The following is a 144,179-nucleotide window of genomic DNA, read 5'->3' on the forward strand; positions in this document are numbered from 1 at the left end:
ATCACTATCTTTTGTTTTTACATCATCACCTTTATTTCCAAATATATTCCTCATCCCTCCTTATCCAGAGAGCCATCTATTGTAATAAATGATTAAAAAAGAGAAAGAAAAGTAGTTTAGGGAAAAAAAGTATATCAATCCTATCTGACAGTATAAGTAATATCCCACTGATCTTCCTCCAAGTGTGCAAAGAAGGGATGAAAGTATGTTTTATCAGTTCTTCCCCTGGGCCAAGCCTGGTCTTTATATAGTGTTTTCTTGTTCTCTTTTGATGGTTATAATCATTGTTTGTACCATTTTATTGGTCCTATTTATCTCACTCCTCTCTTCAAATGCTTCTCTGAATTTTTCAGATTCATTATTTCTTAGAGCACAGTAAAATTTTGTTGGATTCATGTACTTCAATTTGTTGGCCTATTTCAGGGGTGGGGAACTTGTGACCTCTAGGTCACCTGTGGCCCTATTCCCCACTGGAGGACCTAGAGGGCCACAGTTTCCCCGCCTCTGCAATCTCTGGTAGACATCTACTTTGCTTCCAAATCTTTGTTACCACAAAAAGTGATGGTGTGAATATTTTGGTGTTCTATAGGATTCTTCCTTCTGTATTTGATCGTCTTGAGACATGTGCCAGGCAGTGAGGTATCTTGGTCAAAGGGATATTTTAGTCACTTATTAGCTTAATTACAAATTGCTTTCCAGAATGGTTGTACCAATCCATAGATCTGTCAGTGCATTAGCCCCTCCAGCTGTTTCCATCTTTGTTTTTTTTTTTGCTCATTTGCTGGAAATACACTGGAAACTCATTTTCATTTGTATTTCTCTTATTATGAGTGAGTTGTATTGTGCCTAATAGTTTGCAATACTTCTTTTGAGTTTTTTTTGATCATCAGTCCACTGGAGACTGGTTTAAACAAAGCACTTACTGAGTTGTCTTTTCCATACATTTTCTAAATAAATTAAACTAAACATTTCTATTGTCATGATCACAGTCATTTTAGGTTTGATTTTGTTTTGAAATAAAAATGTTCACCAGATTATCACACAATTCCTATCTCTTCCTTCTGTCCTCTTCACCATTCCTATTACATCCTATTGTGAGTCATCTACCATAGCCAAGGGTTCTCTCCCTGCATCCCAACCAAATCGCATTAATTTCTACCTGAATTGCTTTACTCATGCAGGATCTCCTGCTTGGAATGCTCTCCATCTCCTCTCCAAATTTCACCCCTTTTTTATCAGCCCCCTTCTTTTAATAAAGTCTTCTCTGACAATTGGACTTACATCATTATTTCTTGTAACTCCTATAACATTTGTCTATAGCATGTCCATTTAGTCTTTAATGGCTCACATTTATATAAAGCAGCTGGATTGCTCAGTGGCTAGAGTACTGGGCCTAGAGGCAGGAAGATCTGAGTTCAAATTTGACCTCAGACAGTTACTGTGTGACCTTGGACAAGTCACTTAACTTCCCTTTGCCTTAATCCACTGAAGAAGGAAATGGCAAATCGCTCCAATATCTTTGCCAAGAAAACCCCATGGAGAGTATTGGCTTGCTGCATTCCACAGGATTGCTAAGAATCAAACGATGCTGAACCACAACATTTACATAAACACTTTAAGGTTTTCAAAGCAATTTATATATGTTATGTCATCTGATCCTCACAAAAACCTTGTGAGCTAGGTGTCCTTCTTACCCCCATTTGGCAGATTATGTTATATTGATGTTTTACAAATGAAGAAACTGAAATTGAGAGTTTAAGTGACTTGCTGGGGGTCACACAACTAATTCTTTAATGACTTATTTTGTTTGGTCTTTTGACTTTTCAATAAGATTATAAGGTCCTTGAGGACAGCTTTTTTTCTTCCATTTTTAATTTTCTCATAATGTCTAATACTGTCAACAATCTTTTATTAAGCACCTTCTTATGTGGCAGTCACTATGCTAGAAAAATACAAAGGCACCCAGTTCACCTGAATATATTTTACTTCACTCACTTAATTTTTACTCATTTGGGGGGCAATTGTTAGCACAAAATTAAAAAGACATCTTTTTAAATGAAAAATCCAGTCATTAATAGTCAATATTCAATAGTCAAATATTAAGGCCTCTATATAATTCAATCACTGTGCTAAGGACACAAAGAAAGGTTTGAGACAAGCCATACCCATAAGGAGCCTATTTTCTAAGAGATGACAACACACAAAAAAGTGTCCTGAAGGTGGACGGGAGGTGATCTGAAGAGGTATCAGAGTTAATTTTGCAAAATGATGAGTTTCTGGGGAAAATGAAAACCTGAAAGCCATTTGGGTGGGAAATGATGAGTTAAGTACCAGGACCAGGTACTACAGGAGAGAAGGGAGATACATTCTTTTTAGTTTTGTGTTTTAGGTGACAGATAAGTGCAACTCATATGCTGATGGAAGAGTACTAGACTTGCAGGCAAGAAAAACCTAGGTTAGAACCTACTATCCGATACTTGCAAATCATGAGATCCTGGGCAACCATAAATGTAACCTCTGAGTCCAAGATCCCTCATTTGTAGAATAGGGATATGACCCCCTATAATCCCTTTGTGCCAGGGCTGTTTTATCAAATGATAGAAAGTACATAGAGTAGGTTTGTGGTGTTTTTGTTTTTTGGTGGTGTTATTCTTGATATCAGTGGTAGGGAAAGGATCTGAATTTAGATATTTCCATGAATTTTGCCTTAAAATGAGTGCCCATAAAGTAATAAGATGGATTTCTTTAAGTTACATGAAGATATAGTATCATTATTTTATAGTCATGTAGCATGTTTTTATAGACTATGTAAAATCACTTATTTAGCTCATAGCAGAATATAAGGAAAAGTAAATGCTAATATGTTATTTATCCTGGAAGATGGCTTTGGCAAATAATAATAGCATTTATATATCACTTTAAGGTTTACAAAGTACTTTATGAATATTATCTTATTTGACCTAAGCTTACAGCGACCCTGGGAGGTAGCTTTGGCAAACATGGGTTAATTATTTAATAATTGTCTGAAGCTAGATTTGAATTCAAATCTTTCTGATTCCAGGTTCAACACTCTATCCACTGTTCTACATTATTTTATATGTGTAAGGGATTTTACTTCAATACTTCAAGCTCCATGATTTCGTTGATTCATGGTATACTCTCTCTCCAACCCAGAGCTCAGACCCTGGAAGCTTTAGTTAACAGTCTTTATGAATGATCATGGTTGAAAAAAATGTCAGCATCCAATGAATGTTTTTCTAGGGATAGGTTACCCTTAAATTAGGTTAAGTGTATCTGATGGCTTATAGCCTTTGACATTTTTCTACCTTGTCTCCAAGCATATTCTCCTTTATTCCCTGTATTTCTATCTCTTGCTCAGAGAATTTTAATCACACATCAGTACTCACCAAGTCTCTGAAAAGGGTACATTAATGGATGAGCTCTACTGTTCCACTCATCTAAATCCCAGTGGACAGCTCCTGCCCTGGTCACTTATACCTTTTAGGTGTTGTCTCTGAAAAGGGTACATTAATGGATGAACTCTACTGTTCCACTCATCTAAATCCCAGTGGACAGCTCCTGCCCTGGTCACTTATACCCTTTAGGTGTTGTCTCTGAAAAGGGTACATTAATGGATGAACTCTACTGTTCCACTCATCTAAATCCCAGTGGACAGCTCCTGCCCTGGTCACTTATACCCTATAGGTGTTGTTTTTCCTATTTTGAATTTAGTCTCCTTCAGGATAGGGATTGCCTGAGTTTCTGTGCTTTCATCCCCAACATTTAGCACAGTGCTTGGCACATAAGAAGCACTTAATAAATGCTTTTAGTTAATTGATTCATTGATTCAATGCAAGTTATCTCCATATAATGAAGGGTTGGAGTTAGACTTAAGGCATTGTATATGTGCAAAATATTTGTAAATTATTTTTGTATTCTTCCACTAAAATCAAATAAGGTTAATGTTAGTTTCTTAATGTGAAACCCCCATTTTTTCCTAGAATATCTTTTAACCCTTACAATTTAATAAAAAGGCTCAGCCACTGAATTTTAATTGATAGAAATAAATTATTGAATCCTAATAGATTTTTACATGATACATGTACTTAATTTAAAACAACTGGGAAATAACCTTTATAGTATATCTGACACCTCACCTAAAATCCCCTTTAATCTATCCTACTACTTTACTGATCATGAAGCAATAAATGTAGAATTTGACAATGCTCCCTCTTGTCATAAACTACCTAATTATTGAAAATTAAATAAATCCCAGTAGAGGATGAATCATTAAATATATAGTAAATAATGAGGTTAATTAATTTAACCCTTTCTAATTAGGGAACTAATTAAATCAGAAAATTAAAACTGGAAAAAGACATTAAAATCAGTATTAATTGGAGCATTTAGGTATATCAGCTGTCTTTTCTGTCTTTACCTACCCCAGGTAGACAGCTATTATTTGTGTTAGCTACAAAAGCATAATCAATAAAGTGTTTTCAAACAAGTTAGAGAGGAGATAAGAATAAAATTTTCATATTAAATAATATTTTAGAGTTTGTTTTTCCTTGATCCTATTATATGTGAAACTGGATTACAAAAAGTAATTTAAAATTTATTTTTTCTTAATCTTAATAATTAACAAATGTGGTCTAGCTTGCTTGGCTTATTATACTTTTTCGAAAATTGGTCAATATGAAAACAATTTTTTTTCCACAAATAGCATTCGGTAAAAAGACATTCTGGTAACTTTTTTTTAATTGAAATTTTTTATTATGAACTTAATTATTAAAGTATTCAGTACTTCAGATCCAATAGTGTAACTGTAAACTTCTCTTAGTACAGTTTACTTTTAAAGAGGCAGATATATTAAATTTGCCATGGTAGTAACAAAACTGCTCTCTCTGTGCCTCCTTATGCATTTTTTTCTTCTGAAATGTTTTATTAATGCCTTTTCTCCTTTCGCTTACCCACTAATGTGTCTCCTCCTCTCTTCCTCTCCCCTCAAGTCCTCCCTTGTAACAAATACATATAGCAAAACAAATCAACATGTTGATCGTATCAAAGAATCCATACCTCACTCTGCCTCTCAGAACCATTATTTCTCTGTCAAGAGATGGACCATGTAATTTTATCATCAGCACTTTGAAGTCATTCTCATCTGCTGCTCTGAAGTCTTTCCAAGTCATTTTCCTTCATGTTATTATTAGGACTGCATAAATCACTCTGCTCCTATTACTTTGTGTCAGTTTGAACAAGTCTTTCATGTTTCTCTGTTTCCATCATTTTTGTCATTTTTTATAGTGCCATAATATTCAATTACAGTTTGTTCAGTCATCTCCCTAATTTCTGGTGACTTTCAAAGCTTCTCTCAGAAATGAAAATTGTCCCTGCCCTCATGAACTTTGTGTTGTTTGTCTTGGGTTGTTGAAGAGGACTATGACATCAGGGAGGTGATGCTATGACATGCAAGTGAATTGGATTGCAGTGAGGGAGGGCTGGGCAAAGTCACCAGCTTCACTTTCTCTTCCGGAGCCATCCAGTGGTGAGAGATAGATCAGGACAACTGGAGATGACTGGATGCAGTGGGAGACCTTGGCCTTTTTAAGCTAAGGCCTTTAACAGGTCTCAATTTGACTGAGGAAAAATCCATTCAGTGATTGAGGCTAGATAAGAAATGAGGCCCAGAAAAGCTTCTTTCACCTAGTCTAAAAAAAAAAAAGATCAATCTGGGAGGGGAAGATCCTCAGGGTGTCTGGTCAAAATATAAACAATTGCTATTTATATTCACTCTGAGCCAACCAAGGCCCAAAAGACAATTAAGTAGAGCTTGGCCTGGGACGTATGGTTGGCCAATCAATGATCTTGGCTCTCCTCTGAAGGGCAATGAGGTTCTTGTTGTTGCTTGTTGTATGTCCTCCTGGAAGAGAACCAGGATATCAGGAAGGGGAGGCCATGATGTACCACAAGGAAGAAGGGCACATAATTGTAGTGGTCGATATTGGGGTCCCATAGGGAAAAAGTAGAGCTAAAGAGTTTATGGAGAGATGACTCCAGGGTCCAAATTATTTTTCACTGCTTTGAGTCTAGTAATGCAACTGATTTTGCATGCATGCGTGTGTGTGTGTGTGTGTGTGTGTGTGTGTGTGTGTGTGTGTGTGTTTGGGGGGACAAGTTTCTTTTGTGACTGATCCTGGGAATATTCTCACTCAAGAGGGAAATTTACTTGGATTCCTGTAAGGGAATACTCATAGCCATGTTATCAACAAATGTAGGCTTGGGGCGGGGTGGAGTGGGCAGTGTAGCTCTACTTCCAACAGTAATGATGAAACTAAGCGTGACTTTTAAAGTCTTTCATAACCTGGCCCTTTCTAACTTTTCCAGACTTCCCATACTTAACCTCTTCCATGCACTCTGTGATATTGTGACACTGGCCTCCTTGCTGTAGAAGACATTCCATTTCTCAGTCACAGGCATTTTCACTGGCTATCTCCCATGCCTAGAATTCTCTCTCTCCTCTTGACTCTGTCTCTTGATTTCCTTCAAGTCACGTATAATACATTTCCTATGAGGAGTCTTTCCTGATTCCCCTTAATGTGTCTTTCCTCTGTTATCTCCAATTTATCTGATATAGAGTTTGTTTGTACAGTTATTTGCATATTAATGTCCCATTAAATTGTTAGTACTTGGAGAGAAGAGACTCTTTTTGCCTTTCTTTATATTCTCAGGGCTTAGCACCATGCCTGGCACATGGTAGACATTTGGCAAATGCCTGTTGACTTGATGGGACCCACTCAAGTTTCAAATGCTTTCTTGCCACAGGGTGTCTAGTTCTTGTGCTCGGCTACTATTTAAGGGAAGCCTCACCAATAAGAAAGAAGGAAAAAGGTAACAAGTATTTATTTAATGTTTACTATGCTAAGCTTTGGGGATCAAATACAAGGAAAAAGAAAAACAGTCCCTCAAGGAATTTACACTGTAATGGCAGAAGATAACACAAAAAAAGTGTGTGTGTGTGTCTGTGTGTGTGGATCTGCATGAAGATATCCTCAGAAGGGGCATGATTTTAAGTCTAGAAAATTGGGAACTGACTGGAAGAGGAAAGAAGGCAGGACTTTCAAAATGGAGAATTGAGGAGGAACTCACCAATGGAAGGGGGGTTGTGGGAGGGACATTTCAAGGTAAACAGGTCACAGGCATGGTAAGATATTTCAGGGCAAGGTGGTCCCAGGTGCTCACGAAAGTTCCAGGATGAGGCAGCCAAAGAGATATGTTTTTGAAGTGCATAAAGTCAGGAAAAGGGGCAAACACTGTTACCGATCAAGGGCAACAGTCAGAATTCTAAGTCATCTGCAAACAGCTAAATGAATTTTCCTTCCAAATGTTAATATCCAATTCACTTACGATAATGAATAGAAATAACAGATGCTTCCATATTCACATGGATACTGTACAGATGTTTTTGGCAAATAGTACAGCTCGCAATGACATCTTTCTTAACCCTTGTTTGAGAAGCCACACAGTAAAACGCTCTGAAGCGTGATATATATGCCACATTTATGGTTTTCTGAAGGCAAAGCTTTCATCCTTAGAATTTAGATTTTGTGTCTTTCTCAGTGTGAGAATATCAAAATAGAGTTCTCAGTCTACAGGTCTTACTCATCAGGGCATTTCACCTAAAATGACCTGTGTTTAAAAGCAACATTTTCATAGAAGTATGCCATTGATGGTACACATTTCATAGTAGTGTGTGGAGTGTGGAAATATTATGCCTTTTTTTCCCTTGCTGGTTCAGCAGGAATTAAACACAGCTTCCAGCATTCTAGTGATACTCCCCATGAAGCTGATATATTGGGTTTTGCAAGGTATGATATCCTATAAACAAAGAAACTGATTTGCCATAGGCAAAGCCTGGAAACTACAGAGTGAAAACTTTTAACTCTACACAACAACACAAACCAAAGCAACTAGTCAATCAAGTTATGTAGCTCTGGATTTGGAGTAGACAGGTTCAAATCCCACCTCAGACATTTACTAGGTGACACTGAGCAAATTATTTAATTATTCTGTGCCTCATTTTCCTCATTTGTAAAATGAAGGGGTTTGACTCATTGGCCTCTAAAATCCCTTCAAGGTCTAAGCTTATTCTGTGATAAGATCCTTTGAAACCAAATCAACAAATACTGATTGGCCATAACTGGAGGATATACCTTGTATATAAGTCTCCTCCTTATCTCCTATTTCAGTTGTCTTGGGAGTTTTTGTGATATTTCCCTCCCTGGCCCCCTATTTCTTTCTAGCTATTCATTTTTCAAAGTTCCCCAGGCTTATCTCCAATAAGGCTTTCATGTGTACTGTAACCCACAGTTTACTTCACTGAACTGCATTTAGAATATACTTCACATTTTAGGACTTAAGAGAACGTTGTGTGTTTATGTGGCTCTGTTTCCTATCCTACATTGTAAGTTCTTGAAGACAGGACATGTATTCTATTTAGTTTCTATTTCAGAGTATGCCTAGTGCAGCACTAGTTTCCATACATGTTCAGCAAATGCTTCTTGATTGTTGAAATGTATTAGGAGTTTGCTATTTTAAATTCTATTATGATCCTTTTGTAAAGCAAATAATTTCCCTAGAATTTCTAAGTCTAGATCTTGATATATTAAACTGCAATGTATATCTGTATTTAATAATTTTATAAATAATTAATAAGTAATTTTCATTGTTCTAGGTGCTACAGAGAATATGATGGTGTATATACATATGAAAGGGCAGCTAGGTGGTGTAGTGGATAAAGTGCCAAGTCTGGAGACATGAAGTCCTGAGTTGAAATCTAACCTTAGACTCTCATTAACTGTGTGACCCTGGGCAAGTCTCTTAACCCTGTTTGTCTCAATTTCTCATCCATAAGATGGGCTGTAGAAGGAAATGGCAAACCACTCCAGTATTTTTGCCAAGAAAACGACAAGTTGGGTCACAAATATAACTGAAATGACTAAACGACAACAACATATAAATGTGTATAGACATATATTGAAAATGACTATTAATTTCAGTTTTTTTTTTGTTGTATTTGTTGAAAAGACTGCTAAGTAACTGGAATTCTTTTCCACTCAAAAAGAATGTTCTTTGAGTTCATGGTCCTAGTTGTCATTTATCAAGCTTAACTCTACTTGTGAATCTTCTTCCAAGCTGACCCAATATCTTTTCATGAACAGTTAGCTCGCCACTGGTCCTATGTGCAAAGCTAGTGTCTCCTCAGCTAGGGGTTTCCCTGTTTCTTCACAGCTCTCATTTGATGTCATTTCCTAGTATTTAACTTGTATCTGCCTGCAATGAATCATGGTTTTATACTAAGTGATCTCAATCCATTACAGTGACTGTCATTCATTCCTTACATATGGTCAGCTCAGAGTCCTTGGGTTGGAATAAATCAACAAGTTTTCATTAGGTACCAAGTGCTTAGACACCAGGTGCTTGGGGTAATTAAAAGACAAAAATGGCTTCAATGCTGTTAGATTAATAGATGCCTCCTAGGTCCTTGTATTCACATTAAATGTCTTACGTGCAATACTAATGAGTTAGTTACTCAAGAACCTGAATCTGAAAATAGCTATTCAGTCCAAGATCTAATTGAAAAGCAAACACAAAATGGAATCAAGGGGACATGATGTTTTTCGGAGAGATGAAGTGCAGTGGGGTGGATGTGGCAGCCACCATATGTGCCTCTAATGTGGCTTGTTCACTTTGACCAAAGGGAAGCTTTTTGGAACAAGGTAAGATAGTCTCGGTTGGTAGTGTCCAACCTCCTATTATCCTTGTGTGTATATCATATCTTGTACTGGTCAATAATACTAGTTCTAGTCTATGTCTGCACAGAAGGCAGCTAGTGTGAGAGTTGTTGAAAACCCCCTACTTTTACCTATTATACATAATTCAGGCAAAGGTTATTTTTGGTTATTCAGATAAACCAAATTTCTCTTTCCCTGTGTAGATTTTAGCCTTCAGTAAAAACCACCACCAACAAAAACTCCTGATTTCTAAGTTCCCACCAACTTTCTCAGAAGGTTTAGGTAAATTAGTTATTTGACCTGAAGTTCATTTTGTAGATTAGAAAATTGAGGGAAATGAGGGAGACTATTTTATGTACAGTATCTAATGAACTGGAAAGGGGGAAAGGAGAAAGGGGAAAACAAATTTTTATTACACCCCTATTATATCAGACCCCATGCTAAGTGCTTTACAGATGTTATTTCATTTGAACTGATTCAGAAGATTGGAAAGCTGTTTATGCCAAGCTGATTTGTGTTCCACTAAATGACCAGGCCTAGAAAATCATAGCTGATGAAACCTGGTGATTTTAAAGTTTAGGGTAGCCCAGCAAATATGTCAAAAAAAAATCATAATACAAAATACTTAAATGAACTAAAAGTGATAAGTCTCACAGTTGTTTATATTATATGATACATGAAGTGGTTGTGATTGTGTGGTTTGTCCGTCCTCTCAAAGAAGAGGGCCATGACATTAGGGAAATGATGACATGACGTGCAAATGAATTGGATTTGAGTGAGGAAGGCCTGTGCAAAGTCACTAGCCTCACTTTCTCTTCCATAGTCATCTGGGTCCAGTGGTCAGATAAACATCAGGATGACTAGAGGTGGCCCAGGGATGCAGTGGCCTTTTTAATCTAAGGTCTTTTCAGGGTCTCACTTTGAGTGAATACGCCAAGGTGAATCAAGGGATGGCCCCTTTAATAAAAATCAAAAAAAAATCAAACCAGGAGGGGAAGACCCTCAGGGTTGCTGGTCAAAAGAGAAACAGTTACTGTTTGTTTACATTTACTCTGAGCCAGGAGGGTCCAAAAAATAACCACTAAGTTGTGATTGGACAGGGACCTATTATTGTCTAATCAATGAGATCCAGAGTGAACTGGGTTTAAGGTTTGGTCTTTGAGAAATAAATCTATCCAGTAAACCCAAGGTAGGTTTCAGCCATCAAAATTCACCTTCCTTTGGGCAGAACACCCTCAGGTAAACTATGTGCTAATTTATGTTTAGGGGATAATAATCTCTACCTATTTTCGGGGTCTTGGAATATAGCCATTTTATTTGAAAGATTTTCTGTGGAAACAATTTTGATAAGCTTTATTACTTAATGTTTTAAAATGAAATTTTGTTGCCAATCCTTTTTTTGGATGCTTTTAGGCAGCATTATTCTTCATGACTTCAAGATGTCAGTTCTGTGGACTTTATTTTTCCTACCTGCCCAGCACATCTACTCTCTAAATGAAATTAGATTTTGTCTCAAGATTTTTATTTATCATAACTGGCCAAGAGGAACAGTCTTGGTCATGATTGACACACTCTTAATGAACATTTTCTTTGCTTGAAACTGGTTTGACTCTGGTCCTCTGTGGTGATGGCTCCCCTTGATTTAAACGTGTGCAGCACACTGACCTTGCATAGTTAGCATCTGATATTTTACAGAGTCTGACAGGTTGATGGGATTTTAAATATCAGATGGACACCTTAGTCCTACAATTTACCTTACTGAATAAATATTGAAAGTCAAACTGCTGTAGAAAAAACTGCAACAGTTCTTCCTTTTAAAAATCCAATCAAATACTTGTTTGAGTTGTATCTTAAGTCTTTCAGTTTAAAATCTTATAGATCTAGGCTGTGTCCAACCAAGCAAAGCAGAAAGCTGGGCAATTATCTTTTTATAAAAGATTTTGACACCTTTTGTGTTTTTTTTCACCAATTATTTCCCAATCTCCTTGTTATCCCCCAAAGAACCTACCCTTATTTTTAAAAATAAATTTTTATATGCATTTATAATATCTCTCCCATTAAACATACAAAAACACCAAATGGAAATTAAAACTCTCATAATAAACATGCATAACCCAACAAAACAAATTTCCCCAATAGCAGCCCTGAAAATGAATGCTTCTCTCTGCATTTTAAGTTTATCACTTCTCCAGAAGGAGATAGGTAAGTGGAGTACTTCATCTTCAGTCTTCTGGCCTCATAGTTTAGCACTGCTTTGTTCTGAACTCTCCAGTTCTAGTCTTTCAAAGCAGCTTTTCTCAGTAATATTTTCTCTGTATAAAATGTTCTAGTTCTGTTCACTTAGCTCTGTATCAGTGCAGAGAAGTCTTCCCAGGCTCCTCTGAATCTATTTTGCCATATCTAATGATGGCATATGTTCCATTACACTAATATGCCATTAAAAAAAAGTTACTGCAAGACACTTCCTTAGTTTCCCATTTTTGGCTACCGTGGAAAGAGCTGTTATATTTTTATGCATGTAGTTCCTTTCCTCTTTCTTTGATCTCTTTGGTGTAAAGCCTCATCATATAGCTGGATAACTTTTGGGGAATAGTTTCAAATTGTTTCCTAGAATGGCTGTACCAGCAATTCACAGCTCCACAAATATAGCATTAGTGGGTCTGTTTTTCCACAGCACTTACTATGTACCAGGCACTATGCTCAGCACAGTGGCTCCAAATTAACACTTCCTGCTTTTGTCATTGTTGCCACCAGTCTGATGTGCGAAGTGGAACAAAACCTTCATAGTTAAGCAAAACCAACCTGTGTGGTTCAGTCTTCATAACCCCCATTTGGGGGTTTCTTGGCAAGGATACTGGAGTAGTTTGCCATTTCCTTCCCCAGATCATTTTCCAGATAAGGAAGCTGAAACAAAAAGGGTTAAATGACTTGCCCAGGGTCACACAGCTAGAATCTTCCGACGCCAGTTTTGAAGTGGCTTCCTGACTCCAGATCTTGTGCTCTATCCACTGTGCCACCTAGCTGCCCTGGCACACTGCAACCCTGGCAATATGAAATACTTCATACCTAAGCATTCCCCATTCTTTTATCAAGGGGAAGGGTGTTTATACAGATACAGGCCTTAGGAGCCAAGACTGACCACTGCTTTTAATCTTAAGACAGATAGCCTTTGGTGTCATTTTCATTTACATTACTGTAGGTATATATGCATATTCCTCTCCTTGTCCTTTTCTTCCTCCTATACCAGCTCACAGTTTTCCATGCTTCTCTGCACTTTCACACTTGTTATTTCTTATGGTGCTATTGATGAGATTTTATCACATTCTATCAATTTTTTCTTTCTTACCATAAGAGGTATTGCTTTAGATTTTTTGGTATATGCAACGTTTTTTTTTTGTCAGCTATTATCCGAGAGACAGTATGTCATGTTGGATACAGAGCCATCCCTGGAATCAGAAAAACCTTAATTCAATTCTCACAGTTGTCACCTATTGCCTGTGACTCTGGGCAAGTCACTGAACCCCTTGGTGTTCTAGGCACCTAAAAGTGGGGTTCTTATCTTGGGCCTTTGGAATTTATTTTTAAAAATATTTTGACTGTATTTCAATATAATTGGTTTTCTTTGTAAATCTGTTTTATGCATTTAAAAATATCCTATATCATATTTATATAATTACATAAAGTATATATTTACATATTATACTAATATTATATCGAGGGTCCATAAGTTTAAATAGGCTGACAAAGGGATCCATGATACAAAAAAGAAAAAGAATCCATAATTTGCAGATCTGCATTGGTAGTAAAAGGAATACCTTATGGTTCTTTTTACCAATGAAAAATTACAGGTCTGGACACTCCAAAAAGTAGCTATAAAAAAGCATGTGAATTGCTAATATTTGACATATTTTCTTAACTTTTTATATAAAATATCATGATCGTTAAATATGCAAACTTTTTTAGGTAACATTCTACTTAATTTGTGACCATAAAAAACTAGAAAGAGAGAAAATTGCCAGCTCTTGAAATCAAGCAGTCAGACCTTGGTTCAAGTTCTTCCTTTTAAACATACTAATGAGATCAAACCTCAGACAACTCTCTAAAACTATAAATTACAAAGGAATTCCTATTCTGCATAGATGGAGATCTTCATACTGGGATTTCTCTCAAACTCCACCCTGCCCACTCCCATTCCTAGTGAATCTGTAGTTACCAGAAGAAAAATTTCAAACCTTTTTTCCCATTATTATGAGTAAAAGAATTAAGCTAGTATTTGAGGTATTTGTAAGAAATAATTTATTTTTATTAACTAAATTTAAATTGACAAAATATTTCATATGTAAAGGTTGATACATTTACATTTTAGTTTCCATACATATTAAAATTGGTTGCAGTTACATGTAGCCAATAACTAAAGTTTTGTGGAAAAAAAGAATAAAGGGCAGATTTGTCCACCTGATCCTTAAATAAGTCATCTCCAGTACTCTTTTATTTTTGGAACTAGTGTATCTATTCCCCCCTCCCTTTTTTGGAGGGGAATGATAGGAATAATGGCCAATTTTTAAAAAGCCTGAAGGAATGAATTAATCTGCTACATTAGGGGCTACAAAGTAATTTTAAAAAGCTCTTGATTAAAGGATTTCAAATTATTTTTCTCTTGCTTTCACCAAACACATGCTTCAAAATAGTTTTGTTTGCCATACGGAAAGGAGTTCTAGGAGGAACAGTTTGTACTTTCTTAGAATAATGGTGGTTCTGTGAGTCAATAGGAAGGAAAGATCTTTGTGAAAAAACACATTTCTTTGCTCACTAAAACATCTCAAGAAACTCCCTCTGACCTGCGGTTCGGCGAAGTGCAAGGGCGGTATGCCTGGCCCAAAAGACGCGGCCCTGGGTTCTGTGAGTTCCATGATGCACCTATTTATTACACCTACTAGGCAAGTGACAGAGACAGAAAACCAGTCATGTTCTGGAGGGAGGTCCGTGCTGCAGGACTTATCGTGGAAGGGACAGAAACAAAGGCCAGCGCCCCCGAAGGACGAGGATCTCACCCCGCCCCCCCCCCCCCCCCCCCCCCCACAGGCGTCCGCAACCCCGGTTCTCACTTCTCCGACTCCAGGGCGGGCCGCTTGCCGCCGGTGGGCGCCTACGTTTACTTACTGCTGGGAACCCACGCTTGGCCGGTCGTGGACGAGCGTTTCAGGGCAGTCACGGACGTCCGCGGCGTCCTCGTGGACAGCGGTCCGCTCGTGTCACCTCCAAGTTCTAAACTTTGTCCTGGAGGGTCTGCGCTCCTGCTTTGGTTACCTAGATCTCAGGGTCCAGTAGACAGAGGTCCCGGCCAGAATCAGGAGTGCGGGAAGGAGAGAAGCGGAGCGTCCGGTCTTTGCATGAAACAGGACTGGGAGCCGCAGGGAGCAGAGCGGAGCAGCGGGGCAGAACCACCCACGGCCGGGAAAAGGGGGGCAGGCGCGGGAAGGCCTGCGGGCAACGACTCGGTCCTAAAGGGTTCCTGGTACTGGATGCCGAACCTCACGTTTCCCAAAGCCCTCCGCTAAGGGGGCACCAAGCTCCCCGTCAGAGGCGGACGACAAGCACCGTCGGAGGAGCCGCGGCTCCGCTCCCTTCCCTCCCCGCGCTGTGGTCGCCGGGTCAGCCATGGAGGCCGGCGGCTCAACCCCTACCGCGGGCCCCGGGGCTGCACGTGAGCAGCAAGCCAGGCTACAGGGGGCGCCTTCGGGCTTGGCCCCCCCCCCCCCGCCCCCGGTGGGCGGCTGAGAAGTCGGTCCCGGTCACTTCCTGCGGGAAAGAGGCGGGACAACTGTTGCTCCCCCTCTGACCCTTGGGACGAAGAGAAGGGAGTCCCTCAAGGTCACACACGCGAGTCCCCAGGAGACGCCCCCTCCTCCCTCCGACTCCACCCGGGCCTTCTCTAGTTTGGGTCGCTCCTTCTTCACGCGGGAGCGTGGCGTGGCGGAGTCCTGAACTTGTACGAACCCCATTCTCCTAATTCTTCCTTGGGGATCTCGGCGGCTCGGGAGCTCCGGTTAGCGACCGGGGCCGGCCAGAAGCGCACGAAGGCTCCAACTTCTGGGTTCGAGAACCCAGTACAATGGCCCGAGGTCCTAGGCTACCCCACCCCCCACCTCACGTCAACCTCCACCTCCACCTCCAGCGCAACCTGGGCTTGACAGCGGGGCTGGTCCTGACCCCCGCGGGCCCCTGCCGGCGCTCCGCCCCTTCCGCCCCGCGCCTGCGCTGCCCAGGGTGAGTGTGTGAGGGAACGTGTGTTGATGGGAGGGGCTGCCCTACCCCCTTTCCCCGGGATCCGCTCACTCTTGCCCCAACGTGGGGGTGGCGAGGCTACTCGAGCCCTCGGGTCCCGCCGGTGAGAGCGTTGGCCGCGGGCCTGCGGGCTTTCCTTTAGAAGCGGGGTAGGCGAGGAAGCCGCCTCTGCAGCTCTCGCTCCAGGGAGGAAGCGGCGGGAGCCGCCGGTCGCCTGGCTTCCCTTTCCCTTGTCCCCCTTGCTCTCCTGAGGGGAATGGTGTGCCCCGCAGGGCGCGCGCTGCTCCCGCGCTTTGGCCGTTCTGAGAGGGAGGGGGGAGAGGAGGAGGAGGAGGAGGAGGAGGAGGAGGAGGAGGAGGGAGGGAGGGAGGGAGGAGGGGGGAACCGGACCCCGATTCGGAAAGACTCCGCCGGGACCGGACTACCCGGAACGTATAAGCCGGGGGTGAAGTCGGGGTGCGCGCGGGCCGAAGTGGGCCTCGCTGGGGGGGTGGGGGGTGGGTGGGGTTGGGGTGGGTGCCATCGTTGATTCTTCCGGATCCAGGGAAGCCAGCCCAGCCGCCGGGATCATGTCGGACGAGGAGTTGAAAGTTCCCGAGGAAATGTTCAAAGAGGTCAAATTTTACGCGGTGGGAGACATCGATCCCAAGGTACCGCATCCGCTTACTCTGCTCGGCTCCTCTTCCGTTACCTCCTCCACTCCCCCCTCCCACCCGCGACCCACTCCGGGTGGATGTGTACCCTCCTTAACACCTTCCAGCCCCCGGGCCCCCTCCCCCTCCTCCGCGTCCTCCCCCCGTCTGCGGCCGTACCATTGTCGAGGTGGTCTCGCGCCGGCCTGCCCGGGCTGGGGAAAAGGAGGCTGGTCTCGCGCCGGCCTCGCGCCGGCGCAAGGGGCCCCTGGGTGGTTGAAGGAGGAGGGTGAGCGCGAGGGCCGGGCTCGCGCCTGCTCCGCGCTCGCCGGCGGCCGGGCGGGGGGAGCGGGCTGCGGGCGAGGCGAGGCGAGGCTCTCCCGCCGCCGGCTCGGGGGCTCGGAGGAGGAGGAGGCGCTGCAGGAGGAGGAGGGGGAGGAGGGGAGCGGACGGGGTCACGCCGGCGCCGCGGACTGCCCAACTCGGGGAAGGGAACGGGAGCGTTTGGGGGCGAGCCGGCTCTCCCTGACTGGTGGAGGCGGCGGCGGCGGCTTCTGCGCAGCAGCGCCTCGGGCCCGGGGCTGGCAGCGGCCAGGGAGCTCGGGCCTAGCTGGCTCCGGCGTCGCGCGCCTCGCTCTCCGGGCCCCGGGCCGTCCGCCTCGGACCTCCTGTGCGGTACGGAGCGGCGTGGGGGTGGCCGGCGCTCCCCGTCGGGGGAGCCTCGTTCTTCCCAGGCGGGCGGAGCGGCTCGGGGGCGGGACGGGACCGGGGAAGGACGGGGGGCACCGGCCTGCCGACGGCCAGCGACTCGGGCCGGCTCCACAGGTGGCAGCTCCGCTTCGCCCCAGACCGGGTGGGGGTTGGGGAACTGGGGCTTTAGGTTTGGGGTGTTGTTTGGTAACTGTCTCCGTACCGTTGGCCTCGTCGGTGACCCTGTGCGTTTTGTGCGTCTGAAAATAGTCCGTGACAAAGAAAGGTTAAGGACCCCTTCTCTGGGGGCTGCTGTCAGTCTGGTCAGCTGTGGGGCTCCTGCGGGGTTGGGGGCACCCCGCGGAGGTGTACAGAGAGGGGGAGAAGGGCCCAAGCTAATGTCACGTCTGTAGGTGCCTTACAAAGATGGGATGCATGTGTTCTGTCTGAGCGGGGCGGGGCGGGGGGGGCGGAGATGATGTCCCTTTAGACTTCATTGAGTCAGCTTATATGAATTTGGATGTATTTTCTAGCTTCGGATTTTACAGATGATTAGGGGCCATCAGATGCCAAAAAGAAAATAGCTATTTTTACTGAATTTTAGCATTACAGGTTTCTCTGTAAACATGTTTTTTACAAATTTTGTGGTCCAGTTAAGTTTTAGGAAGATACTTAAAATTAACATCACCAACCTGACTACTAAGTAGATATTAATTCTTGGAGTTTATTACCTACATAGGGAACTTGAATTATCCAGTTTTCTGAATAATTTATCCTCATTGTTAAAAAATCCTACCAGATGATGTCATATGATCTCTTCTAATTTTTGTTCCCTCATTTCTTGAAGTCAATTTTTATTTATAATTTATTTTTAGATGTCTCTGAAGTAAGGAAAAATTAAGAGGACTTTTTAACGTCGAGTTTACAGTTAAAACTATTTAGATGCAGGGTGCACAGTTACCAGAATTGGAAAAGAAGAGAAAGGGAGAGTTGTTGGAACGACTAATGATTATATTTTAGTGATGATAATGTTTCTATCATAACCTCTTGTAGCAAAGTCAAATTGATTGAGACATTACATTCTTCATCAAAAAGTAGATTCAGTATGCTTGTGTTTTGTCTTTTTTGTAGTTTTCTTGTATCATTACCTTCTTAAAATTACAGATTAATACTTCAAGCTTAAAGATTGAATGGAATTATAAAAATTACTGAAGTTGAATGCATATGATGCCTATAAATACAATCACATATTGGCGGTGAAAAGTACCATATAGAGTGTCACAGGAGGGGAAAAAAGTAGACTATCTGATAGGAATCTTTCAGAAAGGAGAGGGAGAACTTCATCATGTACTTTCTTTGCCATTGGAAGTATATTGGTTGTTTTCATCTTGTCACGTTCATTAAAATTTTTATGTGTTTTAAAGCACATTAAAGAAGCATGGTGCAGTGGAATAGAACACTGGATTTGGAGGTAGAGTCCATGGACAGTTTACTTCTCTTTGGCCTCAGCCTTCATCCATGAAATGATGTTGATTAGATAGCCTGACTCCAAATCTGTGATCCTAAAGTCTGGTTGAAACTCTGGAAGATTTCCTGTGACCTTAAGTAACTTTAATTTTTAGAAGTTCCTCTGGTTTCTTGACTTCAGTGTCATTGATAACTTAGATTTTTTAAATTAATTTTTTTTCAATTGTCAGGTAACCATTTCATTTCTTCTTCTTACATCTCTCCCTCCCCACCCCCAAAGGAAAACAAAAACAACTAACCAGAGTCAAGCAAAAAGAAAATGTGTGGTAACTTCTGATTTGAAAGTTGCCACTCCTGAGATTTGAGAGGTGGAACTCAGAAATAATAAATTCTTCCTCATCTGAACACAATACCTTGTATATAGTAAGGATTAATACAATTTTGAATTGAATTGAAGAAGGTAATAGTCTCAGAGTACTAAGTGCTTTGCTTTGATTTTAATACCACATTTTAGGAAGGATGTTGCCATACTGGACAAGGACTACTGAGATGATGAGAACACTCAGAATTATCATAGATCGGTCAATTGAAAGAGTTAAAGACGGCCCGGAGGAGAACTTGGGCTATAATTGCTTGTCTTCTGATATTTGAAGGGTTGACTCATAGAAGCTGATGCACAGCCCTAGAAGGCAGATTTCAGCTATTAGGAAGAATTTGCTAATGATTAGAGCTGTCCAAAAGTGAAAGGGGCTGCTCCAGAGAGAGTTAAGGTCCTACCACTGGAGGTCATCTAATTGTTAGCCTAGTAATCACTTGTTGAGGATATTGTAGAGACTGTGTTCATGTATTTCTGAGGTTCTAGATCTGTAGTACACACACACTGATTAATAAGTATTGACATTATAAGTATCATGTAAAGGGATAGATTTTTTTTTTTGTGGACTTTTGGAAGTTCTCTGTTATAATCTAAGATTAATAGTTTATATGCCATAGCTTAACAAAAATTACATCTATAATAAATCTTAGCAAGTTATAAAATCGTCTTTCCTTAATTATAAATGGTAATTATGAAAACTGTCTATACTTAATTATAAATGGTAATCATTTGGAACTCCTAGAAATTATAATTATTTCAATAGAATATTCTATATATGTGGGATATTTTTACCAAAGGCGTAGGGAGAAGTGTTTTGTATAAATAAGGTGCTGAAGAATCTCAGATATTGCAGTTTTCATTCAGCAAATGTATGGAGTACTTATGTAGGAAAGAACATCACACAGATCATGCCATTAAGATATTTGCAATCTATTTGGAGAGATAATGTGATAATATGAGAAAAATTGACAATGCGAAAGTTGAATAATAGTCATATACTGACTTGTAATGTTTTTTTTTCATTGTCATAATTTATAACTGGATTTAGAGGAGGTAGTATGGAACTAGAAAGATCAGGGAAAGGCTTCATGGAAGAGAAGCTGAGCATGGCATTCAAGGATTGAGACTAAAATTCATAGCAAAATATTAAAGTGATTTCTAGAAAATACTTTTTTTCACCTTAAAGTACCTTAATATTTTAAAAAACTATACAAATGGAAGTGTCTGTGTGTTTTTTGTGTGCGTGCGTACACCTTGCTCCTTAGAGTTTTGGCCATAAAATAACTAAATTCCCTTGAATGAGACTCAAGAAGACACACGCTGTAGAAATTTAGAGATGAATAATCAGGAGAGAGCATAGAGCAAGGGAAAAAATGCTGGACCTGTATTCAAAATCTGGTTCTACTACTGTTATTGTGAAATGGGGTCAGCCAATCACTTAACCTCCCTTGACCTCAGTTTTCCTGTTATATAAAATGAGAGAGTTGGACTAGATGGGTTAATGTTCCTTCCAGCTCTAAATCTGTGATCCATAGGCATTTGGCCTTGAGATTGAAAGCTACTAAGCAGATACTGAATATAGAATATTGAAAATGGGGTCCTGTAGAAGTGACTATACTCCATCAATTGAACAAGCATTCATTAAGCACCTATAAGGTTCCAGGCAACTGTGCTGGTTGCTGAGCAGGATGGATATAAAAACAAATCTTGAAGGGACTTCTTTCTCTCCTTTCCTCCTTTAATCTGATTCACTTTTTATAAACTGTGTTTTAGAGGTTATTTATCAGTGAAGATCTGGTATTTTCACAAAATACTTAGGAAAAAATAATCCATCTAAAAAAGTCTGACCTTGAACATGAGAATATTCTCACGTAGAGCCCTACCTGAATTAATGTTTCATTTGGTTTGATTACTTAGATCTTGTAAGCAAAAAAAATTTCTAAGACTATCTACACAGTATTCCATTCTTTCAGAAGAACTTATTGAGCATGGTTGATACCTAATGATTTGTGGGTTGTTATGTTTGTCCTTCATTCTTGAAAAGGACCATGACATCGAGGAATAATGATATGACTTGCAGTTGACTTGGATTTGAGTGAGGGAGGGCTGTGCAAGGTCACCAGCCTTGCTTTCTCCTCTGGAGAAACCATCTGGATTCAGTGGCCTGATATTCATCAGGATTAGGTTGTAAAATCTAGTACCTAACAGGTACATCTTGTTAGCTAGTAAAATGTGGCCTATTTTCATGTTTTGTATGACTCTCAAATTTGCTGATTCTTATTTAGAAAAAGGGTTTTATTGGCATAAGTAAAGAATAAAAAATAAAATTCTTAGTAGTGCAATGTGGAAAATATTCAGGATATATATTTGTTAGAAAATTAGTTAAGATTACTGTCATGATTTATTCAAGTGAAGAATAAGTTGTGCTGCTTTATTTCAGTGCACATATTCTTTTTCTAGGTTATCCAGTTTTTGAAAGCTGGAAAAGCTAAGGAAGTTTCCTATAATGCACTAGCTTCACATATAATTTCAGAAGATGGAGACAATCCAGAAGTTGGAGAAGCTCGTGAGGTCTTTGATCTCCCTGTAGTAAAGGTGAGTAGTAAATCCACTTTTTTATGTTTATTTTACTGATGAAAAAATACATTGAAATATGTTATTCTTTTCAGGGTCCATGTAGTAGGACCAACTTTATATGTGACGCCTTTTTGGTAATTAAACTTTGGTGGATAATGAATGACACAGTAAGCCAAATTCTACTAGATGAGGCAAGATCACTAACTTGCTGTAGGTTACCTGCATTGTAGATTATACGCAAGCCTAGGGAACCCTGAAGTTGCCATATTATGGTTTCACTACACTTCACTAGTTGTTTAATAATAACAATTTAAATTTGTGTAGTGTTTTTTAAACAACATTATGAATTATGTGGTTGTGTGTATTCACATTTTGCAGATAAGGAAAATAGCCTTAAGGAAGAGAAACAGCACAGCTAGTATGTGTTAGAACCTGGGCTTAAATTTACGGTGGCCTCACCTTCCAGAAGGACTCCTTTCATTATAATATGCTGCCTCTTTAAAATACTCGAGTGGAATTCAAGTCTGTGGCTAATTAAAAAAAAAAACAATAGCTATTGAATTTCAAGTCTAAAGCCCTATTTGACCATCTTGATACACTCTGTGAAAAGTAGTCTTCCTGCTTTATGCAGGACATTATGCTTAGGAATAGGAGAGATGTAGAAGTTAAATAGGATACTGACCCTGGCCTCATAGAACTCACAAGTCTTTTCATGAAATTCTTGGTGAACTGCAGCAAAACCTACTTTCTAAATTTTGGGTAAGAAAATAAAAATATTTCTTATTCTTTGTGGCTGAACCAAGCTGAAAATTTCATTTAGTTCACCTTTTCTTTCCAAGGAAATTTGTTATGGAAAAGGAATATATAATCCAGAACCAATTTGGAAAGTATGTCATGAAACTTACCTTTGTTTCCATAGGCAGAGTGCTTTCCTGCTAGAAAGGAGGCTATCCCCTGGATTTTAGGTGGAAGGGAAGGAATCTTAGCTTATTTTTAGCCTGCCTTCTTTTTTGACTGAATCAGGATAATGGGATAAGGGGAAATGATCCTAATTTGAAGGATGGGCAGAAGAGCACTCTGTACCCCACCTGGTTTGGGGCATTACAGGAGATTAGTGAGCTGTGCTTAACATAGGACATGATTTACATGGAGATTTAGCTTATGATAGAGTTCCTAAGAGATGAGTTGTAATATTGAGAATTTGGTTTAGAGTCATTGCCCATGACTTAAGCAGGGGGAAGTAGTTTATGGTTTTTCATTATCTACATTTTGTGTGGCCTATTGACACAGATAACTGAGAATTGACTAGCTTTTTTTGTCTGTGGTTTATTAAGTCAGCTAATGAGCATTTGTTGATTTACATATCACTCCCATCACAGTTTAATGGAAAGATCTCTAAACTCTGGGTTCTAGTCCTAGTTCATCCACTGATTCTGTGTTATTGGACAACAAACATAATTTTGTCTGTAAAGTAGGAATTATAATAGTAGGCATTTTGGTCATAAAGATAAAATGTGAAGATATGAAACTACTTGAAAAATAGTAAAATTTCAATGGCATTTGTATTATGACATTAATTTCTGCTTTGTGCTTAAGTTAATGAAAAGTTCTAGGTTGAAGGCACTACTTTTTATAACTTAGTAAAGTATTTTAAAGTTAAGGCAACAAGGAAGTATTTTTTACTTAATATTCATTTGTATAATTTATTTATATTTGATTCAACAAACTTAAAACTTTTTAACTTTTTCTTCCAAGCTTTCCACCAATTGGTTTTATGCCTTCTATTTTTTATCCTGCTATAACTCAGCCTTTCATGCTTCTTGGCGTAATTTTTTCTCTCCCTTCCATATTAAAATCTTTGTGTACCTTTCTTTTTGCTAAAGCTATTTGTTATTAACATATGAAGGATAGCTGCATTGTGGAGAAATTTTACTGTGCTTATAAAGGGATGGGGAAGACTATAATAGCATGTAGTTGCATATCAAATTTTGTTTTTCATATATACCATGGTTACTGGTGACAAACTTCTTACTCTTCAAGCTCCTTGAGGATAGGTATAAGTTTCTATGAGTTTTTCTTTTTGTCTCCTCTGTTCCTTTCAACTAGTAGGCCCTTAATTATTTTTAGTCCAATTAATCAGTCAAACTTTATATTATAAAGTTCCTACCGTGTATCAGGCACCGGGGATATAAAAACAAAAATGACAATTCCCTGCCTTTTAATATTTGTAAAGTACTTAACACCATGCTTATCACATAGTAAGCACTATCTAAATGCTTATTTCTTTCCTTTTGATAGCTTACATTCTATTGAGAGATACCATGTGCATAAATAAATACATATAAAACCAGTACAAGAGAACTTTTAAAGGAGAAGAACCAACAGCTAGGGGTGGGTAGGGGTCAGAAAAGGCCTCATGGAGAGTGACATTTGAACTGAGTTTCAAAGGAAATTAGAGGTACTAAGAGGTAGAGGTGAGGAGAGAGGGCATTCCAGACATAGGGGGCAAATAGATAGGTAGATTGCAGCCAGATAGTGAAGAACTTAAAAATGCCATATGAAAGAGTTTATATTTGATATTAGAAGTAACAAAGAACCAGCGGCAATTTATTAAGCAGAGGTGTGACATATATTTTCTGAATATCACTTTGGTAGTGGATAAAGAAAGATTGACGATTAGAAAGTTCTTTGTTGTTTAGTCAGTTAGTTGTGTCTCATTCTTTGTGACCTCACTTGCAGTTTTCTTGCCAAAGGTTCTGGAGCGGTTTGTCATTTCCTTCTCCAGCTCTTTTTACAGATGAGGAACTGAGGCCAACAGAGTTAAGCAACTTGCCCAGGGCCATGCAGCTAGTAAGTGTGTGAGGCTAGATTTGAACTCGAGTCCTCCTGACTCCAGGGCCAACACTCTTTCTGTTGTGTCACTTAGTTGTCCTAAAGAGAAGGAAGGTATGATTAGAGGAGCAGGCTCCCAGAGAAGAAAAAAGGGTTAAAATTCAGAGAATTTTGTTGTTTTTTAAGTGTAAGATTAGGCTCTGTACTTAAAGGAAAAGGAAGGTGGTAGTATAGGGGAATTAGGGGGAGATAGTTTGGAATACTCTGTGGAGAGTTGGCAAAGGGTTGCTGAGCAGCAGTGAGGACCCACTTGAGGCCCTAATTAGGCCTAAAAGAGACCAGTTGTCAAAAAGCAAATGGGAAATCTTTGGAAAAAAAGCCTTTGTGAAATCTGACTTAAATGTGCTCCCTGGTCAACATTGTGCCATTAAAAACTGCTTTTAGAATAATGCCTTTCTGCTAATTGTGCACACAACATAAACTGATTGTTTTGTAATTATTAGAAAGTGCTTCTTCAAAAAAAGATGTAGTGAAATATATGATTTTATTTTTGTCATGAATTGCAAAAAGATTTTAATTGCGTTAATTTTTCTTTTGTCTTTTAGCCTTCCTGGGTGATTTTATCTGTTCGATGTGGAGCTCTTCTGCCGTATCCTTTTAGGGGACAATGAAGTAAACATATTGAAATTGAGATTATAACAAATTCTTGGTTAATAACCACAGGTAGACTCTTTAGTTTGCAGTTAATTTCCACTTTTCCACACCATCTCTATGTTACCCATCCCATGTGAAGATATTAGTAGCTTAATTAAGGTCACTACTAACTTAAGCAGGAGACAAAAGGAAACTAATTGAAACTAGAACACTGATTATTTACAGCTTTTATGGAAGATTAGATTGGGGTAGAGAAGGTGAATAATAGTTGAGGCTGGATTTGGGGCTATGTTCCATTTTGTTACATGCCACCTTTTAGTTATATTAATCAAAAGATTTACAGTAGTGATCTAAATGCTAAAATTCTATCATTTCTCCCATTGTTTTGAAAGAATTTCAGCTAACTTTTCTCATGTCTTTTAACATGGGAGCCAGTATTGGTGTTGTTTTTTTAATAGTAAAAATGGATTTTGTTAATATTTCTGACAGAATTCCCAATGGTGTTTCTACTTCTTGCTGTGTAATTTCCAACGTACCTCTTCACATTGCCTAAAAGGGAACCAGATCTTCAGTCTATTGCCTTCTCTCCTTACATGACTCTTTGTCCAGGTTTAACTTCCTTTAGTATCATGTTTTGCTTCTTAATTCAGTTAGCTCCCACTTCTCTCTCCTGTTCTGTTCCTAATCTCTCTTATGATCCTGGTCCCACCCCTTCCTTGTATCTATTTATAAATAGATATTGGTCTGTTTATATATCTGTTCTTGATGCTTCCTTTTTTTACTACATGAATATCTTTAAAAGAAAATCTACCATATGAAAATTTCCACAAAACAGAATAAGTTATAGAAAAGATTATTTAAAAGAAGTATCTGATACTGTATAGAAGACATAGAGTTAAAGATGCTTAATTAGAAGGTGTTTAGAGAGGTCATCTGATCTATCATCTCCCACATTTTTTAAGACTTTAGTATCTTCTCCATGATGTAAATGGAAATGAGTCCCAGAAAGATTGTGCCTTCATCAAATCACAAATCATAGACTTTTAGAGCTTAAAGGAAGCTTAGTAATCCTTGGGTCCAACCCTCTCATTTTAGAAATGTGCCAGACAGCTCATTTAAATGCATTCTGTGTAGTTCACTATATCATCACAAATGAAAAATAAGGGACAGCTTTCATGTGTAAATAATTTTTATACAACACGAGAGGCAGCTTGATATACTAGACACATGTACTGTATACTCCACTGGACTTGGAATCAGGAAAGTGTGAGTTCAAATCTGGCCTCATATTTAATAGCTGTGTGACTGAGCAAGATTCTCTGTGTCTCAGTTTCATCATATGGCAAGTGAAGGGATTAGATTTGATGATCTTAGAGGCCCATTCTAGCTCCAAGTCTGATGATCCCATGATTTAAGATTGACAAAGCAAACACATCCTTAAAAGCAATACTTAATGTCATTGTGCCCAGATAGGAAGCCTTTAGAGTGGGAGAGTCCAGGAAGGAGGATTCAAACCCTCCATTTGCCACTGATTAACTATGTGACAGTGGCTGTTAACAGGTACTTCTTGTGTTCAGTGCTGGGAATAGAGAGACAGAAGTCAAACTGTCTGCCCTCAAGGAATTCAGACAACATATGACATATCCATGGGTCTTGACAGAATATAAATGACAAGGCAATAGAGGTACTAGCATTTTGGTAAATATACATTTGGTAAATAGGTGATTCTTGAAGGAAACTAGGAATTCTAAGGGGTGGAGACATAGTAAAACAACATTCAAGGCACTAAGATGAGATTGAGCATTATGTTTGAGGGACAGCAAGTATAGTTATGATTGGACCATTTAATGTGTGGATTAGACTTCACTTAGGTAAAGTGAAGCAGTTGGTATGGTCCTCTTAAGATTCCATAGAAAGATTTTATAATTATGTGGCTTAAAGAATCACTGGAGAGGGAAGGTATTGTAGTGACCTGTGCCTTTTTTTTTTTTAAAGTTATCCAGAAATCATTTGGGTTAATAAGTTATTTCCCTTGAGCCAATTTCAGGAATGGTTGTATTTATCTCAGAGATTTTTGTGGAAGTAAAGAAGAAATCTCCAGGCTAATTGCTGTGCCAAAGCACTCCAGGATTTGCTTCTGTGAGGGTTAAGTTTCTGAGTTTCTGGAAGGAAACAAATCTCTTTAACTGCTATATTGTAGGGATCAGACCTTTGGTATATGGAACTAGAATTTTTCAGTTTCAGGTGTACAAAAGTCACTTCAGCCAGGATTGAAATTGTTCAAAGCCATATGTCCTGCCTTAGGGTCACCTACTACTTTTTTATCAGAGACCTAGAAATTGAAACAAAAAGAGCTTAAAACCTTAATCTTATTTCTTGTCTGTCCGTATCAGAAATAAGGATCAGCTACTTTTCTCCTTGGTGAAAGAGAATTTCAAAAATTGACCTTTTAAAGTTAGAGATGCAACATTATTTTGAAAAGCAATTCAATTTTTCTTGAGTAGAATTTTAGGAAGGTGTCTTAGAGGCTTAGTTTACCCCCTTTAATTTAAATATTAGAAAATGGGTCATGTGACACCCAAAGTCTCTCAGCTATTTAATGGCAGATTTCAGAATAGAACCCTGGTCTCTTGGTTTGTACTCCAATGCCCTTTTTACTAAACTATATAAATAGTAAGATTTTTGTTCCCCCTCCCCCCAAAATCTGTTCCATTTATAACATGTCCTTTGAAAAATTGCCAGATCTCAAGTTTAAAAAAATAAGGATGTATTCATTTGTATATGTATATTGTTGGGATTCCCATGGCTGTCTAATTCAATTTTTATAGCAATAGGAAAGTGGTTCAGTTTTTGTAATTTGCTTTATAGCTCATTTAATTAGTTCACAAAATGAAAGAGTCTTATGTCTACCCCCTCTCCCACTACCTCCTCCTTCTGTTTTCTCTTTACTATACAAGATTCTGCACTTACCTTTCTCATTTTTATTTACTCTAGCACTTAAGTCCACTGTGGCCGAATACTCTTTGCTCACTCTCAACCCATTTCTTCCATAGACATTTTAGGGCTGGTTTTTTGTTGAAAGGGGAAGGAGAAAATATTCAGACATTGGATGCTTGAGATTCTAGACATACAATGGTTTTGTTGCATTGTTAATCTTAATAGCTGTTATCCAGAGTGAATGGTTTTTCTCCAGAATCTTGTCAGATCTTTTTTGGAGTCACTGCCTGTCTTTCTCAGGTAAGCATCATTTTGAATGATTGTGATACTTATAATCCTAATTTAACACAATTACAAGAAATTTTTTTTCCATGTTTGAGATAATAACAATCCAAAAAAAATTTAGGGAAGATATTTATTAAATTGAATATAGATTGCCAAACAGTTTAAGTCATGAATAAATGATAATTTTTGACATCAGATATATTTTTTGCTGGAAGATTTTTTTTAGAAGGGGATTATTCTAGGCTAAATAACCAAATAGATAAATTTATTATTGATTATTTGAAAGTGATGCATAATTCAGGCTACATAGCAAGTCATTCGGAATTTAGGGGAATTTTTAGACCTACTTCTAAACTTTCACCTTGTTATTCTCAAGAAAATATTTTTATGGTAGTGTTTAATAAATATAAAAGCTGTGAATAGAATTTGGACTTTCCATATTTGTTTTGTAATGATAATTAGAGATGTATAAAAAAGTACGTTTGGTTACTGATCATACTGAGCTCCTTGTATTTGTCTATTTCATGTTAAAAGAGATAAACTTGATCGTTAAATCCAGGCAGGAGTAAATTTAGTTACTATTAGTGTGATTTGATAATTTTGTTCTGAATACCCAAAATTCTTTAGAAGGATAGACTCTTTCTTGCCTCCCTCACTTCATGTTAATAGCCCTGGTCCACACATAATCAGTTTTTTGGGGGTGTGAGTAAAGGGTGGTGATCCATGGGACAAATTCATTTTCTTTTAAGAATAGTTAGTGTATATTTTAAATAACAACATTATGTGAGCTGTTTTCATTTTACAATTGAATACTTGGGTTTAAACCCTGTCTGTGTTCTCTGTGGAGCCTTTGGCAGCCACTTAATCTGCCTGGCCTTCAGTTTCCTCATCTTTTAAATGAAGAAGTTGGACACAGAGATTTCTAAAACCTTTTCCAGCTCTAAAAAAATGGTTATAGGATTATATCAACATTTAAAATGTCTATAACATTTTATTAGTTATACTGTGGTCCCTTCATTTTCCTGTGTCCATTTGTCTGTATTTGTGTATGCATTTTCCCTTTTATATTGTAATCTGTATATATATTGTTTTATTTCTGTTTATGCTCTTAGGGTCTAAGTATGATTATTTTTTTTTAATTCCTGTGTATTTTCAGTTTGTTTTTTGGAAAAAATCCCACCAATTTGCAGTTTCACTAGTAGGTACTGGGGTTTTTTCTTTTTCTTTTTTCTTTTTTTTTTACAACCTAAACAGTGTTAAATTTGAGGACATTATAGCCTTAAGAGTAAAAGACTGTGTCTAGCATATGAAAATTGTTTATTTTAAGTGTTGAAGTTGATATAATTTTCCTTTGTACAGGTGATAATGATATTTTAAAGTAGCCATTTTGAAAACTTTAGAATACTGTATTAAAAATAGTTAAAGCTTGTATTTTTACTGACATGCGATCTTTGCATTTATTGACTTATTTCTAATGCAGTGAATTGGATTTCTAAATTCCAGATTCAGAAGTTCATCAGTCCAGAGGAGAGATTGAGATTGAATATACTTAGTGGAGTCTGGGTCAGGGAGTTAGGTCAGTATGACCAGGATCAAAAGTCTGATATGGGAGGTTTGACGTGGGGAAACTGAGGGTATATTAATCAAGAAATATTTCTTGAACATTTACTTTGTGTTTCTTAATGTATTAGACTGTAAGGGGAAAGGATGTATACCAATTCTAAGAGTCAGGATTTACAAGGGTCTTTATAGGTGAGAATGGGCTGTTTCAACAAGAATATATTTTTATGCATTTATTCCCGCTAAATTTCAGATTTAATGTGTTTTAATCATTTATAAACTTATAAAATATGCCAGACATGGTTTAATGTTCATGTGAAAATGTGGAAAGTTTGTTATGTTCTAGGTTCTGTGCTAGTCTATTATATAATGATGAGTGTTAAGAAAAAGTTTTTGTAATTATAGGCTATATTTCTAGAAATATATGGTCAAGATCCAGAAAAATGATTGGCATGTTATAGTTTGTGCTTTCATCTGAAGTTAGTGTGTTCAGTTCTTAGACACTGAATTTTAAGAGAAATTGACAATTGACTTGCTTTTAGAGGAAGGTGAGCAAAATGATGAAAAATCTAGAAACTGTGCCATCCATATTCATTGAGGGGAATACAGATTTTAGCTTGAAGAGAATATTTAGGAGAAACTTATTTTATATATATGTAGTATATATAAAATATTATATTCATAAATATTTATGTATCTATATAAAATATTAATATTAATGTCTCTCACTATTTGAAGGATATCTTGTAGAAGAAGCAACAAACTAATTATATGTTGTTCCAGGGGTTAGATCTAAGACCACTGGGTAGAAGTTACAGGGAAGCAAGTTTCTTATTGGCTTTAAGGAAAAACTTTCTAGCAATTAAACTGTCCAACAATAGAAGGGACTTTCTCAAAAATCAGTAAAACTGTTGTCAGTGGCTTGGATGTGGCCCAGGGAAGTGGGAAATGTCACCTTCCTTTCAGTGAATTTTGAGTATTGAAAGAATAAGAATAGATGAAAATTGTTCTAGGATAAAACAGTTTACAGTGAATTAGGATTTCACCAAGATGTAAAGGAAGAGGGCAGGAAACCTGGGGAAAGTTGAAGGGATAAATAAGACATGTTATGAGATCGGGTGGATGTGGAAGGAAGTATGTGTAAGAAGTAAGTGCTGAATGATGATTATGGAGAAGAGACATAAAAGAAGCTTTTTGTTGGGAGCAAGATGTTAGAAGTATAGGAGAAAAGAACTATAATAGCAAGGAGTTGGAGGAACTGGGGTCACTAAGGATAATTGGAGGAAAACTCAAGCTCATGGATACTTAGACTAACACACCACAAATGGAATGTTTGTTTGGCAGCACTGAGAGATTGTTTTTTGTTTGTTCCTGTTTCCCCTTTTCTCATCTCCCCCCACCAAGATGTTGATATGAATTGGGTCATTATGTGAAATTTTTGAGATTTTCCAGGGAAGTAGAGAAGGAAAAAGAGGAAGAGGAGGAGGTCTCTCTGGAAGAATTTTTTGCTCCCTGTGAAAGTTTGAAGATAATTTTGTCTTCTCTCTATTCTGGTGTAAATGCATGGTGGTAGTGTATTCTAAAATGTGCTGAGTGGAGTAACTAACTAGAAAAGGACCTTCAGTAAGCTATAGAAGATTATAAGTAAAGTTGCCTTCCATGTCTTTATATATCTCCACCAGAAAGTGTTTCTTGACTGCCTACCAGTGTCCTGAATGAACTATGTTAGTTAGGCACTTCGGGAAATATCTTTTTTATCTTTGTGAGGTAAATTATTTAGAAAGAATAACTTAATATGCAAAAAAAAGTGTGATACATACAATATGCATGACAAATGGCCAGAGAAAAGAAATATTGGGAGCTAGAAGGACTAAGATGTCTCAGAGGGAGAATATCATGAACCTAGTATATGGACCGCAATGGAAAAAAGGAGTCAGGCAATATTGACTTAGAGGGAGGTAGTAGATAGTAGTCATGTCACATAGTGGGCAGATTCTAAAGGATCTTGAAAATTAGGTTGATGAATGTGAATTTGATCTGATAAACTTGAGGGGGTGGTATTGTAGGCTTCTGAGTAGAGGAGTGACAAATGATATTTTTATGAAGGTTAATTTGGTAGTAGTGTTTATGGTGACCTGGAGGGAGTAGGCCATTAGCTTTAGACAGGCTAACTAAGATAATTCACGTGAAAAGTTGAAGGCTTGGACAAGGGTAGAACATTGGGTGGTAAAGGAAAAAGATAAAATTTGAAGGAAAAAACTGAAATAACCTCCTGCCATTTCCTCTCAGCAGATTACTTCACCTCTTACTTTACTGAAAAAAAGGATTACCTCTCCTTTCCCCCTACTCTACACTTGGTAACTTCTTCACATTGTCCCCCATTCTGTTTATTCCAGACCTTGAAGATGCAGTAGCCCTTCTTTTTGTTGAGAACAGTCCCTCTCCTCGTCCTTTTGATCCTTTCTTATCTTCGCTACTTTGGGAACGTTAGTCAGTATTTACCCTTTCTTGTCAGTTCTTCTTACCCACTGCCTCCTTTCTTGCTGCTTAAAAATGTGATTTCCTCATCCTTAAAAAAAAATACTGACTTGACCATGCCATCCTCAAGTTATCATCCTGTATTTCTTCTCACATGCAGAGCTAAACTCTTAGAATCTCATGTCAACTCTAATATTCTCATCGTCTCTGCTGTTTTCTCACTTTTCATCCTCTAGCAATCTGGGTTCTTGACCCCTCCATGTTAGTACTGAATACTTTATGGTGATTTCTTAACTGTTTAATCTGATTGCCTTTTTCCATTGTAAGCCTACTTGATCACTTTTTGTTTTTGTCGCACTCCTCTCTCCTGGTTTTTTGACCTATCTTCTACCTATCTGACCTCACTTTGGTGTCTTTTGCTGGATCATTATCCTTTTCCTCACAGTGTGGATATCCCCAGAGATTCCCTCATTGGCTCTTTTCTCTTCTGGTACTCTTAAGTGAATTTAGCAGTTCCCATGATTAATTTGTCTCCTTGTAGATGATTCCCAAATCCATATATCCAACCCTAATTTCTGTCTTGAACTTCAGTCCCACATTGATAATATTTTTGAACATCTCCAACAGGATATTTCAAACTCAACATGTGAAAAATAAATTTCATTGTTGTTTTGTCTAAACCTCCTATTCAGGATGTCACCATTCTTCCATTTACCTAGGTTTGTAACCTCAGGGTCATCCTTTACTGCATGGTATCTCCAACGGTTAAATCTAAAAACTACACTAAGTATTTTGGAACACCATGTATCCCACTCCAATGAAATCAGTAACCAGCTCATATTGGTTCTACCCTTAAAGCATTTCTCGTGGCCGCTATCCCAGTTAGAGCCCTCTTTATCTCTCTTGGTCTACTTTTGATACCCTAATTGGCCTCCCAGTATTTGCTCTCTTCCCTCACCAACCTACAGTTCCAACAAAATAATATTACCAAAGTACAGGTCTGATCATTTCGTCCTTTTACTAAAACAATCGTTAGTGACTTCTTTACTGCTGCTAGGATAAAATTAAAACTCAACTTGCCATTTAAAACCCTGCTCAGTCTGAAATCCACTTACTATTATGAACTTTAATGTTATACCCTTCACACACTTTACATTTGAGTCAGACTGAGCTGTCTCAAGGCCCCTTCTCTATGCTTTAGAGCAATCTCCCTCCCATGCTTGGAATACTTTTCCTTATCTCTTCCTGTTAAGATCCCTAGTTCCCTTTAAGGCCTAGCTTTTGTGCTGTTTATAGTTCAAAAATATTTTCAGGCTCTCCTGCACATTCCCCTACTCTAGTATTATTGCTCTATTCCTTCTGACATTACTATGTATTTACTTATTTAAGTATGTGTTATGTGTCACCAGGAGAACATAAATTCTATATGGACATGAACTGTTTTAGTCTTGACTTTGAATCTCCATCATGTAGCATAGTGTTTTGCAATACAGAATAGGGTCTTAATAAGTGTATATTTAATTTAATGTGATATAATCCTCATCAGTGGTAGAGCTAGAATGAAGTAGCTAGATAATGGTAATAATCTAATTCAGAACTGCACTAGAATTCAGCTTGCTAGCACTCTTACTATTGTATCATGTATGATATAGAGAATTTCCTTTAATGTGTTTGTTTTGGGTGCAAAAGTGACATCTGAATTACAGACTAGTAGTTACTTTATTTTTAAATTTTCTGTATACAGTCTTGATTTGGCATATGTTTGTTTGTATTTGAGACCTGGTTCCTCTCATAACTTGTGATATGACCTTGAGCTAATTGCTTCCTTTTTCTCAGTTTTTGCACCTGTAAAATGAGGATATTAAAATTTCAGAGCTAGACGGTCATTTAGTCCAAGTCTTCATAATGTAAAGTTCTATACTATCTATGATGCTTTTAAAAGGCAAATTAAGGTTATCTTCAAAAATGATTAAAAAACAATACTAGACATTCCTTGAAACTTTTTGAGTAAGGAATATTAGTTACAAGTAAAATGAAATCTATTTTTTCAAGATTTTGTTATTAGTACTTTTCTTTGTAATTATTTAACATTTAAGTGAAATAATGCGAATAAAAGGATAAAGCAGAAAGATTTTCCTGCTGTGTGGTAATGATTCTACCCTGAGTACCAGGAGTTGTAAAACAAGCTTTCATGATTAAGAAATGAGATTTAAAGGCAGCTATTAATGGAAAAGCAGAAAGAGCAAATAAAGTTTTTAAGAATATGGAGAAATTCAGTGGATGATTTAACTGTTGAGGTAGGTATATTTAGATTTTTAAGATGTTCATGCAAGTGGATTTGTTTGTGGTTGTATTCATTTTGAAAGTTGATCATATGTGTTTTACACATAAGTTTTAGAAGTGTGGAAGTTGAATTCAGATTTATGAAAAATACATATACCATTAACTCATTTCTATTCCTTCATTGACATTTTGTTCACTAGTGGTCTAAATATTTTCTCCATCAACTCTCACACTTTTTATAAATATTTGGAAAACTCATTTCAAACTTCAGTTTATTTTTTATTACTTTTGTGAAAACAGTGCTAGAAAATTATTTGTGTAAATACGGTATGAGAAAGTAGTATCATTGCTTATTTTCTGCTGTCAGTTTCTCAAACAAAATTGGATTAGTATTTTTATCAGAGCTTATTGTTGCAGGTTACAGATACTTTGGTTGCAGATAATTTTTTGGTCTCTTAATGTTTAACTCTAAATATATAGTTTAGTTAAGTTAATTTGAGATTGGTTATATAATTTAAAGAATCTTCCAATTGAAATAAATCCTTTTAGAATACTTTTGTTATTAATGGTTAGGAAAACATTTTCCTATTTGCCTTTTAGGTTAGGAAAGAAGGAAAGTGAATATTTTGAAAGAGATAATGTTTCATAGTGTTTTAAAAGGAAAAAAGCATGATATCTAAAGAAAAAAGTACCTTACAAAACTCTAAAATTTTTATTTTTAACTTTCTATTAGATTTCATCTGAAGATCGAAGTGCGCTGTGGGCTTTGATTACGTTTTATGGGGGGGATTGCCAGCTAAGCCTCAATAAGAAGTGTACTCATTTGATTGTACCAGAACCAAAGGGGGTAAGAGTCTTCCATGTACAATTCTTTTTTATATATCACCGAAATATTCCTAAATACTTTTTTTCCTCTTTGAAGGTTGTCTTCGATTGTTAATTAGACACAGCTGATGATTGCATTTGCATCTTTCATGTTTTTCAAATTGTTACTCTGATACTTTTGAGCTTTTGAACATTTCCAAAAACATTTTAGCTTTTGTTATTACTTTTACATCTTTACATTTTTAATTTAAGTAGTTTGAGTTATGTATTTTATAGTATTTCATTATTTAGTTAGTCTGAATCTCTGCTTTAGAAATATCTGGTTCAAAATAATTCTTGTACACATGGATTGTCTTCTGGGGTTAAGGGAAAGACAATTTTTGGCAAAATCAGATTTTTTCCTTCAAATGTAAATGAAACAGAAAAGTTAATTCTTATACATGAACAAAAATTATTCTCTCTGTTGAATCATTTATAAAGGTCCTAATGTGATTATTAAATGGGAATTAAGTGGAGTTTTTATATTTTCTTATTAATGTTCTATAATAGGAACCTATTATAAATATTGAGACTATTTAAAAAAAGCTTATTTTTCAGAGTTTTGATATTTTAAAGTTCATCTTTAGTAAAACAAAACCTTTTTAAAATTTTCAATTAATGACTGTAGTGATTTTCAAAAAAAGGTATTTTGCTGTGATGAAGTTGAAACAGATTTGTATGTACTCTTGGAATTAATTTTTTTGTCTTCCTTTTCCTTGATTCTGTATCATAGAGAATAATGACTTTTTAGTGTGTTATTTTTGTTGTATTGCTTATTCTCCAGTGATGATAAAAAAAAGATAGGAAAATATATAGGATTTAATGACTGGATTGAATGAATAAAAAAAAAACCCAACGATTTACTTAGCACTTAATTCATGCAAATCAGTGTATTAATAGTCAGGATATTGCTATCTCTGAAACCCGTGAGACTTACTCTACTACTTGCAGTTTCAGAAAAGGTGTCATACTATATCAGATGGTAGGAAGGTCCTGGTTTGAATTCTAGCTTGATTACTTCAGATCTAGATGACCTTTGGCAAATCACTTTATTCTTCATGATCCACTTCCTCATGTAAAATAAGAGGGGTGAACATGATGATCTGCAAGGCCTCTTTCAATTAATTTTACAAATATTTACCTTAGGCTTTGAACTTGATTTTCATTCATTTTGCCTGAACTCAGTATGATTATTTTTCTTAACTTCGTTTGGATCAAATTGAAATGCATATATGTTCCCAACAAAAATACAGTGAACTCTTCAGGAGAGAAATTGAATAGTGGTAAATGAATATACTGAACTTCAGTTTGAAATTTGGCTTGATGTCAAATTTATTATTATCCAATCTTTTTGATTTTGGTATTCCTGATTCATCAACTAAAGAATAATACACTGTTACTTTCTGATTCTACAACACTCCTCCTCTCACCCCAACCCTCAGAAGTGTTTGCTGTATACTCTAGAACACGTAGTCATTTAAAAATTGATTGAAGTAGAATTAATTTTGTTTTGAGCTATTGTGACACTTTTTGAAGTAGTCCTGGAATAGTTACTAAACATTAGTGATTACTGCCCTAGTTAGGGTAATGAAGTTATTAATAAATATCTGTTTTAATATCAACACATTTATTAAGTGCCTACTGTGTAAAAGGTGCTGGTGCTAGCTCCTGAGAGCATACAGCTTGTACACAGATAGATAAAACAAGATAATCTGAGGAGGAAAAGAGAGCTAGCAATGGGGAGAGCAGGGAAGGTTAGCCAGAGAAAGTAGTACCCAATCTTTGAAGGAAGGTAACATTGGAGTTTAGGATCATAGGCTCCTTGCAACTGCATGATGTCCTCTAGTACAGTGCCTTCATTTTATAGATAAGGAAACTGATGTCCCAGGAGGTTGAGTGTTGGGCCCTAGGTCACACAGCTGGTGAGAGGGAGGTTGTACCCTTCTTCAACTGTGATAAAGATAAGGGCTGCATATATCAATTGTTGAGTCATCTATATAGAACTAATTTAATTCTTGGGAACTGATGAGATTATTTAGCATAGGGGAACCCTTTGGTAGTCTGGTGAATTCTGTAGATCTCTTCTCAGAATAATATCTTTAAATAAATAAAGTTTGTAGGGTTTCAAAAGAATCCAACTGTACTGAAGTACAATCATAAAAATATTTTTTAAAATGTTGTCCCCTCTTCCCCTTTGATTTAGAGAGTTGAGAAAAGACAAGTAGTCTCAAGACCAGAACTTCAGAAGATGCCCATATTTAGGGAAATGGAGATGATCTAGTAAAGGACATGGAGAAGGAACAGATAAAGAAGTCTAGAGATATCAGTATCACAGAAGAGAAAAAAGAATATTGAGGAATGTGATGATTAATGTGTCAAAAGCAGTAAAGAAGTCAATGAAGATGAAAACTGAGAAAAGATTTTCAGTTTTTAGCAATTATTAGATCATTGATAACCTTAGGGAGCAGTTTCAGTATAGTGAATCAGAGCCTACTCTTTTTTTTCCGTACTAATTGTGCCTTTTTAAAAAAAAATTTTTTCTTTTTAAAAAATTATTTATTTTTAGTTTTCAACATTCACTTCCATAAAATTTTGAATTTAAATTTTTCTCCCACTCCTCCTACCTCAAGATGATGTGCAGTCTGATTAGTCTCTATGTGTACATTCATATGAAACATAGTTTCACATTATTCTTGTTGTCACGAAGAGAACCAATGGGAAGAACCATGAGAAAGAAGAAACAAAACAAAAACAATTTGCTTCCATCTGCGTTCAGAGCCCAAAGTTCTTTCTTGAGAGGTAAATAGCATTTTTCATCCAGAGTCTTTCAGAGTTGTCTTAGATCCTTGCATGGCTGAGAAAAACTAAGCCTCTCAAAGTGAGTCATCACACATTGTGGCTGTTACTTTATACAGTGTTCTCTTGGTTCTGCTCATATAAGTCTTTCTAGGTTTTCCGAATTCCACCTAGAGCCCACCCTTCTGTGAAGATTTGGGAAATGGAAATGACAGTGAGTGTTGTCAGCTTATTTTTATAGTACCTTAAAGTTTGCAAAACACACTCCTCACAACAGTCCTTTGAAATAGGTATTAGCAAGTGTTACCATTTCTCTTTTATAGATGAGGATAATTGAGACTCAAATTAAGATTTACTCATGTTCACATATCTGATACGTGTCAGGTGGAATTCATGTCTTGGTCTCCTGACCCTAAGATATCATGTTTCTTGTAAAAAAGGTTAAAGAGTACTTTTTAAGGTTTACAAGATGCCTTATAATGTAGAGTAAGCTTACATGATGGTTTCTTTATAGTAGGAACACCTTGAGCACATTCGTAGTCTAAGAGATTGGAAGAGAATCAAATGAAAGAAGGTAGGAATGATTGATGGGAGAACATGGAATCAATGCTATAAGTAGAGGGCAGAAAGTTAGCCTTGGCAAGGAGGAAGACACTTTTTTTCCCTCAAACTGGAGCAAAGAACGAGAGGATCAGTACAGATGATGTATAATTTTAAGGTGTGGAATAGTGGAAAAGGAGTTTGTGGATGATGTGATTTTTTTTCAGATTAATAAGCAAGGTCATCTTTAGAGTTAAAGGGGTGGGAAGGGACACAGGAAACTTAAGAAATTTGTAACAACTACTTTGGGAGCGTTATAGATTAGCCCCTTGGCAAGCTTTTTAGTCTGCTAAGACTAAACTACCAAGAAGCAGAGAGGGCTGATATTGAATTTAAAATTTATTTGTAGTTGATCTAGTCTGTCCATTTGTAGGATTCCTCTAATAGCTTCCATTACTTAAAAAGCAGTTGGTCAAGCTGACAGCATAAGGGAACAAAGTAATAAAGGGTGGAGGACCAATACAGGGTATCCAAAAAGTCTTGGAGTAGTTTTAAGCTAGTAGAGCTTAAATACTTTATTATAGCTGGTATAATAGCTATCAAGCTATTAAAACTTAAAACTGCATTAGGATTTTTGGGATATCCTGTATATGCTGTATCCTTTACTGATTTAATAGTACAATCAAGTCTGAGAAAAAAAGTGAGACTAGAGCAGAAATGGTGGACTGGCGATGTAAGCCCCAGGGAGAGATGGAATCATTGGACATGATGATCAAAGAGAATACTATCAGAGTTCTAGGGCATAGAATAATTTGGGATGGTGGTGAGGTTTAAGGTGTTCACATGTTTGTGGGGGATGCTAAGATAGAATGGAATGTAAGTTATGAGAGTTAAAGAAGTTGATAAAACTGGGAGGTCAAGGACATAAAATTATAAAGAGGAGAGCTGAAATAGTATTAAGCTTGAGAGAAGAGCAGTTACAGACTTTGATCTGGGGTGAATCTAGCCTAACTCTCATTTTACGAAAGCAATCTGAAGCCCAGAGAAAGAAATGTTTCTTGAACCTGCTCATGGGGACAAGGTCTATGCTGTTTTTATTTTTGTGTCCCAGCACCTAGTGTAGTGCATTTGTAGAAAATGGATGTTTTATAAATCCATTATATAAATCCATTTTATAAATTCGTATAAATGAGTGAAATTTAATTGTCCACAGACTTATGTAGCTTGATTCCAAACCAGGTCCAGATGCAATGCTGTTATTTTTAATTTTAAGTTTTGTTATATTTTCAATTAATAAACATCTCGTCTTATTGCTGTCTTTCGCCATCCCCAAATTGAAAAAACAAGATCCATGTAATGATATGCATAGTCAAGCAAAGCAGGTACCCATACTGCCCATGTTCAGAAGTGTCTCATTCTGCATCCTGAGTTCTGTGTTAGGAGATGGACTATGTTCTTCATCATGGGTTTTCTGGAATTGTTTTGGTCATGGCATTTATCAGGAAGAAATGAAGGAGAGGAATAAGCATTTATATAGTGCCTACTTTGTGCTAATAAGTATTTTTCACATATTTCATTTGATCCTTGAAATAATCTTTGAGGTAGGTGTTGTTACTATTCTCGTTTTATAGTTGAGGACACCGAAGCATAGGGAGGTTAAATGACTTGCCCAGGATTGCACAGCAAGTAAGTGTCTGAAGTTACATTTGAATTCAAATCTTCCTGACTCTAGGCCTGGAGTCTTACCTTTCCACTGCATCCACTGTGCCACCTAGCTGATCAGATAATTCTTAAGTCTTTCAAAATTGTTTGTCTTTCCAAGGTTATTGTTACATAAATTGTTCTGGCTCTGTTTACTCAACTCTGCATCAATTTAAACAAATCTTCCCATGTTTCTCTGAAGTTGACTTCTTTGTTGTGTTTTAAGGCATGGTAGTATTCTACTACAGTCATGTGCCATGATTTTTTCCAACCATTCCTCAATTGTTGAGCACCCTCTTTAGTTTTTGAGCACCCTCTTTAGTTTCCAGTCCCTTGGCATTATTAGTAGAGATGCTATAAGTATTTTTGTACATATGCATGCTTGTGCTCTTTCTCTTATCTCTTTGGGGTACGTGCCTAATGTGACAGTGGTATTGCTTTGTCAAAGGATATTAATAATTTAGTGACTTTTGAGGTTCAGTTCCAATTGCCTCTTTTTTTTTTTGAGTCTAGGTCTCCTTATTTCATCCAGGCTGGAAGTAACAGTGACTACTTTGGGGCCTAATTCCACTGCTGATCGGCACAAAAGCTTTGGCTTTCATTTCAGACCTGGGCCATTTTGCCCACATTAGTGCTAGACTTAGTGTGGTAACCCAACCAATGGTCTTCAGCCTTACTGCAGTTTAGTGAACCTGAACCCAAGTATTCCTTATTCTCACTAATTTATTCCTTCATATCTCGTATGACAGGTATGCACCACCTTTCCTGGCCCAGAGTTCTTTCCAGAATGGCTGGATCAATTCATACCTGCATCAGCTATGTGTTTTGGTATGCACTTGTCCTGCAGCACCTCCATAATTTGTCATTTTCTTTTTTGTTGACTAAGACAATCTGACAGGTGTGACATAGAACCTTGGAATTGCTTTAATTTTGATTTCTCTGATTATTAGTGATTTGGAGCATTTTTCACATGGCTATTGACAGCTTTGATATCTAGCAAATAGAAACCTAAGCCAACTGCTTTGGCTTTCTTTTTTGAGATCTTGAGCATTTTTCCCTTTTTTATCTTCTCTTTTTTAACAGAAGCGGCCTGGCCCAGGAAAATTTAAACAGAGACAGAATTTCTGTTCAGATTAGTAGGGGCAAACCATTCCTTGTCCTTTTAATTTCCCAGGCTACATCTTTTTACTTTTTCTTACTCTATAGGAACCCAGTAGCTTCCTATTGACACTTGGAGGAATGAGATAATACAACTTCCTTATTAAAACTGGGACTAAAGAAAGTTAGCTACCAGGGGTATAGAATAAATGTACTTAGTGTGGAAAGAAACCTTATAGACCATCTAGTCCAACCCAGTTACTCTACCTGGAGGCCAGATGATAGCATTGAAGACCTAGAAATGGTAAAACGGTAGGATTGAATGATAGTTTAATACATAGGGAGGGTCTGGTTGTGAAATGGGATAGCAGCTCTTTGCTGTAGTGGGGAGTCATAAGAGTGGGAAGGCATAAGTGAAGGAACAAGTAGAACTATGTGGTATCTAGGAACAATTCTGTATCGGTAATCCCCATCTATTTGTTTTCTGATGTTCTATATAGATTGGGTAACCTTTAGGTGGTAATAGTGTTCATTCACCATGTCATGCTGGCTTATCAGCAGGCATTCAGTTTCAGAGTAGTTGATTGGCTCATCCCCACCTTCCTAAGCCTGTGATGAGAGGAGGAATGAGTAGTCTCAGTTGTTTCTTGATTCCTCTATGTCAGTGACATGGTGTCATGTTAGTGACTTCTAACTACTTAGATTTTGTCTGGGAATCTGAGTACTTAATGATTTCTTGATGATAAATGATAACACAGTTATAAAAAAGACTTTCAGAAGCCCAACAAATTGGTCTTCAATATGATAATGGCGTCTTTCAAGACAATAAGGCCTATGTTATATGTCCTAAGGTACATTATACTCTTTACTAGGTTTTATTAGCAACTTAGACATAAGATTCATCTCCTGTATTATTATAGATAAAAAAAATTTCAGATATTTCTGGATTCTTCTGTGAAGTGATTGAAACTGAACAATGAAAGATTAATTACTTAATCTGGAAGCATGAATCTGTTATTTGCAGATTTTTAACCTTTTAGAATTATTCTGAATTGAAATTCATAGATATTTATTTATTTGCCAATTAGTGCTTACCAGTAAGTCATTAATATAATATTTATTTCTCTGATCCTATGCCCTAATATTCAAAAGTATGCTCATTAAAAAAGAAAAGTTGAGAAAATTATTAGCCATTTTTATGAATGTATACTTTTAAGACCGTGTAGCCAGTATAAGAATTCATTGTTTTTAAGATTTTAAGATTATCAAGCTCTCAGGCCCATTCTCTATACAGCTTCTCTGTAGTCATTCGGCTACCACCTTAGTTCAGGCCCTTGTCTCCTCTCGCCTAGATTATTGCTCTAGTCTCCTAATTGGTCTCCCTTCTTCAGGTATCTCGCTACCAGGCTATCCTACATGCTGGTAACAAATAATTTTACTTCAACCTATGCCTGATCATAACTCCCTTTCTCACTCAATCAACTCCAGTTGCTTCCTGTTGCTTCTAGGATAAAGTATATATTCCTATTTAACTTTTAACACCTTTCACAACCTGGCTCCAAACTAAGACTTGCATCTCCCCTTGCTGCTTTTGCCCTGGCCTATCTTCCCTGACTGTAATGCACTCTTACCTTATCTCTGCCTCTTTGAATCCTTATCTTCCTTCAAGACTCAGCTTAAGCACCATTTTCTGCAGGAAGCCTTTGCTGAGCTCCCCAGCTACTAGTTATTTCTCTCTTAAGCTAACTTCTGCTGAACTGTTTTGTATTTGTATTTATTCACTTTTTATTGCTATTATGTCTGTCATCCTTGTTAGAATGTAAGCTCCTTGTGAGTAGGGCTGTTTGATTCTTTGTATTTGGACAATGCCTGGCACATAGTAAGCACTTAGTAAATATTTTTATTGAAATGACATAAAATTAAAATAATACTATGAAATGACAAATCTTAAAAATGCTTCTGTCTATAGGGATGACTTTTCTATCACTACATAATACTGTTTTGGTAGACATAGAAAAAACATCTTGAATTTCTGGAGCACTTAAAAACACATTTTATTGACCCTTTTTGTGTTTATATCACCGTTATGCCCTGAATTCTTCCTTAGGACAAAGAAAATCAATTAAGCAAAAGCATCCAGTAGAAACTGTCCGACATCATATACAATTTTTTGTCATAGTAGTCCCTCACCTCTCTGCTCTGGGGGAAAGTTAGGTTTCATTATCTCTTCTCTTAAACCTTCATTAGTTTTTCAGTTAATACTTCAGCTTCCTTTTATTAATGTGTCCATATATATATTGTTGGAGTTGTATATAATTAATTAGCCCTCTTTGAAATGTTTTTCTATATCATGATAACTCAGCAAGTTAACTTGTTTTCATTTTATAAATGAGGAAGCTGAGGCTAAGGTTAATTGCTCAATATCATGCATGAAATTATTGTCAGGAGTCAGAAGTAGAACCAGTAAGTCTGTTCTCATGAGTTAATCTTCTAGTTATTTCCCATCATACCTTGCAGGCAGAAAAAGTTGTAAGGTGAAACAGAAATGACTGTAGACTTACTATAAATTTAAACTTCTTTTATTCATCACAAAGTTTATCCATTTAGAATTAAGACAAGTTAAAGTGACATTTTAAATTCAACTGAAAAGATGGAGAAATTATTTCTTGAGTCTCAAGTCCTTTTTCTGCATTAACTAAATGAAAGAAAACTTATCAGTACTTAAAATGTTTTAGAAAAACAATGTCCTTCACCAATCCTTTTCCCCTTTGTCTGAAGCACAGAGTTCTGAGCCTGTTCCATTTATATATTAGGCTAGCAATTACCAATAAAATGATTCTTACTTCCTCAGTCAGCCAAAAGACCATGAGATAGGGCATATTAGCTTTTAGATAGTTTTGGGAAGTACAAGAGAACAAAGAATAAGGAAGCATCACAGATGGAAAATAATATGATTCGTTACTAAGTCTAAAGTAGTATACATGATGGAAAATAATATGATTGGATAGAAGTCTGGAATGCAGGGTTAGCAACAACCTCTCCTTCCATCTTGTTGCTATGGAAAGCTCGTTAATGGTGTCCACCTGCATGGCTAGTTATTTTGCAGTGCCAGCAGACCAGACTTTCTTAAAGGACAGCCAATGTTGCAGAGATAACAGATTTTCCTGGTGGCCACTTGCATAGCAGATCTCCCTTAATTGTACATGGATGTGCAAGGCTCTTTAGTAAGATAGCAAGTCTACCTTAATTGTGTGCAGGGGCAGTAGATGTGTAGAAATAATATATTTCTTTGAATTAAGGTGATTTTATAGGACAACTGAATTTTAAATTAACTCAGAGAAATTGCAACTTCTGGAGTCATGAACTTCTGAACTTAGTTCAGAGGCATGGCTCTAGCAGTTAGAGAATAGAATCAATTACAAAATGGAATCATATAAAATAGAAAATCAATATTTGATTTTCTCAGTTTGGACATTTGTCTCTTTAAAATAAAAATGCTTACATTTAGAAAATCAGTTAAGAAAAATTGCATTTTAGGCTTCCAGAAACAGACTACAGATTTTCTTCCAAAAATAAAAGTTTTTAAAGCACAATTTATTATTACAGGTATGTCTGTATGGAACACAAAGTGATAGTCCTTAAAGAACTGAATATCTTTTGAAAGCAGGTAATTTCGTTTTAGGAGAGAAAAGTTTTGATTACTTAAGAATTTCAGGTAGACCAAAACAAAATGATTATGTATGATTTTCGCTGTCTTCTTTGAAGGACAGCATTTTCACCAAAATTTCCCTAAGCACTGAATCTGAAAAGGAATAAAGAAAAATGGTTAGCTTTGCTATGGTAGGTGTACTAATGTGGAAGACCATTGAAGGATAAATGTCATCACTCCCTATCAAGGGTTTCTCTTCCCCATTTTATAGAAACTTTTGAGGCTAAATAATTTATAAATATCTGTAAACCCCAGAATTTTAATTTGTACTGTTTGTGCTGCAATTTGTTTGTTGCAGATAATGATTATTTCCTCATAACAAAAACTGATTTGGGCAAATATGGTTATATTAACTATTATTTGACAACATAATCCAAGTGAAAAATAAAAGAAACTTAATTTAGCAGTATACACCTTAGCCTTAACCTTTTTTTCTTCATCTTTATTTGGACACTAGAAAAGCTCTGTTTGCAGTTCTATATTCTAATTTTAGATGTTCTGCACATACAACACTACTCCAGACTTTGAACATTTTCACTTTTTGTACCTTGTGACTGGAGTGGTTTTTCCCTTGTCTCTACCTCCTAACTTTGGACATTTGAAGAAACCTTTCCCAACTTTCCTTAATCTTAGTGCCTTCCTTTTGCTATTCTCTTTAACTCCCTTCCCCAAATTTATCCTCTTTTAAACTTGTTTGTACATAGTTCTATTCATATTGTCTCCTCTGTTAGGCTGAACTCCTTGAGGATATGGGTTATTTTTTGTTGTTCTTTGTATTCCCAGTACTTAGTTCAGTGTCTTTGTGCATAGTAGGCATATATTAAATGCTGGTAGATTGAGTTAATTGGAAAAAAGAAGCATGCTTTCTATGCTTACAGAATTGCTGCTAAAAGCTGGATATTTTCCAATGTCCCTATAATTCCATAATTATCACTTTAATAATCCCTTTGGAATACAGTTGCTTAAGTGACTTCTTTCAACTCATTGGTGTGATTTTCTTTAAAACAGGTTAAGGATTTGTTCTGTTCCTGAGTAGAATTGTAAATTTAACATCTGAGAGCCATGATAAGACAACATCTGGTCCAGCAGCAGTTTGTTAGTTAAAGGTGCTTGTGCTCTGTAGTTCATTTTCTCCTCTATCTTAAAAAAAATGAGTCAGTTATATCCCACAGAAGTTATAAATGACACACTCATGGTCATATATCAGGCAGGAAGGAATATTAAAATTATTACCTCCTGGTATTTATATTATTATACCTAGTTGCCTTTTGAGAATATTGGAAAAAAAAAAAAAAAAGGTATGATCTACCCTAAATTACCCTCAAATATTTTGAACTTTATTTAAAAAAATATATATTGTGGCTATTTTCTTTTCCTGCTCCCTCCCCATCCTCAAGTTGAAAAATGAAGAGCAAAACCCTTGCATAAGTCAAGCAGAACAAATCCCTACATTGACCGTATCTAAAAATGTGTACTTCTCATTCTGTTCCTAGTCATCAGTCTCTGGCAGCTATATGACACAGTGGATAGAGTGCTGGCCCTGGAGTCAAGGAAGACTTGAGTTCACAGCTAGCTGCAGGCACTTACTAGCTTTCTGACCTTTGGCAAATCACTTAACTTCTGTTTGCCTGTTTTTTCAACTGTCAAGTGGTGATGATAGTACTTATTAGGAGGATCAAATGAGATAATAAGTATAAAGCACAGCACAGTGCCTGGTACATAGTAGTCACTTAATAAGTGTTCCCTTCCCCCTTTCTTTCTCTTTTAGGAATTAGGTAGTTACTGGATAGCTAGGTGGCGCGGTAGATAGAGCACTGGGCCCGGAGTCAGAAACACTCATCTTCCTGAGTTCAGATCTGGTCTCAGTCACCAGCTGTGTGACTTGGAGCAGGTCACTTAACTCATTTTTGCCTCTGTTCTTCATTTGTAAAATGAACTGGAGAAGGAAGTGTCAAATTACTTCAGTACCTTTGCCAAGAAAATCGCAAATGAGGTCATGAAGAGTTGAACATATATGAGATGACTGAACATTTTCCATTGTGAGTCTTCTGGAATTTTTTTTGGTCATTGCATTGATCAGAGTTCTTAAGTCTTGCAGAATTGTTACAAGGTTGTTACTGATAAATTGTTTTTCCGGTTCTATTCATTTCACTTCATATCAGTTCATTCAGGTCTTCCAAAATTTCTCTAAAACTTTTTCCTTCATTGTTTCTGATGCACTCTTTTACATTTCTGTACCATGATTTGTTCAACCATTTAGTTTTCAGTTTGTTGGCACTATTAACAGAACTGCTCTAAGTATTTTTGTGTGTATGGGTCTTTGTCCTCTTTCTTTGATTTCTTTGTGGTGTAGGCTTAGTAGTGGTATTGCTGGGTCAAAGTATATTCACAATTGAGTAATTTTGGAGGCCTAGTTCCAAATTGCTTTTGATAATGGCTAGACCAATTCATAGCTCCACCAGTAGTGCATTTCCTGCAGTCCTTTCAACATTTGTCATTTTCTTTCTTTTTTTTTCTTTTTTTGTGAACTAAGCAATATTTTTATGGCCATATACTCAATACTTCTTACTTGAACTATTGTCATAGTTTCCTAACTGACCTTTCTGTTTTGAATCTGTCCTCCCTCATCCTGGTGTTTCCTAGTAATGTTTCCTGCTGCCTGAGTAATCCTGGTAATGCATAGGTCTAACTTTTTGTTATTTGCTTGACTGAAAACCTTTAATATCTCTCAGATTCCTAAAAACATCATAAGTTCTTCCACATATGGCTATCACACCTACCTTTGCTACCTTTATTTCATACTTTTCCCTTTGCAGAGTTTTCAAATTATGACTATTCATTTTTCAGTTTCATCCTTTCTTTTCTCCACTCTGCATTTGTTTAGGTTGTCATCTATTCCTGGACCTCTCCTGTCCCCTCCCCCAATCCCTTTTTGTCTCTTGAAATCTTTCTTCTTTCTTTTCAGGCCATGAAGTATCATGTATATCAGGCCTTGCCTGATTCCTTCAGATGGAAGTGATCCCTCTCCTCAATTACTTTATTACCCACTTTGTTTCATGTTGTGTGTGTGTGCGTGTGTGTCTCTCAGATTCTCCTATTAGCTTAGAAGCTTCTTTGGGTCAGGGATTATGTTGCTTCACTGTCCTACAGTCTTAATTTGATGGCTCATTTTGGTGTGGCAGTGACATTTGAAAGCACACCCTGAAGGGTTTTACCATGTTGAAAAGATTTTTGACCATGACCGGGGATGAACTGATTTGTCCTTTTTTCAAGAAAACAACAACAGCCTTAATTATTTGTAGTGGTTCGTCATTAGAGGGTTGGTTATTATATTTTTCTAAAACTCATAAAGATTCTATTTTAGGTGAAGGTAGAAAGACACAATACATAGAGGGAGTATTTACATTTATGAAATTGCCAATTCTTGAAATATCTCCAGTGTTTAGCATGTTGTTTTATATATTGTGTGTGCATAATTAATGTTGATAAATGATTCTGAGGTTTTTAACGACTGGGCAGCTGTGGGAGGATGATGGTACCATAAGCAGAAATAGGAAAATAGGAGGAGTGATAGACTTCCAGAAGAGAATGAGTTCAGTTTTAGATGTATTAAGTTTGATTTGCTGACAGGACATTCATGTGATAATGACTAGGAGGTAGTTTGAAATATAGTTCAGAGTTAGAGATTAGGGCTAAATCTATAGATTTAGAAGTCATCCTTCTAAAGGTGTTTATTGAAGCCTCTATTGGATAAGACCACCAAAGGGCATATGTAGAGATATAGAGAAAGAACAGTAGAGAATCGAAGGTAGAGCCTAAGTGGAAGAGTTACATATACTAACTGAGTGACCATAATTAATTTAAATTTTCTCTAGCTTCCCTTGAGAGGCAGCATGGCCTAGTGCCCTCCCTCTGACATGCACTGGCTGTGTAATCCTATGCAAACCTAGCCTGTGAGCACTCGAGGCAACTCTCTAAGATTATAAGTTACAGGAAAAGGTGCCCATCTATGTTGGAAGACAGTTTTCTTACACAAGTTCTATTGTTTGTATTAATGAAATCGCCTTTGACTTTTCTCTAACTCTATTCCTTGTTTTCCATTACCATTACATAACTCTTTCTAGCTCTTGTTCCCCAATCCTGTTACATTCTGATATTAAAAGGAATATCATTATCATATATTTAGTATTTTCTAAAAGCAATATACTTTATTAAAATATCCTGTATGTAAAAATCTACCTTTACAAAACAAAAATTGCCATAGAATTCCTTAAATATAAAGTGCCTTTCATTTTTTCAGTTTAGTATTTGTTTTATTAAAATTCATTTTACATTGAACTTTTCATGAATATAAAAAATGATGAATCCTCTAGTCATTTGAAATACAATGTTTTTGTTTTGAATTCAGTATACTGTGACTAAATGGAAATTTAGGTTCTTTCTGCAGGTAAGCTTAATATAATCATCTCAGAACTATTTTTTACTGTAAGTTTGAGTTACATAGATAACAGTGGTTCTTCTATATTGTGACTTGAAGACTGTAATCCATTTTTATTTATACAGGCTTCCAGGAAATTATTTGATTACCAAGTTATAGTGAAAGGAGAGAAACTGAATTGTAGGGCTTTTAATTTATTTTTTATTTTCTCCTCAGGAAAAATATGAATGTGCTCTTAAGCGAGAAAGCATTAAAATTGTGACACCAGACTGGGTCCTGGATTCAATATCTGATAAAACTAAAAAGGAGGAAGGCTTTTATCATCCTCGTCTAATTATCTATGAAGAAGAAGAGGAGGAGGAAGAGGAGGAGGAGGAGGAGGAAGAAGAAGTTGAAAATGAAGAACAGGATTCTCAGAATGAAGGCAGCACAGATGAAAAATTGTCCAGTCCTGCAAGTTCTCAGGAAGGATCCACATTAGGGGACCAGCCATTCTCACCTAAATCAAACACTGAAAAATCTAAAGGGGAATTGATGTTTGATGATTCCTCAGACTCCTCACCTGAAAAACAAGAGAGAAATTTGAATTGGACCCCAGCTGAAGTTCCACAGATCTCTGCAGCAAAACGCAGACTGCCTCAGGGAAAGGAGTCTGGTTTAATTAATTTATGTGCCAATGTCCCTCCAGTTCCAAGCAACATTTTGCCTCCGGATGTCCGAAGTAATTTAATGGCTTCAGGACAAGGTCTCCAAAGCTCTGAAAGACCAGAAATGATGGCTACTTGGAGTCCAGCTGTACGGACATTGAGAAATATTACTAATAGTGCTGATATTCAGCAGATTAACCGACCATCAAATGTAGCACATGTAAGTCGCACTTTAAAAAATTCCGAAGTAATGGACTTTACATTGAAAGGTTTTATATTCATTAGCCGTATTTGTAGTAATAGTGCATATTGTCATATTATTTTCAAGGTTAATTGGTTCTTACGGTATTTATTTAGATCAGTGAAGTAATGAGGAGTTGGTATTTTCTTTAAGCCTATTTTTAATGTTTTATAAAGTAGAAGCTATGATTTAAATAATATAGCAGCAGTTAACAGTTTTCAAATGAATTGTCTAACACAATAACCTAAATAGAAAACTATGTATCTTGTACATTGTATCTTCTTATTAACATGACTGTACATTTCTAAACCTAAAAATGAGAAGTACAGATATGAAATTATTACTATTTCTACTCAAACTGATACAAGGGGTTAAAAATCATTAAGTACGTGATTATGACTATAATAATTTTGTGCCACTATATGATATTTACATTAATTCTGGATTAATTTGTTTATAAAATACAAAGAGCTCTGTATTTGCAAAACAAGTGAAATGGTTGGTGAATATCTAGAAGAGGAAACAGTAATTACAGAGGACATGGCTTCATCAAGAACAAGTCATACTAGACTAAACTTTATTTCTTTTTTTCTACAGAATTCCTAAACTAGTTGATGAGGGCATTGCTATGAATGTGGTTAATCTAATTTATAACAAAGCTTTTAGTCCAGCATCTCCTACTGTTCTTGTGCAAAAGATATTTAACAATAACACAGTCAAGTGGATTCAGAAAAGGCTGAATGACTGAACTTGGAGTAGTCAATGACTCATAGGAAACGTGTTGGGTAAGGCCTAGTGAGTGCCAGGGGTTTGTGTTTGGCCTTGTGCTCTTTAACACTTTTATTATGACCCAAAGCTGGTAGTGATTACTAAGCCATGAACAGCATGGTGGTCAGAGTTCAGAAGAATCGAGAGAGTCTAGAGCACTGAGTTGAATCTAAGAAAATGAAATCCAATAGGGGTAAGTGGAAAATCTTGTTCTAAGGTTAACAATAAACACGAAAACAGGTGAGGTATGGGTAGACAAGTTCTGAAAAAGATTTGGTAGCTTGGGTGGACTGTGAACTCAATATAAATTATCAGTGTGAAGTGCCAGCTGACAAAGTTAGAGTATTTTTAGAGTCTTACCTCTCAAGAATAGGGAATCCTATATCAGTCCTCTTCTGGATTATTGTATTCAGTTTAAGGACATTCTTATTCTGGAGGGTGTTCAGAGGAAGGCAGGTAGAATGGGAAAAGTCAAAAGATCCTTGAGTCTGTGACGGTGGGATTGGTTGAAGGAATTGGTCATATTTAGTTTGGAGAAGAGAAGACTTGGGACATGACAGCTGTATTATTTTGAAGGGTTTTCATTTGGAAGAGGGACTGAACGTGTTCACTTTGGTCCCAAAGAATAGAATCTGGAGGAATGAATGGATAGCAGTTGTAAAAAGGCAAGGCTTGGCTTCTCTTCAGGAAGTTGTCTAACAACTGAAGCTATCCAAAAGTGGCATAGCTTGCTTTATCAAGTTCCCAGCCTTTGGGGCTCTTCAAGCAGAGGCCAGATGATCCCGTATTAAGTATATTCATTCATTATATGAATGAGTAGAACTAGATGGCCTCTGAGGTCCTTTCCAACTTTCAAATTCTGTCATTCTGAGTTAAAATTGCAGAGGAATAATGTCTTGGACTTAATTTTGAAGATTTAAACTATAGTCCATTATTTAAATGATAGTTTACTCATTAAGAATTATCACTTGGTAAATGTTTATTATACATCATGTTAAGTTTGCTTTAATAGAATTCTGAATCATTAAATAATAAACATAAAATAAAATTGCTGAGTGAAGATACTTAACAGCACTCACTCCATACCTCTCCTTTTGAGAGTAGGGGTTTTGGAGGGCCTGCACAGAGGTAAAGGAACTGGGAAGAAAATAGTGGCATTGTACCAGTATTTTAGAAATGAACAGATTAATGCCAATGCATTTTCTTTCTGTACATCCATCTTTCTGTGGGTTGCCACATGACAAGACAGAGCCAGGTACTTAGGGGAATGTACTCTAAGGAAAGCCCTTCTGGTTATAAAAATGGCAATAGAGTGAACAGTGGAGGGAAAGTATGAATGAAGCATTGGAAGTAGGAAAACTGGTCAGGGGACCTAGACTATATTGCTAACTGTGAGAGTGGAAGCAAAGGGAACTGGTGGCAAATGATATAGAGGTTGGGTCCGTTGGGCTTGGCAACCATCATGCCATGGGCATTCAGGGAATGTATAGTCACAAATGACTAAAGCTTTGCGAAGGTTTGACTGGAAGGAAAATGGTAGTGCTGTTCATAAATAGGGGAGGCAAAATGATAAAACTGAAGATAGTGTAATTTATAGTGGTCAGCATTGTCCTACACCTCCTCCCAATGGAGTTGAAAAAATCACTTCCCTCCTTTCATTGCAAAAGTAGTTGTATATTATTTCATATACTGTCAGATAGTGTCAATGTGTTGATTGGTTTTTGCTGAACTTTTAAAATTTTCTCTTTTTAAATCATTGTTAAAAGGAAAAGCTAACTGAATAGTAGAGAGGAGGAATATGTCCAGAAGTCAATGTTATATAAAAACAAAGGTGTTAATAATTTCAGAAAAGAAATAGGGAAATTATGAGAGAAGTACAAGTTTTTTATGGGGAGAATTTTGTACTTAATGATTTTGGGGTAACAAGAAGAGGCTCGGTAGGTGGTTGACATGTCTCTGAAACTTAGGAAAGAGGTCAAGGCTAGAATCATCTGTAAATGAATGGGATGATAATCAGGAAAAATGTAGAGATGATGGCTGTGGATAAAATCCTAGAAAACCATATGTGAAAAGAGCAGAACAAACAGTAGTGAAAGAGAGGTTAAGAAGAGATGTGGGGGAGTGTGGTGTAAAGAATCAAGAGGCTGTATACAGTATCAAGAAGAAGGAGGTTGCCAAAGTGGCAAAGTCTCATACTGTTCAGGAAAGTGAGTATTGAGAAAGGGCTTTGAATTTGGTTCTTTCAGTAGTTATAGGATGAAAGCTAGATTGCAGGAAGTTGATATTTTGGTGCATAGTAAGGGTGAAGAACTAGCAAAAATAAAACTTGTGAGACATTTAACAATAAGAGAAGAGATGATATAGTATCTTTAGAGGCAGTGACGTGTTAAAGGAAAGGCTTTTTAGGGTAAACAAGACTTAAGCATATTTGTAGACAGAGGAGGAACCAGTGGCAAGGTAGGTATTTATTTTTTGCTAATTTTTAAAAATGTTAATTTTCTTTCCATTCTCTGGGGCAAAAAAACAACACTTTAATATCACAAAGTGAATATTAAAGATGCAAAGAAAAGGGTATACTGGTGGATTAAAGTTAAAAAAGAAGTCAGGAGGATTTGGGATCTACTTCACAGGGTTGTCATGAAGATCAGATGAGAAAATATGTGTAAGGTACTTTGTAAAGAAAAAAATGTCATATACCATTAATATAGCTATATCTTACACCTCACTATTACTTAGAACTAAATGTAAGGAATGGAATGGTTTGTATTGGGATTAAGTTGGTGAGGAAGGGCAAAAATATGGATGAAGATACAGAGAAATTTGAAGGTATAAAGGAAGAGAATTGAGGGAACAAATGTCAGATGTCTCTGGTCTCTGTAAAGTGGAAAGAGAAGTTGTAGAGAGTAGTAAAGTGAGGAGGATAAGGAATGGAGATTAGTTTTGGAAGTGAGGAGAGTGGAATAAGTTTGAAATGGCTGCTGTAAGGAATGTAGTAGGGATTCAGAAGACTTAAGAATAGAAATTGCCAAGTAGAAATGAGATGGTCCTGCTGGACTCTTTCATGGTCATGCCATGTTAGGAGTTTCATTTTTAGTTGAGGGCATCATGTTTTAGGAAGTACATTGATAATTAGGAGACTAGAATGGTGAAAGGCCTTGGGATCTTGCCATGTGAAGATCAGTTGGAAGCAACTAGAAATATTTAGCCTGGAAAAGAAAAGATAGGGTGAATCTTAATTCACATATTTAGGGGACTATCAGGTAGAAGAGACATTTGACTTGCTGAAAATTCAAAACAATCATTGGAAGTTGCAGAGAGGCGATCTTGGTCTCTGATGTAAGGAGAAAAAAATGCTTAACAATTACTGTTAGGCAAAAGTGGGTCAGGCTACTTTGGAAAATAATGGATTCTTCCATATTAAAGATGGATAGTCTGTAGCACTGGTGGAGATGAAGATTCATGATGTTAAGATTACCAGGCAGTAAAGTGAGGTCTGGATTTAAGAAAGATAAAGGAAAAAGTTCCCAGTCAAAGCTTGATGACTGAATTCAGGAAGATAGGAATGAGGTACAGCAAGATGAATTTCAACAGTTTGACTTCAATAAGATGAAGAGAGTGGAGTTGAAGGGACAGGAAAATGGATAGAGAGTAAAATTTCATCGTTGACTCTTTTCTAGATGACAGTAAGGTCCATAGTATTGATGGATGACTAATAATAGTTGATGGTCTTATAGCTTCTTAAGGTTTGCAAAATGTTTTAAATATATTATATCATTTGATTCTCAAAACATGTCTGAGTATAGATATAGCAGCTGGTATTATATTCATTTTACAGATTACTGAGGATCAGAGCAGTTGTGACTTGCCTGTAAACATAGTACAGTGAAAGGAATACTGACTCTGGATTCAGAACCTTGGTTTTAGTCCTTGTGTGTCTTTGAACAAGTCAGTTAACCTCCCTGGACCTTAGTTTTCCCATTTGTGAAAGGAGATTTGGCATAGATGGGTAGAATTTGAAACCTTGTCTCTTGAGTCCAATTTAGTACACTTGACTCAGCTCTTCCACCCTATATGAAGCAAATACAGTAGAGATTAAAATCATTGTAGTTTCAGATGTTTAGAAACTGAAGTCAGACTGATAGATTTCCTTTGTAGATACAATGCAGCACTGAACTCTTGAGAACCTTAAAGGTCACTATCCTGGTTGTTATTAGGAATTGTTTTATACAGCTTAAGATTTTCCTCAGCAAAATAAGACTTATTTTTTTTTAAAGATAGTGTAGGTAGTATAGGTAGTGCACAACCTGCAGCCCTGGAGACTATGTGAAAAATGTAGAGGATGTCAACATTTTTTGTGGGCCACCCAAAATCCTTTGGTGGGCCACAGGTTGTGCAGGCCTGCTCTAGACTAAGCAAATATTGATTTCATCTCTTGAAAGATTGTGAGATCTCTTTCTCTCTCTCCACTGTTGGTTACATCTTATTTTATACATGGATCTGAGTTTTGCAATGGCTGTAAACATGGCACCTGATACATCAGATGGTAATATCAATGTTATTTCTAAGTCATATTCAATATTAAAAGATAAGATAGGATTAGCAGCAATGAGATATTGGAACACAGTCAATATACTAGCATTAAAATACTGCTTTTACTGTAATACTTCTCTTTTGGCTAAATATATACAGAGAAATGAATGGCAGAATAAGTAAATGATTTCTAAGTAAACTTGTTAATCATAGACAAAAAGACACAATAAAGATGCACTTCACTAGATGTTTCTTAGCTTTTTAATGTTGAGAAACATCAGTAGACAGACTAGTGTCAGACCTTGCAAGGAGCAACTAACAAACTACAAATTGGAGGGCAGGAGATCAACCTGACCAGAGTAGAGGGTATGTGTTGAGTGGCTGGATGTGAATTAATTAGTTGAGTGGGCCAGATTATAGAACACCCTTCAAATTATGCACAGGAATTTTAATTTAATGCAGTAACTAAGAGGGAGTCATTTTATGTTATTTATTGGGGAAAGGACATGAATAAAAGTGTTTTAGAAAAATTAACCTGGTAGTAGGAATGAAGGTTGAAATGGAATAATGAAAGACTAGAGGTAGAGAGACCAGGTAGGAGACTATTGATGTAAAGAGGACCTAGATTAAAGTGATCATAGTGGAAATGGAGAGAAAAGATTGACAGAGATTTTTGGAGAAAAAAATGATATGACAGATCAGATTTAGTGTTTGAAAAATCCAGCATCATTGTTTATTCTTACCGTCCTTCCTGCTTGAGGGGAAGAGTTATCTTTATCTCTTGCTAAACTTAATCCCCATACCTGTGTCCTCAATCCTATCTTGTCCCACCTCCTTAGAAGACTGTGATCTTGCAATCAATCATTGCTATCCTCTCATATTTCTCTAATCTTTCTTTTCTCTAATCCACTTTTTCTGATGTTTCTACAAACATGCTTATATTCTGTAATCCTAATCATGTTTTTCTTTTGCCTTTCTATTCCAAAAAAAAAAAAAGTTTAGTTTCCTCGTCATCATCACACTTCATAATAAAGTTGTCTTCTATACCCAATGCTTTTATTTCCTTGCTATCCCTTTTCTCTTTAATCTCTTGCATTATAGTTTCTTTCTATACTAAAATGGTTGTCAAATCAATTTTTTAAAAAATTGAGTTTTTTTATCCCCAACTCAGCAGCATTTGGTAGTAGTTTGGAATGTTTATGCGAATATCCATGTTTTAGATATTCTCTCTTCCCTTGTTTTTATATCTCTAAATGTTTCTGGTTCCTCATTCTTTTCCCAATTCCTTAAGGTATAAATTCCTGAAGTTTTCCTCCTGTTCTTCACTTTTAAAGTACTTTGCTAACTTTAAAGTATTGTTATTCAGTCATTTCCAACATGTCTGACTCTTCCTGACCCCATTGGAGTGGTTTGCCATTTCCTCTCCAGCTGATTTTACAGTTGAGGAAACTGAGGCAAGCAGTGTTAAGTGACTTGCCCCAGGGTCACACACCTGGTAAGTGTCTGAGGCCTGATTGAAACTCATGTCTTCCTGACTCCACACTTAGCACTCTCTTTACTGTGCCACCTAGGTAGCTGCCAGTTCTTTAGAGTTGGGAAACAAACTCCTTATTTTACAGATGAGAATACTAAGGCCCAGGGAAATTAAGTAACTGCCCAGAGTCACACAGCTAATAGTATCAGAAGCAGTATTTGAACCTAGGTCTTTCTGACTCCCAAGTAGTCCAGCATTCTGTGCACTACACCCAAACTACCTTTCGCTGTTTGGTCCACTTCTTTCTCTTTTTTGACAGACGTTGACTTCCACAGCTTTAAATATTATCTTTTAATTCAGACTTTTTTTCTAGACCTGACTTCAAGGTTTGAATTTCTGAGTTCCAGAACTCAGAACTATATTTTGCGATTTTTTTTTTTTGGTAATAAAAATGAACAACTCAGACTGTGTCCAAAATTGAGTTTATTATCTTTTTAAAAAAACTCTGGCTCTTAGATTTCATTTTATCAAACCTATACCTAAATAGAAAGCCATTTATAACATCCTGATAGTTGTTCATTTAGTACTCTACACAAAATTCTCCAAGAACTGAATACTTTTTCATGTGTGAGGCAGTCATTTCCACTATAGGTCAGCTTTAAGTTTTAGAAAATTTCCTTCATATTAAGCAAAAATCTGCCTCTCTGAAACTTAGTCTATTACTCCTAGTTTTTCCCTTTGGTGCTTATCCAAACAAGTTTAATCTCTTCCATATGGCTACTTTTTAAATATTTGAATAGCTATTATAACCTCTTTAAGTCATCTCCTGTCTGCACTTAAAATTCCTAGTTCTTTCAATTAGTTTTTATACTGTGTCACCTCTAGTCTTCTTAGCTTCCTGGTCTCCTTTCCCTGGATAGATTACAACTTGTCAGAATTTTTTTTTTTTTATAATAATGACACCTAGATCTGAACACAGTATTGTAGATGTGGTGTGTCCAGGTTGATACAGTGTAAGACAGCAGGTCTTTTTATTAAGTATTTCTAATGTGTACCTAGCACCATGAATTGGGAAAGATAAAAACCTTTGAATAAAACACCAATGTCATTAGCTACGATACTTTAGTGCAATGTAGAGTTAGAAAACAAAAGTGTTAGATGGGGTCTGAGGAGGAAAATTTTAACTAAAGCTCAGACTGAAGGAAGTTCAGTCCATGGCTTCAGGGACATTTGAATTAGGTTTCAGAGAACAGGTATAAATTCAAAAAGCAGGGAAAAGGAGGGGGTCTTTCAGAAATAGCCTGAATAAAAATTTTTAAGGGTATGATGGTTCAGTGGCAAAAAGTTGTTCAGTTTGTTTGGAGTGTAGTTTGTGTAAGGGAAATAATATACAGTTGCAAAGATAGGCTGATGCTGCTGGGCTATAGAAGACCTTTAATTCTTGAATGCTGGAGGAATTTCAACTGGAAACAATTGGTTAAAAAGCATTTATAAAACCTTCCAGGCATTATGTTAGGTTTTTGCAATATAAAGACATTCTTTTGGGGGAGACCACAAGTGCATAAAATATATATAAATGTATATTTGTAGAGATAAATATATGAAAGTATATAAGATGTATGCAAAACAAATATAATGTGAGTTTGGAGGTTTTTTTGCTGGGAGGACACAAATAGAGTAAAAAAAGCTTCATGTAAAACGTGGAGCTCAAGCAGATTTTTGAAGGAAAGAAGGGATTCTGAGAGAAGAGTGGTGATAATGAATTCTAAGTATGGAGGACAGCCGTTGCAAAGGTATGAAGATATGAGATGGAGTGTCATGGATGACAAATATCAAGAACGTGGAAAAAAAGGATAAAGCATAGCAAACCTGGAAAGGTAGGTTGAGGCCAGGTTGTAAAGCACTTCAAAAACCAAACTCCAGGGGCTTCTATTGCTCTGTAAAGTCAGTAGGAGAGCCATTGGACATTGAGCATGGAAATGGCAGTCAGATTTTTCACTTTAAGAACATTCTTTTGGTAGCTAAAGCTAAGGAATTTCAATTTTACTTGAGACAGGATTTTTTGCATAAAGGATCTGTACAATCCCACATTACCATCTGTCTGAATGACAAATGGCACCTTCATGTCTCCTGCCCAGTGGTTTCATAAGTATTTCAGCTAGTTCAAACATCCTGATTTTACAGGTGAGGAAACCAAGGCCAAGAAAGCCTTGGGCCTTGGAAGCCTTAGAAGCGGATAGACTTGAGCCAGGGACTTAGGGATCTAGGCTGTTACAACTGGTGAGAAATAATGAAGGCCCAAATTAGGATAGTAGCCATGTGAGTAGAGAGAAGGGGCTAGATAAAAGAAATGTTCTGAAGGTGAAAATTAAGAAGATTTGGCAACTGATTAGTTGTATGTAGTGAGAGGAAGTGATGAGTCATGGATAATCTCAAGATTGTGAACTTGGGTGATTAGAAGACTGGTAGTGTCCTTAATAGAAATAGGGAAATAGGAAGAAGGGGAAGGGTGTTAGAGAAAGGACAACTTTCTGTTTTGAATATGATGGGTTTGAACTGTCTTTGAGACAAGTTCAAAATTGGAAAAGAGGGCTCAGGATAGAGCCTGTGGTTATGCTCAAAGTTAGGGGACATAAAAAATGAATCTGTAAAGGACACCAAGAAGGGGAATGGTCAGAGAAGTAGAGGAGAATCTGGGAGAGTAGTGTCATGAAAACCTAGAAGCTGTTACAGTGTTGTAGGCACTCTGTTACTTTTATTTAAATTATTTTTTACTAGGTTGTTAACCCCATGGAATATTACCTTAAACTTCCTATTTTCACCAGTTTCATTTAAGTTCTGATATCAGAAGCCAGATTACCAAGGGTTTAGAAGTGAATGCGAAGACAGAAAATAAAGTTAGTAGGTTTGTGAAAGGGAAGAAAGATACAGGATTAGCTTGAGGGAAATGGTAGCATGTAGTAAGGTCAAAGAACACTGAATTCAAATCAGAGGACCCTCATTGGATCATATCTCATCTACTTATTACCTTTTTGACCCTTGGCCCAAGGTTTTCTTGGCCTTGGTTTCCTCACCTGTAAAATCAGGATGTTTGAACTAGTTGAAATACTTGTGAAACCACTGGGGAGGAGACATGAAAGTGCCATTTGTCATTCAGACAGATGGTAATGTGGGATTGTACAAATCCTTTATGTAAAAAATCCTGTCTCAAGTAAAATTGAAATTCCTTAGCCTACACTGATATTTTTTTTCAGTAATAACTTTTCCTTCCTTGAATGTCACGTAGCTCTTGGCTTTTTATTTTCTTGTGGGTACCATGTCTGACTTACATTAAAATTATCTTTTACTAGTTTGTGAACCCTTTAAGGGACTACCCTAAACTTTCTATTTTCCCCAGAACCTTCTTCACAGAGTAGGTACCCAATATATATTAGTTGGTGTTGAATTGAAGGAAAGGAAAAAAATCAGTAGAGAATGGAATCAAAAAGTCATTATAAGTTTACATGCTTGTGGGAGTTGAGAATAATAGTGATCTTACAGTCTTAAATGGAATTGTTTTTTAGGAGAGCAAGTTATGGAAAAAAGAATTAGATATACTTAGCACTTGAGCTGTTAAAGCCCTACACAGTGTAGTTCCAGTCTCCTTCCAGTCTCACTGGACATATTCCCTGTCCCAAACTGCATTCTAGCCAAACTGGTCGTCTTGTTGTTCCTTACAAACAGTGCTCTATTTACTGTCTCTCTGCTCCCTGTCATCCCTGGAGAGCTTCTCCTCTTTTCTTCTTTAAAAGTCCTCTTCCTTTCTCTGATCCTCCCCCCCTCCCAACTACTAATGATTTTATTTCCTCCCAAATTTTCTTGTATTTAACAACTTTGTATTTATTAACTTATATAATAGATACTACTTGATTGATATTTATACTGTATATGTTTCATGTATACTTATTGTCTTACCTCATTAGAATTTAACCTTATTATGAGTAGGGATTGCTTCATTCTTGTACTTGTATCCCTAATTTCTAGCATAGTGCCTGGCCCATACTAGGTACTTAATACATTACAATCTCTATTTTACAGAAGAGGAAACTGAGGCTTTGAGAGGCTGAGTGATTTGCCCAGGGTCATACAGCTAGTTAATGTTTGAGGTCAGATCAGAAATCAGGTCTTCTTGACTCCAGGTCCAGCTGCAGTCTATCCACTCTGCCACCCCACTGCATTTATATGAGATATTGCCAGAAGTATTCTGAAAGGAATTGCTAAAAATTAGAAAGTTCTGAATAAGAAATGGCAGGCTCTGGAAGTCAAGCGTATTTGGAATTAAAAGGAAGATTTGAGATATAAAGAGTTGATTTAGAAGGTGGTATTTGAGAATGGATTTATATTTCTGACAAAAAGATTAAAATATGAAAATGGGAGACTCTGGGCTAGGGATGGAGTTCACCTAAGTGATGAGGGTCAGCAGTAATGGCTGCCCTCTTGCAGATGTAGTTGAAAGACTTTAGACTGAAAAAGGAGGTTAAAGGAAGAGACTTGCTAAGCTTATACAATATGGATCCAGGGGTTCTTAACTTTGGGGCCATGAATTGGGACATCTTTATTTTAATATAATTAGTTCTCTTTGTAATCTCATACATTTTGTGCACTTAAAACACTGTGAGAAGGAGCCCCAAGATTTCACTAGTTTGACAGGGGGATCCATGGCAAAAAAAGGTTAAGAAATCTGCTGTAGAGAATAGCTACAACATAGAAAAACTAACAACAGAGAGATGCTCCGTAATCAATAGGAGGTAAAGCCAAAGAAGAGAGGCCAGCAAGATCCATGGCTTCGTGTGTCTGTACACAGAGTATAGATGACTGAAGAGGAGAACTAGAGATTATAAAATAGGGAACCAAGTTTAAAGATTTTTTTGGGTAGACAAGGAAAGTTTGATTTTTTTAAAAAAAATATTTGCAGAAGTTCGGTTCCTATTAGGTATGACGTTTAAGATCAATTGACATTATGAATATTAACTGTAAAAGAAGAGTGGTTCTATGGGCTAAGGGTTGGTGAGGAATGTTAGGGACGGGTTTTTAAAAGCTAGGTCAGGGATAGGAGAGCCAGAGAAGAAATAGGATCCCTGCTTGGAGACAGAGGAGCAGAACTACTGGGTCCTTGTTTTATCTGTCAGAGAGAAAGATCTTTGAGCTGGAGACAACAGAACAACATGACTAGTAGGGAACTGAAATTCAAGGTTTCATAAAAATTATAGCAAAAATGAGAGTGCCTTGATGAATTCACATCACCAGACCTAGGTGAATGAAACTCCATGGTGCTAAAAGAATGGGTGGATGTGATTTCTGAAAGATCGTGGAGATTGGGGAAAGTTCCACTAGACCAAATTGGGGCAAATGTCCCAAGTTTTAAAGAATGAGTAGAGTGGAGTCTGTAAATTATAGACCAAGTGACCTTGATTTAAATACATTTTAGAATTCTACGAGGAATCAGAAAGGGTGGGTATAGAACATCTAGAAGAATCAGAGATCACAAAGGGCAAGCATGACTTTACCTTGATTAGGTTATATCAGACTTACCTCCTTAGCAAATAGGGGAATTTTATAGATAAGTTTACATTGATTTCAGTAAAGCATTTTATTAAGTTTTTCATGCTTTTCTTATAGTAGAAGTGGAGAGATGTATGTTAAGGGTAGCTTAGTGGTGCAGTGGTGAGAGTACTGGACTAGAAGAACAGAGCTTCTCTGTGGCACTTAATACCTGTATGACCCTGTATCTCAGTTTCCTCATATGCAAAATGGTAGTAATAACGATAGCACCTACCTCACAGGGTTGTTGTGAGGATCCAAAGAGATAATACGTGTAAAAAGCTTTGCAGACCTTAAAGTGCTATATAAATACTAATTATTAGCCTGTTGTGTACAGTTGGTGGATTTGTGGCCACACCCAAAGTGCAGTCATTAATGAGCAGGTACTGGCCTGGAGCACTCTCTCTAACAAGGAGGAGTATGAATTTGTTTGATCTCTCTGGACCCTAATTTCCTCTTCTATAAAATAATTTAAGTAGATGAGGTGACCTGTATGATTCTTTGTAGTTCTTTCTAAATCTGTGACTTAACGTTAGTAACTTGGATAAAGATGTAAGTGGCATATTGATCAGCTTTTTGGATGACACAAAGCTGGGTGCATGTTTTATTGATGGAATTAAAAAAATCCTGAAAGGCTAGAAAATTGGGTTGAATTTTATAAGAGGAAAATTAATAAGGATAAATGTAGAGTTTTACACTGAGTTTCAAAGTATCAACTTTATCGGTACAAGTTGGGAAGCATGGCTAGAGAGTTATCTGCAAAAAATGGAGGTTTTAGTGTACTACAAGTACAGTATGAAGCAACAATGAAAATGACTGCCTCCCGAACATAATGTGATCTTAAGGTGTAATGAGAGTCACAGTATTTGGAATAAAGGAGGTGATAAGCCAGCTGCATTTTATCCAGGTCAAACCATATATGATGTATTGTTCATATTTAATAATGTTTGAAATTTCATAAGAATGTACATTATAAATTATAATGTATGTTAAAAATCGTGCCTGTCATACTGTGCAATTAAAAAGCAAATATGTTGTAATGATCTAAAATGTCACTGAATGGCAGCAAAATCTCTTTGCTTTTCAGTAGAATGTAAGCTTGAGAGCAGGGGCTGGCGCTCCTTTTTTTTTCCTTGTGCATGTAGGAGGCAAATAATAATGGTTTTGGACTAGAACTGCTATAACAACTAACCATTTAGGATTTGGTTTCTTCTATACTCCAGTTGTTGTGCATGTGTCATATGCTGAAACTTCAGAGAGGAAGAGGTGAGCTGAAGATACGATCCATGAAAAAATTAGAAATGATTCTTGCTTTCTGGAATTTCAGTAGTTGACTGTGTTGTTATGCCTTTCTGAACAGTATATTCATGTCTCTCCAGGCATTTTTTATACTATTGGACCTTTCTGTGCTAGATTGATCCAGATTCAACATAGGAATACCGTAAGGTTGAAGGAAGGCTTCCTCTTAGCATTAAAATGGTGAACTAGTGCCTATGACTTCTTAAGACTTCTTACTCCCTGGGGCTTAATTCAGCATTTTGTTGGGAAGGAGCATCCATGAAAATAACTAGAAAGGGAGACATTTCATGGAGAGATGACCTAAGCTATAGTGGACCTTGGTAGCACCTATGCCACCTGCCCCTCCCATCCCCACTGATAAACAGCCTAGAATGATCATATTCTCCTGCATCCAAAATCTTTTCTGTTGTTCAGAACACACCAATCATGAACTCATTTTCATTAATATTCATTTTCATTTACTTTTTTATGATCTACTAGCTTTAAGTTATTCATTTAATCATCTAGTTTAAAATGTTGATAGTCCTTAAGTATCAGTGTTTGTTTACTAAATCAGTTACTAACAATACAAATTACAGTTTAGGTATATTATGTTTTGAAGTTTTTCAAAGTTCTTGTTTGCCATATTATTGATATCTGAAAGTCTTGTAAAAATATTCTATTTATTTTCTTTCAAGTAAGTTATTGGCTAATGTAGAAATATCTTATATATTAGATAATGACACTTCATTAAATCTTTGTTTTCTAGATCTTACAGTCTCTTTCAGCACCTACAAAAAATTTAGAACAGCAGGTAAATCATAGTCAACAGGGACATGCAAATGCCGTGTTCTTTAGTCAAGTAAAACTAACTCCAGAGGCACATTTGTTACAACAGCAACATCAGACACAGCAGCAGCAGCAGCAGCAGCAGCAGCAACAGCAGCAGCATCAGACACAGCAGACACAGCAGCAGCAGCAGCAGCATCCAATTTTACATCTTCAGCCTCAGCAGCTCATGCAGCTGCAGCAGCAGCAACAGCCGCCACAGATTTCCCAGCAGCCTTTCCCTCAGCAACAGCCTCATCAGTTTCCACAACCACAGCAGCAAGTCCATCAGCAGCATCAGTTTCCACAGCAGCAGCTACCATTTCCACAGCAACAGTTACATCCTCAACAGCAGCTTCATCGCCCTCAGCAACAGCTACAGCAGTTTCAGCAACAGCATGCCCTGCAGCAACAGCTCCATCAGCTGCAGCAGCAGCAGCTGCAGCAGCAGCAGTTAGCACAGCTTCAACAGCAGAACCTGCAGCAGCAGCAGCAACTACAGCAACAGCAGCAGCAGCAGCAGTTACAGCGTCTGCACCAACAGCAGCAGCAGCAGCAGCAGCAGCAACAAATGCAAAATCAAACAGCACAACATTTGAGTCAAACATCACAGGCCCTACAGCAGCAGGTTCCACCTCAGCAACCACAGCATCACCAGCAGCAGCAGCTGTCACAGCATCATCAGCTCTTTGGACATGATCCAGCAGTGGAGAGTTAGTAATCTTTTTTTCCTCCCCCCAAAATATTGCTTTTTAAAAGTGTGGAATGCTTTGGTTATTTAAGGATGAGGATTATGTCATTATCACCATCATATTATTATTATTCAGAATGGAAAATATGAATCTCTTAGTATAAAGAATCTATTTGCTGCTTTAGGGTTAAGACCTTTAGTATTTAAATTACTAAAGTTCATAGAACTACACACATAAATATATATAACCATTTTTTATAATCTACCCTAGAATATGAGCAGTAGCTTATAATTTATAGTGGGTATTAATGATCTTGATTTAGCTATCTTTAATTCAGGTTGCTATCTCAGTAAGTTGAGCTGGATATTTTCTTGCAATAATTTTAAAGTCTTACGAAAAGTTCTCTGGCCTATCAGCCCCAAAGTTCATTAACCTCCAAAATTTCAGACTTTCCTTGGTAAAGCATATTTTCCATATTTGTTTGTTAGAAGTTTTTGGGTTTAATATATTTTTTTTCCTGTACAATTCTTTTTCAGTTCCAGAAGAATGTTTTTTATTAGGATGTGTATTTGCAATTGCTGATTATCCAGAGCAGATGTCTGATAAACAGTTATTGGCAACCTGGAAAAGGGTAAGACTTGCCCCAAAGAAATAATTAATATTTCTTACTGAAGATTTTTCTCCCTCTGGATCTGTACTTAATAGCTAATAAGTAGCTTTTACTTAGCATTTTAAGATTTACAAATCACTTTTACATAGGTTATTTCATTTGATTAACCCTGTAAAGTAGGTGCTACTTTTATCTCCATTTTACAAATAAGGGAACTGAGTCTGAGAAAGGCTTGGTCTCTGAACTGAGACCTTCTTGACTTAGTTTAGCACTTTATCCACTATGCCACCTAGACTAACTCATGTGTGTATATTATAATTTACATAAATAACTTGTAAATGAAACAACATGATTTAGTGGTTAGAATGCTAAACATAAAAGCAAGAAGGATCTGGTTTGGAATCCTAATACCAGCATTAGCTCTCTTCCCAGAGGGAGGTCACTTCTCTCTGAGCCTGAGTTTCCTCATTTGTAAAAATGGAGGTAATAGTACAAATCTTAATAACAAGGCTTAAACCAGATTATTATTTATAAAGCATTTTGCATACCCTTGAGGTTATACAAGATTGTAAAAATTTTTTTAAATGATAAATGTTTATTTTTAAAGTTGAAAGATATACAGGGGTCATAATAGATGGATGAATAAAGATGGGAAACAAAAAGAAGTATAGAGTTTTCTTAAATTATTAGAATTAAAATTTAAATGACATAGAACTGTAATTGGGCAAAGTGTTATTAAGATTATCTTTAATTTCTTCTTGTTATTATTGAAGTTAATGGAAATAATCTCATAAGTAGTCTGTTTGCTCATAAAACATGGTTATTTTTATGTGACTTTGTGTGGCTATGATGAGAAACCATTAACCAAGCAGTGATCATCAGCTTGACAATAAGCTATTTTCTATTTAGCTATGACCATTAAAAATTATACTTATTCATTTTACTTTAGTAAAAATAAAAAAATTGAGTTGAAATATGATAGGACTTTTGCATTATTTCCATTTCTATGCATAATGCTTTGAGTATTCCAGTTGGGTAATTGAATTCTGATTAAGGCTTAATTGGAAAGTTTTTTGTTTCAAACTTTGTAAATCTAAAATCTATTCATTTTACTACTTTAGCAAATAAGAGTACACTGAACCTGATTGAATCTTTCTATGGCAACTGTAGATCAAGTAGCGGGTACCTCAGGATTCTTATTCTTGAATTCATTTCCCATTGTGCAGTATTGTAGACAAGTAAAGACGCAGGAAATAGGGCTGAATTTGTATTGAACTCAGGCTTTCCTCCATAAGATATTTTACGTTTGTCTAATGAAATGTTTGTTTTTTGTATATTGTTTTGCTTTTTTCCTCTAAAGTAGTGATGTCCCTATCATTCCCTTCCTCACAGTCTAAGTAAAATTCATAATTAATTTAGGTTTTGTTGTATTGTAGTTTAGAAACATCCTGTAACTTTTCATGTTTTGCATGTTTTGTAAAAATTTTACCATATAAGTGTGAAGTGATATTCTTACAATAAATATATTGACTGACAGTTATAATTGGTTAGACTAATAAAAGATATAAATTGGGGGTTTTCTTGGGTGACCAGATCATACAAGCACATGGTGGCTCTGTGGATCCTACATTTACAAGCAGATGTACACATCTTCTTTGTGAAAGTCAAGTCAGTAGTATGTATGCACAGGTAAGTAAATAAAATAAAAGCTGATAATGAAAACTGTCTAATGCTATGGCTTTATTGGCATAAAATACCTGGTTTTGGTAAATTTTCATCATTTTGGGGAAAGGATCTTAATTACATTCAGGAGAAAAATACTTCTGTTTAATAATGAATTTCTGTAGGTACCTAAAGTTGCTCCTGTGGTATACTGTTGGTGAGGGAGAAAGGAAGGAGAAATTCCAGGTAATCTTTTAGCTGTGATGAGAATGAATCCCTGTTATTTGCTGAAGCATCACAGAATTCCTGCTGATTGACTAAATAAATGGTGGGTGGGAATAGGCACTTTTTATTGCTTGAAAGAATGTACATAGAGAGGTAAGTGTGGATCCATGTTCTTTCAGGTGCTTTAGAGTTTCATAGGGACATAAATTTTGGGTCAGAATGTAGTTATTCCTTCATTTCTTCTTAGTTTTATTTGCCTACCTAATGAGCCTTCAGCTATGTAATTTCACTGTCTTAAAGGAAACATGCCCAATGTATATTTATTTAACAAAAGTCCTTGCAAATTCTTCTCCTTTCTGTGTAACAGTCACGAAAGTCTGAATTTATAGAAATATTTGAGTTTTTTTCTCAATAATTTTTTAAAGATTGTTGTTGAGCAATTTTTTTTAGGGAGAGGGGTTAACTGAGGTGCCTCAGTTTCTGTATCTTACTAGAGAATAGGGAAATATTGTAGGGTTAATTTAGTTGAAATAGTCATAATCATTGTCTCACTAAATGAATAAAAATCTTGATCTTTCTTTAGTTTAATTGTAGCTTATAAATTTTGAATCTCGTCAAATGGACCAAAATTATCCAATTATAATGTTAAATCAAATGCATTATAAAACTAGTCTTTAGTCCTTTAGGTCCTTAACAAGTCCCATTGCATTTCTTTGGTTATGGCCTTCCAAATAAGGGTGATAGCCACACAGCATGTAAGACAGTGGTAGTTAGTGGTTAGTCCTGTTAGTAAAAATTTTAATCTTTTATGTTTGACAGGCGGTGAGAGAAAGAAAAAGATGTGTCACTGCACATTGGTTAAATACAGTTTTAAAAAAGAAGAAAATGGTACCACCTCATCGAGCTCTTCACTTTCCAGTGGCATTCCCACCAGGAGGAAAGCCATGTTCTCAACATGTAAGAGACAACTTCAAGTTAAATGTGTATATATATATATATATTTTTAAATAATGTACTATACCTCTATTAAAAGCCTATTCCAGTTAATATTCCTTTTCTACACTCTTGGGCTGCAGTAACATAGGAATCCATTGGTTACAGTTTGAAAGGAGTACTTAAGTAAAAATGTTAGATGTTTTTGAATTATTGAGTTAAGTATCGCAAAGTTGACTATCTCATAATTTGCTTTTGGTATCTCTTGTATTATTATTGACATACATTGTTTTAAATAACAACAGTACCTGGCATTTTTGTAGGATCTAAAGGTTTGCAAAGCACTTCATGTATGTATTATCTCTTGATCCTCATAGCCCTGGGTGGTAGATGCTATTATGAACCTCCCTGTTTTAGGTGAGGCTGTTAGACGGAGGTTAAATGACTTGCCTAAGTTACATAGTGGGATTTGAAATCAGGCCTTCCTGATTCTCAAGTTTAATATTCTCTGCACTATGCCACTTTCTTTTAGATTTCATTATATCATTTTTAGTACGTAGATTCCATTTAGTCTTTTATGTACTTAGTAAAGACTTGTTGATTGATTCTCTGGAAGCTTTCGCTTCAGGCTTTTAGATTGTTGGTGCCCAAGTATACCAAGTTGATTGCTCCAAACAAGGTGTTGTTTTTAGGGGTACTTTTCATCACATGATTAAATAGCCATTTTCTCATTCTCTTTTTAAAAATTCAACTTCTAATATGTAGGGTTTCATTATAGTCACTGATTTCTCTTTGAATGCTTTATAAGCGTTACTTTGATCATTACTGCAAATCAGAATTCTTAAACACAGTATTGACTTGTACTGATTAGCATGTATGTTGTCACCCCCATTAGCATGGGGAAGCTGTAATTGCTTTTTCTTTGTATCCCCAGCACCCAGTACTGCCTGGTACACAGTAAACACTTAACAAATATTAGGTGATTTATTGGTTAATTGATAATACTGAAATGTTTTCTGCTATGTCCCCAAATTCTGTGTATCCCTGGAATTTTTTTTAAAAAAAGAAAAAGTTGTACTTTGGGGTTTTATTGTAATGGTTTTTTATTTTTTTCAACAGATTATTTCGGTGACTGGATTTGTTGATGGTGACAGAGATGACCTAAAATTAATGGCTTACCTAGCAGGTGCCAAATATACAGGTTATTTATGCCGTAGCAATACAGTACTCATATGTAAAGAGTAAGTAACTTAATGGAATTATTTTCAATATGAGTCTCACCAGAAAACCATGTACATTCTTTATGTAGTATAGAGTTCACAATTCTGTTTTTCCTACTGTAATGAAGTTCTTTCTGTTAAGGATACCACTAGCTTCCAGTTAGCCAGATTCACAAACTCAAGTCATTCTGGATTCTTGCTCACTCTCACTCCACATGTCCAGTCAGCTGACGTCTTGGCAGTTGTACATTCATCATCCTCACATCAGTACCTCACATGTACATACATCCTCACATCAGTACCTTTCTCTCAACTTAAACTATCACCACCCTTGTTCAGACCCTCATCATTATTGTAGTAGCTTCCTAATTGGTCTCATTTTAGTCCATCATCCATACAACTGTTGAAATGATTTTCCTTAATTACAGGTCCAGACATTTTACTCTCTTCCTTAGAAAACTCCAGTGCCTTTCTTTTGCTTCTAGGATCATATATAAGCACCTCTGTTTACCTTTTAAAGCCCATCACAACCTGGCCTCATCCTACATTTTCTGCCCAGTTGTATATTGCTTTACTTTGTGCCCTCTCCAGTCTAGCCATTCTGTCTTGCTGTCTCTCACAGATGAGAAATTGAGGCTCACCAGCAGCTCAGAGGGACTCCGTTTCTCCTCTCACACTTTTATACAGGATGTTCCCTGGGTGTGGAATCTACTACTTCCACACCTTAGATTTCTTATAGAGTTAGCTCATAGCTACATTAAGCGTTTTTTTGATTGACCCAGTATCTAGTGCCTTCACCTAAAAAGTAACTTTGCATTTATTTTATATAAATTTTTTATGTTTACACACACACACACACACACACACACACACACACACGCACACGCTCTCTCTCTCTCTCTCTCTCATACACTCACACAATCTCCCTGATAGAATTTGAAAACCATGAAGTTTTTTTGTCTTTGTAACCCCAATTTCTAGCAATAATGCCTGACAAATAGAAGATGCTTAATAAATGCTTGTTTATTGATAGATTTGAACAGAAATTCAAGTGTAAAAGTTAGTCTTTTAGAAAAATAAGTAAATAGTAAAAAATGCCCACAATAACGGTTGTAGACATTGCTATAAAAAGTGAATTACCATTAGATATAAATAATAGAAAATGAAGTAAAAGTAGGATTGCAAGAAATCAAGTTAGTGGTCTAGGATTCTTTATGTTGATCCAACATCTATCTCCCTGAGATTTCTATTACTTGACCTAATTCTGTCACAGAAAGTACACAGAATAAATCTGTTTCTGTTTTTATTTAGTAATGATTCACATGTTCAGTGTTACTTATTACATCTCTGTGAGGTATATAGTATAAATATTATCATCATTATTTCATAAATGAAGAAACTAAGGCTCATAGGTTAAGTGACTTGCTCAGCGTCACATAGCTATTAAGTGTTACCGCTGGGGACTGAGATTATTTGACTCATTTTGAAATCATTCCAGCAGCATCCTGCTAGAATTTTAGAGGAAGTAAATCAGTGTGAAGTTGTCAAGTTGTACTACTTACTCCAAAATAGTGTTTTGAGTTCTTCCTTCTGTTGATTGAGTCATAATACCTAATGGAGATAGGGATAAACAAGTGGGTTTTCAGAGTAGGAGAATTCTGCATGCCAAGGTCATTGGTTTCGCTCTTGGGTCGCTTCTGACCTACGTATGTTACCTGACTATCTCATAGGGCTTTCAGGCTTCCTTCTATAAATGATTAGAATACCTTTTGTAGGGTGAATTGACTATTCTCTTACTAAATTACTGTTTTAATTTTAACATGATTTAATATTTTCAGTAATGTTAAAAAGCAAAAGAATTTATTGTCCTAATAGAAGCAAAGACTATGAATTGTATTGGTAAGAACTTAAATTATTTCATAAATTAATTTTCTCCCCATATACAAAGGCCAAGTGGTTTAAAATATGAAAAGGCCAAAGAGTGGAGGATACCATGTGTGAATGCTCAGTGGCTTTGTGACATACTGCTTGGGAACTTTGAGGCCTTGCGGCAGGTACAGTGCAGCCGCTACACAGTATTCAACTTGCAGGATCCATTTGCTCCTACTCAGCATTTAGTTTTAAATCTTTTGGGTAAGTAAAAATTTAGATACTTCAAATTATAATTCAAAGAATTAAATACAAAATGTTCTAGAATTATTGAGAACCAGTACTTGGATAACAACCCAGCAGTGAAAACCGAATATACTTTTTCTTCATCTTGTCATCTATAAGACTTTTTCTGATTTCCATCCCATAATTAGCTGAAAGCTACTTCACTTTGAAATCTCATCCATATTAACCAGTAAACTTGGCTTTCTGAGCTTTTTGTTTCTCTCTCCAGAGTTACTATGCTTCAATATTATTTTTTTCTCTTTGAGTTTGAAGGACTCATAGAAGTTAATCTTGTCCAGCTTCCCACTTAGTGCAGTAATTTCCTCTCCAGCCTCCAAGAAAAATTGCTTTCTAACTTCTACCTAAATATTTTTAGCAGTGGTGAGCTAGTTATTTGAGAGGGCTCTCCCCAACCATTTTTAGATAGTTATAATACGTAGATTCTTTATGTTGATCCAGCATCTCCCTGTGATTTCTATTATTTGTCCTAATTCTGTCCATTGAAAAGTACACGGAATAAATCTGTTCCTATTTTTATTTAGTAATGATTCATATGTTCAGTGTTACTTATTACATCTCTGTGATGTACATAGTATAAGTATTATCATCATTATTTCATAAATGAAGAAACTAAGGCGGCCCATAGGTTAAGTGACTTGCTCAGCGTCACATAGCTATTAAGTGTTACCGCTGGGGACTGAGATTATTTGACTTATTTTGAAATCATTCCCATCCCCATCTCACCAATTAAGATGACATTTGTTCCATGAAACTGGCTGCCCAAAAGAAGTAATGTCTCCTTTTGTTATAACTCCCACAGCACTTAGGACATGTTATATTATAATTTGTATACTCGTTTTTGTTTGCATACTTTATCTTCCCTATTTACAAAGTCCTTTAGGACACAGATTATTTTCTATGCTGATTCACCTTTATAACTCACCTTAATGCTTAGCACAGTGTCTTACATATAAGTATACATTTAAATGTTGAATGAATAAATGCATCTTTGTTACCTATGCCACACTTTTCACTCATATTAGACTTAAAACTTATATTGCAGTTAAAATTACATAGGATCCTTAGGTCTTTTGCACTGATTGCTTTTGTTAAGCCAGGTCCAAGATCAACATTGTACAATTGACCTTAAATCTAATAGTAACACCTTTCTAAATATAATGGTTTATAGTTTACAAAGCACTTTCACATATATTATTATCTTTGTTGTAAATATTGCTGTTGATATTTTATAGGAGTGCATGTAATCTTGTTAGTGCCAACTCATTTTAATGCCTTTTAATCTTTTTTTTTTAACTCTTGACAGTCATCCAACCTATTAGTTGTCTAGTGTTGTGTAATCTGTAAATTTAATAAGATGATAATAGCTTACTTTTATACAGGACCTTTTGGTTGCAAATAAGCTTTTATGTCTTTTTCCAAGCTTAAGCAGCAGCATCCTACTAGAATTTTAGAGGAAGTAAATCAGTGTGAAATTGTCAAGTTGTACTCCCTTCTCCAAGATAGTGTTTTAAGTTCTTCCTTCTCTGTTGGTTGAGTCATAATACCTAATGAAGATAGGGATAAACAAGTGGGTTTTCAGAGTAGGAGAATTCTGCATGCCAAGGTCATTGGTTTCGCTCTTGGGTCGGTTCTGACCTACATAAGTTACCTGACTATCTCATAGGGCTTTCAGGCTTCCTTCTATAAATGATTAGAATACTTTCAAATTTTCTAGAGGGACAGAGATGGCATTAACTGTAGAAGCTATTCTTCTGCTATGTCCCTTAATAAGTGCATCTCACCTGTTTCTAAGAAGCCCCAGAACAATAATTTTTAGCCCCTTGAAGACCTTTCCAGTCATCTGATAGTAGGGAAACTTGCCCAGGCTTTCTGATTATAAATAGTCTGACCCTGTATATTGTTTTGCCTCCTTCTGATAAATGGTGAAAATACATTCCCTGGATGTGTTCATACTGAGGTTATTTCTGATACTTGTAAAATTCAGTATGAGTGGGTTTCATAAAAAAAAGTACAGTACAAAGAGACTTTCCCCTAAATTATGTTTCTACTAGTGGTAATATGGGAAAACGTCCTGCTCGTTGTTTAGTGGTATCCATTTAGAAAAAGCTTGCCCAGGGGTTAAGATGTAGCTGGTAGCTTTAAAAATAAGGTTTATTGACGTGCATGGAGGCCATCACAAACTCATTGGCATTAGATTGTAACCATGTGCTACATATTTATGTGAAGTCCTCTTTCTTACAATGATCTAATTGTAAAATCTTATATTTCTCTCTTAGATGCATGGAGAGTTCCATTAAAGGTATCAGCAGAGCTACTAATGGTATGTTGTTAATAACTATACTTTGTTTTCCATTATTTTAATAATTTATTGAATATTCTAAGTTGTAGATTCATGGAATAAATTAAAATAGATTAAATAATAGAAAATATATTACACGTAACATGATAGGTTGGTAGAATAAAAGTTATTTCTAGTAGCTGTTTTTCCATGTCAGTGTGTATTAGTTTTAATCATTGCTAATTCAATATCGGGTTTTAAAAAAATAACATTTGCATTTCTCTATCATGATTGTTTAACTTTAGGGTGAGCCCTATGGATTTTCTTTTGCATATTGGATTAGGCAGCTCAAGTCTGTACTATGTAAATACTTTACTATATAAATACTGTATTACTGTGTACTATATAAATCTTTGTTCTCATATATATATATAAATAATTTGCTTTTTTCTTTTATTTAATATTTTATTTTTCCCCAATAACATTTAAAAGCGGTTTTTAACATTTGTTTTTAAAACTTTTGAGTTCTAAATTCTCTCCCTTCTCCCCCCATATCTTATTTTTTTTATTGCAGAATTCAGAGTTTGCATTCATTGATTCTTTTTCACATTTTCCCTATCATATAGATAGGGGAGTTGGATTATTCTGATTTTGTACAAGTACACAAAATGACTTTGTCATTTTGATCAAATAACAAATTGGCCTAGAACCTGGTCTTCCTAATCTAGTGTTTGGTTATTATATTATTTTTATGTGTGATCTTGAGATCACTGTTGATCTTTGAGCATTTTCTGAGTAATCTCTGTGAGTATCCTATTTTATTAATACTTATAACAACATAACAGTGTTTAGATCTTTTTATTTTGGGCCTAAGTGACTATTACATTTGATTTGTCATCAGAAGTAGTATAATTTTTCTGACAGATAACACTTTATGATTACAGAACACTTTACAACAACTTTATAAATAGTGTAGCCAGTGCAAGTTATCATTCCCATTTTATGGGATCCATTTTATGGATGAAGAAACTGAGACATAGAAAAATTAAATGACTTACTTACACTCGTATAACTGATAAATATCAGAACCCAAATTCTAACCCAGATCTCCTGATTCTTAGGTTGGTTGCGCTTTTCACTCCCAACACAGTGCCAACCTGAAAATCAGATAGGTGAGGTGACTCATGGTCATCAGAGTCTTTATCCTAACAAGCACAAATTTTATCTTATATGTCTTTATCTGCTTTTGGAAGCTCTGGCATTTTTTTCATACTTAAAATTATAAGTTATTATAGTGTATAATAAAGTGCTTTTCAAACTTTAAAATGCTATATAATTTTTCTTTATTGGTCTGGAACTTTTTTACAGATACTTGCACTGTGTCCCAGCCATTAGAACAAGACGAATTGGGTAATGTTTAATTGGTGTTACATTTAAATTTCATTTCCTTTTACTTTGTAGTCAATTTGGAGACCTGGTAGATCTTGAAAATTTATATACATAAAGCATAATTTATTTACTATAGGTCTTCTAAGAATAAAATTCCATTTTTAATGGAGAAAAGCCCTTTCAAAATCGCCACTGGAGAATGTACTACTATAAATTTTGATGTTAAAACAATAAAACCTGTTTCTTTGTCTTTTCTTTAACAAAAAAAAAAAAATTAGACTAGGCTTCTGTCATGAAAATTCAAAAATATGTGTGTGGAGAGAGGTGAATGACATTGTTTCTGAATGGATTGTGTAGTAAAATATAAGTTCCTCCCCAATATCTAGTATAATGCCATGAAGTAGGCATTTAATAATATGAATTGAACTGAATTATCTTCTTAACTCCAGCTTTTAGCATGCAGTGGATACTCAATTAAGTAGGCACTTGATTTATGAGGGAAAAGGAGGGAGTATGTCATTATAGAATTTGTGATTAGCAGAAGGAAGAAGGGCATAGTATTAGCTGTTTGTTTTCAGTGCAGTAAGTATTCATTGAGTGTCTATCATGCTGAAGCAGTCCCTGCCCTCCAGGAGTTTATATTCTGGCAGGAAATAACAGACATAGGTAGGCAAATGTAATGTGTGTATATGCAAAGTCATTTTGGAATAAGAAAAGATCAGGAAACATCTTGTCTAGGAGATAGCATATTAACATCATGACCCTTGGAAAGAGTCTTTTAGGTCCTGGGGACAGCATCTGCAGAGGCAGGAGGTGGAATGTTTTGTTTGGGGAGTAGAAGATAAGGACAGTTTAACAGGAATATAGTGAGTGTGAAGAAATTACTCAAGAAAGAGGTTGGAGCTAGATTGTGAGCAGATTTAAATGTCAAATAGAAGAATTGATATTTTATCTTTTTTTTAAACATTGTGTATCTTATTCACATGCTTCCTCCCCATTAGATTGTGAGCCAGCAGGAGAGCATGTTTTTGACTTTCTTTATAGTACAACCTTTTTTTTTTTTTTTTTGTAAAGCAGCTGCCCTGGCACTTAATAAGTCTTTTTTGACAGAACTGAAGCTTGGCATCATACAATTTGTGTAGATGTATGTATGTATAATGCACACATACAGGTATATTCATAGATATTTAACATTTTCAGGTGATGCTACCATCATTTAAACTGGTTTGTAAATTTTTTCTTAATGTATATAAGTTAATATGATAGAAATTCTAAATAGTTGTCTCCTAAAGGCCTTTGTTATACAGATGTCCATCTTAAAATTAGAATCTATTTTAGCCTTCAGGAACAAGGAATTTGTCAGATTATGTAACTGTCACGTTAGAAACCAGGGTATCTTAGATATGAGGGGATGAAATAGGGGAACATAATTATCCTAAAGATGATGAAAGCATGGCTTGGATCTCTCCATGAATCCAAGTCTAATAATTGATTGTTGATACAACATAGCACATTTGCAAGTTAATGAAATGTCAGCTCATAGGTTCATAGACTCATATAATGTCAGAGAGGGAGAAAGGGAGGAAGAAAGCAAAACCATAAGAATATTACTACAGCAGTGTAAAAAAAGTCATTGTAGAGAGGCAACAAAACTCTGGTCAAATACAACTATTAGTGGTAATATACTATACAGGATATACTGTATACTATACAGTTATCCTTTCTATATTGTAATTTTCCCCATCATCTAGGTCGGCATAAGAAATTATATGAGAGTTTTTCAGAAGCTGCAGATGATACTCAAGATCAGTAGGCAACACAGAAAAAGTTTAGAAATTCAGAAATGCATGAAATATATGTGTAGTATTGCATAATGTAGTTTATGACCAAATACTTAACCCAGATCTTACAGCAAGATATTGTAAATCCCCCATAAAAGAAAAAGAAAAAAATTCAAACCTCTTCTCTGGTACAAAGGGAGGACCAAAAAATTTTACGCAAATTTTCCAGATTGCAGGGGGCATCAAGCCTCTCTAGTCACTTTGGTATGGAAGTGGAAACTGTACTGTTAAAGATAGGACACATGCTTGTCTCTTAATAAAGTATATTTGGAGGTGAGAGGATGGTAAGTGTTGTCTGAGAAATAATTCCAAAAAATTTATCTGTAAATAAAGTAATGTAGAATAAATAAAAAATTGTTGCTGTGGTTCATATATGAATTGATGAGGATTATATATGGGTTCATGGCTCTCATAATGAAAAGGAAAATAACTTTTGATATTAAGAGGGAAACCAGGGTCACAGAGCTCCTAACAGTAATTTAATGATTCTATGCAAGGTGAATGAAATTGTGCTTTCATAGGGAAAAAAGACTCTGATAACCATTACCCCCAAACTGCCCCTGTTTTTTGGCACACAAGCACTCATATAGAATTAATTGAGAAAAGTGATGCTATTTCTAACCATTCAGCAATGTGATATCTCTTCATTATAACAGTATAGTGGATTTAAGAATTATTTTAACTTGGTAACAGAAAATATAAGGAGGCAAAAGTTGAAGATGACTCTAAGGTTATAATTTTTTTAACTTTTAAAATCTTTAAAATTTTTCTTCTCTAATTTTTGCTTTTCTTGTTGAAGTAAGTATATTTTGCTGTTATAGCTTTTGTGTGGTTGCTTGTTGAAAAATATATGTATAAACCATTTTAAAGAAAGTCAGCCTCTAAAATTACTCCATTGTAAATGTGTGTTATTTAAACAAAATGTTTTAATTTTAGGGTATGAGGTTACCTCCTAAACTGAAACAAAATGAAGTAGCTAACGTCCAGCCTTCTTCCAAAAGAGCCAGGTGAGGATAGTTTTAAATTATTGCTACTGCTTTTCATTGTAAAATAATCTTAGATGTATTTTAGAATGAGAGCACCTTTTGAAAATCTGAATATTTATACTAAAATTTCATTGGTTTATGCTTAGAGAAATTTTCATTCAGTATTTTAGAATACATTTTTACTTACCTAACATCTTTCCTATGCATTGACAGCTCTGTCTCATTTTATAGTTAAAGAACTAAAGTACCCAAGTTGGAATAATAGTCTAGGGCACCATTTTCCAACTGGTTATTTGCTGTTCTGAGACAGTGCCCTGCTGTTCTGAGTTTGCCGGTTCTCCTCTTCCAATTTTTGACCAGGAAGCATGAAGTGGTAGAGAGATGAAGAGAAGGGTGTTTATGTCTTTGTGTGTTTAGTGGAGAGAAGGGGGTGCTGCTTGATAAGTTCTCGGGTTGAGATTGAAAATATTTTGAAGAGATTGAAAATGTTTTGAAAACATTGATCCGTAGTGACACAGTACTGATAATTTAAGAAAAGGCAGAACTACAGATAATATGTTTGAAAAGTTTGATGACTCTTCTAATTATTGGAAAACCCTTTAGAAGTTTAAGGAATTGTTTGGAGTATGGTTATGTGACTTAAAACCATTTTAATATATTTTTTCAGTAGAATTTGTGTCACTATTTAACTTTTGTTTCTGTTTTTCCTTCTTTGAGGTTTTTTTTTTCCCCTTTCCTTTTCAAAGTACAGGTTATATTGTATTTCTTTTCATTCTTTAAGTCAAATTTGAATTGTGTTGACAGTATCTTCAGGAGAATTATTAAAGTATCAAATAAAATTTTTTTTTAACATTGAATTTTTAAAACTTCAGGGGTTATCTCGTTATTGCATCCCAGGGTAAGAAAAGTTTCAGAGATTAAAATTTTTTAGGATAAAATTCATGAATAAGAAATTTTACTTTAGGGTAAATAACCTTATGTTTCCTGAAAGATAATCAAAAACTAAAACTTAAGTATGAGCTATTGGGTGCTATAAGAGCAATTCATTTCTTTTTGGGTTGAAGTTGCAGTCTTTATTTTTTCTTTGACTTCATACTGCTATTGATCTGAAGCACTACAGTTTAAGTGTGGACATGTATACAAAAGAGACAAGATCACTATTTGTATAGCTTCGAAAAATGAATACAAACTCAATAGATTCTAAGTTTTTTATTTAAAATTTGGCACCTCTTTTTTCACTTTTTAAAAAAATGAAAAATTTTTTTGTTCTCTTTTGTACAGTAGTAATAGAGAGTTAGTTATGACTAGAAATTAACTTGACTTTATGGTTCATATCAAGTTGTGTAGGGGTTTTTGTTTTTTTTTTTTTTTTTTTTTTATGGCTATGAAAATAAAGCTGGGAAGTAAAATGTAAGAAAGTAAAGATTCCAGTTGCTTTAGTATGCATAATATACATTCATGTTATGTAGATATTTTAAACATAAACGGCATATGATCCTAATTTATTAAATAATATGATTTATTAGGTAAGTATAAGTTTTAAAAAGAAAACTTTAAAGTTATGTGTATCCTATTATTTGAGCTTCTTAAAAAGAGACGTAATTTTTAATTAATGACATTTAAAAATCCACTCTGTCTATAGAATTTGACATGTAAGGAAAGAAAATTTCTTCACTGTCCAAGTCATTGATCTCCTGATAATTTAGTTTTAATAAATCCTAAGGTCTTTTCGGTTATAGCCCTTAAGAATTATTACTAATTTCTCTTCTTCCTACTACTTCCATGCAACAATACAGATTGTTCCAGAAGTGTTAGTGGGACTACACTACCTTTGGGATCTCGTGTGTGTGTGCGCGCGTGCGCGCGCTTGTTTAATTAAAATAAACTTAACACTTGGTTTTAGCACTGGGAAAGGGTTTGCAGAGTATTGGGGATAGAGAGGTATATGCCATGAATTCAGATAAAGTCTAGTATATGTTATAGCCTCAGAAGTCAGAAATCTTATCATAATTTTAATAGTAGTTGTGGTAGGATGTAAAAAAAAAATCTCCAGTAATTTGTGCTTTTCAAATGTGATGAAATTACATTACATGTAATGAAATTCAAGAATTCAGAAGAAAGAAATTGAGGTGTACTTCTGTCAGAAATACAACATGATTGTTTTTTAAATGCTATAATTTAGGAAGGCATTAAGTTTTTATTTCTAATGTTGAGGATTATTTAATGCATATGTTTCATAGGATAACTTTTGTAAAGATATTTGGAGTTTTAAGTGAAATAAAACCATGTTTTTGTATTGTATGTATTCATTTTGTAGAATTGAAGACATACCACCTCCCACTAAAAAATTAACACCAGAACAGACACCTTTTGTGCTTTTCACTGGATTTGAGCCTATCCAAGTTCAGCAGTATATTAAGGTGAAAATTTGCTTTGATTTTTATCAGTAATATATAGAAACATAGCAATTTTCAGTGTTCTTTCTGTTGTCTGATGTGGGTTAACTAGGTAATTTATTGAATACATTTTATTGAATGGGAATTTAGTATTGAAATAGCCTGCTTAATTCTACATTATAATTTAAGGCTGAAATATTTGCTCTCTTGTTACTAGAAAAATTTGGGCCAGATGAATAATCTACTTCCCAAATAAATTAGAGAAATGTTGTTATTTTCAGATCCCTGGAATTCCATTTAATAAATTACTATTCTTTTCTCTACTATATCTTAGTAACCTAATAGAGTGACTGTATCTTTTCATCTTCTCTAGATATACTCAGATATTAATCTTTTCAATAAGGTCTAGGCAGTTTTTAAGCTACAATTTGAATAGAAATATACTTTCTGAAATTTTTTTGAGTGAATCAGTCTTTCCCCCTCCATTAAAGTAACATTAAACCAATGTAACATTTACTGTATTTTCCTATTTTCTTTCCTAATGCTGAATTTTAAAGATTTCTTTTATATAATGCACTTTGAAGCACAGCTTAATTTTGTGCCATCTTCAGAAAATAACTAGTCTTCATGAGTCAGATTTTTTTTAATTTCATGTTCATGTTTTTTCAGTCAATTTTCATGTCATCATTCTTGAAGAGAAGGTAGCTTGTATTCATTAATAGCATCAAAGATATATGCTCTTTGTTCATTTATTTATTTATTTTTTCCTTGTGTGTAAGAGGAGTTCCAGGTCAGAGAATCTAGAAATCTTTCTTACCGTTGAAATGGACAGTGCCATTCAAATCATTAATATTAGTCACAGATAAAATCATTGAAATGTATTATTGAAAATATGATTGTGTATATAACCTAATGTAAAAATGCAGATATATATATATACATATGTATGTATATATATTTAAAAACCCACTTCACTTAGAGTTAAGTAACTCTAGAAGTATATATTGTTAACTTTTTTCATTATTTTTACCTTTCCCCCCAGTGGTTTTTTTATTCTGCCTGCCGTATTGTTTTTGCCACGGCTATGAATTATTTCATACATTTGTTGTAGTCTTTGTAATGCTTTGACTCCAGTTGAACGGAATACTGCTCTAAAAATGCAAGGTTTAAAAAAAAAAGAAGTTACCTAAACTATACTATATAATAATCTTTTAAAAAATAAATCTGTCTTGAGATTAGCCTTCTTCTGTTTTACACCCCATTGATAACGTCTTTATAGATTTTAACTATTTAATTTCTGATCTTACTATGTTTGTACAACTTTTAGAAACTCTATATTCTTGGGGGTGAGGTAGCTGAGTCTGCACAGAAATGCACACATCTTATTGCCAGCAAAGTGACCCGCACTGTAAAGTTCCTGACAGCAATTTCTGTAGTAAAGCATATAGTAACTCCAGAATGGTTAGAAGAATGTTTCAAATGCCAGAAATTTGTTGGTAAGTAAAAGCACCAGTAACATTTTTTAAAATGCCAAATGCAAAAGTTTAATTAAACCATTGGGAGTTGATTTGTTCCAAAGTGTTCTAGATGTAATTATTGTATAATCACAAGCATTAAGCTTCTACAATTGTAAATAATATGTATGAATTAATTAAAATCTTATAATATTTCAAGCTTTGGCAACTCTGGCGTCTACTGCTATTTTAAGATAAATGCAATCTGGTTGATGTCCTTTTTCTGCCCTAAATGGAAGCATCACTTAGCAGTGAAAGTTTGGGAAGTGTCTCAAACAGACAAGACAGACACACACACACACACACACACATACACACATATTCACATGCAGACCTCTTTGTTTTATTAGAATTGAGCTTTACTCCATTTTCATCCCAACAAACATTTAATTTGTTCTTTAATCATTTAATAATCATCAATTAACACATGGATTTTGTGTCTCAGGATTCCATTTCTTTACATTTTCAGATGGAAAAATAAAAGGTTAGGAAATTTGAACAGTATTAGGAAAGAAAAATTACTTTTGTCACATTGCATTATATTTTGTTAATAACATACTTGGTTACAGATTCTTCAGTGAGAGACCGAAGTAAACTGAGAGACTACTATTTCTTCACTTGTAGTCTAGCTATTAAAAAATACAGTTGCCAAAAGAATGTAATCTTTGACCAAGGAATGACTTAGATTTTCCCTTTAAAAGGTTAGCCTTATATACATGCAGTAGAGAGAATAATCGTAACCTTTCCTGGCACCTAAACATGTAGAGTATTGTGAGTGAAGCTATAGAACTTGTTAATCATTCAGTCAGTAAGCATTTAGTAACTGCCTACTATGTGCCACATTCTGTAGTAAGTGCTGGGGATTAAAAAAAAAAAGCCCAAAATGCAGCAGTCCCAGCCCTGAATAAGCTCGCATTTTTATCACAGGTGACATGTACAAGTTTATGTAGAACAAATATACAATAAATGTAAAGTAGTTTAGGAGGGGAAGGTACCAGCAGCTGGAGGGTGAGGGGAAGAGAATCAGGAAAGACTTAATGTAGAGGTTGGAGTTGAGTCATGAAGGAAGTAAGGGTTTTTGAGGCTGATGTGACAAGGGTGTGGATCCAAGCCTTTGGGAACAGCCACTGCCGAGACAGGTAGATATAAGATGGTATCATGTGTGAAGAATAGTGAGACCAGTCTGGCTAGACTTCAGAGAATGAAAAAAGGGAACAATGTAAATTGGGTCTCGAAAAGGCAGGCTGGGGTCAGGTTGTGAAGGGCTTTAAAAATCAACTAGAGTATTTGTATTTAGCTTAGAGACAACAGGAAGGCTCTAGAGTTCCTTGAATAGGAGTCAGACTTCTCTTTAAGAACAATCATGTTGGTAACTATGCGGAGGATGGATCGGAATGTTCGAGGCTTGAGGCAGGGAGAGTAATGAAGAGGCTCTTGCCCAGGCAACAGGTGGTGGCTTTGGAAGTAGAGCAAATGGAACAGATGTGAAAGATGTGGGGGCAGAAATTCTAAGATTTGGAAATTGACTGGATAAATGGTGAGTGAGAGAAGACTTGAGGAAAGCCTTGAATGAAAAGTGGTACTTTCAACAGAAATAGGTAAATTTAGAAGAAAAGTGAGTTTTGAGGGAAAGCTAATTTTGTTTTGGACATATTGAATTAGAGATGTTTTGGGACATTGCTTGAAGTGTCCAAAAGGCAATTGGTGATGGGAAGGAATAGAATTCGGGAGATTGATAAACTGGATTGGGAGTCATTTATATAAATATGAATGAATGAATGAATGAATGAATGAATGCTTGAATGTATGAATAAAATGCATGTATTAAGCATTTGCAGTACTATGTACTAAGCACCGGGCTAAGCACTTGAGATACTAGTAAATCATGAGAGTTGACAGGATCAAGAAGTGAGTATAGAGAGAGAACAGAAGAGAGTCTTGAAGTATGCCCATAGTTAGGGACTATGATATGAATGGTAGACCAGAAGTGAAATGTACTTAATGATTATTTGGCATGAAAAAAAATACAAGGAAGACTATGTATTGCAAGTGAAGGTGGAGAAAATCTGGGAGATGTGATAAAATAAGATCCACTATGAGGGAAACACATTTTCTAGCTTTGGAAGGATAGAATCAGGTCTAGTTTTGATGGTTTAGTTTTTATATATCCTAATTTCTGTTGCAGATTGTAGACTGTGCTCTGTAATGACAGGGAAAGAGCTTTATAATAGCAGCAGCAAATCCATTTAAAGGCATCTTTGGAAAGAGATAGGAGACAGGCAGCACTTGCCACAAACTGCCATTGCCACCTTGACCACCATCTCCCCTCAGACCCTGGTGGAGGGAGGTAGTCTAGAATCCTGAGTTTAGGAGCTTTTGGGGTAGGGGTGTCTCCCAAACCAGCAAACCTCCTTCTAGCCCAGTCTCCAAAGCCACTATCAAGAATAAGGTGAAATTGTGGAAAAGTGACCCACTTTGTTCATCACCACCAGCAACAGCTCTAACAGGGAGGTAAACATAGGAGCCTTAGAGTGGGAGCAGACCACTGGTCTTTCTTTCATATTAGCTCTCATAGCCATTATTAGAGTAGGGGAAGGGGTGGCCAGCCATTCCCACCATCTGCTGCCCAAAGGGTGGTCAGGACAACCTAGTTAAAGCACTAAGGCACCTTGAAGAGAAAAGCAGGAGGCAGCACATGGCCAGGCAAGTGAAACCCCACAACTGCCTTGACCACCATCTCCCCTCAGACCCCAGTGGCAGCCTAGGACCCAGAGCTCCAAGAGTCTTGGGAATGACAGTGCTCCAACTTAGGGCCTCCAGCCATCACAGCCTCTTTGGAAAGTCAGTCTCATAGATGCTTGTGCAGGTATGACAGCCATAGCTATTGCAGACCCAGAAAAGAAAGTTCTTGTCACCACTCTTTGGCAGCATCAGATGGTTCAGCATCTGAAACCGATGTGGTTTTATTAGTGGAAATGACATTATTAAAGAAGAAGCATTAACATCTATTTTGACACTGTGCTCCTAAGGACAATGGAACTTTTCCTTTTAACTTGGAGCTACAACATTTCATATGTTATCTTCCCCATTAGAATGTGGACTCCTTGAGAGCAGGGACCGTTTTACTTTTTTCTTTGTGTCTCAGCACTTGTCACAGTATGTTTTGTACATAGTAGGCACTTAATAAATTCTTTATTCATTTATTCACTTAAATGGTTAGAGCCCTGCTATTTAAAAAGCCAATTTCTCCTTATAGAAAGTACCTAGGAAAGATACTAGCTATTATTAGTAGTAAATACTACTGTAGCAAGTGGTAACCCTTCTGAAGTACTTTGCGAAGAGGAGAATTCCAGTGGTGATAAACTTTGTTTCCTTTCCTATTTTGTGTGACACCAAAGGCCATGTGTGTACTACTAGAAATCATATCCTCTGCCATCTTTGTCATATGAGCAATGAATTGGCACAATGGAAATAACATTGTCTTTGTGGCCTCCAAATTTTTTTTTTTCACTTAAATTTTATGAGCATTTATGATCCTGGTGTATGATAGTGATGACCAGTCTTTACTATTTATCCATACTTTAATTTGAAGCCAACACCCTCAGATATTTTAAGGGTGCAGTGTATAACCATGGATCAAAATAAATTCAACTGGTGTAGAGAATAGGACCAGAGAGAACTTGGTAACTTATAATGAGTTGAGGTAGGGAGACAGTTCTTTTATGTCTTCATATGCCAACACAAAGACAGCCCCTTTCCATAATCCAATCCGTTATAGGTACTGTCACTTTCATCTATACAGCATTTTTCAAGTACATTTTGTTCTTTTTATAGTGCCAATACTTGAGGGTTCTCATTACTACTCACTTGTATAATAAATAGCCTTCTAACTGGTGTTCCTGCTTCTGTGCTTTCTATAGTACAATCCATCCTTTATATAAAATTGCCATATGATCTTTCTTATACATTTGTCTGTTCATGTTTCTCCTCCATTTAAAAATCTTAAGTAACCTCCTGAGGAAATAATAGACTCCTACCTCACTTTCAGAATCCTCCTCAGCCTGGCAAAATAATACCTTCCAACCTTATCTCAAATTATTATCCGTCATGCCCTCTGTATTTCAGCCAAACATGATAGTAATAAAAAAGATCCCAAATTATCTGCCCTCCCCTCCACGCTGTTTACTCTTAATCCACTTCTGTCTTCATGAATTCCAGAATTCCTTTATCTGATTGTGATCTTTTCTCAGTCTGTTTTTTCATATTCCTTAAGACCCCTAATGCTTTTTGTCATCCTTGACTTTACCTCCATTGACTTCACCCCTCCATTCTGTTGGCCATTTCCCTTGTACTGGCTACTTTTTTTGCTTCTTTATGTCAACCTTTCAGCTCTTCACCATTATCTGTTCTCAAATCCCATCCTATTTAGTTCTATCAGTGACTTCTTGCCAAACCCTAATACCCTCAACATCTGCCTCTGTTTTCTCTTCATGTGCTCCTGAGTAGAGTTCAAGAAAACCATGAAATTGTGCTGATTAGGTCTATTACACATTTATATTATCTGGACCTTTACTGCTGCAAGGCAGTCTTTATTGCTGCAGAGGCAGCTGGGTGATGCAGTGGATAGAGCATTAGACCTAGAATCAGGAACACCTGAGTTCAAATCCTGTCTCAGATATTGGCCAGGTAACCCTGGGCAAGTCCTTTAACCATTATCTGTCTCATTTTCCTCCTTGGTAAAAGGAGGTAATAGCACCTAACTTGTAGGGTTGTTGCCTGACATGTCATAGGCACTTAATAAATACTTTTTTTCTGTCTTTCTTTATACTTCTCCCTTCTCCCTACATTGTCCCACCCTAGAACAGCTATTTGGAACCTTGTTTCTCTTCTAGGCTTCTGTGGCACCTTTTAACTGAAGATCTTTACTTCACCTAAAAAAAATGATACCATTGACTGAGAATTCCATCTTCTCCCTTCCCCATCTCACATCACTCAGGTATTTTTTCCCCATTGTTCATTTGAGGAGGTAGTCTTCCTTTGCAAGGCCTTTCTTTATGTGTACCTTTGATCTCATCCCGTCAACTTCTCCAGCAGGTTCCTTTTCTCCCCCCACCCCCACTGTCATCCCTACTCTTTCTAATCTTTAGCTTCTTGCTATTTTCCAGCTCATTGTTTGATGCCTACAAATATGTCCATATTTCCTCCATCCTTAAAAAACCCTCACTTGACCTGATTATCCATTCTAGATTCTGCCTAAATCCCTTGAGAAAGTCATCTCCCACTTGGTACCTTCACTTCTCTTCTAAACCTTCTTCAGTCTGGCCTCTAACCTCATCTTACTCCTTATATCTTGCTCTCTAGCACCAACCCTATAGGCAGCTAGGTGGCGCAGTGGATAGAGCACTTGGCCTGAAGGGGAGAAGCATATGAATTGAGATTCAGTCTCAGATATGAGCTTGTATGATTATGGGCAAGTTGCTTAACCTCTACTTAATAGCACCTACCTCCGAGGGTTATTTTGAGGATCCAGTGTGATACTTGTAAAGTGAATAGCATGCTAGCTATTATTGTTACTGTTTTAATTGCTGATTGCCAATCCAGTGATCTTTTCTCAATCCTGATCCTTCTTGATCTCTGCAGCATCTGGTAATGTCAGCCCCCTCCTGGATAATCCTGCTTCTCTAGGTGGTCATGACTCTACTCTTCTGGTTCTCCTCTATTTCTCAAGTGCTCCTTTTCAGTCTCCTTTGTTGGTTCTTCATCTGGGTTATACTCACTAAACATGTCTGTCCTCTGATACCCTCCTCTCCTCTGTGCTCTTACTAGACTGGCCCATTAACTCGCAAGAGTTCAGTGATCATTTCTTATGGATGATTCCCAAATCTATGTATTCAACGCTGGTCTATCTCCTGAATTCCAGTCTTGCATCATCCACTGCCTTTTGGGTATTTCAGTTTTCATAGACATCTCAAACTTAGAACTCATTATCCTTCTCCTAGACCGTCTCCTCACTCTGACTTCCCTGGTACTGTTGGGCAACATCATCCTCTCAGTCACCCTCACCTCCATCTTCAGGGTTCACTCAAATCCATTCCATATAACCTTTTTTTGGCCAACCTCATCATTTTTGGCTTCATATCATCACGTATATGTCCTCCTCTTTCCACTCATAGCCCCTACCCTGGTTCTGGCCCTTTTCATTGCTCAGCTGGATTCCTGAGTTGCCTCCTAATTTGTCTCCTTGCCTCAGAGCTTCTGTCTCTTCCCCCCCAGTCTGTTCTTCATTTGGGTACCGATGTGGTTCCCTATCAGTCCCAGAGACGAAGATGAAGTCCTCTGACATTGAATTCTCTTCACAGCTTGGCCTCTTCCTAACTTTCCAGTATTCTTGTTCTTGATTGCCCTCCACATTCAGAACACTGCCCTACTTGCCATTCCTCAAACCTGGCATTCGATCTCCTGCCTCTTCCTTTTGTACTCGTTTTCTGTCCATGGAATTGTCTTCTTCTTCTCCTCTCACTCTGTTCTCTGGCTTCCTTCAAAATTAGGCTAAAATCTGACATATTCCAGGATGGTCCTCACAGCTGCTAATAAGGCCATTGTCTTCCACCCATGTTGTGTATACCTTATGACCTCATTATGTACACGGTGATTGCGTAAGCCCTTTGAGGGTGGGCATCGTTATTGCCGTTCTTTGCATATTTAGCACTCAAGACAGTGCCTGGCATATAGGAAGCATTGATGTCTTTTATACTTTCCTGCTGTTCCCTGTGAAAGGAATACTTTCCTTTCATTCCTCGTTGGTTGAATTCTTGCTGATAGCTTAAACCCTAATTCATATACCACATCTTTCATTAAAATATTCCTGAATTCTTCCATTTGGTTATAACCTTCACCCTTGACTTCACATAACACCTTTTTTTTTTTGGTAATTCACCAAAGTGTTTATATTGTATGCTGTAGTAATTTATGTTGTATATTACGAATTATATTGACATAATATTATAGTTATCTGTCCCCCACTAGACTTGAGGGCAAATCTTGAGGGGAAGATTGTTTTTTAATCAAAACATTATATAGCTTTCCTGGCACATAGCAGACACTTAAAAATGTTTGCTATTAAGTGTGTGTGCATATGTGTATATGAACACAGAGGCATTTGTGTATATATATTTCAGGTCTTTAAAATTCCCAGACCTCTTTGGTAATAATTTTTAACACCTCTTGGATAAAATTAAATTTAAAAAGTAATTATCTAGTATAGCCCTCCTATTGTGCTGAAGCTCAGAGAGTTGAAGTAGGTAGCAAAATGTACAGAGTTGTGAACTTGTAGTGAGGAAGATCTGAGTTTTAATTATTACCTCAGATGCTTGCTAGCTTTGTGACCACAGGCAAGGCAATTAATTTCTTAGCCTTAGTTTGTAGGACAGGGATAATAAATGTAGCACCTACCTCACAGGGTTGTTGTCAGAAGGAAATTACACACATGCATATGTATATATGTGTGTATATGTATATATAGTGTGTATAAATTGTTATTACATCATTATTGATATGAATATTATAAGGCCATAGTTTCAGAAACTGTATTCTAAAAATGAGCTAATTAGGAGAGGATTTTATACAATGAAACTTGTAGATGTTTTGCTAGTACTAAGCCATGAAAGTAGTAATGGAGGGGTTAGAAACCATAGGAAAAATTTTAACATGTAAAGTTTGATAGCCCAACTTTATAAGTACCAGAATTATAAACACTGGGGCCTGCAACAAACAATTCTTTAAGGGAAGACTGAACTTGAGTAAAATGTAATTGGGAGATATTTAACAAAACAAGAATATAGTAAAATACAGGTAATACACTTTAAAACTTAAATCATGTAGTCCATAGGGATTCTTATGTACAGATTAATGGCCCCCATTTTTATTTAAGTGTGACACCAGAGACTGAAACTCATAGGGAATTTTATTTGGAATAGTATAGTGGACTTGGCACTGAATTTGGAATAAGAAAAACTTGGACTTTAATCCTAGCTTTGCCACTTAGTTCCTATTGACCATGGACAAGTATATTATCTTTGCACTATATTTGTTGATATAGTGAGGGAATTGTGGAATTGATGTTCAGTAGAAGGCCTCAGTTCCAAATCTTATGATCATGGGACCTTTTCCTAGATTTCAGTGCTTTTGAAAGAAAAAAAATCCCAAATGGAATTTTAGTTTAAAGTAATATGTAGTCAAGTTATACTCACTATATATACTACTCATGCATGCAAATAAACATGTACACATTGTCCCTGTCCTCTTCCCTTTCCATCTTCCTCTTTTCCCCTCCTCCCTCTCAACACTGAGTTTGGAAACTTACAGAAAAAAATAACTTTTTTTTTCTAGCAGCCTCTAGATATAAGGGCTGATTGGAGTTGGGAGTAAATAAATCACTCTTGCAGTTGGGGAAATTATTGCTGATTTTTACAAATATTCAAGATCAAGGGCTAACACCACATGTCAGTTATTTAGCAATTTTTTTTCTGAAGTTAAATTTTCAAATAAGTATTTGACACAACAGATGAATATAGGATATTGAAACACATGTTCATAATGTAATTTAATTGGCAGCTTAGTTATTCTGGGTAAAGAATTTCTAAACTCCAAACTCTGCCACTAATGATATATGTGTTCTCAAATAAGTATCTGTATTTTTGTTTTTCTTTCTGTTCTAATTCTTGTCTGGGGCAAAAGGAGATAACAGGAATGTTTAGGAAAATTTAATTAGGTGTGCTCCTCTTGGGAAGAACCCAGAGAAAATTAGTGCAGGTGCCTGAGACTGGGTGAACGTGCCTGTCTCTGGCTCCTTTTGGAAGTTAGTAAGGAGTATGGTTGGGGTGGGAAAGGGTCAAAGATTTCACAATTTACTGGGCCTTCAGTCACTTCTTCACGAGGAATGAGAGAGGGCTGTGGGATGATTTCATGAAGCACGTTTCATTGTGTTTTTATTGTCTTATTTCTAGATGAACAGAACTTCATGCTCCGAGATGCTGAAGCTGAGGTGCTCTTTTGTTTCAGTTTAGAGGAGTCTTTAAAGAGAGCACACGTCACACCACTTTTCAAGGTAGGCAGGACTTTCAGGCAAAAGGATTGTTAAAAAATGGAGATGGTTCCATGACCTTCATTCACCAAGTGAGGCTTGATTGAAACTCCTGCCATTGAAAATGTGATAGAAGCAACAATCCACATTTTGTAAAATTTGATGATTAAAAGAAATTCTGATAAGTAAATCATGCCTTCGGGTCAATGATGTGATTTCATTCTCAAAGTTAAATGCTAGTGGATTTCAGGAATCTAATTGTAAATGCTTAGCGTTGCTGTAGTTTGAAAGAATTGGTATTTTTAAATAAATAGATATAGCAGCGTTATGCCTTTTGGTCAGTGCACACCTGAGAAAATTTAGAGTTCATTTTGTATTAAACTTGGTACAAGATATTACATGGTTAATTTTTAATTTTTAACAAATTTCTATAAGACTTTACATCTAGAACTTTTATTCATTGCATAACTAGAAATTAATGTGGAAGACTAGTAGTGAAATAAGAAGATACTCATTTAAAACATCTAAATAATTCGTAACCAAAAAACTTTAAAATATATTTCAGAGATTAAAAGATTTGTTTAGTATTCACTTTCTGGCTTTTTATTTGTTATGAATATAAGTTTTTTTATGTTTCAGATTAGGTGACCTGTCTCGGGGTGGGGGCAGAATATTATGTATCAGAAAGACTTTGAGAGAAGAGATAAAAATATATTATATTTAGAATAGCCTGGTTTTCCAAACTGTGAAATGTGGTGTTGTCTGTTCCCTTCCTATCCCCCAACTCCAGACATATTAAAAGTTGTTATTATAAAGAATGTAGTAAACTGTTGTATGTCATGGACCGTAGTGAAATGAGGTCTAGGAAAGGGACGACACCTTTTGGCGCATGGTGGTTGAAGGATCAAAAAAAAAAAATTAGGTAGCCAAATTAATCTATTTCTATGTGTGACCAAGTAGTATTTTATTGTCAAATGGAGGTGAATACATCTAAGTTAAGTGAATATGGTCAGGTGTGTGTCTGTCAGCACATTGGGCACTGACCTGTCATATTTGAACAGGTAGTTTGTTTTAGGATGCTGTAGTTGTTATGAAGTATCTCTTTAGTTGATGTATTTGTTGGGCACCTACTGTATACTGCTGGTAACAGTGGACGAGACAGTTTATGTTTAAGTCATAAAAAATATCTAATTTCTTTTAGGAAATTCTGTACCTAGTTCTAAATTATAATTAACCTTTATGTGGTGCTTTAAGGTTAGCAGGGCACTTTACAAATATTATCTTATTTGATCATCACAATGACCCTAGGAGGTAGATGTTATTATGATTGCCATTTTATAGATGAGATAGTTGAGGCACAGAATAAGTTACTTGCTAGTGATCACACTAAAATAGTATGTGTCTGATGCAGGATTTGAACTTGTGTTTTTCAGACTCCCAAGTCCAACGCTATCCGTTACATCTCCTCTCTTTCTGTCAGATAGTTAACTTAGTAATAGATTACTGTGTCAGTGATTTGTAATGAAATAGAAACTTATCAACTAACAGCATTGGACTGCCTATTGGTTTGGTTTTATTGAGTTTTCAACTCGATTCACAAGTTACTTTCATTTTTTTTTTTTTAGGCAAAGTATTTTTATATTACACCTGGAATTTGTCCTAGTCTTTCCACCATGAAAGCTATTGTGGAATGTGCAGGAGGAAAAGTATTATCTAAGCAGCCATCTTTCCGTAAACTCATGGAGCATAAGCAAAATAAGGTGGATATAAGTAAAGTGATCTCTTAGATTGTTGTTATAGTTTGTAAGACCCATTGTTGTACATTAGTTGGACTCGTTATTTTCTCTTCCTTAGAGTTTGTCAGAAATAATTTTAATATCCTGTGAGAATGATCTTCACTTATGTCGAGAGTATTTTGCAAGAGGAATAGGTATGATCGGATTGTCATGATTTTTGTGTATTTGTCATTATATAATTATTTTTACTTTATTAAATGATTATTTTTAATATCTTTCAGATGTTCATAATGCAGAATTTGTTCTTACTGGAGTACTTACGCAGACATTGGACTATGAATCATATCCTTTTTGAAAGAGATTATGAAATATTTGATAGTTAAAGTGACTTTCCAAGAATAAGAAAACAGTGAATTTTACCACCTTTCTTGCTTTTTAAAAATGCCATTTTTGATTATGGTTTTATAACAGTGCTAGCAGTACCTCTTCATGAGTTTCTTCATGCAGTTTTGTAGAATTAAGAAAAAGTGTCCTTAATTCACCAAAAGATTTTTTTTTAGATATGGTCTTTATGATTAAGATACCATAGCTCTAGAATTTACTTATGAGGAAAATTTTTTTTCCTTTTTGGTCTAGACCTATACTGTCATTTCCTTCTGCCAATACAGAATGGTAACTCTTCAGCAATTTAAAATCTTAGGTTGTTTCAGGGTGCACTGCGTGATTAGGTCACTTATAAAAGGTCACACAGCCAGTCTCTATCAGAGGCCAGACTTAAACCTAGGTCTTCTTGACTTTAAGGCTGGGTCTTTATTTAGTCTGACATACGGCTTTTTTGAAGACAGTTATGTAAAATTGAAAATATGTAGGGAAAAGCATGCAGAGTGGAACTAGTGGGTTTTTAATAATGGCTCACGTTTGTATAGTGTTTTACAGTGCTTTATGTGTAGCACTTTACAGAATGTTTTCTTTATAGACATTGTGAGGTTGGTAGTGCAGATATTTTTATCTCAGTCTCACAGGTGAAGAAACTGAGGTTACAATTGGTTGATTGATGTGACTTGTGGTTACACAACTATTAAGCATTGGTTGCACAGACTTTGGGTGATAGTGGAGCATAGAAGGGTCTGGCATGCTGTGGTTTTTGGGGTCATGAAGAAATGGACGTGACTGAAGAACTGGAAAACAACCAGTGTTACTCCCATTAGATTATTCTTTCTCTTTGCTTTAAGGACCTTTCATTATAAAATACTTAAATCATTCTCTAGTTTAAATAAGAAAAATAGAATATACTTAGAGGGAAATTATTATCATTGCAAAAATAACCCATTAAGTCAGAATTTTCCTTTTGTCTTGTGATTTTCTTTATAGTGAAAATATCAAGGTTTATAGGATTCATTTTCTCTAATAATATCTCCTCACTGGTCACTGGAAAAGGATTTCCCATTTAGAGTAACATAAGCTACATTAATGTTTATAGATGATCTAAAAATGATTCTTAGATCCCATTACATTCTCTACCCCTTTGCCACTATCACTAAAGGAGTAGGAAAAGGCCAAACAGAATTGAGGCCATTTTGCATTTTTTGTTGTTTCATATATTGCCTTGGCCGAAGAGTGACATAACAAATGGCCTCTGTTTTGGTGATGAGTTTATCTTTACTTACCTGAGCTTATCCATGGGAAGAGACATACTGTGTTTCTTAGATTGCACTGAAGGCCTTTCTGGCACAGTAGAACATATGTGAGCTTGGGCAGCACTGACAGAGCCTTTGAAAACCTAGAGTCACCTCCAGTGACAGTGAGCGATTAGAATAGGACTTTGAAGAGATCAAACCAAAAGAACTTTAGGTCCAAGCTCTAAGCGAAGGTACTCAGAAAACCATAATACATTATACAGAGAGTAACAATTCATATGTTGAAAGCATAAACCATTAGGCACTATTGAAATGAGAGCTATTTATGCTCTGTACAGTAGTTGACACTTTTCAGAGAGCCCTTTAACTAAAAGACTGTTATAAGAATTAGATAGTATGAGAGTTAGACTTGCTGTAATTATCTCCATTTTATAGATATGAAACGTAGAGCCAGGGAGGTTAAATAATTTTCTCAGGATCTTCTGACTGAGGCCAAAACTTGTATCTTCTAGTTTCTAGTTCACACTTTCTGCAATCTCATATTGTGGAGAATTTACTGTTTCTTTGGTCTTAAGATACAGGCAGGAGTCACCCTAGTGTTCCTGATCTCATAGAATCAAGGAGTGAGAGGGGTTTAGACATCTCCTGGATCAGGAGCTCTATTTACGTAGAAGTGAACCAAAGGCCATATAGCTGAAGGAACTTAGATACAGTCACAAAGCAATTGTGACAGCAGACTTTCTTTCCACAGTAATCAGCTTCCTGTAGGCCTCATTTCCTTTCTGCCTCTTTGCTCACCATTCTTTATTCCCTCCCTGTTTCTTTAGCCTTCTCCATTTAAAAGGCATAGTCAATCTCAGAGGTTTGTGTATATGGCCATGGAAAACAAATTTTTAGTTTCTCACCAGAGAATATGCCTTCTTAACATCAAAGCGCAGTCTAATTTTGAGAAATAACTGATTGGTTGTTTTCCTGGGGCTGGCTCATTGTATGCTTGTGTTAGACTACTGCAGACCAGGGACAGGACCAACTTTTTTGTCACTCATCTTTTTGCTTACTATGTAAGTGAACAGTGGACATGTGCGACATTGTAGTAGTGGTGGTGGTAGTATTAGTATTATACAACATATAGTAGGATTAATTATAAAAATAAGCAATAATAGCTAGAATTTATGTGACGCCTTCTGTGTGTCAGGCACTGTGCTAAGCACTTTACAAATGTCTTATTACAATAACACTGGGAGGTAGGTGCTGTTATCCCATTTTACAGTTGAGGTAACTGAGGCAAACAGGGTAATGAACTTGAGGCTAGATTTGAACCCAGGTCTTCCTGATTCTAGGCCCAGCTGCTATCTGCTTACTACACAACCTACTTGCCATTGTTCTCATTAATAAGCAACACATTTTATTTATTTATTTATGCTTATTGTGTGCTTGTTACCATTGAGTAAAGGCCTACTCAAACATCTCATTCTGATGGAGATATGTTATTGAATTTTTGAAGGCTGTGCCAGTGGAGCTTAAGCTTTACTATAAAGCCTTCAAGGGAGAAGCCAAGGAATTGACTCAGTGTTGTGATCATATGTTCAAACAAGTTCATAGAGATTCATCATCATTTTGGCTATAGAATGGTAAGTTTTCTGTCCATAGCATCTTTCAAAAAATCAATTACATAGAGGAGTTGCAGTCTGTGTTAGTGGAGGTTGGTGGTAGGGTGTCAGCAGAATTGCAGATCTTTGAAGCGTTGAAGTATTCAAAGCTTATTAGAATCAAAGCTTATTTTGTGAATTAGGTATGAGGAACATTTTTCCGTTGAGAGTAACCTAAATGCAAATCGTTTACAAATTTATACCAGAGGCAGTATGTTGCAAAGAGCAAAAAAAAAATTCTCCCTTAACCTCTGTTTGCCTCAGTTTCCTTAACTGTTAAGTGGATATAATAGCACTTAACCTTTAGGATTGTGAGCATCAAATGAGAGAATTATTTTTTAAATGCTTAGCACAAAGCCTGGCATATAATAGGTACATAAATGTTTATTCCCTTATTCCTTTCCCCCTCATCCAGGACTTGAACTTGGGTCTTCTTGACTCCTGAGCCTAGATCCTCTACTGCAGAGCATTGCCTTTTCTGTGATAGCTACTTAAATGAAAGAAATAGAATTGGTAGGAAGGAAAAGAGTAAACAATTAAAAGAAAATGAGATAGTCATACAAAAAAGACAGAGTGAGAGGGATAGTACCATGACTTCCTGCAGTGTGGTACAACTAAATGCAATAGACTCATAGGAAACCTGAATACTGATCCAACCAACTTGTTTTGTAGAAAACAAAACTGAGGCCCCAAGGTAATTTTCAAATATATGGTTTTAGCTTAGCCCCTTTAAAGAGTAATGATTTTTAAGCCACATTGAATTGTAGCAAGTGTAGGTGTAAATGAAACTATTGCCACTTGCTATTTGCTGAAATGAGATTAATGCAAAGACTAGGATTAGCCTAAAGGATGGAAACTTATAATTTCTTCTTCATAGTATTTTATTCCTATCTTTCAGGGACATAAATATAAGCATAAACCTATGTGTTAGTTTGTCCTTTAGCCATAAGAAAAGCTTACCAAGTTACCTTTGTTTGGTTTAGTTTATTTTGACAGTTTTTTTTAATATGGCATACTTCATGAATTTTCATATCATCCTTGTGGGGGCAGTGCTAGTCTTCTTTGTATCATTCTTATGTGTGTGACACTAGTGAATTTCCTAATGTAGACAATGTACAAAGGTTTTGTTATCCTCTCCTTATTGGTCATTCTGTCTTTTTCCTTTTTGTAATCCATTTTAACTACTTCATTAAATTAACTCACCTTCTACTTTATCTGAAAATCTGTGATTACAGTAGCACATGACAGTTATTAAAAACATTTATAAGTTCTTTGAATAACTTGGGAGTGAGGCAGTACAAAGAATTAGAATTTGATATTTTTCAGAATTTTAAAGTAAAATGTTTTATAACATGTTTGGTGGAGAGAGAGAGCTGGACTTAGATAAGATGATAACTCAGGTAATACCAGTTCCATCAGGTATTATCTGTGGGATATCTGTGGCAAGTCACTTAACTTTAAATAACTTGTAGTACTCATCTCATAGTACTCTTGTGAGAAAAGTGCTTTCTTTGTCTAATATACTATTGGTGTACTCAGCTTTTTGTTAGTAATAACATTTGAATCATTTCTTTTTTGGAGACTACTCCCTAAAAATACAATTTATAGCAATTATTATGGTAAGATTTTAATGTAAATTACAGTGCCATCATTTTTCAAGTACTTTGTTTTCATAAAAAATGTAATCGTTGCCTTTTGCTGCTTTTCTTCTGATAACCATCCAATTGAAAACCTGTTCAGACATCCCTTCCCTTGCTGAAAGAAAAACTGCTATTGGCAGTATATCAGGTATCCTGGAGGGGTGAGCTTTAGTGTCCTGTGTCTCATCTGATTTATCCTGTAGGGGTGATGTAGAAGAGCAAATTTTAGAAAACATTCTCATTGGTGAGGGTAGGCATCTGGTTGTAGGGTATGTATGATGTCAACTATTGTAGATTCGGAGGGTAGGCAGAGGGGGCGGTATGTGTACTTAGCAGTCTGAAAACAGACTCACGAGATGTCACAGCCTTCATTGACACTGTATACTTAACTTTAATAACATGTGAATAAAACACCTAAAACTGTACTTTAAATTAGATATGTAAATTTCGTGTGTATATTTTACGTTGTTTTCTAAGTTATTTTCCTCAACAAGCCTACATATAAATTTACTTGATGTTATCTGAAATGTGACCTTTCTTCAGAGCCCTTGGAGCACAAAATCTGGCTGTCGTAACTACCGGATAAAATTAACCAGTGCTTCCTGCAGATGCTCTCGTTTTCCAGCTGCTTTCTTTAGGTGGCAAGCCATTTAAAGCAGGAAAACAAAATACCTGCATCTTATTAAGATGTGTAATTTTATTCTGAGGAAACATAAATTATTATGTTTTGTATTATATGAATTTAAGAGCCCACATTAGGTTTTATGATTCCTTTGCCAGTTTTTAAAATGTTTTATATAACTGGTATAGAACTTCAACCAAAAGTAAAATATGGGTGTAAATAAGGGCCTTGCTATCTCTTTAAATTATGGATGTTGAAAAATTAAAATGTTTTGTACTTTGATTATTTTTATTTCTTATACTGTTTTCTTTTATATTGATATCTTGCCCAAGTTTTAAATAAATGTAATTTTAAACTTTATCTAGAATGTGATTCTGGTTTGACTGTATGTTATCCTAAATTAAGGAATTTTGAACAGAGTCAGTCTTCTAAGTTGTTGAAAACATTTTCTTAAAAAAGTTAAAACTTTTTTCTTAAATATTTGATATTCTAAATAAAAAAGGATGTGTAGGGCAGTAATACTATGCTATTGTAAATCAGTATACTATTAAGTAGATAGATAGACTGAGTAAAATATACACAGCATACTAGGGTCTCATTTACTGAGGAAAATATTCTAGAACCCTAAATACAATCCTGTAGTATCAGGCAGACCTTACAGTAGAGTTGAAATGTTCCTTAAAATTCAGGTCTATTGCCTGGCATGTTGGTGCATGCCTGTAGGTTCCCTGCTGCTTGTGGATCACTCAAGTTCTGAGCTATAGTAAGGCTAAAGCTAATTTGATACCCACACTGAGTCCAGCATCACAGTGGTGAGCCCCAGGTAGCAGGGGGCATCAGGAAGCCCATGTTGAAAATGGAGCAAGTCAGCAAGCAGTAGGATCAGGTGTGTCATGGCCATTGCACTAATATAAGTATATAGAATATGTTAATCGGCAAACATGATTTAAGCCCTTATCTGTGTGCCAGGCATTGGGCTAAGCTCTGGCATACAAAGAAAAAGGGTGAATGGCAATAGCCTTTGTTTTCAAGGAGCTTAAAAAATACATTCATAGTAACTATAAGGTAACCTTAGAAGAAAAGGTACTACTAGCTGAGGGAATGAGAAAGTCCTCCTGACGCCTACTGCCGGAGATGGCTGATGCTTAAGTCTTGAAGGAAACTCAAGGCCTCCAACAGGCAGAGAGCGAAAGCATTCTGTACAGAGGATGTCTTATTCAAAAGGCACAAAGACTGGAGATCATCTAATATGGTTGGACCATGGGGTGAGTGGTGTGTAAGAAAGGATTTTATATGGGTTTATTTAACCTGTCACTCACTAAACATTAAGAGCCCACTATATGCTTAGGCACTTTGCTAAGCACTGGAAATACACAGAAATACACAGAAAGGGAAAAGGTAGTCTGTCCTGTCAAGTTCATAGCAGAGATAATATGCAAACAATTAAGTTCATACATGCTATATATAGGATAAATTGGAAACAATGCAGAGGGAAGGCACTAGAATTAAGGTGGAATCTGTAGAAATTCAGAAAGATTTCCTATAGAATATGGGATCTTAGATGGGACTTGAGGGAAGGTAAGAGGCAGAGAATTATAGGTGTGGAGGACAACTATCAAACATGCCTAGCGTGTAGAGATGGAGTACCTTATTCAAGGAATAGCAAGGAGGCCAGGGTCACTAGATTTCAGAGTATGTGGGAATGTACACTATAAAAGACTGGAAAAGTGGGGAGGGGGGCAGGAACACTAAAGGATTTTATATCTGTTCCTAATAGTGCTAGGGAGCCACTGGAATTTATTGCATAGTGGGAAGGGGTTAATCTATGCTTTAGGAACATCACCTTGGCAACTGAATAAGGATAGACTAGAGGAGGAAGACACTGTTGGCAGGGAGACCAGGAAGCTATTGCAAAAGTTAAGCCATGAGATTATAAAGGACTGGACCAGGATAGTGTGGCCTGGTCAGGAGAGGAGGGGGTGTGCTGGGAGAAGGCATTAATAAATAAGAGGGATTGGGAAATGCTTCATATGCAGAAGGTAGTGCTTGGGTTGAGTTTTGAAGAAAGCAAAGGATTATGATAGAAGCGAAGCAAGAGAGGGTGACAGCCCAGAACCAGGATGTGGAGACTTGAGGAGGAATAACAGGAGGGCCTGGACAGAATGCAGGAAAGGGAGTTGGTTTGTTGCCCTTTGTTCTTGAAGAGGACTAAAATGACATCACCATGGTAAGTCAAGTTTCAGTATGTCTGACTGGTCAGACCAATTGGAGCTCAGAACGCTCTACCACAGATTGGGTACAGATAGTCCATGTGAACGTGGACTACAGCGAGTAAGGAAAGGGAGTAGTGTTTAATGAAAGGGAGAATGGGGCCAGATTATGAAGGGTATTAAAAACCAAAGGGAAGTTTGGTATTGAATTCTAAAGGCAATGTGCAGTTACTGGATTTTATTGAGTTCAAAGTGACCTGCGTTTTAGGAAAATCACTTTAGCAGCTATGTGGAAGATAGATTGGAAATGGAAAGAGATCTAAGGAAGATTAGCATTTGTGCTAGAATGTCAAACTCAGACTAAACCCTGTATTCCCAGAGCTTGATGTGTGTGTGTCTATCATAAATACTAATGAACCTAAACCATACAGCTCAGCCAGCTGCATCTTTTAGAGCATCACTATACAAAAAAGGAAAAGCTTTTATTAGTTATTTAAGTGTACAGGTAATTGTATTAGGAACTTGATTTGGTGATTTATATTTGGTTTTGCTAATAACACATATGTATTTAATGAAGATTTCCAATTTGCTCATCTTGAAAATTTATTTCCCTTTTTTTCTGTTACAGCATTCCTACTATCCTACAGACACAATCATCATTAATTTTTTAGAACTTAAAATGTGGTTTGGTTTTTGTTTTGAGAAAGAATAATGTGGCACTTGGTAGTGGGGTGTAGATGGAAATAGTTGGGCATCCTTTAATAATTCAGGTAAAGCAATGTATGATGCAAATCCACAAGGCTGATATGAGTTATTGCCTAAAATGGCAATAGGAGTAAAGATTAAAAATGAGGTCGAGACAGATTGTGAAGATGAAACCTGGAGAGAAGGAAAAGTATGCCTAGGCCATCTGTGAATTAGGTAATCTCAGTGATGATCAATAGATTAGGCACATGAAAAATCATTCCCAAATGTTGTTTGATAGCACCCAGGACTTGACAGAGCTAGAACTAGAATACAGGTTTCCTAGATCTAAAGGACTCGATAATTCCCTTACCTTCTCTGATCTCTAATGATCTAGATGTGGAGTCAGAGTTAACAGAGTAAGCAGTTAATAAATTCTTGTTGACTTGACCAACTATATGATGTTGGGCAAAGCACTTACATCTTCGTGGTTGGATTTGGTGACCCAAGTACTCTTCCTGCTCTAAATCTGATCTTGTGTTATTCTATGACTCACAAAACTCTCTTCTTCCTTAGGACCAGACTTTAGTGTTTGTCTTTGTATACCCAGGGCCCGCCACATAGTGAGCACTTAAAAAATGCTTTCTTGATTCTTGACTGGTAGTATGATTTAGGGGAGAATTTAAATGCTAATGTGATGACATTGCTACGCAACTGATTTCAAAATATTAAATGTTCCACCATTTAACTTTTTGAGTTATGTGGCAGTATAACCACCATACTGTAAGCATTTAAATCCTACAGCTACCACTCTCTTATAGTTACTTTCAAATAGATCTATTGCGACTTTTGAATGGATGGATATTTTAAAAATAATTTTATTGGTATCTTGTTTTTTATATTACCAGAATTTCTCTCATTTTTCCCTTCCCTCTTCCATTCCAAATAATAACAAAGAATATTTTTAAAGAAGAGAAAGGAGACAAATCAGCAAAAACGATCAATATATTGAAAAAGTCTGTAAGTATATGAAATGTAGCACATCCATGGACTTCCTACAAAAGAGCAGGATGGAGATGTCTTCTAATATTTCTTTTTTGGAGCCATGTTTGTTTTTTGCACCATTCATTGCTGATTGTTTTTGTGGTTGTGCTTTTCGTGTATGTTGTTATAGTTGAGTGTATTGTTTTCTGTGTTATGCTTACCCTCAGTCTTCATCAGATTGTATTCTTTCCATGTTTCTCTGCATTCATCACTTTCATTGTTTCTTACAGGATGTTAATGTTACATTAAATTCATGTGCCACAATTTGTTTAGCCATTCCCCAATCAGTGGGCCTCTACTTTGTTTGCAGTTCTTTGTTATCACAAAAAGTACTGCTGTAAATATTTTGATGTATATAGGGACTTTATCCTTATCCCTTATAGCCTCTTTGGGCTACATTGCCTTGCAATGGAATCTCTGGGTCAAAAAATATTATAGTCATTTTATTTGTGTAATTCTAAATTGCTTCTCAAAATGATTGTATTGATCCATAGCTCCACTTTCATGCCTATCTTCCCATACCTACTCTATCAATGACTATTGCAATTTTTTTTGTCATTTTTGTCCATGCTGGTTTTAGGTGAAACCTCAGGGTTGTTAGTGATACGGAGCATTCTTTCATATGGCTGTTAATGTGGGAGCAGGTTTTTCCATATCCTTTGACCATTTTAACTATTGGGGAATAACTTTTGGTCATGTATATGTTGTCTATGTAGCTTGAATACCACTTCCTTATGCAGTTACTTTCAACTAGAGATATATCTAGAATAGACTACAAGTTTGAACACTGACAGTTGTGCTTTTCATATATTATTTTAGGTGCTTATAATACCAAGGACAGTTATTCTCCCCTCACTCAGACACTGAGTTACCTCTCTTGTTCAGTAGGTGGAATCAATGCTGTTGAAAGTGCCTTAATTAGAACTAGAGGAATACTACTAGTGAGGAGGAGTTTTATAAGGTGGAGTATAATTTGGATTCACATGAACTATTTAAAAGTGCTGTCATACCACAGAGGAAGCTGAAGAAAAGTGAATATAATTATGGAAAAAATGAACCCCTTGGGTAAATGGAACTATAATGCATCTGTTTCATTGTCACTGGAGACAGGGTGTTTATTTAGCCAACATACTAGTATGACTGATTTGATTAACCTTTCAATTAGAGTAAAAAAAGAGGCTGCCAAGAAGCAGTCCTTAAAGATCTACAGGAGCTGTCTAGAACCAACTGGCTTGCACAGATGTTAAGCACTGTGATTAAGTAACTAGGAGAGGTTTGGATATGAAATTCCAAGATTGAAGATTTTTGGTAGGAGTGTGTTTCAAAAAAAAATTGAGTATCTAATGAAAAAGGTGATGCCATTATTTTTCACTTAGCCCTGCTGTTCTCATCAAAGTATAGGATGAACAGCTGGTATATTTAAAGAACAAACAGCTGGGTGTAGCTAATGTGCTTGCAAGAATTTATCTTAAAATATCTAACGTTTGCCAGGACTAACTGATACTTTTGCCAACAATTATACTGTTAAACCTTAGAGAATCAGAGTTTCTTCTCCTCCGCGTTGTATAGAACTTGAAAGCAAATGAGGTGAAAGTGTCAGTTTCAAACATGTGAATCAAAAGAAATATGTGAGGACAAATGGTGTTCATTTCTTGTAATGACATGTTGGAGAAGAGTTTTTGGGGAAAAAACTTATCACTGTTGGATCATATATTTAATTAGCCAATCAGTAAATATTTATTAAATGCCTACCATGTTCAGGAAGTATACTAGGTACTAGAGAGACAAAGACAAAACCAAAATAAGTCTTTGACTTTAAGGAACACATCATATATGCCTGTAAATAAATACAAGATGATTTGAGTGGTTGGGAGAGGCATTAGCAACTTGAGACAGGGAAGGAGAAATGAAAATGTTCATGTAGATAAAGCTTGAACTGAGCCTTAAAGGAAACAGGTGAGGAATGAGTGCATCACAATTATTGGGGCCAGTGTGTTCAGAGCTGTAATCTGTGCAGTCTGTATGGAGAGTGAAGATGAACTAAACTGTGTGAATAACAAATCTAGTTTGGTTGGACCATGATATGTCTAAAGGAGAGCACTGTGCAAGTGAGTCTGGAAAAGTAGGCTGGAGGCAGATAGGACTCCTAGAGGCAGGAAACTTATTCTGGTCACAGCTCTGGGATCATCCAGCTATGTAACCTAAGCTAAGTCCCTTAACTTCTGTCTTGCAGTATTTATTTAGAGATGTTTGGACTTATTTAGTTGTTTTAATGGCCATATTCCCATCTTATAATATCTTTCCTGTTGATTTGTCTACTTGAGCTCTAGGTTTTTAACTGAGTTTTCCTCCTGAGATCTTTGGTAAGTTAAGTCTTTTTTCCTTATAGTCCTGTATAAGACAGATAAAACACAGCACACTTGAGGGCTGCTAGCACAGGTTCACTCTTGATTATGGAAAGGACAGGAAAGACACTAAAAAGGGGTTAATAATCTTACTTTATTCTAGTCTAGTTCTCTCAGAAGAGGTTGCTGATAGTGAGAGCACAAACTCCTACAGCATTCCTTAATCACCCTTCTCACAGGGGCCAGTGAGAAGGGGGGCCAGCGAGAAGGGGGGCCAGCTACCTCTATGTCTCAATGGGGTCAATCGAGACAGGCACACTTGTGCTTCCCTCAAGCCTTAGTGGGGGCCAGTTGAGGCAAACACAGATTCCTCCTAAGCCTTGATGGGGGCTGGTCAAGGCACACACAGCATTCCAGCTTGTGCATTCAGCTCTAAGTTCCCCTCACGCCTCAATGGGGGCTAGTTGAGGCACATACAGCACTTGTGCATTCAACCTTAAGGGTTCCGCATTCACTGTCTAGTGACCACCTGCTTTATAGACCAACAGACAAAGAAGGCATATTGCCAACAAAAGCCTCAAGTTTATATCACCTCATCCCTGTATCTCACTGTGCAGTGTTATTTGCCATTATATAACTGTGTAAGCATGTTGGAGACATTTTGAACCATAACTGTGGGAACTCATATCTAATACTTGAGAACGGTTGATTAGTTATGGCTATGGATCCTGGGAAACTGAACTCTGAGAAATAAAAACTTACTTAACACACAGTAAAATCCACCTTACTTACACTAAAATTCACCTTATATACATCCTGTATCTCTCACTTTATGAATCCTCCCTCTTTCATGGTGAATTCCATGGAGGCTAGACCTCAAAGATGTCTTAGTGTCCTCCTACATTGGGGAATTCATTTTTTGCAAACCTCAGGCCCTGGTGGGACTGAATTGGGCCCCAGCTGGATGCTCTTTTCCTTCAAGGCAATTGCAGCTACCTCTCTCCACACATATCAGTGCACTGCTCCTGTTACTTGGCTAAGTGCTTCTCTATTTTCCTATGCTTAATTGTTGGTGAGAAGATACCACGAAAGAATGCAAGCATTCTAATGATCACAAGGTAGGCAGTTTATTACTTACAGACTTGTAAAGTTTTGTAACTTTTTTACCCTTCAGACCCACAGGCACACAGTGGTAGTAGCTGGTACCCTAGTCAACAGGCTTAAATTTGGTTAGTACCCCAGTCAGGAGCCCAAATCTCATGGGTCTCTGCCCTTATACATTTCATTATTGTTCTGGGCAGATTCATTTACAGAGACTGAATAGGATGGGGAGTTGAGGAGCAGTCAGTCATTGGATGGTCTTAGTAAACCCAAAGATACTGTGAAGTTTGTTAACCTTACATATCTGGATTAGATGACATTTGCTAAGCTGATGGCTTGCTAATGTTGCAAACCTAAACCTAAATGTAGCTGACCACACTAGTTGTTGGGTACATAGGAATATAGGTGGGTCAATCAGTATCCAAATGTGGAGTCACTCCTGCCAGCTAGGGCCTAGCAATATGCCAGTCCTCATATCATCCCTCCCTTCTTTCTACAAAGAGGTAGGCAGAGTTGAAGCAGCAGCAGCAAGGAAATTGCTAGGTGGATCTCAGAGGTCAAGCATTAGGTTGTGTTGTCCTCCCAGATAAGGGAATACTGAGTAATTGAGTTAGGAATTACTGTTTTTGGCTGTTAATTAGGTTGTTAACATTATTAGGCTTCTTGGTATCTTGGTCTGTGGAGATAACTGCAATTGCTTTGCCTCTTGCACATAATTCCTATGTTAGGGAGTGTTGAGTTTGTGAGAAATGGAGAAAGGTCTAGTCTTCCATATTGGTCCTGTGACTCAGAAGTAAGTCCCCTTAACTCTGGCCTGTTTTCTTATCAATAAAATGGAAGATATTGTATAAAATCATTTCTGTTGACCTCTTCCATTCTTCACATTCTGATTCTGTTAATCTACAAGGTTTGTCATCTTCATAACGAAAACACCTCGTTGAATGAATATTGATTGACTGAACAAAAACATTTCTGTAGTTTTCATGTGGCAGGAATTGTGTTGAATAATACAAATATTAGTGAGATATTCTTGGCCTTCACAAAGCTTAGTTCTATTAGAAGAAGACAACATATCGAGGAGAGTGTTGGTCAGGCAAGGGAGCTTTGATCTAGAGGTGACAAATGTTGAGTTTCGATAATAACAAAAATATATGTATACAGCGCATCAGGATTGGCTGCAGGGCATGAAATATTCCAACTCTTATGTCAGTTACTCATTGGAGGAATACCCATGCCATTAAAATCCAAGTCTCTTGAAATATGTATCATTAGCTCTTATTCATTTCAATCAGATGGCTAAATGTTGAGGAAAGTAACACACAAATCAAGAGAACTGATGGGATAAAGGTTTTCATAGAGGGAAAACAGAAGGCTTGGAAAAATTTCTAAGCATGGCAACTTAAATAGTCAGGTTGAGAGGTGCAACATGACAGGGGAAGAGCTTTTATCAGCATACCAGAGAATGAGTTGGGGAGAGGACCATAGATCAGGGAGGTAAGACAAGTGCTAGAGACGAACTCCACCTGCTTCAAAATTTTCGTGAGTACTATGTATACCTAGTCATATTTAGTGATGGTACACTGTATTTTTCTTTTATGGGGGTTGATGAACAGAAGTAGATTTGTCTGGTTTATAGTCCTTCTTTACAAAGTCATACTCTGATGCTTCCTTGTGGCATTGAGGTGACCCTGGGTTCTTCCAAGGTTATGCCAGCAGAGAATAAACTATGCCAGGTTCTACTGTGCTAGAAAAATTTCAGGTCTGCTACTAGCAATGGACTGCTTTCCAAGAATCAACCTAGATAAACATGGACAAGCTCATTACCAATAGATTGTCCACTCACAAATTAATTCTTTGGTCATTTCTATGGTAATAGGGGCAGAGGATAAGATCCACCATTTTTAGACCATCTATAAACAGAAGGACAAGATGGTGTAGGGAAGAGAGGACAGGCCCATGTGGAACACTTGGGTTCAGATCCTATTTTTGACATGTAATGGCTCTGTGACCCTGGACAAATCTCTTACTGGGGCGGGGCACCTGTGGCCTCGAGTCCTCTAGGTCCTCAGGTGTGCTGCTTTGACTGAATCCAAACTTCACAGAACAAATCTGATTTCAAAGTATTCATTACTTTCTTTGAGAACAATTAGGAGTGGCTGGATACTTTGAAAGAAGGGATTAGGCCTATTCTGATTGGTTCCTGAATATAGAACTAGGAATAATGGATAAAAATTCCAGAGTCAAATTTAGACTTTAGTATAAAGAAAAACTTTCTAATTATTAGAACTTTCATTATTAGAGTATAATGGAGTCCCTTGAGAAGGTAATGAGTTCCCTTTACAAGAGGTGTTGGAGCAATGGCTAAATTTACCAACTTGTCAGATACCTTGTAGAAAGGATTTTTGAGGGTTTGCAGGGAGGGAGAGAACTTCAAAATTTAAAAAGATGTTTGAAAAAACCATTCCTTTTCTTATCCTTTGACCATTATCTATTGGGGAATGGCTATTAACATTATAAATTTGGATCAACTCCTTATATGTCTTGGATATTAGACCTTTATCAGAAAGAACTTGCTGTAGATATTTCCCCAAATTTACTGTTTCCCTTCCAATTTTAGCTGTAATGATTTTGCTTGTGCAGAAACTTATAAAAACTTTTATATAATTGAAATTGCCCATTTTTGTTTTCTGTGAACTTCTCTATAGGTTGCTGGGCCTAGAGTCAGGAAGACCTGAGTTCAAGTTCCACTTTAGACACTTGACTAGAGGTATTTACTAAGACAATATAATAAAAAACAATTGGTACAAAAATATCTTCCTAGAAGTCTGGGGCACATCTAGAGCACTTGTGTCAGAGGGGTAACTCATAGCTCCTTACAGTACTTTTGCCCAAGTCCTCACCTTCAGGTATAGTGTAGTTTTTGAGCTGGATTCTTTGTAGACCTCTGCTCTCCTCACCATGGACAGGCTGTTATGAGGTCCTGATGCAGACAGTGTACTCGACCACTCTTGTTCTGGGGATAATTCTAGGGTTCCAGCAGAAAGATAGGAAGTCCCAAATCCTTCATACTCTTGGAAGCTGAGAAGACTGTTCCCTGGCTAAGGAGAGAGTAGAGACTTAGAGGAAACCTACACTGCTGAGCTTTAGGGCTCTGATCCTCTTCATACCTCTTTTTTCATCATCACGTTCTTCTCAGAGGTTTAGCTGGAAAATTGTCTCCTTTTTTGATGTCAGTTACTGAAATCCTCAGTTGCATTAACTTTATGGTTTTCCATAAGCTAGAAAGTCTGATTAATGACCAAGCACATCAGTCAATACAAAGAGACTTTCTTTCACATCTAGAAAGGTGTTTAGAAACAATCTAGGTGTGTGATAAATTAATAATTCATCTTATCACTTACTTTAAGTGTCATGTAGGATAACTGGGCTGACACCCTTCCCCCTCAACCCTTCCCAACACCATTACATAAAGAACCACAGTAGATTAGATTGATTCATTCCATTAGATCATAAGATTTAGAAATAGAAAGGACTTTTAAGAGATATTCTAGGGGTTACCCTGTGTTCATTCAAAAACAATGCTTGCTGTGTGTAGAGCACTGTGCTAGGCTTTGGAGGAGACCAAAAACTTAGATGAGATATGATCCCTTCCTTGAGGAGGTCACAATCTAATTACAGTATAAAACACTAAAACAGATAATCATGATATGCCTGGCATATTAAGTGAGTTGTAGAGCTACAGAACAAAGGATTTTGTTGTAAGTGGGTAGTCTTCCTGACTGGGGTGATTAAGAGATAAAGAACGGTTTCCTTGAGAAGATGACGTTTGACTTATATTTTAACAAATGCACAGGAATTCAACACTAAAAAAGAAAAAAAACCCAACAGACTATAATAAACTCTTTAACTGAAATGTTTGGAGAACAGGTGATTCTAGTGAATTGAATTTCTGGATAACTAAGTTCAACTCCAGACCTTAGTTTTTAACATTAATGATGAGCCTCTACTATGTCTGAATCTATTTTCCTATCTTAACACTCAGATTTGGTTAAAAATGGTTTTTAATAATTAAAAATACTTATGATTACGAGATTAAAATTCTGAAGACCAATAGATTGTCCATGACTGGAGATTATGGTATCATAGATTTAGAGCTGGAAGAGACCTAAGTAGCCATTTTTTTTATCCCCTACACTCCCCCTTTTACAGATGAAAAACTGAGTCCAAGAGACCTTAAGTGACTTGCTCAGGGTCCTAAATAAATAGTAAGTGTCTGAGGCAGCATTTGAATTCAGGTCTTGACTTTAGGTCTAGTCCTTTGTCTACTATTGCATGTGATCTCCTGTGTTAAGTGTAGGAGATGATACTGACTGTATTGAGTCCAGGGATATTTAAAAGTTGCTTTTTCTCACATCTGGTCTTCCTTTTTAGTCCCCAGAAGGGGTTTATCTCTCTAATCTCACTGCCCCTGAATCTCACTAGAAATCCAAATGCCTAACTTCATTCATATACACCACCCTTAGAGACTAAACTCCCATAATAGCCTACTCCATAATAATAACTCAGCAACAACACAACAATAACAAAAAGATTACAGAGCATCTTCTATAAAGTAACTGTGAGGTAGACAGAATAAGGAGACAGGCCCAGAGAGGTTTGATTCTACTTTCTTCATCCTAGCCAGTCTGTTATGGGGTCCTGATGCAGACACTGTTGCCAGCCACCACTGTTTTGAGAATAATGCTAGAGTTCCAAGGGGAAGATAGGAAGTCCCAAATCTTCTATACCCTTTGAGGCTGAAAGAGAGACATATGCTTTTTTTGGCTAAAGAGAGAGACATGCTTAAGGTCACAGAGCTGGGAAGAGCTAATGAACCCCAGTCCATACTTCCCATAGGGGTCAAAGCATCTGAAGTTTCTGTGGGATTTTCTATCTCTCTTTATCCCTAAGTTTGGGGAGGGGAGGGGCAACTTTATTAGATAGGAGTACTAGGAAGGATGATAGTGAACATTCACATGCACAAAGATAGTTAACTCTGACTACTTCCCCTTGAGGCATTCTTCCTGCATCTTTTTTCTTTTCTGATAATGGATCCATCAGCCACTTGTTCCTTACTTTGTTAATAAATTGGCAGCTTCATATTCTGTAAGTGAAATTTTTTTTCTCCTGGATTTCACCTTTTTGTTGTTTGGGTGAGCTTTGATAAAGAGCCAATCTTCCAGTTTTTTGTGAGATAGTAAATTCTAATATTGATATATCTTAACCTTTAAATGTAGAAGACCCCTTAACAAGTCACTGAATTTAATGATAAAGCAGTAAATAGTTCTGAGAACATGCTATATCTTAAATATAGATGTGCTTTGTATCATCAGAAACAACTTTCTGTTTGGCCTCTGCATCAGCCTGCCTTTGTGGTGTCACCATGGAGTGGGCTTGGCAATGGTGACAATACAATCCAGCTATTCAGCTGAACAAGTCTCTGTACCAGAATAACATCAGTTCTAGGCAGGGGCCTTTCTGCATAGCAGTCTTCTTGTGCACTTAGGCTTAAAGTCAGTCAGTATTCTGGCCTCAGCTATAGCTTTGAAGATTCTATGCTGAAATGTTTAAAATTCATTTGTGTTCATTCTCTTTCATTCATCTGTCCTTCCCTTTATTCAGCAAGCATTTATTAAGCTGTGCTGGAGATACAATAACAAAAAATGAAACACAAGTAGACAGATAAATCTCTTCAAAATATACAAAATATTTTGTATATGTATTTATTGGGAGGAAGAAAACAAGCATCTCAGGCACTGTGCTAAGCCCTTTACAAATATCTCATCAGTCCTTACAACCCTGAGAGGTAGGTGCTATTATTTTCATTTTACAGTTGGGGATACTAAGGTAGCGCAAGGTTTAAATTCCTTGCTCAGGGTCACCTACTGAGTAACTAGCCTAACTGAGAATATCAAGAAAGCCCTCTTGAGGGAGGAGATTCTAAGAGGCCTCTGCAGTCTCAAATGTGAAAAAAAAAAAGAAATACAATCTAGACATGAGAGTGATAGATTTTGACTTCAATAAAGTGTGATAGGGAAAGTGAATATTAACCAACATCAGTTGCCTCAACATATGTTTGTACTGTAGGGGGGCAGTTGATCTTTGACCATTTGATTTTCTCCCCTCTTTCCCCTTGATGTAGTCACAGAAAGTCAGGCACAGATAACAAGATGTTAAACTAACCGTGAAAATGTGGCCACATCAGTTATCCTTCACTAGACCAAACAAGTCTGCCCTGGATTGAATCCAAAGGGGAGCCTAGCTTTTGGCAGGTGGAAACCAGCCACATCCTAAGAGCCCTGGAGTCACTCTGTGCTGTTTTGAGAGTTTGAGGAAGTCATTGTGCCTGTGGAACTTTCTTTTTTCCCCAACCTCCCATCAGCCATGGCTGCTCATGGCAGAGCTGTTTGCCAAGGAGCAGACATACCACCCCTCAGTTTGGGAGATAGGGGGTGCAGCTGAGAGATGCAGGATAGTGACAGACTAATTCGAGAAGCTGTGTTTAAAGCAGTTAGGGAGCTGGATTTAGAATTAGGAAGACCTGCTTTCAAATCCTGCCTCAGAGACTCATTAGCTGCATGACCCTGAGCAAGTCCCTTATCACTTTGAGCCTCAGTTTCTTCATCTGTAAAATTTTAGAGATTGGACCTGATTAATTCTAGGCTTTTTTTCTAACTCCACATCTATGATCTACTCATCCTTATTTTTAAAATGAGTAAGATTTGGCCGCTGTATTATGTGGAATCGTCAGTGGCCCATTTCAGCTGTTGATGCCCTCTTGATCCTGCTAGTAACCCTCTCCCATGGCAATCTCAAATACTTCATCAGAACAGAGCCCAATACAAATGAAGCGAAGGGGCCCAGCATGGGTCAGCAGTCTGCAATGGTAGCCAGAATGAAATGGCTGCTGACATATGAAAAGGAAATTGGACGTGTTCTGCTTGATCCCAGAGGACAGAATGAAGAGCGACAGGTGGATGTTTGAGAGAGGCCAATGGAGGTTTGATTTCAGAGAAAACTCCCAATGGTTAGAACTGCCCAAAAGTGGAATCATCAGCTGCCTTGGGAGGTGGAGGGAGGAGAGCAGTGAGTTATCTCTTAGTAGAGTTTTTCAAAGAAAGGCTGAATGAGCACCTGTCAGAGTTATCAAAAAGGGGATTCTCATTCAGGCATGCATTAGACCAGATGGCCTCTGAGGTTTCTCTCAGTACTGATGTTCTGTAATTGCCAGGCCTTTACTACTAATAAAGACATCTGATGAGGCTTAGAGGAAAGGGAGTTGCTTAAAAGCATGTCACTTGGAGAACAATCAGCCATGGAGGATATCATTTATTCTTGGAACTCTGCTACTGTGAAACTTTCAGTAGCCTGCTGTGTTGCCTTTGGACTAGAGGAGGGCTGGCTCTGCCAAAACGACCTTAATTGCCCCCAAAAAGCAGGCAGAAAAAAAGATTCAAAAATGGGGCAGTGAAAGAGAAAAGACTGTGCTCACCTGCTGTCTGGAGAAACTGATTCTAAGTCTTACGAGGAGGCATGTAGGTCAAGAAGGAATCTCAGAACTTCTCTTGAGGTGGATAGAACATGGGCCATGGAATTAAGAAGACCTGAGTTCCAACTGGCTTCAGACACATACTAGCTTTGTGACCCTGGTCAAGTCGCTTAACCTCTATTTGCCTCAGTTTTCTTGCCTGTAAAATGAGGATAATAATATTACCTGCCTGTTAGTGTTGTTATGAGGATCAAATAAAATAATAATCATAAAATGATTAGCACAGTGCCTGGCACGTAGTAGGCATTTAATACATGCTTATTCTGATCCATTCTTACCTCATATCTGTTGAGGGCTAGGATGAAGTGTGGTGGCAAGTTCAGAATAGAACTTTGGGAAAGCCTGGTCTCTGAGACTGCTCATTACCATCCAGAATTGCTCTCCTGGCCCCCCTGGATGTTGTTCTCTCCATGAGATAAACAAGAGAACTACAGAATACAAGGGATATGTAAAATAGATGTACCCTTTAGGCTAACCTTCTTTAAGACAATAAGACTGGCCAAATTACTAGGATGGGAGACGATTGTCACATAGACCTGCAGTTTCTGTCTTTAAAAACCCTGACTCTCAAATCAATAAATGGAGTTGCCATATCTTCTCCTGCCAACCCGTGTCTGTCTTCTCAGTCACTTTCACCAAGCCACGTGGCGATGCAGGCCGTCCGCCACACATATCCCCATCTTTTGTCAGATGAGGAAACTGAAATCCATAGAGATGAAATAACTTGCCCAGGATCACAGGAGAAGAGTTGGGATGGGATGGGGATTTGAACCCATGGCCTTTGACTCTCAGTGCACTTGTTTCTTCCACTAAGTTAGGCTGTGACACTTTCCTGTGTGCACTAAGATGAACCTTTAATCACGAATGGGTGTTCCCGAGGAAAACAGATCTGGGAAAGACTTTAGCTTAAAAAGGCCAAGGTCTCCTACAGTATCTGGGGCCATCTCCAGTCATTCGGCTCTGTGTCTTGCCACTGGACTCCGATGTCTCTGGAGGAGATAGTGAGGCTAGTGACTCTGCCTCACTTAAATCCAATTCCCTTCCCAGTCAAGACATTACCCTGCAAATGTCATTGGCTCTCTTGAAGAAGGAAGGACAGACAACGAGATGAGCACCAAGAGAAAAGAAAGGATGGCGTGTAAGGCTCACAATCTGCTGTGGGTGGGAGCAAGGAAGAAGAGACTGGGGGCCTGCTGATGGAGGTAGGCTGCAGAAAGTATTACATTGGATTGTGATCATCAGTTTAGAGCTAGGAAGAACCTTAGTGGTCCAGCAGTCAAGTACTTTTAAATGCCTGTTATGGGCCAGACACTGTGCTAGGTGCTGGGGATTGAGTCAAGGACAAGAAACAATCCTTACTCCCAATATATGACCTTACATTCCAGTCCATCCCCAGTGAGCACCTGAGAGCCAGAGAAGTTAATTGGCTTTGCTGAAGGTCACACATATAGTAATTGCAAAATTTTTCAGATCCCAAGTTCACCATAGTTTGCACAAAACTTTTCCACATGGTCTGCAAAACAACACAGTCATGCAGTATGTAGGACTGAGCACAGAAGTATCACAGACTTGCAGGGGGAGTCTAATGATAAATTGACATTTGTGGCACTTTTAAGTGTACAGTGTGGTTTACAAAAATTATTTGGGCTTCACGATGACCTCATTAGGGAGATAATACATTTATCATGCCTATTTTACAGAAGAAAAAATCTAAGGCTTAGAAGGTGATGAGATATGGCTGTGACATATGCAGCTATTAGGAGCACACTCCTGCTCTCTCGGTCTGCTCTTTCTGAATGGTGCCAGCTGGGTTCAAGTAATATAAACTGGTATCCAACCCAGAGAGCTGGATCCAGGGCCTCAAACCATCTTTTCCCTCATTGCCTAGGACAAGAAAGAAGTTGCTTTACTGCCCCTTAGCAAATACGGAGCCTGCAGGTGAATGCTTTGCTTGCCTCTGAAAAGACTGTGTTGGGCAGCAAACATTTACAGCACAACAGGATAATGTTTGCATATGTTACTCAGAAGAATTAATGATGCATCTCTAAGGATGTTACATTTTACATCTAGTAATACTACTTAATTAAAATAAATAGCTCTTAATTATGTTCTGTGCCACACAATTTATATCTGTGTTGATGCAATAAGCAGAATATTAATGTACATTTATATCAGAGCATCAATTTAAATTGCCTGACTTTATTTCCTAGCCACCAGAAACACAAACAGACCTTTTGACTTTTTTTTTTTTAAACGAAAGTAATGAATGCCTGCCTGCCTGTCCTGTAGATGTGGTGAGGGCTTAATGTGGTTTTATTTATAATATATAATATTTATAATATTCAATTCACTTCAGTAGCAAAGCACTTGTATTGAGTTCCTGTTGTGTGCAGAGAACTGCACTAGGTGCTGGGGATACAGATATAAAATAAAGCAAGGCCTCTCCTTAGAGGATCTTACGATATAATAGGGAATATGATAGGGAATATAATAGGGAATATGAAAAATATATTACAGGTTAACAGTGAAACAAATTAGAATGTGGGGAACTGATGAATTCAGTGGTATTGGCAGAGCATCCAGATGGAGATGGAGATGTCCAGTAGATAAGTAAAATGGAAAACAGGAATGATATTTATAGTAGCCCCTTTTTTGGAAGCAAAAAAACGTGTACCAGGCATGTAGTAAATGTATGTTGAATGACTGATTGGAAACAAAGTGAGTATCCATCTATTTAGAAAGGCCTGGATGAGTTGTGGTATGCACAGGAATGGAATGGAATGTGACTGCACTGTAAGGAATTGTGTATATGAAAAATTCAGAGAAACCTGGGAGGAAGTGTATGGACTATAGCAGATGTAAGTAGAACCAGAGGAACAAAGTTCATGGTGGCCCGAAGAGTGTAAAGGAAGACAACCAGAAAAGACGTCAGTCAGCATTCTTGTCAATGCAATGAGATGGTGAAGCGTTTCCTCCCTCCTAGTGGCTGAGAGCTCCTGGACTACACGTGCTGAAGGAGGCATAGCATTATCACACATGGCCAATATGTTGGTTCATTTTGTTTAGCTTTTGTTTCAAGGAGGGTGGGCATGTGTGTGTGTTAGAACTGGAGTAGTCATTGGGAAGTGAGAATGTTGTAAGAAAAAGCATCAGTAAAAATTTATTGAAAAAATAGACAAAAAGAAATAACTTTGGAGCTAGAAAAGTATTTGATTGGGGTGATAACTGGGCCCAGGAGAGTAGAGATCTTTAAAAGAGAGTGTGAACAGGGAAGAGAACCAACGTTAGCTCCCCAATGTTTTCTGTCTCTTTCCCAATACCTGGAGCTTGAATAGGACAACCAAGGCCGTGTTTTAAGTGGAACCTAGTAGTAGAGTGTATTCCTACCTGAGGAAATGCTTACAACCCAAGTGACCCCACTCCTTCAACCTGGTCTGTGTTCTGTGGCCTTAATATAGCTAGCCCTTACTTCCTCCTGAGGCTGTGACCTAAAGCTTCTTTGTTTAAGTTTGGCTCAAGGACCATTGTACCAACAAGACATCTGGAGAATCAGCATGGATCAGCCTTAGAAGTGATCCAAAGATAGGCAGCTGGATGTTGACCATTGCACATCAGAGTAAATTTCAAAAAAATCTTAGAGATGATCAAATCTGACTTCTTAGTTTTACAAATAGATTTAGAGAGGTCAAATGATTTGCTTGGATTCACAAAGTTAATATGTATCTGAGGCAAGACTCAAATCCAGATCTTCTTGACTTTCCCTCTAATGCTGCTCTACCACTGTTTTCACTCTGTCCCTCACCACCCAGATATGGAACTAGCCTAGGGTGACCAGAGCTGTAGCTCAAGTAGGATCTGGTGGGATGAGGGCATGGAAATGGGGCCACTAAATCATAAGGATCCCTGTAGGCCACATATTGACTTAGAAAACTACATATAAACAATTCCATGCTCTTGTGCATTTTTAAAAAATTTGTTAAATGTTCCCCAGTTTCATTCTAATTTGGTTCTGATCTCTCTGGTGAGTACTGCCTGCCACACAAGCCTTTTGTTGGACACTTCTGGTGTAGTCCGCCTGGCTCTACAGTTTAATTCACTTATACTAACTATACCAGAGGACAATTGGAAGGAAAGTGCTTGGAAAATATGAGGTTAATGATCTACATGCTTTTGGTTTGATCCTAATCAGATTCTTGGGAATGGCAACTCTAGGCCTGGGTAGAGAAGACACAATATATGGATTCCTAGAAGGAGCTCTCTCAACGCAAATGCCCTTGCGGTTCATATATGGAACATAAATGTCATCAAATCTAACTCCCTCACTTGAGAAATGAGAAGATTGAGACCCTGAGTGGTAAGATGACTTGGTCAGTATCCCACAGCCAGTGAGGGCATTGGACTTTGATTCAGGGCACCTTGGTCCTTGTTTTACTGCCCTCAATGATGCCAGCTTCAAATGAAGGTTCTTGAAAGATGCTTTGTCTTTGGTTGGTTGTGTGCCTGTTACTGAGTTTTAAGCCAGGACATTTTAAATGAGAAATGCTTGCTTGAAGAGTAAGAATGAGTGAATGATGAAGTACTTTGCAGGCAGATGGTTATTTCTTACAATGTTTTAAAGAGCCTAAAATAAAGAATCTCATCTCACTATTATCAGGAAAGAAATTGAAGTGGACAGGAATGATGAGTCCTAATCACCCAATGTGACAGATCATAGAATGAAACTGGTGGCTCTTTACTCTTATACAAATCATGAGAAGACAGTCTCATTGAGGGGGGTCGGGGGCAGTTTCTTCCTCAGGTTTAGAGTTGATCAGTCTCCTTTGATCTGTTTCTTTTTTCATTATTTCATCATGGTTCTTTGTCACTAAGGCCCAGGGACAGGGGAACAGAAAATTACATCCATGTTGGTGAATAATAGGAAATTATAATGGGTGTATTAGAAAGAATATTTACTTGAATATTTAAACTCCACCTTATCCTATATTGCTTCATTTCACCCCTTACCATTTTTTTGAACTATTGGAAACCTGGCTCCCCTCAAAAGACTTTGCTTTCCATGACTAGAGAGCTCCTCATGCCCCAGAAATACTGAACAAGAGATTCACTTCATCTGTCTTAAACATGCTGTCCATCTCAGGGTCAAAAGGATCTTCCAACCTCCAGCACAATCTTTTTTCGGATTCATCTACCAGGCCTGTCATTGGGCCCAGGATCTCATGGCCAGCATGAACCAGGTGGGTACAAGGACACACTGTCTGCTTCATAACTTTTTCCTATGAACCAACTCTCTGGGAAGCAGGTGAAGTTTACTAGACACCTCATTGGGAAGCATGACTCAGAGATCTTGGCACAGATCACTGAACCCCACTGGAAATCATAAATGGAGTTTCACAATGAGTGGCTTAAAAAAAAATAAGGAAAACAAGGTACTAGGAGATTCCCTTTCCCACTGGGCTGGCCCAGGATCACTTGTAGGTTTTTTGTCACCATTGTCACTTCCTATATAGGCTTCTAGTTTCCCAGCTTTCAGTGCTTTGTGTATTTGTGTGTGTGTTTGTGTATGTACATACATATGTGACTATATACACAGATATATGCATATATATCTGTATAGATACTCTGTATACACACACATATATGCATATATGTATTCTATTTATATTTGTGTGTGTTGTCCTATCCCAGTCTCCAGTAGAACATAAGTTCCTTGAAGCCAGTACATATTTTCATCCTTGCCTCTGAATCCGTAGCATATAGCATGTGCCTAGAATGTAGATGGCACCTAATGAATGCCTGTTGAACTGAACTGAATATTGAAAGATTGGTCTCTGTTCCTTCTTTAGGTGTTTTCATTTATATAGCTGATAGCAGCCCTCCACTCCCCACTCCATCCCCAACATACCCACAAACATGTACCTGCCTTCTGCTGTTGGAATATGGTTAAAAAAGCTTGGGAGTAATCACGTGGTGTGACTAGAGAGGTGCTTAAAGCTCCCACCAATATATCTTCTACCAGCTGCCATGCTGCTGGGATTTCCCAATTGATTTGGGGTTTAAGACGCTGGTTGACCCAGTTAAAATGCATATGTTATGGAAGAGGGTTAACATAGTAAATAATCACCTGCTGTTTGTACTGTTGCTACAATTAATCTGATAAACCAGCTCCATCTGAGAGCAGGACTCTGAAGGGCTGAAGGTGAGGGGAGAGGTAATCAGCTGAATGCAACCCCAGACACAGAGAATACAATACAATACAATACAATACAAACCCTGTGGCTAATCACTGGAATCACAAACTTATAATAAGTGTCAGACACCAGGGTTGGGATTCTTTCTTTTGGACACAGTAGTTCAGCATTTCCCTCACCCCATCAAAAGAGAATACGGAAGTCTTTGAAATAAGACCAGGCTCTTCAATGAAGATCTAAGGGCTGGACACTGATTTCCCTCTGCCATGTGTAAAAGCATGGATGTCCTTATGGAAGGCCTAGAGCTGGCTGAGTCCCTTCTCAACTGCCCGCCTGCCTACATGCCCATCTGTTCTCAGACTACCTTGAAGTATCTTGCCAGCATACACATGGTGATGAAACTGCAGCTTGATTTTTTAAATAGCAAAAGCCATGAGTTACATTCTTTTGACCTTTTGAATCAGACTCTGATTTTCAAGAGGAATGCACTTAGGGAACACATTATAGAGGAAAGAACCAAACACATGTGTGTGCAAATATACACAGTATATTTGTATATATACAAACATATATAGTATATGTATATATATTTTACCCCATTTCCCCTGTAAATGAAGTATCTCTTATGCCTTCAGGCCTCAGTGAGCAGTCGAAGACATTGTGGCCACACAAGATACATTCTGCTGCAGTGTAGGGGGCACATGTTTTGATATTGCTTACACAAACGATTTTTGATAAATAACTTTATATTTGCTATTTGAGAAGGGGAACATATTACTGACATCCATTTATTCTCAACACTTATTTGGCTCACAAAATCGTAGACATCTAGTCCAATGTATATCAAGTCAGTAGCTTGGAATAACATTTAGGAGTGTGATAAATTAATTTGCATTATTGTGTTAATAGGGACACTAGTCAGTCAAGAAATCAATCTTCATAATCTGTGTGCATATTTTAATGGGGTCTTTTCCCATCTCTGCCATCTAATAGTGGGAATTTGTCTGTGAAGGAGGGCATATTGAAATGACCACGTGGGCAACTGCCTAGGCCCTTGATTTACCCTTATCTAGAGCCTATTATATAGAAAAAGCTCCCAGCGTATCATTGCAATCCTACCACTGCCAACAAGGTCCCCACTACTTGCAGCCCTTGTAGATTTGAAAAGTATCCATTTGTTCAGAACCCTTCCTTTGCTGCCATCTCGTGTTGATTTTGAGATAACAGGAAAACACTTTCATGAAGCAAGGAGAAGAAGTCCCAGGTAGAGTGGTCTAACAACATTTAATTGAAAAAAGACCTGAAAGATAATGAATTTGTGAACTTACAACTAGAAGAAATTTTACGGGTCATCTAGTCAAATCCACAGCCATGGAAGCTAGAGCCCAGAAAGGAGAAGTGATTTCCCAAAAGCCACTTACAAGTATTAAGTATCAGAACCATACTGAGGACTTTGCATTATATCCTGGAGATAATAGTAAATGAGCTAATTTGACTTGTCATTTTTGACAATGGAGCATAGTACAATGGAGAATAAATATTCTCTTATTTGGCATGATGGGAAAATAGTAAAATAAATATGCAGGCTAACTTTGAACATACTTGTAACTAAACTCTTAAACTTGTCTGGTTCAATCAACCATTATACCAATGGGGAAACTGAGACAGGGAAGTGAGGTGACTTTACCCAAAGTCACACAGCTGATAGGGATGAGAACCTAGCACTGAAGTCTTCCAAGCCCAGACTGTTCTTTCCATTCCAACACTTTGCTTTCTCCACTAGGTGACTGGATGACCTTAGTTAAATCACTTTACTTCTCATTCCAGTTTTACAGTTGATGAGAAAAATGTTTAGACTAGATGTCCAGAATTTCTCCTAGATCTGTTTACCACTTTTTAAGAGATTATGAAATTTTCAAGGCACAGAAATGTCAATGATTTAGTGAAAGGACTTTCCATATTAGGAATTTCTCTTGTGGTTTTCCCAGTTGTCTCACAAACCAGTTTATTTGACTTGTCATTTTAAAAAATAGAACATAGCAGAACAGAGAACAAATATTTTCTTATTTGGCATGATGAGAAAATGGTAAAATAAATATGCAGGCTAATTTTGAACATACTTTACCTAAACTCTTAAACTTTTAAAGCATCATGGAGTGGCGGATAGAATGCTGAACTTGGAGTCAAAATGACCTAGGATTGAAGTGGCCTGAGACACTTAGTAGCTGTGTGATCATGGGCAAATCATCCAAACTTTTTGAACTAAAGTTTCCTTAGCTATAGATTGGGGATAATAAAAGCACCTACCACAGAGTTGTTTTGAGGCTTGAATGAGATGATGTAATGCATTAAATTTTAAAGCACTATAAAAGTGTGAGCTTTAAGAACCCTGTGTTGTGCAATAGTGGACCACATGCTCTAAAAGCTCTTTCCAGCTTTATCACTTTCATTTTACAGAAGTAGCTTATTATTAAGAAGTATCTTACTATGATCTCTAAGATGTAGTCCAAAGTCCTTCGCTTACCATTTAAAGCCTTTTACATTCTGTCTTAATCCACCTTTCCAGTCTTGCTTCAGATTTTTCCCTATGTGTCCACTCGGTGTCCCACCCACAATGACTTGCTTTCTGTTCCTAGAATTTAGCATTCATCTCCCACCTCAGCCTTTGTGCAGGCCATCTCTCGTTCCTGGAATCCATTTCCTCTTGTTACCTGTACCAATGCAAAGCCCTAACTACCTTTAACACTCAGCTCATGTGCTGCCACCTATGGGAAGCCTTTCCTGATGCTGTCTCTCTCCTCCACATATTGTGAATATGCTTATATTTTTACACATCATAACATGCTCCCTCCTCCCCAGCAGAATGTAAGCTTGCAGTATCAGTATATTGATGAATCCATTGATTTTTATCACTGTTGTCAGGTAGTAAGACTTTAAAGTTAAATGAGAGTCCAGATGATTGTGTGTGTGTGTGTGTGTGTCCGTGTCCATCCATCTCTGATTTTCATTATCATTCTTTTGGTGTATCAGATCCCAGGGATGATATATGAAATATGACCTAATTGCCTGAAACCCTGTGAACTGTCTTATGTGTGACTTTGCCTTTTGGAATTGAAGGGATTAGGAAAAAATTCAAGCTGTTTAGACTAAAGGATTGGATCACAAACCCTCCAGAGGATGACAAGGAGAGAGAGAGAGAGAGAGAGAGAGAGAGAGAGAGAGAGAGAGAGAGAGAGAGAGAGAGAGAGAGAGAGAGAGAGAGAGAGAATGTGTGTGTATAAGGAGGAGGCAATGGATGAATAAAGATCCCACACCCATGAAGAGAAAATCTTAAAATGCAGATGTTTTCTCTCACCTCAACAGGGTCTTCCAATCAACAAATCATACCTCACATCCCACACTGCATTTCTAGTGCAGGAATTGTTTAATAATTACACTGCTCCACAGAGCCTTAAACCTGTTTAGTGTAGTGCAAAGAGTCTTGGACTTGCAATTAGGAAACCTGGTTTCCAATTCTATTTTAGAAACCTATTAGCTGGTATATATGAAGAAGCTACCTAAACTTTCTGAACCTGGATTTCATCATCTATAAAATGGGAACAAGAATAATTACTTGCACTGCTTACCTCGCAGAGCTGTTGTGGGGAAAGTGCTTTGTAAGCCTGAAAGCTGTGGAACTCTGAGGTTTTCTCCAGTGCAAAACTTTTGCTGGTGAGCACTGGGGCTACCGCCAAAGGTGCCCATGGCAGACAGCCACAAGATAGAACTCTCCATGGTTCTGAATGCATGTTTTCCTGATCACCCTGGTCATGTCTACTTTTCTCTTTAATCTCCTAACTCCAGTCTTGCCGTCAGGCAGAATAGAGTATGTGGTTTATTTCGACAGGTTTTGGGAAAATTTCCACTCACCAAAACTAGTTCCTAACCTGACTGTTACCTGAGTGTTAGCAGGGTTAGAGAGTACAGAACAATGGGCTGAAAGGTGGGGATGGAGTATCACTGATAGAAAAATATAGAATGAAGAACCTGGGGAAAGCAAAGAAAAAAATTTTATTATTCAAAATGTTGCTTGCCACCATGTTTTCCTCCTTTTCCTCATTATCCCAAGTCTAATTTCTTGTGAATATAGCATAAGCCTAAGGGTCCAATAATGCAGATCATATATGTTCAATATTCAGGGGTGGGGAATAGCTGGGGGCAAAATAATATAAGGAGTCAATTGTCTATACCCCATAATGTGAATAATATTGGTAATAACTCCCTACTTCTTGCAAGTCAATCCATTTTTCCTATTACTTGATAATGATGAAAATAAGCTACCGGCATTCCACTGGGTGCCTGTCGCCCTCTGAGGATCTTCGGTCCATGTTTGGTCAACAGTGAGTGGCATCAACCAGATCAAACCAGCCTCTAATCTGTGGCTGGCCAGAGCCAAGTGGAGCAGGCTGGAGACAGGAAAGTCAGGAATCAAACAGAAGTTTAATTCCAAAGTGAAGAAAATGGCTTGCAAGCAAGGGGTCTTTTAGACATCTGTGCCAGGACCCTGCTATGTGTGGGGGAGACCTGCCTTAGTGTGGTCAAACCTTGATTTATATATTTATGGTTAGACAAAGAGCCAAACAATATAGTGTAACCACAGTGGTGAGTCACAACAGCAACACTGAGGCCATGTTGTGTAGTGACAAAAAGCCCGTCCATAGCAGGGCTTCATGTCTGGGCCGGTTGGTGCTTGCCCCAGTTCAGGGGCCTTCAGTTCTGTGACTTAGTTGCAGCTGAGTTCATCTGGAGGGTAAGCACAAAGGATTGTTGTTATGCCACGTTATGCCCAGGATGCAGCCATGCTTGCAGGACCTTAGCTCTAGAAAACAAAGTGTCTCCTAATATCTAGACAGTAGTGTAAACATTTACCAAAAGGTTAAAAAGACACAATGCTAAGACTTAATACAATAGGGAAACATTATCTAGGGAAATTTAAATTTAAACTATAATAGATTTTTCTACTTCCCTCTCTGACCCTTTTTATTGCTCCCAGCAATCTACTTTGCCAAATCTACTTCTTGGTAATATAATAGAGTGGGACTAGATGATTGCTAAAGTTTTTTCTTTTCCATTCTGAAATGCTCATTGCTCTAATAGAGCTTTTATTTGCACCTAAACACACACACACACACACACACACACACACACACACACACACACACATACACACGCATGCATGCAGATACACCTAAGCCTTTATATCATGGTTCTTGGAAGAATTAGGCTGGGATAATTTTGTTATTTGAATCTTGAAATGACTAGAAAGCTTCACACACACACACACACACACACACACACACACACTCACACATATACTCACACAACTCTCAGAACCTTTATTTTCCAGGGCCTGAGGGGTTCATTTTTAATGGTAGCTACTATGAGTGGAGTATGGGTTTCCTTTTCAAGAAAGCCCCAGTGGCTTTAGAAGATTGACTAAAAATTAAAAGGTGGGGGAATTTAGAAAGCAACTGGAAATGTATAGCGTTTCTTACTTTCAAAAAGTTGACAACTCTAAGTTTCTGGGGCTTCTCCCCACTAGAGGGAGCATGGAGAACTAGAGGTTGGCATCAGAATCTGATTCCCTGAAAGGCATTTAACCATCTCTTAACACTGTCAGGCTCCAACAACATTTGACTGCCAAGTGTTTCTGATGGTGTCGTGATTTAATCAGTGAGAGTCTTTCCACTGATAGAGGGAAAACCCACCTGTGTAATTCTTATTCATGGCTATCTATAATTCTTCCAGAGGAAGATCCATTCAAAATGTTTAATTCTTCTTCTTGTTTTATTCATATTTCAGTAGTAACACTGTAGCAATCACGTTGTCCATCTATAGTCTCTTATTCTCACTTCATGACCGGCTCTCACTTCTTTTGGCTATTTATATCCTTGATAATATCTTATATACTGCTTCTCACATATGATCCTTTATTGGTAACATGCTGAATCCTTACTTAGACCTCCATTGTGTCACCTTTTAGATTGTTTGAAATTTTTATTCTTTGGATGTTACTGTGCCATAGGACTCACATCTGTATAAGCACCATAAGCACCACATCTGTATAAGCACTATTGGGTTAAAGAAATGAATTCAACAAATATATTCAATAAACATTTGCTTATCACTGATTATATGCAAGGCATTATGGTACAAAGAAGACACTATTGTGCTATGATTCTATAACCATTACTACCCCATCATTTACAATGAAAGGGCAAGATCAAATGATATGTCATGGCACATCCCAAATTAGGCTGTTCTGCCTCTAATGGAAGTTTTGATTTGACTCATGTCTTCAGGATGATCAAATTGCAAGATTATTAATATGAGATTTCAGACTATTGAACTGGATATGATCAACAGAGGAACTGCTTGAGGAATTCATACACTTCTCTGGCTGTTAAAATGAACGATCTGCCTTTTATGGAGAAGACACATGGTTACTCCCTAAGTTATTAACACATTACCTTGGCTGCACTCTCTGCAGCTGATCCAGAGATTATTGTCATAAAAGCATTGGCAAGAAGTGATGTCTGCAGACCTGGAACTGATTCTGATATGGAAAAGACTGTAAGGGAGAAGAATCTCAGCTACTCAGCATGGCCAAGAAACCTTGATTAAGACTCCATATTGATGTTGTAAGGATTTCATTATGGTGGACTGATTTTCAAAATCAATCACTGAATCCCCAGAGTGGAAAGGACCTGGAGTTTAACTCGGACATTCATTGCAACAATCAGAACTTTGCATAAAGGATTTTTGCAAGTCACAGATTATCACGAATAAAGAGATAAAAAATTGTAAAGTGCTTTGCAAAACCTCGAAATGCTACGTAAGTGCTAGTTACAATGATAATTGTTCTTATTTCTGATAATACTTGGATTTTCCTCCCTGAGTATAGCAAGTTCTTGGAGAGGTTTTCCAACTACTCTTGACACTTGACTTGTGGGGGCTGAATGCTAGTGACTCTATGTTGTCTTCTTTTGCCCCTAATCAGATCCTGTTCAGATCTAGCTGTATTAACAAATCACTAGCTATCATATTGCAGTAAAGCACACCAGTGTAATTGGGTTAGGAAAAGCATGGTAGTATCAAACAGAAGTCATAGGTAGCACAGAATATATGAAAAACAGATACTGCAAAATTTTACCATCTTCCCAAAGTGGTATACTCCCATGGTCCCAACTCTTAGCTTTAGGAAGCTAGCTACCAGAGATAGAGGGTAGGGGGTAAAGATTGACACAGATGTGTTATATCCCAACATTATTTAGGCTGCTCTGCTCTTTCTCTCATAGCCCAAGTTCTGATAGAGAACAAATTTAAACATTCTAGACTGCTTGCAGATCACTGAGAGATAAGGAATCAGATGATGTGGTTTCCATGAAAGAATGGTAGAAGTAAAGCTCTCTTACATTATTACATATGTATAATCAATATCTGATTGCTTGCCACCTCAAAAAGGGGGAAGGGGAAGAAGAGAGGGAGGGATATAATTTTGAACTTAAAACTTTAAAATATGTTAAAAAATTGTTTTAACATGTAATTGGGGGAAAATATATTAAATTAGAAAAAAAAGAAGTAAAGTTCCCCTCAAGGGTCAGCAAGCCACGGGAGGGTGAGCCTTAGTCTTTTGCTGGAGGGGGTGGGAAAGAGGGAAAAGGAATTCACTGCAATCTCATTGAACCATAAGGTCAACTCCCATGCCTGTTACTTTCTCCCTCCCATATTCTTCCCAGTGTACATTTAGAAAAATTATCACCACTCTGTACTTAGAGTTCATATCCCTTGAACATTAAGTATCTTAGGAAGAAAGTGGGGAAAGATGCTGTATCCAATCATTAAAATTTTGGCAAGGTACCAGAATATTCAGTCTTAGTTTGTGTTTCAGACATTTGTAGATAGAAATGTGAAGTACAGATTCTTCCAGAAGAACAGTTTTGGGAGAGAAAGTATTTATAAACCACCTGAATGAAACTTTTCTCAGCAGGACAAAAAAAATCACCACATATAGAGGGATATCAATTGCCTATGAGTCCTTTTCCCCCATGAGGATTAATCTTTGCTGAAAACAATGGAACTGAATCAATTCTTACTACTGTAATTGAGATCATGGCACATATGTCATCCAGAGTCCAGTGAGTTGGAGGAGTCAGTCTGACATCTCCATGTTAGTCAACTGTGAAAATGTACCTCTCATGGTGGCTTGACAGTTTGACTAAATGATTAAAAAGTATTTCCTCTAGAGTAGGGTTTCTAGACATTTTTAATATCTGGCAGACTGGTGAAGCCCATAATCCCCTTTTCAGAATAATGTTTTAAAATAATTGATGTGCTAAATTTCAGTTAGAGGTTAGTGAAAATGAAGATGTAATTATTTTTCCCATCCAAGTTCATGGACCTCTTGAAATCTACCCATGCATTTCTTGGGTCTCTGTGAATCATAAGTTAGGAATCCCTTCTCTAGAATCTTCTACCTAGTCCTTGGGATTCACCAGAGCCTTAAAATGAAACCTCTCAGGCCATCAGAAGAGTGGGAATGAAGGCACATGGCATTTCTATACCCACTAACTGAACACAGAGATAGTTTCCCAAAGGCTATTCTGTTGTTTGCTAAAATATTTTGATACATAATGGGGAAGAAGGGGCACGATTCTGCTTTGGATTCTTTGGTGCAATGCAGTGATTTCTCCTCCTTTGACTTCCTTAGTGTTTTGTATCTTTTGAAATTCCACGGTTTTATACTGCAGGGACTCTAAAGCAGTTTCTGCAGTCATAAAGTACAGTCATGTTGAAGGTCTGTTCATTCATCCCTTGTGTGTGCACTGATGCCTACTCAGCACACTCCCCATGCCTTAGTTTGTTTGTCTTTAAAATGGAGATGTGGTCGTATGCCTTCCTCTTTGGGAAGTTATGAAGATAAATGAGGTTTGATTTTCTTGAGATTTCAAGACATTATTGCTGTAGGTTTACAGATTCACAGACTTTCTGTCCTCCACACATGCCCTATGGCAATTCATGTTCCTTTGAGTCCACACTCAAGAACAAGGTGATAAAAATAGCCATCTCTGCATCACATAATTCCTTTGGAGACTTAACCCTTCTTAGAATTGGGCACTAGTGAGTAATCTTCCCCTAACACCTCCAGTTATAAAGCCTAATGAAGCTCTACAATGTACTTGACAGAAAAATACCTGCCCTATCTACTTCACTGGGCGTTGTCAGTTTCATACGAAAATGTGTATCCGCCAGGAATGTGCTGGAGCTAGCTTGAGGCATCTCTCAGGAATTGATGGTTAAATTTTCAGTTGGAGCATTTTCACCTTGGAAATTGGCACAGGCTACAAATCAGGGCTTGACTTATTGTTTTGTTGATTGTCCAGACATAAGAAAGTGCTGGAGAAAATCTTAATAGTGCAGGCTAAACTTCAAAGTGTGTTGTACATTCTCCTCCTCCTTTTTCTTCTTCTTTGAAAAATCAGTTGTTAAACATTCACACTGGTGACCAAAGATGGTTTGGACGTTTGCCCAGAAGACAAAAAAAGGTAGCGTACTGTTGATTACTTTATTGGTGTCAACATTGGGTACAATAACTGAATGAATGGCCAAGAAGATAAAATAATATTCAGTCAAGTGACTGATGAAAGCAAGGAAGTATTTGTTGAATAAGGTTTTGGTTTTTTTTTTAAATGCTGATGCTTACACCTCCGTTGTTCTTGAAATCTGCCTGGTTACTTCTAGGAGGCATTGTACAGTGGAAGGAACACACTGGCTTTGGAGTCAGAAGACTATGGTTTGAATATTGGTTCTGCCACTAGCGGCTTTGGGTAGGGCATTTTGCATTTCTAGGATGAGTTTCCTCATCTACAAAATGAGAGTTGGCCTAGATGATCTTTTAGGTGCTTTCCAGCCCTTTAGAAGTCATTTAATCAACCCCCCACCTCCCTATTGCTCCCTCGTTTTACAGATGAACAAACTAAAGCAATTCTAATGGTCTTACTTTTGGTGTGAGGATAGGAATACTTAGTATCCATGGTGCTAGAAAAAGAAACTAATTATATACACACACACACGTATGTATTAGCTTTAAGGTTTGCAAAAATATATCTCATTTGATCCTCACAGTAACAATTTAAGATAAGTATTATCGTAATCCCCATTTGGCAAATAGGGCAACTGAGGCTAAGAGAGGTTAAATGACTTGCCCAGGGCCACATAGCTACTAAATTTCTCAGGCAGGATTTAAACTCAGGTCTTCCTGATGCCAAGTCCAGCAATTTATCCACCTAGCAAAAGTCATTCTTCCAAAATCCTGGCCTATGTACTAACTGGCTTTATATTTCAAGTTTCTAATACAATTCGGTTCAATGAAGTAAAATTAAACCAATATTTATTGAGACCTACTATGTGCCCAATGACATGGGGCACATGGAAGAAGTACATAGTTTTTATATTCAGGAACTCAGTAGACAGTTTGGGGAAATAAGATGTTCATACATGAAATATTTACATGAGCTTTGATAGTTACAAAATAAGTCTCTGACACATCTGGTCTTTTTTAGTATGGCAGAAGAAACTTCTCCCTCTTCTTAAGTCCCTGGAATCCTTACTTGTTCCTAAGAATAAAGTTAGAGGTCTAACAGTGAATCCAAATAATTCCAACAAGCATTTATTATGATTTATAGAAGTATATAATCATATAATATAAGAGATAAGATGCTCTTAAAGTTCATGTAATACAGGCCTCTCATTTTACAAATGAAGAAATGGAGACCCAGAGAAGTATAGCAAGTTGCCCAAGGTCACAGAGTGAGGATATGGATCAAACTCTTTTGTGTCTAAATTCAGAGCTCTTTCCTTCTTGCTCCCACCTCCCCTATTCAGTCCCTTGCCAAGTCTTGATGATTCTGCCCCCACAATATCTCTCTTATCTGCCCCCTTTAATCTACTCACATGGCACCATTTTGGTTCATTACCTCTTACTTAGACCGCTACAACATATTCTTTCTATTCTCTTCTTCCAGTACATCCTGCCCAAATCTTCCTAACCTTCCTAGACCACAAGCCTCACCATGTCATTATCCTTCTCAAGAAGTTTTTATGGTTCCCTATTGTATCTAAGATTAAGAAAACTCTTCAGCTTGATATCTAAAGCCTTTTACAAGCAATCAATCTATATTTCCAGGCTTATTTCACATCTCCCCTTTCTCCCACTCTCTAGAAAGGAAGGAAAGATTTGCAAAGTGCCTACTATGTGCCAAGCACTGTGGTATTGGGGATTCATATGTAACAGTGAGTCAAGGAGTTTACATTCTAACAGGGAAAAGCAATACTGTATATAAGGATTAGGGAAGGAGGTTTTAGTCTGGGGACCCTTGGTAATGGTGAGTGGATCCAAAGGACGCAGGAAGCAGCATGGCATAGGGTACACAGTACTGCATTTGCAAATCACTTTTCTGTTCTTGCCTTGATTTCCTCACTTGTAAAATAATCCAGCTCTCTCTCTCTCTCTCTTTCCTTCCTCAAATTATTACATATATACTTATATACTTATCTATTTGTGCTAGCAAGAAACTGTTTCTGATTTCCCTAGTTGCTAATATCCCCACCCCAATTATACTTCCTGAAAAGACCACACCTTATCTTTTGATATGATCTTCTTTTGTTATATATAAATGGGTTTCTGAAGGTGGTTTGGAACATGGTTGTTGGTTGATCTTTTTATCATAGCATGGACTGATAGGTCATCCTAGAGCTTTTGAAATGGAAAGAAATCAGTGTGTCATCTGGAAAGTTTTATTTCAGGTGACTTCAAGAAAAATTCCATTCACAGGTATCTTCCCAAAGAGAGTTAAAAACAGCTTGAGGTTCTGAAAGAGAATCCTGAGTCTGCCTAATTTCTGTTGCACTTAGGGAAACCCCACCCTAATGCCCAAAGGGAGAACGGAGTGCCTAGAAGCTTCCCAGGATTTGGGAGAGAGAGAGAGACATTTGTTATATTTCATTTACAATTTATGAAGTCAGTGTTTAAAAGCATTTAGCAAATAAGGCAGCATAATCTGCAAATTCATAACAAAGAAGCAACTCTAAATAAGGTCTGCAAATGTTATTATACTTGATTAACATGATTTGTCAATGTCTGATCCAAATGAGCAGAGATGAGGAATACTTTCTGCCAGAAGTAAAGTTCTTATGTAGAAAATGCTTTCCTTAATTGTCAGGGTCTACCAGGGATGGAGAACCTGTGGCCTCAAGGCCACATGTGGCCCCCTAGGTCTGTGAGTGTGGCCCTTTGAGTGAATCCTTGGGTTCAGGGCTGCATTTGAGGATATAGAGGGCCACATGTGGCCTTGAGGCCACAGGTTCCCCTCTCCTGTGCTCTTGAGCCCAGAACCTACTGTGTGCTCTAATCCTCTGTGTTTATAAAATCTAGACTCTTAATGTGTAAGAAGAAGTTGAGGAGGAGGGTGTCTCTCCTTTGTTACTCATTCCTTCCCTCTCTTCCTTAATAATAAAGCATACTTGTCCAGGAAAAACAAATGATTTTATTTTCTACTATCTCAGGATGGTCCCTGGGTTAGTGCTGGATCCTAATGAGACCTAGATCTTTGTTTGGAACCCTGTGTGGACCAGGTGACTTATTTCTGATCCATATTGATGTGTGGTGCCCATATGCCTGGCTTAGACATTTTGTACATGCATGTAACTGGACTTAAGGGAAACCAAGTAAGAGTGTGGATCCTATCACACAGTGAAATTTTGATAACCATTGATAATACTAATAATAATAGCTAACAGATAGATATTTAAGACATCTAGACATCGAGACATTGTTAGATATCTAGATAGTTAAGACATACAGGGGCAGAGTTAAGATGGTGGAGTAGAAAGACTCATATACTCTAGCACTTCCCCCACAGCCCACAAAATACCTGTAAAAAATGACTCTCAACAAACTCTAGAGCAGGAGAAGTGACAGAATAACAGAGTGAAAGAGGTTTCCAGGTAAAGGTAACTTGGAAGGTCAACAGGAAAGGTCTATCCCACAGGATGGTGAGCAGAGCAGAGCCCAGTCCTGGCTACATGGCACTGACAGGAACAGGACCTGAACAGACCTCTGGGGCAGAATTCCCAGCAGGGAGGGTCCCAGATCCCTCAACCCACAAGTGACAAAGAAAGCTCCAAAGGTCAGTGTGGGAGGGCTTTCCCAGCTGGGTGAGAGGGGGATGGGACCCCCAGCACTGGCCCCAGGCAGCAGCAGAGGGGGTAGCAGCAGCAGCAGGTGGTGGGTGGCTATTGTGGCCATGGAAGCAACCTGGGTACATTGTCCCAGCCCCCACCCAAAGCTGCTGGGGGAATTGAGCAACTGATCTGAATATCAGCCTTGAGCACAGTACTGGGGGGAGGAGGAGCACTAAGACCGTCCTCTTGACAAAGGATTCAGAAGTCAAGTAACTGGCTGGGAAAAGGCCCAAAAAAGGGAAAAAAAAATAAGACCATAGAAGGTTACTTTCTTGGTGAATAGGTGTCTCCTTCCATCCTTTTGGATGAAGAAGAACAAGGCATACTGTCAGAGGAAGTCAAGGCTTCTGCCTCCAGTACCTCCAAAATGAATATGAAATGGGCCCAGGCCATAGAAGAGCTTGAAAAGTGAGTCAGCAGCTTGCTAAAGGAGAACCAAAAAAATGCTGAGGAAAATAACACCTTTAAAAATAAGCTAACTCAATTGGAAAAAGAGGTTCAAAAACCCAACGAGGAGAAGAAGGCTTTAAAAAGCAGAATTAGCCAAATGGAAAAGGAGGTTCAAAAGCTCACTGAGCAAAATAGTTCTTTAAAAGATAGAGTGAAGTTCAGGGAAGCTAATGACTACGAGATAAATCAAGAAGTTAGAAAACAAAACCAAGAGATTGAAAAAATAGAAGATAATGTGAAACATCTCACTGGAAAAACAACTGACCTGGAAAATAGATCCAGGAGAGATAATTTAAACATTATGGGACTACCTGAAAGCCATGATCAAAAAAAGAGCCTAGACATTATCTTTCATGAAATTATCAAGGAAAACTGCCCTGATATTCTGTAGTCAGAGGGCGCAATAAATATTGAAAAAAATCCACTGATCACCTCCTGAAAGAGGCCCCAAAAGAGAAACTCCTAGGAATATTGTGGCCAAATTTCAGAGTTCCCAGGTCAAGGAGAAAATATTGCAAGCAGCTAGAAAGAAACAATTCAAGTATTGTGGGAATATAATCAGGATAACACAAGATCTAGCAGCTTCTATGTTAAGGGATCAAAGGGCTTGGAATAGGATATTCCAGAAGTCAAAGGAGCTGGGATTAAAACCAAGAATCACCTACCCAGCAAAATTGAGTATAATACTTCAAGGGAATAAATGGTCATTCAGTGATATAGAGGACTTTCAAGCATTCATGATGAAAAGACTAGAACTGAATAGAAAATTTGACACACACACACACACACACACACACACATACACACACACACACAGAGACACGCAGCATACAGGTTGAGTTGAATCAGAAGAGATGATATCCATAAAAAAAATAAAATTAAGACATGAGAGAGGAAAATACTGGGAGGAGAAAGGGAGAAATGGAATGGGGCAGGCTATCACTCATAAAAGAGATAAGAAAAAATTTGTTCAATGGAGGAGAAATGGGAGGAGGTAAGAGGGGAAAAGTGAAGTTTACTCTCTTCACATATGGCTTAAGGGGAGAAACTAAATTTGGTATGAAAATCTAACTTACACTGCAGGAAAGTAGAGGAGAAGGGGACAAGTGGGGTGAGGGGGATGATAGAAGGAAGGGCAAATGGGAGAAGAGAGTAACTAGAAGTAAACACTTTTGGGAAGGGACAAGGTCAAATGAGAGAATAGAAAAAAAGGGGGGAGACACGGTAGGGTGGAGGGCAATATAGTTAGTATTACACAACCTGATTATTATGAAAGTCTTTTGCAAAACAGCACATATATAGCCTGTATTGAATTGCTTGCCTTCTTAGTGGGGATGGGTAGGAAGGGAGGGAGGAAGAGAAGTTGGAATTGAAAGTATTAGAAATGAATGTTGAGAATTTTTATTGCATATAACTGGGAAATAAGAAATACAGGTAATGGGGTATAGAAATTTATCTTGCCCTACGAGAAAAGAGAGAATATAGGGATAAGGGAAGGGTGGGGTGTGATAGAAGGAAGGGTACATTGAGGGAAGGGATAATCAGAATGCAAGGTATTATGGGGTGGGGGAGGGGTGAGATGGGGAGAAAAATTGGAACTCAAAATTTTGTGGAAATGAATGTCAAAATCTAAAAATAAATAAACCAATTTTTTAAAAGAAGACATACAGATATATAAAGTTTGCAAAGCACTGTAATGTGTCATTTGATTTTCAAAATATCTCTTTGACACATATGCTATTATTATCCTGTCCCCATCGATTTTACAGATGAGGAAACTGAAGCTGGTAGAGGTTAAGGAACTTGTTCAGGGACACAGCTAGTAAGCACCTGAGGCAGCACTCTATCTACTATACCACTTTGTTGCCTCAGAATAACTTGGAATTGCATACAATTAAATGGATAGTCTATGGCTGGTACATACCAGCTGTATGCAGGCTCACTGTATGCTAAAATGTTCGCTCTTTCCTGCCTCTTCCATGTTCTTTGCTTATAAAATTCCTCCACCCACCTAATGAAATTCTATGTATACCCTAAAGACCATCTCAGATCAATGACTCAATTGCTTCATTTATCCATTCATAAAACACCAGTTACTTATTTTTTTATTTAAATTTATTTATTTAAGTTTTCAACATTCATTTTCACAAAATTTTGGGTTCCAAATTTTCTCCCCATTTCCGTCCCCCTACCCCCAAACTCCAAGCATTCTAATTGCCCCTATCACCAATCTGCCCTTCCTTCTAACATCCCTCCCTTCCCTTATCCCCATCTTCTCTTTTGTCTCATAGGGCAAGATAACTTTCTATACTCCATTACATGTATTTCTTATTTCCTAATTGCAAGAACAATACTCAACAGTTGTTCCTAAAACTTTGAGTTCCTCCCTCCCTCTTCCTCCCTCCCTCCCCACCCATCCCCATTGGGAAGGCAAGCAATTCAATATAGGTCATATCTGTGTACTTTTGCAAATGACTTCCATAATAGTCGTGTTGTGCAAGACTAACTATATTTCGCTCCATCTATCCTGCCCCCTATTGCTTCTATTCTCTCTTTTGATCCTGTCCCTCCCCAAGAGTGTTGACTTCAAATTGCTTCCTCCTCCCACTGCCCTCCCTTCCACCATCCCCCCCCAACCTGCTTATCCCCTTCTCCCCCACTTTCCTGTATTGTAAGATAGGTTTTCATGCCAAAATGAGTGTGCATTTTATTCCTTCCTTTAGTCAAATGTGATGAGAGTAAGCTTCATGTTTTTTCTCTCACCTTCCCTCTTTTTCCCTCCACTGAAAAGTCTTTTACTTGCCTCTTTTATGAGAGATAATTTGCCCCATTCCATTTCTCCCTTTCTCCTCCCAATATATTTCTTTCTCACCACTTAATTTCATTTTTTAAGATATGATCCCATCCTATTCAAGTCACCCTGTGCTGTGTGTGTGTGTGTGTGTGTGTGTGTGTGTGTGTTTGTAATCCAACCAACTACCCAGATACTGAAAAAAGTTTCAAGAGTTACAAATATTGTCTTTCCATGTAGGAATGTAAATAGTTCAACTTTAGTAAGTCCCTTATGATTTCTCTTTGCTGTTTACCTTTTCATGCTTCTCTTGATTCTAGCGTTTGAAGGTCAAGTTTTCTTTTCAGCTCTGGTCTTTTCATCAAGAATCCTTGAAAGTACTCTATTTCATTGAAAGACCATTTTTCCCCTGAAGTATTATACTCAGTTTTGCTGGATAGGTGATTCTTGGTTTTAGTTCTAGTTCCTTTGACTTCTGGAATATCATATTCCAAGCCCTTCAATCCCTTAATGTAGAAGATGCTAGACCTTGTGTTATCCTGATTGTATTTCCACAATACTTGAATTGTTTCTTTCTAGCTGCTTGCAATTATTTTCTCCTTGACCTAGTAACTGGAATTTGACCACAATGTTTCTAGGAGTTTCTCTTTGTGGATCTCTTTCAGGAGGTGATCAGTGGATTCCTTGAATACTTATTTTGCCCTCTGGTTCTAGAATATCAGGGCAGTTTTCCTTGATAATTTCATGAAAGATAATGTCTAGCCTCTTTTTTTGATCATGGCTTTCAGATAGTCCCATAATTTTTAAATTGTCTCTCCTGGATCTGTTTTCCAGGTCAGTTGTTTTTCCAATGAGATATTTCACATTATGTTCCATTTTTTCATTCTTTTGGTTTTGTTTTGTGATTTCTTGGTTTCTCATAAAGTCATTAGCCTCCATCTGTTCCATTCTAATTTTGAAAGAACTATTTTCTTCAGTGAGCTTTTGAACCTCCTTTTCCATTTGGCTGATTCGGCTTTTGAAAGCATTCTTCTCCTCATTGGCTTTTTGAACCTCTTCTGCCAATTGAGTTAGCCTATTTTTCAAGGTGTTATTTTCTTCAGCATGTTTTTGGGTCTCCTTTAGCAAGGTGTTGACCTGCTTTTCATGCTTTTCTTGCATCTCTGTCATATCTGTTCCCAGTTTTTCCTCCACCTCTCTTACTTGATTTTCAAAATCCTTTTTGAGCTCTTCTATGGTCTGAGACCATTGGTTATTTATTTTGGATGTTTGGGATACAGAAGCCTTGACTTTTATGTCTTTCCCTGATGGTAAGCATTGTTCTTCCTTATCCGAAAGGATGGGAGGAGGTATCTGTTCACCAAGAAAGTAACCTTCTATGGTCTTATTTTTTTCCCCTTTTTTGGGCATTTTCCCAACCAGTTACTTGACTTTTGGATCCTTTGTCAAGAGTAGGGTATATTCTGGGGAATCTGTAAAATCTCAGTTCCTCCATGGTGGCACAAGGAAGCATGTACACTGGTCTGGGAGTAGGAAGGGATTTTTGTGCCCAGAATCTTAGCAGTTACCTCTCTACCTCCACAGGCTGTTAATGACTGGCGGCCAAGGCTGGGCCGGGTCCAGGTCACCCTGGCCTGGAAATCTCCTCCACTCTGTTGTTCACCACTTCTGTGGCTCCAAAATTTGTTGAGAGTCCCTCTCTACAGGTATTTTATGGGCTGTGTCAGGAGAGCCTGCCTTTGTGTGTCTTTCTACTCTGCCATCTTGGCTCCACCCCCACACCAGTTACTTATTAAGCACCCCATATATTCAAAGCTCAGGGATACAAAAATTAGTACAAGTAGCCTTGCCTTCAAGTAGCTTTATATTTCCCTGGGTCTCCAATGGACTCCAGTTGTTTTTTTATATTTAGCACTCTATTATTTATAGTGTACTGCCTTCCCCCACAGACAGAGATAATGTGATAAAATGAGATACATAGGGGTGGAGTGCAGTATATTAAATTTTACTTAGATCTGCATTCTGGTTTGCATGAGACTTGCTACTTAATTTCCTCAAAGACTTTGGCATATTATCAAGGCTGGGTTAGGAAAAAATTTAGATTTTACAGATGAGTTCATCTATGTATTCAACTATGTACCCACTTTCACACAAAGACACTGAATGCTTAGTCCGATGAACAGCTTAACCTAGCCATTCTCAATGGCCCAGCATTTTGTGTTCTTCCAACTTTGCACCACATCCATTCCATCTCCTGCCTCCTTTGGTGACTGGGTTTCTTTAGTTCATTGGCTCTGCTCACTAACATTATTTCTGTTCATCTAAATGAAATCTCATGTACTCTGCTATCACTTTTTCCTGCTATCACTCTGCATCCCAGGTTGTTTTTGGAAGATATCTGTGGTTGGAAATATCTTCTTGCCAATCCATTGTCTTTATCATCAAGGCAAGATGGTAATCAAGATAGATATGCCTACAGCATAGCTCAGCTGAATTATGCATATGGAAATCTGACCCATCCAACAGCAAAACTGAACCATATTTTCCTGGCCCTCACTTAAAAAGAGGAGCAGATGAATATGACAGCATGAGTCTATGTGTGTTAAATCAATTGATCTACCACTACACAAATATTTATTGAGTACCTACTATAACAAGGAACTTAAATTCTGTGGGAGAAAAATATCATCTGCACAGATAAGCAATACAAAATTCATACAAAGCAAACACAAGGTGATTTGGAGATATGTGAAGGAACATATATCTCACCACCAATTCCTCACCACATTCCCTGCCAGTTTGAAAACTGTGTGGGAACCAGTGATCAAAATGGAAGCTGTTGAAATGCTGTTTGTGTTCTTTGGCCCAGAAATGGTAGTTTTACTTTTGTCCATAGTTGGTCCTTCCTGTCTCTTGGCTTTTCTGACTTCCTTTAAGTCCCTGCTAAAATCCTACTTTTACAAGAAAACTTTCCAAATCCTTTTCATTTTTCTAGGGCTTTCCTTCCATTGATTATCTTTTATTTCTACTGCATATATCTTGTTTATACATGGTTATTTGCATGCTGTCTCCTCCATTAGAGTCTGAATTCCTCAAGAGCAGGAACTCTACTTTTCTTTTTTTCTGATTATTATTTTATTTTTGCTTATTGCTTATTTGCTTATTTATATTTGCTTATTTTGTATGATTGTTTGGTTATTATTTACTTTCCCCCAGTTACATGTCAAGAAAATTTTTAGCATTCATTTTCACAAGATTTTGAGTTCCAAATTGTTCTCCCTCCCTTCTTCCCCTCCCCTCTTCTGAAAGTGATAGGGAGTTTGGTATAGTTTATACATGGGCTGTCATGTAAAAATATTTCTATATTAGTCATAGTTGTGAAAGAAGAAACAGATTTTAAAAAAACACAAGAAAGAATAAAGTAAGTGAAAAAATATGCCTTGATCAGTCTTTGGAGTCCATCAGTTCTTTTTCTGGATATGTAGAACATTTCCCCTTTAAATTTCTTTGTATCCTTATTACTTAGCTCAGTGCCTAGCCCATAGTAGGGTTAATAAATGTTTCTTGACCGACAGCTTTTGCATTGTAATAGGACTCTCATATTCTAAGGCATACATTAGTGCTAGGCATTCTTCTAGGCATAAGGCATAATGAATTACTGGAAATAGAAACTTAAAACAAATCTGCGTCAGGCAATTTCCTGAATTGAATTCATGTGTTTGGCGTCATTAGTATAAAGTCATGAGATCTGAAAGAAGGTAGTGAAAAGTGAGGTCAAAATAGTTCACAAGTAGGAGTGAATGTAGAACATGGAAATAAAAGGTGAGGAAAGCTGCGGAATGCAAGAGCCTGGGAGTGATAGGTATTAAAGCATTCTTTCACTTTAGTGCATAAATTGATGTGGAAGATCCCAAATGAAAAATCCAGAAAGGGTCCCTTTATCCCTTGTCAAGTGAAGTCAATAAGTATTTAAGTGATTTTGATATGTCAGGCTAAGCACAATGCTAAATCTTAGGAATGTGCCCTCAAAGAGCCGACCTTCTAAAGAAGGAGACATGGAAACAACCAGGTTACTAGATACACACAAAGTAGATGGAAGTAACTCTGAGAAGGGAAGGCTGGGGAGGGGGTGGTGTATGAGGAGAGACCAGGAAAGGAATACCTGGTTACTAGCTATGTGATCCTAGACAAGTAACTTAACCTCTCAGCTTCGGTTTTCTCCTCTATAAAATGGAGATAATAATAGTATTTCTTTCCCAGGGTTGTGGTGAAGGTCAAATCACATATTTGTAAAGTGCTTTATATACTTGAAAGTGCTATCTGAAAGATAATTTTTATTAATCTGCTTGCCAGGTAACAAGCTTCTTCAAATGTATTATTTATTCTGTCCTCTGTCCCCAAACTCTGAAATGTACCCTCTTTGTCTCATATTATCTGTGCAAAACATCTTGTTTCACCACATTGGTCTGAGTCAGCTGTGACTGCCTATTGATTCCTGACAACCAGCCCTTGTTCTCATGAAAATGAGAGTTCTCCCCTCCCGAAGTCCTACACTTCCCCTCCATTATACTCTGGCATTATTCTGTGAAATCCTTCATCACCCTGCATCTTCCTTTTGCCAAGAGAATGTGTCATTACTAGGACCGACGCCACCAACAGGAGGCTATAGTGCCAACTCATTAAGTCTGGTTGAAAAGAAAAGAAAATGGGGGGAAAGGGCAGATATCCTTTGACTTCAGTGCCACAAAGGAAGGAATTGAATCCTAGCCTTTTCAGTATGTGACTTTTAGACTGAAGGGTTTGGAAAAGACTTCTTTATTGGTGAGTGGAATGGGATATCTTTTAATGGTCAAGAGATCCTTCTATTTTTTCTTTCCTGAGGTTCAAATCTTATAACTCTTCTCAGAATCTGGCAGTATTTTCCCCATCCATATTTCCAAATGATCTAGAGCAGCTGGGAGCAATAGAATTAGTACCTAGACCACTCAACATCTTAACCTGATCTAGGGTAGTTTTTTTATTTGAAAATTATTCATGATATGTAGCTGCTCAGAATTTGCCAGAATCAATAGGCGCCTCTGTAGGCTTCCAACAAGGAATTTAAATAGCTGATGATATATGAAATATATTTTTTCATCATCTACTGGTATATCAGCGTATAGTAGAAAGAATTCTGGGTTGGAGTCAGAGGATCTAGTTTCAGATCTTGACTTTTCCTAGTGTTAGGTTTGGAATTTCAGAGATCACAGGAAAAACTACAGTGTTTATTAAATCAACCATGTGGACATGTATAAGCAAGGTGCTTGAAGACATGCAGTTGGGTTCACTTTGTGCCCACCTTCGTGTCCCCATCTTTATCTGACTTAAGAAAGTGAGGTCACACCCTTAACTAACTGATCCTAGAAGTTCAACTATATTCATAGATTGGTGACCCCAAACCTGATGGTCCATAGCTGTTTTATATATATATATATATATATATATATATATATATATATATATATATATATATATATACATATATACATATATATATATATAAATTTAGAATAAGCAAACCTCAGTCATATTTGAATATTCCAGTTATGAATAGTTCAGATTAAGCCAAAGACAAGGGAGTGGGAAAATGCCTTTTGAGTCAGGAACTACATTGATGGATATTTATCAATCACTTTAGCTTCTGTCGTTTCTCCTCTGAGAGAAGAAGCCTTTTAACTGGACTGTGTCAACCATTTACCAACTGGATGGCCATGAGACAGTCACATAATCTCTCTGAGCCATAGTTTCTTCACCTACAAAATGGAGATAGTGGTAATTATATATTCTACCAATGGGTTCATTGGAAAAAAAGCATATTGTGAATTGTACATCAGTAGGTATTAGTACCAATATTGATACCTTAATAACAACCAAGTCAGCATTGGTCAAAATTATGTCAAAGTATATTTCCTCTCATTTTTTTTTGATCCTCTCTTTCCCTTCATTAGCACTGCAGCATTAGATATGGCATCTTGCCCAAGCCTGTTCTGGCTGGATGATGTCCCATGTTTATAACCTTTCCTACCCTCTTCTCCTATCAACACTTGCACCTTCTAGAAGGTGCTTGTTTTTGTTTTTTGGTGTCAGAGGACTTGTATTTGAATCTTGACATTGCTCATAACTATGCAACCTTAGGAAAAGAAGGCAGAAAACAAGTAGTTATTAAATGCCTACTATGTGCTAAGCACTGGGCTATATATAATCTTATTTGATCCTTACAATAATCCTAGGAGGTAAGTGGAAGGTAAATAATAATATTATTATTTTCATTTTATAGTTAAGGGAAACTGAGGCAGGCAGAAGTTAAGGTACTTGCCCAGGGAAACCCAGCTAATACATGTCTGAGGCTAGATTTGGACCCAGGTGAGGTCTTCCTTACTGGCTCTCTGTCCACTGTATTCCTTAGCCTCCTCCAAATCAATTAACCCCTTTCAGCCTGAGTTTCCTCACCTATAAAATGAGGGGATTGAACTAGATGATCTTTGAAGCCTCTCTGAGTTGCAGATCATCTCATCTTGTTCCCTGAGGGCCCTGTGTTCTGATAACTTAGAGAAACTATAGGTGCTTAATGAATACTTATTGATTGATTGACTCATGGATGCTAAGGTCTTGATGGCTTCATGTGTTGTGACTTCTTCCTCCTGTTCCTTTTCTCCAACCTAGCTAATATTTTTATTTTAATAGAGGCCTTTCAACCAAAAGGAGAGGGCACTATGGTACATTAGGAGGTCAGGTGGATTTGGCTGTACAGCAAGGGGGTGCTGGTCAAATATCTAACACGTCCCCAATCCCCTGCAAAGAATGGACAACACACTTTTGAGTTTAATGTATA

The 144,179-nt window shown here is 37.2% G+C and overlaps 1 protein-coding gene and 1 non-coding gene across 5 annotated transcripts; one reads left to right on the top strand and one right to left on the bottom strand.

Moving 5' to 3' along the window:
• Nucleotides 1-15,822: 15,822 nt before the first annotated feature.
• PAXIP1 (PAX interacting protein 1) lies at nt 15,823-99,986 on the top strand. Of its 4 annotated transcripts, XM_072652132.1 has the most exons (22): nt 15,823-16,058; nt 16,621-16,726; nt 21,702-21,836; nt 25,256-25,299; nt 28,478-28,541; nt 35,581-35,694; nt 50,210-50,860; nt 65,281-66,052; nt 66,568-66,662; nt 68,235-68,330; nt 69,348-69,485; nt 70,581-70,702; nt 72,630-72,814; nt 75,133-75,176; nt 79,301-79,371; nt 81,668-81,770; nt 83,074-83,242; nt 92,266-92,366; nt 93,968-94,102; nt 94,197-94,272; nt 94,360-94,419; nt 99,503-99,641. In XM_072652132.1, the coding sequence occupies exons 1-22, from the start codon at nt 15,904-15,906 to the stop codon at nt 99,517-99,519; spliced, it is 3,453 nt and encodes a 1,150-aa protein (XP_072508233.1). In that variant the 5' UTR covers nt 15,823-15,903; the 3' UTR covers nt 99,520-99,641. The 4 variants fall into 4 exon arrangements, with proteins under 4 accessions (XP_072508233.1, XP_072508231.1, XP_072508232.1 ...); XM_072652130.1 differs by lacking the exon at nt 15,823-16,058 and having other exon boundaries at nt 16,621-17,383; nt 94,360-94,420; nt 99,504-99,986; XM_072652131.1 differs by lacking the exons at nt 15,823-16,058; nt 50,210-50,860 and having other exon boundaries at nt 16,621-17,383.
• LOC140497909 (U6 spliceosomal RNA) lies at nt 98,366-98,467 on the bottom strand. The gene has a single exon (XR_011964914.1). It is a non-coding gene; the product is annotated as a U6 spliceosomal RNA (small nuclear RNA).
• Nucleotides 99,987-144,179: the final 44,193 nt, after the last annotated feature.

This window comes from Notamacropus eugenii, chromosome 3 (genome assembly GCF_028372415.1).
Source record: "Notamacropus eugenii isolate mMacEug1 chromosome 3, mMacEug1.pri_v2, whole genome shotgun sequence".
Classification (NCBI taxonomy): Eukaryota; Metazoa; Chordata; class Mammalia; order Diprotodontia; family Macropodidae; genus Notamacropus; species Notamacropus eugenii.

Excerpts from the sequence above, each read along its gene's own strand:
- PAXIP1 (XM_072652130.1), top strand. The coding sequence starts at position 16,646 with ATGTCGGACGAGGAGTTGAAAGTTCCCGAGGAAATGTTCAAAGAGGTC. Across the intron at positions 35,695-50,209 it reads TTGTACCAGAACCAAAGGGG|GAAAAATATGAATGTGCTCT; the intron begins GTAAGAGTCTTC and ends TTTTCTCCTCAG. Across the intron at positions 68,331-69,347 it reads TCAGTAGTATGTATGCACAG|GCGGTGAGAGAAAGAAAAAG; the intron begins GTAAGTAAATAA and ends TATGTTTGACAG.